At 37.1% G+C, this 144,179-nt stretch overlaps 1 long non-coding RNA gene across 1 annotated transcript; it reads right to left on the bottom strand.

The window, feature by feature from the left end:
* Nucleotides 1-28,824: 28,824 nt before the first annotated feature.
* Nucleotides 28,825-95,432, bottom strand: LOC128852045 (uncharacterized). The gene is made up of 3 exons (XR_008449664.1): nucleotides 95,347-95,432; nucleotides 63,784-63,954; nucleotides 28,825-29,132 (listed from the first exon to the last, which is right to left on the bottom strand). It is a non-coding gene; the product is annotated as an uncharacterized LOC128852045 (long non-coding RNA).
* Nucleotides 95,433-144,179: the final 48,747 nt, after the last annotated feature.

Here is a 144,179-nt window from a genome sequence, read left to right as displayed (position 1 = left end):
ATGGAGGAACATCCTCCTCCCAAGCAGCCCTGTTATGGTTATCACATGGATACGAGGAGGCAATTATGAGACAATCGTTAATGTTCTCAATCTCACAGGTATGGCTGTAGTTACTGTGCTCTCACAATCTTTTGGTAAAAATTCAGTAATGAGTCACATTTATTTAATTCACAGTTTAAAGACAGTAAAACAGTTGAACTGTAGGGATTAATTCCCCCAAATCACAGCATTTTCTTCCTTTTCCCGCCCAAACTACATCTTGGCAATGTCAGGAAAACTTTTATTCTTTACTAGAAATATCTTCCATTATTGTTCCTTTATCCACTTTCAGAGGTTTTTTTCCATATACCTTTAAAGTAGACCTTTGAGAATTCATATTGTGGTTTTGATATATTTGGCTTAGTGTTCCACGTTATATTGAATTTAATCATGGGGTCACTTGAACCAAGTAGCTCTGCTGTTTCTAATCTACTAACTGCACATTTTTGTTGAGATTGGAGAGGACAAGTCCTATTAGGAGTCTGACACCACAGGTCAATAACTCTTTATTTCTTCTATAATTCTATTTTTCATTGTACCATGCTTTTCAGTTTTCCCAGTTCATACTTGAAAATTGAAATCACCCATCACTACAGCCTGATTGTTTTCCCCATTTTCCTCATCTTGTGCTGAAGGCCGTTCTTCTCTTCCCTTTACTGCTTGCTTGTTCCAGGAGCAACCGGCATCCTTTTACCTTAACGAGTCTACTGCTAGTATGGATGTACAACTAAGAGTTGGTTTAGATGAAAATATAGCTTTACAGGTAGTAAAGTAATTCAGCTGATTCTTCACATATTTCTCATGTAATTCCTTACTTTTAATGGAGTTTTAAATCCTCTTGAAGTTCTTCAAGGACGCCAACCAGAAACAGTAGAAAACATAGCATCTGCACACCATGACTGAATTTTGCCCCACTACAAAAGACACCTACTTAAAATTTAGAAGCCAAATTCTTAACCCTGTCACTGGATCTTATAAAAAGCCATTTACGAGTGGGTTTATATAGTCCAAAAGTTTCACCAAAAAAAGAACAAAAGGCCTCCTCTGTGATTTTAAAGCTGCAATCCTAGGATGATTTTAAGCAAACGAAACACATGGCCACTAGAAAAACAAGTCTTGTCCTTGCATCCACGTGGGCACACTCCTATCCCCACAACTACCTCCTCACCACTCACGAAGCCCATAGGAAGCTAAACCACAAAAACTGGGGAGGTGGTCTCAAGCTGCAGGAGATAATTACAGACAATAGCCTCCTTATGCAATGTACTGCAGAGAGGCGTGAGGTGTGGTCTTGGTCCTTGTTTTATTTGTTGTACAGGCTTGTGAGCCCACACTCACCTGTTTAAATGCACATGCACTCACTACAGGTGTGTATATATAAACAATAAAGCTCTTGATCATGCAGACACACGATTGTGTGAATTGTTACAACTTAAATGTAGAAACAGTAAGCAAAATATTCTAATAAAACCCTGCATTTTACTTCATTCGACAATAGAAAGAGAAGTCAAGAGCAGAGGGTGAAGTTGTACTTGATGAGACCTTGTTTTGTCCTTAGTTTATTTTGCTGTGTCTGTGATATTGCAAGCTCACTTACAACCTCACATAAGGGTTTTGTGCTATTCTGATTAAATGCTATATAGCAGCCAGGCTTTGTGCTAACTTTCTGTGAAATACAAGTGTTGATAACACACAAAGAAAGAAAAAACTCTTATTTTTTCCCCTGTATCATCCTGCAGCTTATGTTCACAGTCACTATCCCCTTTTTTAGCAATAAATGATCATTTAATGACTGAATCTCTAGACATTTGTCTGTATGATTCCTGTACTGTCATTTTCTGGTGATGATCCCAGAAGTGAGGTGTTTTATTTTAGATGAGTGAGAAAAACTCAGATAAGTCTTCCAAAGAAAAGACCAAATAGGAAGGTGGCTATCATTAGCTGGAAAAAAAATCTTAAGAAAACTATTTAAAAAAAAAAAAATCCTATCTTTTATATCTTCTTCTTTTCAGAACACAACTCCAATAATTGCCAAAGTCTGAAAATTGACAATGTCAATTAAAAAGCATGACTACTCCTTTCTTTCCTACTCATAGGGAATAGATTAGCCCCATTTCACCCATATCACATAGAGATAATATTTACCCTGAGAGGGCCCTGGAATTCAGAATAAAAGAAAACATTCTCTAGCTTCTGTCATAATACAAATAATAATATATGTTACTCAAAAGGAGAGCACATCAATGAGCATTGTATGACAATTGAGTAAAAATATATGACTGGGTTATTTTGGTTTATTCCTTAAATGCGTTAAAGAAGACCGGTAGAAAGTTAGAGGTGTTTTCAACCACATAAATCCAAAAGAAAGAAATCCACAGTTCAAATTTACATTTGTTTCTGTTCTGTCCCCCCGCTGCCCCCATCAATATGCGTACATTAGATATTTTACTGTATTTGAGTTTTAGTATTACAGCTGATGGATTATAACTATATAAATATACAATATGTTGTGTATATTTTTATAAATGTGGAAAGTGAGTTCTCAATTTTAGAGAAATGCATTGAGCTAAAATCAGAAAAGGGAGAATAAAATTAGCTTGGCATGACTATGTGAGATTAGACACTAAAATTATCCCTCTGCAGTCATATTTAGTTCTCTAAACAGCTTTAACTAATTTGTTAGGCACACTATTTTTGAGTGAAACTAATGAAAAAAAAACATGCAGACTCTGTGTTCATTTTTGGTAAATATTTAACCTCTAACTGTAATAACACTTTCTTTTTCTGGTTTTCTTCTGTTAATAAGTTCATCTCTGTAACACTCTCTTTCCATGCTCAAGCTGCCATTTTGGGCAACAGCTTGTGCTAGAAGCGCTCATATTCCCTAACTTCATTCCTTTAAGCAACTGAAGTATATTACACAACTGGTATTGTCACAAAAAAAAAAAAAAAAGCAATCAAAAATCCCCCCATATATTTCAAATTTGGACATTACTACTTATAGCCTTCCAAAACATTCAACAAAAAACAGGTAGTATTTTTTCACATGAATTTTACCGCAGAAAGAAAAAAATACCCAGATCCATCATTCACCACAGGTGGGCAGGTTCATGTGGGGGGATATCAGCTTTGCTTTTTATTCTGTTCTAGGCATTAAACAAGTTAGAAAGACTATTAGTAATGATTTTAATGTATACCTTATCTCGTTACATGTTTCTGACAAGTCAGTTAGGTACTAGCTCTGGAAAAACAGAAAACATCCAACCTCACGTTGCCACTAACAAACACAGTACCTTCTTTTGTTGCTTTTTTCTTTTGCTTTATCAATCTAGATGTTTTACCACACACAAAACAGTAGAAACCACCTTATGCTATTCAGTCAGTGAAAGAAGAACTTACAGTTTCTGGCGGTCTTCACTTGTATATCCTTTTTTCTGTCTTTTCCCTTCCTATCCCGTCTTTTCCTTTCTGCGTCTCATGGAGAGAAGCCAGTAGTCAGCAGAAAGTACTTATAACAATTAAGTGGGCTTGGCTTTCAGGCAGCTCAGGTGTTTTAAACCATCCTCTACTTCCTAAAGCATCACCTGCAAGCTTTGCAACTAATGACACTACAACAACATGCTTTAGATTTTTACATTTAAATGGGCAGGCACGCAATCCACTCCACGAAACAGTGTGTTGGAAGTTTGTGCGGAGTATTTTCACTCAGAAAAAACATAATTTTCTGGTGGAATTAGTCTTCCAATTTGGTTGCTACATGGTAAATCTTAAGTATATGCTATCTGTTACTAGGCAGACTGATCTGCTGCTTTTGTTCACAACGGTTTTGTAAACAGTGGGGTTTGGGGTTTTTTTTTAAATGTCAAAGGGAAAATTAGAGTGTACCTTCTGAAATGGTTTAGTTGAGCAGTCTAGAGATATCTGGTGGATAAACCATTCAGGCAAACCAAGGCTTTTTTATCATGAACAATACTATCTTTCTGATGCTTCGGGGCCTCTTTTGTAAGTCAATACTTTTCCTCCGCCTCCACTCATTCTGTAATTCTTCACCTGTAATGTACATAGCACAGGCCTAAGTCAAGAGTAACGTAATCTTTGTTTTCATAAAATCAATGTCAGGAAAAATAAATTACTTCAAGCATCTAACTAGAAGTCATCATTTTCTCCTAACTGTAACTGTGTGTAAACTGAATGAAGATTGCTTATAGAGAACTCTTAGCAACAGTGCTGCAATTATCTTTGTCAAACTTCTGGCGAGTTTAGATATTTTATCTAGAAATCACGTGTGGAAAAAGCAAGTGCAACCTGTGAAACATTTGTGGTGCATTGATATAAATTTTTGTTTTAATTTCCAGTAGTCCAAAAGATAGCTCAAGGTATAAGGTAATTTAGTACTGTAAAAGCTCTATGCTATCCTGTACTGTCATTATTAAAACTGATCCCAGTTTAGGTAGCAAAGGATTTTTAAACAGGTGTAATTCCATTCTGAATGCAAAGATAAAGGCCATGTATTTCATGCTGTGGCTAAATATGGCGAGCACCTGAACACTAATGAGGTCTTAATTAAGAACTGCCATTTTAAGTCTACCATGCTTTTGCATGTGAACTCACCATATGCTCTAGATCAGATTTCCTACTGTGAAAAAATTAAGACATCTTAAGCTGATGTTTTGCAATAAACTGTTGCCTTTTAGTATCCTCTCCTCTAAAAATGCCTTTCCTCCTGTAACTGTAAGTGGAGGCATAGATTACCATATGTTTGCATCTTTTCTCAGCATATCTGCTCAAGAAACCTGCTTTGGAAAATTATGGTACAGTGTTAGAGAACCATCCACGATTAATACCACGAGCCAGGGACCTGTCAGCTTGCTGGAGCACAAGTATTTATGTTCTTCCTAGTAATCCCTAGTAATGACACAGATCAAAGCAGACAGCGTTGTAGACAAAAAAATGTTGGCCCTAAGCTAAACTGCAAGTAAACAACAGAAGTCACTCTCCTTTGTTGGCACTACTTCCTATCTAGATGCTGTTGTTTGATATACCCATGCAGTCAGTGACTGTGAGAAAGGTACGTTCTTTCTAATGTTATAGAGAAGAGATGCACAAGGGTGTAAAATATTCAGTTAAAATATTAGTGAAATATCACATCTATTTCTGATGTCCATTTTTATAATGTCATTGTAAAGTAATGGACATAAAACTCGTACCTTGTTTGATACACTACTAGACTGAAATTTTAAGAATGTTCTTATAGATGTTGTTGATGAGGGGCTATTAACCAAGCTAGAACTATATTTGAATAAAACATAATTGTACATTATATGTCAATATTATATTATATACAAACCAAATTGAGTCTCATTTAAAGGAGAAAGAATGACATTTTATTCAGTGATCTTTCCTCAAAATGAGTAAAGCTTCCATTTGTATCATTGGCCTTCCATATACATCTGAGTATTTTTATCATTACTTTTTTTAATTCTTTCTGTGAATAAAAGCTCAACTATGTAATGCAACATCAGCATTGTATTTACTTTTTGAAACTCCTATTAATTACATGACAATTAATGTTACAGGTTGCAATGGAAGAATAGCATTTGTACTTTGTTTCCAAGAGCTGCCCATGCAGCTGCTTTTAAAGGGTTCGATTTATTAACGTTAGAGATTTGGAGCAAGATTAATTACATATTCAAACAATACTCTCGCCTCTTTAGATAATTTTAAAATGATACTTCAATGCAACTTTCTTTTCCTGTCGAGACATTAGAAGTAGAAGAAATTGCAGATATTTTCCCCTGTGGCTTGCACATGTGGCTTTTTAGTCCTACATTTAATCACAGTACACAGGAGCAGTTTTTTTCATGTTGAGGCACAGAGACAGTTTTCAAGCTATGTATTTCTCAGAACACAGGTATTTGATGCAGAGCTGAAAATAAAAGGACAGTTTTAATTTGTAAACAAAACAAAACCCACAAAGATCAGTTTGACAGTCAATTCGATGACAGTCAATATTTTAGCTTGTTGTTACAAAACTAAGCCATTATGGGACAACAAAGCCTGAAGCTGTTGAAAACTTAATTCCTTTCAGATGTTTGCAAGGCAATAAAACCCATGTTCTGAATCACATCAACAGGAGTGCATCTTGTGTGGGTAATTGAGATCTGACTTTATTTAGATTTGTTGATTTACTGTGAAAATTCAATACTCCATATACACCAGGCTTTTCCATTTCTTATATGTTTTGATGTGGCCTACTGGCAACATTATATTGTCTCACAAAAAAATACAGTCTTCGTCATGCCACTCCTAGCCACGTGCGTTCTCCCTGGGAATAGCTCCACAAAGCCCCATCAGGAGAAAAAAAGATTTATAGTGGTAAAGAACACAAGTCCAGACCCCTGGGGAGAAGTTAAGATCTTCTAAGACCATCTGAAATTCAGCCTGCCCCTCATACTTGTCAACAGCTTCATGATTAGTATCTAGACAAGATTTTTGTCCGCTACATTTGGAAAGAACAGACTAGATCTGCATATTTCTGATACAGAGGGAAAAATCTTGATTTACGCCTTGGTACCAGTGGTATTTGACGTCTGCATCACAGCCTTTTGAGAAAGGTTGCATGAGCCAAAGGGTCTTATGGGCTCCAGTGTGGCGAAGGTGAAGCTGTTACAGCACCACAAGACAGACAAGATACAGGACTAACTTAACTGTTTATGCAACACTGTCATCCTTAACTGATCGCTCCTCTAGCTGAGGGCGGGCGTGTCAGTTTGCTATCAAGCCCATAGGCTGAAAAGCATGTAATCGCATTGCCCCAAAGCAACCTGGCTGAGAGATAGTGACTTAAAAAGTCATAATATCCCTCACGGACTCTCCATTGCGCTGGACAGAAATGAAGTGACACGTATCTGCACCTGGGGTGATATATGAGCCAAGAAACATCAATGTCATTATGCCATCAAGTACACTGGTGAATTATGCTTCTGCTCATTCTTCATCTTCATCCATCTCTTCCCACTTGTCTGCACAAAATGGGTTCTTATTCGTTCCCCACAGCTCACTCATCCCTGTGTACAGGAAGCTGTAATAACTTCTGAGCTTAAAGGAAGAACGGCATGACCTACTCTTCCTCACACTTTTAATCTGGGATACGAAAAAAGTCTTTATTTTGCACACAACCAGGCACAGCCATTCACTAACGAAGAACATTTCTCTCCTAACCCCCTCCTAAAAAGCTGCTCATGTGTTTTTCTATAATTGTCACATAAGAGAAAATATTGAAAAACATAATCTCAGAAGAGAAGTTTTCACAAGTGTTGACCTACAAAGGGAATAAATGTAAATGGATATTATTGTACACTCTAAATGAAAGTCTTTCTCATGATTTTTACACAGCATAGTGGAAGTTATGAAAATTAGTATTAAGTTCCTTCTAAATGAACTAACAGGAAAAATTATAGTATGAAACTTAAAGATTAGTAGAAAAAAACTGAGAGAAGAGAATGAAATATGAAATAGATATTGCTAGTGGAGACCTAACAAGATATAAAAGCTAATAATATTTTAAATATCTTTTGAAATTGAAGGACCACAGTAAGAGTATATGGTGTAGAAGAAAAGCAGAAAACTCTGGGAGAAATCCTTAGATGTCTATAAGCACCCGCACAGGCAAAGGCATTCTGCCGTGGTATAAAAACTCAAAAATATGGGGTAGCTCCACTGGGTTTTTTTAATCACTTCATCACTCTAAGAAAACAAAACTAAACCAGAAAACAAAACACCGATGTCTGACCTGCTGTGCTTCTCTGAGGACTGCGCTGCCGGTGTTTGCTGATCAGCAGCCCAAACTCCAGACCTGAGAGAGGAGCCTTGATGATGCTGGGAGGTAGCCTGTCCCTAGGAGCACCGAAAGTGGGAAGCCCACTGGTCTGCACCTGTGTCACTCTCTCCCAGAAAAGAATCCTCCTCTCAGCTTACAGAAATATCTCTCAGCAGCTGATGAATTTGTGCTAGCAGACCAAAATAATTATGCAGGGGATGTTTACAAGCACTTGCTGGTATGTATAAATAAAAGTTACTGTTTCCAAATTTACCCAGGGTATGCACCTTTCACATATCCTTGGGCCCATCCATCCATAACTGCAGTTTTTCAAAACACTGCAGTGCAGAGCAGAGATTAAATTTAACTGTGTTAGAAAAATGCACGGAGTTGGCATGAGAAAAGAGTGGTGATTTTATCCATAAGACAAGGTGTAGGAAGGGCAAGATCTGGCTCAGCAGCATTTTTTGTGACCTTGTGCAAAGTGTTTGCACCTCAATTCCTCACATTTGTTAAACAGTTCTGTCAAGTCTGTCTGTCCTTCCATCTTGCTGTTCACATTGGAGCTTCCTTGGAGCAATTTCTTGTGTGCTGTATGTAGAGACTCAATCTGCAGTTAATACGTAGTAGTTAATTGAACTAAGTATTTACCGTAGAGAGTTAAAATGAAATCGTGATTTTCTTCTGTGTAGGCAGAATCACAAGAGTACCTCTTGATTTGGGTCTACTCATTTAATTTCGTGAAGCAGAATCACTTTGACCCATTGGTGTCATGAACATTGATGCTTGGATGAGCTTCAACTTTATTTGGAGGCACCTAAATGTTTATTTCACTTTTTTCAAGAAAATAGTCTGCTTTGAGGTCTTACACAGCATATCTTGCCCATGGAAACAAAACTTCAGAAAATTAGTATCTTGGATGATGGAAAAACTCTCAGAGATAATTGAATATGACAAGGGAATGAGAAAAAGCAGAAAAACTATTGGTTATATCAAGCTGGAGATGCAAGCCGGGTAGCACAAGTGAGGGCAAAAAGAGAAGTATTAGAAATATTACACTTTGAAAGCCTCATGAGCTGAAACACAAGGAGCTTTCTTTCATTTGGGTTAAAATTCACTCAGCATGTAAAACAAACATGGGCAAAAACTGCCTTCCTCCCCTCCCACCTAAGTATTCTGTACTGCAGAATGATCCTGGAGTGGGTCTGCGGGGGGGAAGAGGGAAAGCAGTGGAAGAAGGGAGAATGTACCAGGTCTGACCTTTCGTTCCTTTTGCCTGAGAACCCTGGTAGTTTTTTCCTCTCTTGTTACCACCATGCATTTCTGCTGCTGCCATGAGAAGTAGCATTGTTGTTCTCTGCAGTTAGTCAGTTATTTATGGAACATGACTTTCTTCCTAATTTACCTGCAACCTGGTTATTCTTGCTCACATCATTTTATTTTTATAAGTCTCTTGCAATAAATGTAAACAGATAAACACTATAACTTTTTATACCAATTTAGAGATTGAACTCCAAGAAAAGTGAAAGGTAAGGAGTGACGGTTTGGTGTGACTGAACTCAGGAGCAGACCTGTGTTCTTTTTCCTGAAGTAAAAACAGCCTAGGTCAGAAGAGATCAACCAGTCCATGGACATGTGGCTCACAGAACACTTAGTGTAGCTCACAAAAGCACAGTAAAAATGACTTTACATCAGTATCTGCAAGTGTTAACACAGTCATACATTGTGTTCTCCAGGCTCTTTGTGTCCTCCAGAAGCACAGAAGATGCAAATGTAACTTCAGTTGTGTCTCTGTGAAATGTCTGAACTCTGAAAAGAGGCTTTACCCTTTGCACCCAGGTTTTCCTGTTAGATGGGGTGGTGTTTCCGTACAAACCTGGCCATAGAATTTTTGCAGTAATTGGTAAACTCTTGCCCAAATAAGTCCATTCATTTCTGTAGGGGCATTTATAAAACAAGTTACTATGCAAACAAGGTAATAAGGGAACATTAATGACAACTGCTTCCTGCAGATTAAATAGTGCTGAAGGCTCAGAAACCCAATAGCAGCATTGCTCACTTGAATACGGAAAAAAATTTATTTAAAGTGTGAACATTTGTTTGTTTATTAAAGCAGTATTTAATCCAACCAGGACAACAATAAAACATTTTAATTCTATTTTTCCATCACTCCAGAGCCATGGTTTGTGAAAAGAAAAAGGACTTATTGCTTTAGCAATCATCCCCATTTCCCTTTTCTTGTAATGGCTGGTTAGTACCCATGGATCGCTGTTGAATGAATTTTATAAGAGGTGTAAGTGAATAACCCTTCATTCATTTTTAGTTTCTAGGAAAGCATTTTTTCTACCTGTTGCTTTCCTAAACAGTCAACAAAATTGTCGTGGGGTCTTGGAGAATGATTTAGTGCCAGCTAGGCATGCTCCACATTAAAATACAATATGCCATTAATATCACCCTGTTTCAAATCCAGTTTTCAAAAGGAATCAAAACTTTGCATACCACAGAATCAATGGGAAAATTGAAAGTGTTCAGTCATTAAAAATTCATTTGGTATTCACTTTAACAGTGTTAATCATAACGTATTCATTTGGCATTCCTGTGGCTGTCACATGTGAGAGTTCAATTATAACGCACGCTAGCTAATGAGCATATAAAGTGTTACTGAACCAACTTTACTATGTAGCATTTTCTTATTTGCATTATTCATACGCTTCAGGTTTAAAAATCTATCACCAACAAGACATTAAAAAGCACCAATGTATTATAAAAGATACATTTTGGATGCCTTGCTTTTGAAATCTGTTCAACTGTCTGTCTAGGCAAGTGCTCTGTCACCGTAGTATTCGAGTACCTGGAGAGCTGCCCATGGTTTTCACACATGCCGAAAACCATACTGTTAAAATGTGGTCCTATTATTTTCAACATGGACAGAACAGCACAACATATGAGTCCAGATGGGTTGAGGCAATTAAGTTCCCACCATTTCCGTGGGAACAGTGAAATACTTTTGAGGAGCTGAGAGCTGGTCTTCAGAGGAGAGAGTGCCTCCTGGTGATCAACGTACTGGGAATCACAGAAGCTTAATGAAACTTTTACAAAGGTAGAGCACTCACAAAGGCTAAGGACCCTTTCAAGTAATGAAGCATACTTGTAACTTCCACTTCTAGAAAAAAGTTTAGTAAAATCTGGGACCCTAAGGGATAAATGAGACAAAAAGTATAATAAAGAGGTAAGAAATCCATCTGCAACAACGTCCTTGGGAACTCCCGTCTTCCTTGCATTGCACCACAGCCCATCCCCACAGGCAAGAAACAGACCAAAAACAAAAAGATAAAATTAATTGTGCTCTGGAAACCACAGAGTAAGCAGAGAATCAAGATCATTTAAAAAGATTGAACAAACTTGGCAGGGAAAGTCAAGGAATTGCTTGTTTACCCAAGGCTGATGTTCATGTGACGGGAGCCTGACCTGCAGGCGTTCCTGTTCAGCAATGTGTCCATGCAGTGCCAGAATCTCTAGGACTTGACTCAAACTTTAGGTGAGATAGAGACTTTGAATGGAATGCATATTATTTCAAGATATCATTCCAGTTTGGGAGAAGCCTACAGCTACACAGGAATCACTTATTTGGAGATCTACAAATTCAGACCAGAAAAAGAATAGAAGAGCACCTTTGAAAGGAAAACAAAAATTAAGTGCACCTCTGCTTTTCCACTACCATTTAAAATACCACTGCTTTGTAGGTGTTTGCTGCTTTCCACTCACTTTGTGTGCATTACTTTGTGTGAGATCTTCAACTCATAACTTAATACACCAAGTTTGGGGTTGCAAGGTACGTTCAATTACCCTTATTCTTTTTATGTGTGTCCAACATGCCTTCTACTTAGACTGTTCATGTATCGCTTTTAATTCCTACATTTTGAAAATAAGAAAACTGGATTCAGACTCATCTTTCCCAGATTGGATAAGAAGGGGAGCTGCCTTAGTTTACAGAATAATTCTTGTTTCAGATAACTTTCCAACTCTGCTGTTCACAGTGAGCTTTTAATGTGGATCCACTGAAAGTCCTCATTTCAGAATCCATGTAGAAATTCTGAAAAGTCAGCAAATTCTCAGCAACAATATTGAGTTTTTCAAAGCATATTGTGCATTTTTAATACATCCACACTTTCCACTACATTCTGCAGCACTAAATTGTTTGAAGTTAGCAGAACAATATTTTTCTTCAGGTGTTCAGAGAGCCCGAACCCACAATCCAGAATTAAGTCTACATAAGAAACTACTGTAAGTAGATAATTTTCTTGTTGTCTGAGCTAAAAACTGTCAAAACAATGCAAAAATAATAGAAGTTTTTCCATGACTACAAGTGCAATTTTGTAACTGACTCAAATGTAGTAATTTAAATGGATGCAAGAAACATGACATCATTTATATCAGAGTTGTCTTTTCTCCATCACAGATACCATATTCCCAGCTGTGTTTGCTTAAGCATTGAAACTTATTTGGGCCTAGTAACTAGCTAAATGACAGTATTTCTTGATTGTTAGGTTTTAGAAGAAGCATAATAAGAGGAAACCTTTATTACACAAAAATATCAAAGCCTTGCTTTCTTCGAGGTAACAGAAATATTTTCATGCAATTAAAGAGAATGAAAACAGAGAAGAGAATGCAAACATGGATTAAAAAATGAGACTATAATTATGATATAATTATTATAAACATGAGTAGTAAGAGAAAGATATACAGAAAGTTAGAGGGCAAAGGCATCTTGTTATCAAAATGAGAGTCCCACATCAAGGGAGACTCAAAACTGCAGCTACCATATCTCTTTTCAATCTCTAGTACATAAAGAACATCTATTGCAATTTAAAAATAAAGATTTTTATATCAAAATTGCCAATATAAGAGAGTGGTTTGGGAGTATTTTAAAGTAATTTGAAGCTAGGTTTTTTTGTTGCTCAAACTCCTCTGCAAAATCATCAGCATACAAAACCGGAGAGATCTCAGAATTCCTGCTGGTTGGTGAGGTGATAAGGCTAGAGAGACCTAAAACTGACAGTACTGATGCTTTTTCTTGAGGAACTCAAAGCTGTTTCCATACAGTAGCTGAAATATTGATCCCAAATTAGACATACCAGGCAAATATTACCAACAAAGTGCAAATACATGGTGAGCTTTGAATGAAAAAAATGCTTATTATGGCTACTAAATTGCTTCCATGGAAAACATTTCGCTTTTCACGTCAGTGATTCAATTGTCAGGTTCTATCTGATAATTGTCCCTAACTCAGCTTTGGGAAACTGCTTGGTTTCTTAAATTCTCTGCTCAGAATACATTGATTTGGGTTTGGGTTGTTCTTTTTCTAAAAATTAGAGAAGTGTTTTATAGTATTGAAGAAGAATATCTGTAATGTACATCTGTAACAGAAATGTATCTGTTAGCATATTAAAATGTTTTCCTCTAATCACAGAACTATAAGAGTGTCTATATAACCAAATATGACTCCCAAGTCAGCAGGCACACCTGTGATCTTCCTACTATTCTATTACTTACAGGTTGTTATTTGCTCTAAATGCAATTCTATTATATTATGATGTTATCAGTTACTGCTTTTCGTTCCCTCAGTGCTTTTAGTACAGGATAAATGACTCACTTGGTAAGTGTTAAATACAGGAAGGTAGAGTCAGGTCATGATATTATATTCTGCTGGTTCATGTTAGAAAAGCATATGCAGCATGTGATACAAGCTTTGGCGCAGCAGGGGTTTAGGCTTTACTGACAAGCCTGAAAACATTATCTCATAAATTCCTTGCACAGAATTCTCTAGTAATCAAGGAGTTTGAGTGTCTTATGTATTTTTTAAAATGAAATACGCATATTACCAATTGAATATAATCATAGTATCATAGTACAGTAAGGGTTAGAAGAGACCTTGAAGACCATCTAGTTCCAACACCCCTGCCGTGGGCAGGGACATCCCACTAGATCAGGGTGCCCGAGGCTCCATCCAACCTGGCCTTGACCGCTTCCAGGGATGAGCATCCACATACCTCCCTGGACAACCTGTGCCAGTGTCTCACCAATCTCATTGTGAAGCAATTCTTCCTAATGTCCAGTCTAAATCTGCCCCTCTCCAATTTACACCCATTCCCCCTCGTCTTATCCCCACAAGCCTTTATGAATAGCCCCTCTCCAGCTTTCCTGTAGCCCCTTCAGGTACCGGAAGGTCACTATAAGGTCTCCCCAGAGCCTTCTCTTCTCCAGGCTGAACAACCCCAACTCTCTCAGCCCATCCTCATATGGGAGGTGCTCCAGCCCTCTGATCATCTTTGTAGCCCTCCTCTGAACCCGTTCCAACAGCTCCATATCCTTCTTACATTGAGGATTCCAGAACTGGACTCAGTATTCCAGATGAGGTCTCACAAGAGAGGAACAGAGGGGCAGAACCCCCTCCCTCGCCCTGCTGGCCACGCTGCTTTTGATGCAGCCCAGGACACAATTGGCCTTTTGGGCTGTGAGCGCACATTGCCGGCTCATGTTGAGCTTCTCATCGACCAGCACTCCCAAGTCCTTCTCTGCAGGGCTACTCTCAAACACGTCATCTCCCATCATAATGAATGTTACGACAACAAATGTTACTATTGGGAGAAATCTATCACTTATATGTACTTCAAGCCTTGAGCCAAACCCTTTCATTAAAGTGATCATTTCAAGCTAAATATAAAAGAAGTTGGAATATTTTAGTGGAATTCTCCATTTCCTGCTTTTTGATAGCAATAAAAACTACATTGTTACTTGCTTGAATATAAAATATGTTTAAACAGAACATAAATGCACAGTGAAGTCCACCATACGGTAATTCGTTAGGGATGTACAGTGATAAAAGTAAGGCTTTAAAGCATTATGTCCACACTCACCATTTGCTTCTATTATTTTACAGAGTCAAAGTTTGCAAAGAGTCAAAGGCTCCAGCTCAGCTTTAATCTGACCCCCCAGTGGCCCGGAGGCAAGGTGAGATACCAACATTTTTATTATGGCCCAGCTAATCCACCTTGAGTATCCTGAAATCCCACAATGCATGCACCATCAGACCTTTATAAGAATAAATGCCTTTTCTGTGTCTGCCCATTGCTACAAGATCTTCCAACATCAGGACAGTGAGATGCTGAGTGTGCACAGCTCCATCCAGGATCTGTCCTTCTGCTTGCAGATAAGTATGGTTGTAGTCTGAGGCCCTCATAAAGTGGCAGCAGAAGCTCAGCTTTTCCTCTTTTCAACATTTCTGATCTCTCCCCAAACTGGTGATTGATCTTGAGTCCATACTCAATTAGTTTGGATTATAGGAGATAATCTCATCTGCCAAGTATCGATTTGTGCTATATAAGCATGTACATTCAAAGTAGTTGGCTGAATGCTCTTTACAGTCAATGGAAATAATTGAGCTTAATTCATCTTACACTAAATTAGGACATCTGAAACACTGCTGCCAAATCACCAAACAACTTAAAGGACAGTGATGTAAAAAATGTATTTAATTTTCTAATAAGCTTTGCTGTTTACCTGTTCTCTACATAAATATCTATGTTTTTTTCCTTGCAGCATTATTCTTTGTTCACTAATACATTACCCCTCTATGTCTCTATTCGTTGTCCCGTACAGGAATCTTTCAATAACAATGATATGCTTTGGATGATATTAATAAATAATGAACACTGCCAATGTCCACTCTTATTTCCATTAAATTATCTATGCTTTTTAATAGAACCTATTTATCATACATCCTTCGTGTAGTGGTGAGCAACTGGTTTCTTAATTTCTCATGCAATTCAGCTTCTATTGGTCTTTTATTCATCAAAACTTTCCTTGTCTATATGGAACATGCTACATCTATATAATACATTTCAGGAGTCTATTGTTTCTGCATAGAGAATTAGGATAAAGAATGCAAAAAGACACTTATAATAAAGATAAAGGACTGGAAAAGACAGTTAGAATCATGATAAAGGACTGGAAAAGACAGTTAGAATAAAGATAAAAGACTAGAAAAGATAGTTGCACTTGGAGAACTTACTGTATACATTTAGATGGCTCTTTGAGAGTCTGCCCCTTGCAGAGATTTGAGTTCTTCTATCAGCTCTCTAAATATATTTGATTTTCTATGAAATCGGGAAAATTTTATTGCCTTCCTTTTTTAGATGAGGACAATAATTACTCAATATTAAATAATTTGAAATGTGCTCCATGAGCTGCCAAAAAAAAAAAAAAAAAAAAAAACAAACCAAAAGCAAACCTTAAATCTCTAACTCTGGTTTCAAGTAAAGAGAGAAATTGTACTTCAAAAGTCAATCATATTGTAAATCACAAAAACGTTTGAAAAGTCTTTGAAGAAATTACGAATACAAGTCAAATTCTGCCACGCAGCCTTTGTCTTGAGAAAACCAGATCTCAGTCATGAAGATTAACTGATGTAGAATGATTTTCTAATGATGAAATTACTAGGAAGAACCTACAAACAGCAGCTTCTGAGCATTAACTCGCTACAAGAATGAGTGAACCTTAGCACAACTCTATCAGACTGCATCCCTGAAGACGGTTTATTCAGTTCATTCACTGATACCTCTCTACTATGAAATAAACTAATCAAGGCTGGATGTGGTCGGTACCATGCAATGGCAGAATTGTTCCATTCAACTAAAACAGTCTTTTAAACCTTTTCTGCATTTTTCTGTCATGCAGCAGTCTTCATGTTCCTCTATACTGAAACCCCCTGTTTATGCTTTCTTTCTTTGATTATTGGAGTAACACATGATGGCCCACATTATTCTACCATCATGGGTGTCAGCAGTTGAAATTCAAGCAAATATTAATATTTAATAGATAATCTACAAAATATCAATTTTAATTAGTACGTTTGACATATTAAAAATCAATACTTAAGTGGTGAAACATTCTGCTGTTTAGGCTGCACTCCACATGAATGATCATTTCTAAATTAAGAGATGCAAATTTAATCAATAGATTTAAAACTTTACATTGCTTGAGGCACTTGAATTGCTTCTAATCAGCCTAGTAAAGTGAAAGCATCATTTAATTGTTGTTTTCCCCCCTATTTGAAAGACAAATTGAGACCTTCAGGCTCAATTTTGCTCGGAATACGCTACATTATCTGCAGATTTTCCTCTTCTTTGTTATTCTTAAAAATTAAAATTGTATTTAAAATTACAAGAAAACAAACAATTCAAAATCCCAGAGATCATTTCCTCATTTAAGAAACTTTACCAAAATCAACATCTTAACTTGGGGTTTAGAAAATAATATTGTTAAAATGTAATTATTTGCATTGCCATATTTTTAGCAAAACAAAAGGGTTTTTTTTTCGATATGAAGTCAGCCTTTATTTAGTTTATTCTGCTTACTTGCCAGAATTAGTTATAAAATTGCTCATTTTCTAAAACAGGCTGTATAAAATTCTCATTCTTTGTTAACTGATACTATGAACCACAAATTATCAAAGTTAAAATCCCTTCTTTTTTCACACTATTTTTACTTTTTCAAATTATGTGTTAACAGTGTTGTCACAGACATCTGTCAAAATATCTGCAAAATACCTTGAAATACAGCTTATACTAAATTTTAGCTTTCAAATACATTTTGTTTTTTTCAGCATGTTCGTCAACAATTCGTTGAATTTAATTCCATAACAATAAAAAAAGGCAAGAAAAATTGAAGATTGTTTTTTACCTTTTACATGAAAAGTCACACTGACGTTGATGGGACTACTTGTGTACATGATGATTCCTTACATCTGGAATCAGTATGAATTTTTCCATTGAATTTTATAGGATTATATCTACACGGTAATTATTACAAATGCAGTTGAAAATATCTTAAAAGCATTTCATTTCAATACATCCAGAAAATTTTCAGGCTAAATCTTTTGATAGCATGCATAAGTCTCCTGTTGCTGTTAAAATAGACAGGTGCCGGTTATTATGGGGAAGAAGAGGACTACTTTAATTATGTTTTCTTAGATATATCTATGGATGGTACTCCATGGAATGCACCATACTTTCAAATGGCACAGGGTAACCTCCTTATATAATTTGGTATGCCACAACTTAACTATTTGTCATGCAGAGGTATTGCAATTGCATAAAGAAATTGGTTGACAACATAAAGAAATTATTATTTATCCAGTTTTCCCATAAGCTACTAGGTTACATAGATAATTATAACTTACAGTTACTAACAGCATGTCTTCAGAAAACAAGTGTGCTTCTGAATTATAGGCAACAGTATATTTTTACATTTGCATTATCTGAACTGGGCCAGTAATCTTTTCTTTCCACAAATTTCAAGGACAAAAATAATATGACATGCTTAAAAAAAAACCCTGGGCATAACAAGCAAATCACTGTTGTATTCTGTGATACAGATTAATCACCTCTGTAGGAGTTTTTGGGGCAAAATGTTTTTGGGGCAAAATATTTTTGGACATGGGAGGGAAGCAGATATGATATTTCATCTCTGAATTGTACGCAGACTGTGCACTACAGTTGCATGGTTTCAGCGTTGCAAGCACTGTGGCTTCCTAGAAAATCTGAGCTAAAAACAGCCACAGATTTCTCATGCTGAAGTCTTCAAGGAGCAAAAAGGTATTAGTTACTTTGTGGTGTTGTGAGGACATTCAGTAACATATTCAGTAATACCAACATCAGTATTACCAACATCAGTATTACCAATGGAATCTTGGCTTGTATCAGAAATGGGGTCACCAGCAGGTCCAGGGAGGTTATTCTCACTCTGTACTCGGCACTGGTGAGACCGCACCTCGAATACTGTGTTCAGTTCTGGACCCCTCACCACAAGAAGGATGTTGAGGCTCTGGAGCGTGTCCAGAGAAGAGCAACAAAGCTGGTGAGAGGGCTGGAGAACAAGTCTTATGAGGAGCGGCTGAGAGAGCTGGGGTTGTTTAGCCTGGAGAAGAGGAGGCTGAGGGGAGACCTTATTACTCTCTACAACTACCTGAAAGGAGGTTGTGGAGAGGAGGGAGCTGGCCTCTTCTCCCAAGTGACAGGGGACAGGACAAGAGGGAATGGCCTGAAGCTCCGCCAGGGGAGGTTCAGGTTGGATATCAGAAAAAAATTCTTCACAGAAAGAGTCATTGGGCACTGGCAGAGGCTGCCCAGGGAAGTGGTCGAGTCGCCTTCCCTGGACGTGTTTAAGGAACAGGTGGATGAAGCGCTTAGGGCCACGGTTTAGGGAGTGTTAGGAATGGTTGGACTCGATGATCCAGTGGGTCCTTTCCAACCTGGTGATTCTGTGATTCTGTGATCTGAGTGTAAGGTAAACTGTGAGAATAAAATTATAGGTCGGTGGGAAGGAAATGTTGTTTCTGTACATGCAAACCCACTCAGGGTTCTGACTGAAAAAACTGAGTTCTGTCCTGTTTTCCAATTCAATATGGCGTGATAAGGACAGTTAGGGTTTAGGGAGTCAAACTCTGGATTTTTGATAAAATGCTCTACCCAATTGAGTGCCTACAAGTCCCACTAGGCTGTGCAAATCTTGTCTGAACAACTCATAGATGTACTGGAATCTGACACTTCTATTCCCTCAAACCCAGACCTCTCGGTTGCCAGATGTCAAGTAGGAAAAAAAAAAAATCTATACCAACAGATTTCAGCTTTACCATGCAAGCAACTGCATCCCCAAGCCCTCATTTAATAAATGTTGCTAGCATTACTAAAGATTCAGCAAGCAGATTCTGAAGGAAAGCTGCAGCTACAACTAGAAAGTGTGCAGCGGCTATTTTCATACACAGTAAACTGTCAGACCTTTTCTTCTTATGCTACCAAACGGGGACTACTTCCTGTACCATCTTTTAACACCCTTCAACAAGGGGAACAAATCACCACCCAGGCGCTGTTGGGAAACCCACATCTTTTCCTTGTCTTCTACTTACAGACAGTATGTAGAGTTGTTTGCCAATACAGGTCTTGCCACCCACATTCAGAGATGGACACAGGGGGACAAAATCCAGAGGAAACTGAAAAGGAAAGCACATAAAGGTCATACAATTATAGACTAATTTGGTTTGGAAGAGACCTTAAAGATCATCCAGTTCCAACACCCCTGCCCTAGGCAAGGACACATCCCACTATGTCAGGCTGCCCAAGGCCCCATCCAACCTGGCCTTGAACACCTTCAGGGATGGGGCATCCACTACCTCGCTAGAAAACCTGTTCCAGTGCCTCACCACTCTCACAGTGAGGAAATTCTTTCTTATATCTAGTTTAAATCTGTCCCTCTCCAGTTTATACCCATTGCCCCTTGTCCTATCACCACAAGCCTGTGTGAACAGTCCCTCCCCAGCTTTCTTGTAGCCCCTTCAGGTACTGGAAGGTCGCTATAAGATCTCGAAGCCTTCACTTCTCCAGGCTGAACAACCCCAACTCTAAAGATCTGAACTTTCAATCTGATTGAATTACTTTCCGTCAAGATATTACTCTTCATTTAAGACCATCAACTCTTCTTGGAAACCCTAAGTCGTGCCCCAGCTTTCACAATGTAGAGTATGACTTGCAGCACGTTTAGCTTTTTCCATTCTGCTCAGAATGCTGCAGAGGTTACTTTTCACGTAACAGCTTTTAATTTGTTTTAAGGTCTGAAACTGTCATCTGACTTGCATATATTTTCTTTCATCAACCACATGACTAGACTGCTTCTCTATAAAGCATTCCTCAACTCTTTTTTGCCTGCGTTTCATGGGCATTCTGTAAGAACTAGGATATTTTGAAATTGTCAGGCAATTCAAAAGAATCTTCATTCCTTCCAGAAAGCTAATGTGCTATTGTGTATAAGAAAATAAAAGAAGTACAGATTTTTAATTTCCAACTCGCATGCTATAGTTAAAATTAAGCAGCATCCAATATCTTTATTCATTAACAGATCATTCAGTACTATCTCTAAAATCCTAATATCTGCATTCAGGAACTGGCAAACTGTATGATTTTCACTGATTTTGTATGGAATTAAATGTTAATTATTTATTTTATTAGATAATGTATGAGCAATCAGTTATCCTCTGACCTCATATCTCCAAGGTATTTCCCATCTGTCAGACATTTCTGTAATTACACATGTTCTTTCCCCATATTGGTCTAATGCACTTGATTTGTTCACATCCCTTACAACCCAAAAGCTGAAATAAAAACAAGGAGCCACACGCAAAAAATTCACCTAATTTTCTCTGTTTCTCCCTAAAACTTCAGGGACTCATTGTTGACTCTTTGTTTGACTTTCACATATATATTTATGAGACCACCATATGTCCTTCACTCAGTGTGAGTGAAAGTTTGAACTCTAAGGCAAAAATATCTTTACAATGTGGGTGGACCTCAGGGTCTCTCCTGTGACTCTCTGTGGCAGATATCACAAACATGAGCCCAAAGGGTTATTTTCCTATCCTTAATTTTTTGGGTAGGTAATTTTAATGAAATGCAGAGTAATTGGACCTCTTTAAAAGGCTAAACGGGGAGCTTCCTGGAAATGTTTTCCTTGTATATTTACACAGGATGATCTGAAGTATAAATACAGTCCCTGGATAGTTAGCTCACATTGTAATGAATTTAATACTGTGGTTCAGATTCACAGTTGACATAAATGTTTTGCAAATACAAGGCCATTAAAGTCAATGAAGCTAAGTCAATTTACAGCAGTTAAGGGTATGACAGTGTGTACAGAAGATTTTGTTCACTGGCATAATCATTCTGGCTTTTACAGCTTCATGGGCTGAGGGAGCTTTTAATATGATAGTGGGGCTTTCCATAAGAAGGATGTCTTCTCAGATACAGAGGAAATGTATGAGAGAAAGAAGAGGAACTCATTAAAAACTCCAAATATAACAACAGTAGTGTTGAAAACATCTGCATTACAGTAACTTATTGGTGGATACTTCCATTTTCTAGTTATGTGGGTGGATGACCTGGACTGCTTCAGCTGTTAGAGAGGTACAGCAGTAGCCTTGATATGTTTGTATTTCTATTTTGCCACAATCCATAGCCATTAAAACAATTGTGCATCTATTTCAAGCACACACTTATTAAACAGTTCTCTTCCACATGTTGTGAAGTAATAACACACCACCCTGAGAAGAAATCAGAATCATAGCTACCTGAGGGCAGGCTATGAAAAGAAGAAATTTGGGTCTCATGTACAAGCATGGCTTTGACTCACCCAAACCAAGAAAAACCTGTAGGAATTTTGTCTTTGTGTTTTGGCAGGGTTAGTTGGTTTGCCCTAGATCACTTGCCATTCATTTTTAAGGAGCTACCAACGTTGAAACAAGAGTCTGAAAGGAGAAGTGACAGTTTCCCTTTGCTGGATTGGTGAAAACAGTTATAAGTTTGCTGCTCATTTGTCCGACAAATCACTCCAAACTCATCTGTGCGATACACTCTCCCAATTTGGAAAGCTGTTCTCTGTAAGCAGAGCATTAACAACGAAGTAATATCACCCTTTTCCAATTATTCTAAGCAGTTTAAAGTTTTCTTTATTGTTATTTGTTTCCCACTACTGAACTCCATCCTCTAATCCCCATCTGTCCAGAAGGTATGCCCTAGAAGGAAGAGTCTGACATCCAACAGACACTACTTAAACATAAATGGTTTACAAATACAGCCTCTTTTTTCTGATTTATTTCCTCCTGATGCTCACTTCACGTAGGCTGCTTGGTGCAGCCTATACTTATTGCATAGAATCCAGGTAAGTTTTCAGAGAAGGAAATAAGGAAAGTTACCTGACAGACTTCTCACATGTCTTATTTTTAATATAAAAACATTGAAATAATGCAACAAATGAAAAATAAAAGTTGACTTCTTATTAATAACTTTTATCCCATTACCAAAACGAATCCTTATTTTATCCATTATGGCTTTTCTGACACTTTAAAAATTAGAAAAGGCTGTTTTGGGAAGCTAAGGTTAGGTTGTTTTGGTTTTTATTAAGATGGAAAAAGGTCTAGAAACTATTTATATGTGGTTGTAAACCCATTTGCTCGAGCCGTGCACAAGTATGTTGCTACCGTTTACACTAAGTGTGGTGGCACATACTTAGTGTAAATGGTAGCAGTAAGGACTCATTCCTTTGGAATAGCTCTTGTCTTCTTTTCTGAATTATGTGTGAGCCTAATAAGACATCATGAAGGAATTTACATTTTCCTGTTGGGAGAACAGAAATATTTCTAGTGTTGAACATGAAAGGAAGGAAAGAAAAAAACGACTTGCAACACTGATTATGAAAGACAATCCTCTAAGATTTTTTCATTTTCCCTAGAAGACTCAAATTAACAACATTTTTTATTAAAGTGTTAAAAATAGATTCTGGATGTATTGGGGTTTTGACTTAAAAAAAGTAATCATGCATAATAACCTTATCTGATGCGAGGGAGATATGTAAACCATATCAAAGGGAGTACAATTATGAGTGGAAAATACCAGAAAAGGAGTTCTGACACGGGTATATTGTGAAAAATAATGGATCTTCTTCAGAGCAAATATTCCACTTCATATACACGCTTCTTAAGTTTACCAGTGGGAAAGTTATGTAATGCTACAAGGCATATGCAGCAGTTTCACTATGCATTTTTCAACACTCCCTTTAAAGCACAGATTGGTACATACCTACCCAGTTTTTACTCATTGCTCCAGGATGCAACTACATTTCCCTTGATATACTTGGATAATAAAACAGTTGGTGGTAATTATCTTAATGATTTCAGCATGAAGATTAGTAACCCTTGTAATTTTTATCCTTGCTAGTATAAATTAGTTTACAAGGGCTCAAAGTACCTGTTAAGCTGCCAAAGCAGCGTACACATTTTCAGTACTCAAATTAACCTCTGACTTTAGAACAGGAGTACTTTTGTATAAAAAGTGAAGCCTCTCTGCTTTTTGAATAGGTGGCATCAGTAATTGAAATACTAATTGGGAACAGACTGAATTTAATACCCTTGTTTCAGAAAAGCAGAAAGAATAAGGGGCAGAGAGGAAAGCTACACTTCAAAATACAAACTGAGATACAAATCATCTGGGAAGAAAAAAAAATCAGTTTCCTCTGTTTTTAAGAAGCGTTCATACGCTGGAATTATCATAATTATTACAATATTATATGTATTTTATGTATACTGTATATAAACACAATATTATGTATGTAATATGCAACAATTTATTTTTCAGTCAATGAAGCCCCTCAATTTAACACGCTTCAAAGGCACTTATTTGACTTGAAATACATGTTACAGTCCCTCTTTATGCTGTAAGTCACTTAAATTAATTCTGCTGCAGTGCGAGGTTAAGTATCGCTCTAACCTGAACACACGAACACATTCTCAGTGACATGAAGGGTCACTTGTGTAGTCCTAATCTGTTTACAAAAAAATCCATTAAGGAATTATTCTTGCATGTACGAGCATTGAAATACAAAATCTACACATATGCACAGATGAAGATTATAAAACTGTCAAACACTATTTTAGAAATATTGGTAGATACATGTTTTCTCATTAGTTCAATTTCTTATTTAACTTGTATACTTTCCAATTACATAGGCAGTAATTAGTCCAGTTCTCCTATCTAGAAAATTTTTTGAAAAGCCAGTTTCAATCTCTAATTTTCCAGCACAAATTATAGGGTGTAGACGGCCTAACAAGACATCTCTAAGTGGAAAGAAAAGCTTGAGTTAACATTTAGATTTTCACATGTCAAACTGATAGCAGCTTATCTGTTTTACAAGTTTACTTAAGCCGTCCTTGCATCTAAGTGACACACTTGATTTGTCAGTAACCAAGGAATAGCATGAAAGACATTATTTTATTCTTGTCAAAATTAATTTTCTTTGTAATATTTCAGAGATGGGATTATCAAGTTCAAATATATTTTTGCTGTTTTCATTGGTTTTATTGTTTTCAGTCCTATATACATTCATTGATTATTGAAGGTCTCAGAGTAACCACCCAAATTTGTCTACAAAACACTTTTCGGCAACTTTACATGTGTTCTTTTTCATTTTCTACTTCACTTAGGTCTTCCTATTTTTCATTCGTCTATAATGTATCTTTTACTTATTATTGTTTCTTTTTATTCAAAATTCATGACATAAAACCAAAATGAGGAAACTCTTTTTCTTTCTTTATGCTCAGTTTCTGTGTGCAGTCTTTTACAACCATCTGTTTAGATTAGACTTCACCTCCTCTCCCATTCATCGCTGTCATAATAAAATATTGACAGAAATTATTTCTTCTGGGAAAAAAAAGTTAATAGGTAAGTGAAAGTTCTACTTGTTTTTTCATTAAAATTCTAACGTAGTCTCCCAGCCTGTGTTGTATTTATTTATATGATCATGTGAAATTGTAAAAAATTAAAAGGTAAAGCTCCAACCCAAATGTTGGATTTCACAAAGAGATTCAGACTATATCTAATATTCACAGATTACCGTAGAGCTTTTGCAAATAGCATCTCAGATGAAAATCTCTAGGTTCAGTAAACCTAGAGAGAGAAGAAGAGAAAGCTCTTTAGCAGCAATTAAAAGGGACAAATGTCAGCATTGCCCACACTGAGGTTTACATAAAGGAGAAAAAATTCATAAGGCATTCAGGCCTGAAAAACTTCAGTATTTCTAAAATAGTGTTATTTTTTCCCCTGTTAGGGCTGCAGGCAGATGAGGAGTCCGGTGACTAGCCCTGACCTCCGGTTCAATGAACAGCACAGATGTGGAAAACTCTGGGATGTGACAATAAATATCGCTGCACAGGACAGATGACAGAGCAGGAAGCAAAACACCTACACGTTCAGCACCACTGCGGATGAGGGATTTTGCACATGGTTCAGGGGGATGTGGGGCAAAGCTAATGGCACTAAGGCACCTGTGTCAGCAGTAGCAAATATCGCTGAGATTGTCTGGGTAACTAACAGAAACACCAAATTGGGTATGGATGTAGCAAGCTAGGACCAGTGGGGAAAAGGGATACCATGGTACGTGATTCCTGTGTCAGGTGTAGTGCATGGTCCCTGACTGCCACAGTCAAAGCCAGGCAAGATCCCAGCCCAGTGTCCCCCCACGCCTGCCCCAGAGCAGACTGGGCGCACCTTCCCAGGCTCTCCGGTTCCCTGCAGTGCCTGTCCCAGGCTGGACAGTATCAATGACTAACCACCACCAATGACCTCCCATTCCCCACCAGCAGAATACCCACAAAAACAAAGATAAAGCTGGACAGACCTTGTTTTATAGAAGCCTTCCCTTGCCTCACCTGTTTGAAGTTCTCAGAGATCTCATTTGTCTCTGTCTGTTATGCTGGGTGGCTTCGGCAGCTACATGCCATGATCCAGCTTTTGATGTTCTTAAGATTTTAGCTAGAAAGATCCTCAATACTTTTTGTAGTAGGTCTACCAACCCTTATTTGACATTCTTTCCTCAGGGATCACATATCTTCCTGTAGCATGACTATGGCAATTTGCAACTATTGACTATTACCACAGCTGTGACCTCAGGTCCCTCTCTGAGTGGTGTGTTTCCAGGATATCATCTCGCACCTTATAAGCATGCCCTACATCCTTTGTCCTCAACCTTGCAATCTTGATTTTGGCTATTTCAGAAAATAAGCATTTTTTTTCCAAAAGAAATACCTCAGAAGGCAAATTAGACCACTCTATATATACGAACTATCTTCGTAGTTATTTACTGTTCAATCAGTTGTAGTGTCATTTATACATTTTCTCAGTAATAAGTCCGTATATTTCCTTCCAGATTATTTGCTGATGTATCTAATAGCACTGGAACAAGTTGATAAAGATTCTCATTAGAAACACCCACATACAATGATGATATAATATTAGATACTTACCACCTAATACTTTAGCAGTATGACTGAGCACCTCAGTCTTTTAAGGTTGTTTCTATTAACCCTCTCTCCAACTTCTAAGACATACTGAATTTAAGAGAAAAAACCTCAGATATAAAAATCTATTTAATAACTAGAATATTCAAATGGCTAGCAGAAACCTAAGAGGTTTTGCAAATTATTTTTATACTTGGAATCTTATGTTAATCGGAGGAACTTAGTAAAAAAAATTGATTAAATTGATTAGCAAGAATCAGATGATGTTGACAGAATTAAATTGTAAGGAACATATCTTCAGCGATTTCAGAAAATCAGAGACAGAATTAAATTGGCTTCTCTTGTAGCCCTTGTTCCTGAGAAAGAGGAGAAGAGGTGGAAGAAAAATAAAGGAAGTATCAAGAAAGGCAGACAAATTTGCTGTAGCTATTTTATGAGATTTGATAAGAAAGCTGGATCAACTCTCATTTTTCCCTGTGTCCTTTGTCCTTCTTTTCTTAAGAAGGTACCACTTGATAATAAGCCTAAAGCACTGAGATGGCCTAATTTGTATTTAATGGCTATCGGTGGCATAAAATAACTGTATTAGATACATCAGTTTTACTGGACCTTCCACTGTAGAAATGTAACCAAATATGGGTGCTACTAATTGACTAATTAAAATCTTAATTACTAGAGTTTTGTGTAGTGCTGTTGAATACTATTTTTAATTGGATGCCAGTTACTTTACAAAAGTTTCAGTTACTCTGCACAAATAAGTTCATAATTCAAATATATGTTAAGGCCAAACACTAATTTAATCACTTCCTCAACTACTAATTAACAAGAAAACTGTTCTACTGCTGTTCTAGGCAAATAAAACATTGGTATAATGTTTATAGAAACAACAAGAACTTAAAATTGTCCCATGCAAAACAGGTAAAGCATGTTTAGGAAACCACTGCATAATTCCTGAGGTGTCTTCCAAAAACTAACTCACAAGCTCTGAAAAATTGGTGTTCAAGAGCATAGATAAAAGCATATAATGAAATGCTTAATCACTGCTTTGAGAACAAACCTGAAGGCAACTTTTATATTGTGGAAATCCTCTTGCTTTTCCATTAAGCTTTACCTCTTCTGAGCAGATGTGGGAAGAGAGGTAGAATGATTATTACTGATTTAATTAAGCTACTAATATTACTGGTCTGGTCCATTGAGAAATGACAACTTTGAGATTGTGAATTGGATGTAATCATCTCACCTCATTACTATTTTGGTCATGAAAATAATTTTGTATATTTTCTGTTCTCATTACTATACTTGTCATAAGAGAGAAATAAGAAATTTTTAATAATATCTGATGTACTTTGGTAATTATGGTACCACACTGCACAACTTTGACACTTCCAGCCCTGCACTTGATTTGTTGGCCATTCCACTCCTCCCTGTCAGGTTAATAAAAGCTGTAAATACGGAATCAGCCAGATAATTTGCTATAAAATGCAGCTGACCTATTTTATTTTTGACTGGAGGAGGAAGGGAGGGAGCACGAACATTAAGCTGAACTGTGCTGATACTATTCCACTTTAAGGTATCAGAATTTTGTTGTTCACTGAAGTAAATTATGCACGTGTGTGTGTATATATATGTATAATAAATGTGAAAGATCATCTCTGGATATCAAGTTGATAATCAAATCCAAGGATTAAGCTCTTTCTCTGAAGTAGGCAGATTCCACTAATAAAATCTAAAAAGAATTGCATGGGTTACAATAAATTTAATGTTTTGATGTGTTTGCACACAGAAACATTGTTTCAGTTGATTACAGGGAATCTTGGAGAGCAAAATTTTCATCAAAAGCAAAACAGAAATCAGAAGCTTCAAAAAAGGAAGTTAGATGCTGCTCCAACATCATGCTCCAGTTTCCTCTTCTTGGGCAAAACAACTAAAAAATGGGAACATCAAGTTTTAAAAAAGGCACCTCAAATGTCTGGAGGAACAGCCCAAACCAAAGAACTGTAGCAGTTTAAGTAGACTTAGAAGAAAAAACCCTGTGTCCATGGACAACAGAAACCTACCTTCCTCAGTCCTAGCCCGGCATATCTGCTGTGGCTCTGTACTGCGGCCGTGGTGTGGCTGGTATGTCTGTTCTCTGGCCAGTATCTATTAGTCTTCCTCTTCTTCCTCATGCTCACAGGTGGAAGCCAGTTGCTGCCAGTGCCAAGGTGACAACAGGACTGATCATGCCTTTGTGCTTACGGTTATGAAGCAGGAGCGCAGGAAAGAGTGCACCTCATCACTTTCTCCAAAACCACCTGGAGATCTGTGGTAGGTACCTCTTCCTCCTTTCCAAAGGCTTGTGTTCCATAGGGCACATTATTCACCCTCTTCTTTGTGAGCCTGCGGCAGGGAAAATGACATGAGACACATAGGTTTAGATGTCAGTAGTATTCCAATAATATGCTGCTATACACCACTCATTTTCAGATGTATCGTGATTAAGCCTTTTTGAAATCACGGTCTTTGGTTGCAAATGAAGGGGAAAAAAACTAACACAAAACTGAGAAAGGACCAAAATAATGCTAGATAGAAAAAAAATCTTCAAAAAGATACCTTTTCCTCCAACAACATCAAAAATCTTCTCCTTACTAAAATGATAGAAAGTTATACTTTCCATGATAAAGTATTCTAAAAACATCTTTCATCATCCATACCCTTTTAGAAATGTGTTTCTCCTGGATGAAGGCATAGAAACATTGATTCATACATTTGTACTTCTATGCTCTATTTTCATAATTCTTAGGTAAATCTGAAAGGCTAAATTACAGCACCTGATGGTGCCTGTGTGACTGCCCTCGTTCCCCATCTCTGGGTTTAGTAAGATCATGATGCTTATGCTGAAAACATTCCACTCGCATGCAGTGATGTTCTTACACCAGCTGAAAGCCTTGGCTCAAGTTTTCAAAGCAGTTATGGGATCAAGCTCCAGCTACATCAGAGAATGCATTTTGATCTATAAATCACAGAAACAGTGCTATTTTTCAGGGAACACAGAGAGTGAAGATCACAAAAGCCAGAACAAAGCATGCAAGAGCCAGGGAGAATGCATTTTTTTCTCTAAAGAGATGCAGCTCTGAAGGAATTCTCTGTCTTTCAGAGGGCACCAGATAGAGCAGGTCTGATTGCCTTTCACAAGCATCATATGGCCCCATTTTAAGTGACAGAATATATTTTTTTTGATCTCTAGCTCAATAATCCTCCCAAAAGACCTCACCAAGTTCACTCACAAGCTACAAATTAAAATCCCTCGTCCTCATGAAGTTTTAGACTCAAAAAAGCAAAAGCATCAAAGCCTTCACATATTTCGTGAGTTATGGTAATATATGAAGCCAGATGCTACACTGGAACAGGATGCCCACAAGAAGCAGTGGATGCCTCCTCCCTGGAAGTGTTCAAGGCCAGGTTGGATGGGGCCTTGGGCAGCCTGATCTAGTGGGATGTGTCCCTGCCCATGGCAGGGGACATGGAAGTAGATAATCTTTAAGGTCCCTTCCAACCCAAACTATTCTATGATCAACACCAATGAGAAGAAGTCTCCTTAGAGCCTCGTAACAAAAGAGGCAGTCTTTGAGATAAAAAATAGGTAGTTGTTGGTTAAAAATAACACTAGTGAGCAGAAGAATTGGGTAATACTTATTAACTGTAGAAAAACTCAGATGCTGAGATGCTATTTCTAACATCTATTTGGCACTTAAACAGAAGTATTATTACAGAATTTGACATCACATTGAAATTAATTTTCGTAAGTGGCCCATATGCACTTGCCTAAATGTTAGTGCACATCTTGCCATAGCACTTGGATTTCAAATTAAGCGACAGTTTCATGGTCATATGTGCTTCCATTTTTAATGATTAAATCTCTCTCATATACCAAAATTAATACAGATGTCCCATCAGTCTAGACCTTTCTAACACATTTTCTCTAATTATAAAATGTACAGCTTTGTGTAAATGCCTGTAATGAAAGAGCAAATTCTTTCAAAGAAAATAAGGGGTTATAGAAAAAGCATCAGATAAAAATGATGACTATGATTACTTGCAACCACTGAAACAATTTCGGGACTCCAAGTGGCTAGAAAATCTGATAGCTGAAAGAGTAAATATCACAAATTATTTTTAGAAGATATATTAATAATTTAAAGCTTTCAAACCAAATGAAACAAGTCCTTACAGAAAAAAAACTAGTTCCACTGAAATTTAAAGCAATACTGTCACTGACCTTAATAAAGTCAGTGGGTGTCTAACATGATTCTGCTGTGTGAGGCTTATTATTTTGTCTAGACAAAAGGCAAGATCATATCTGTAAGCCACATAACAGTTTTGTATCTGTTAGGGAACAATAGTACTAAGTAAAAAGATTAGAGATAAATTGCAGCAAAGATTTGGTTTCTTTTGAGGGCACATGAACTACGCAAGAAAGATACGCATCTATCACCTTGCAGAAGCAACTTCCTGTGATTCCACTAACAGACATAATTCTCATGAGTAATACTTTATCTGGCTTCAATGAAAAAAAAAAGTTTTATTTCAAGCAGCTTGGAAATTCAGAATTTTCAGGCTTCGTTGTACTGCTTTTTTAAGTATTCTAAGCAATCAGAAATTCATGAGCAAATTTCCCTTCCAGTCTGGTACACAAAAGCTCTGAGGCAGGTATTAAATACTTCCACTTTCAAGCATTGAAAACAAATTCACAATGTGTTCCATATTTACTAATTCACTAAAGCTTGATGGCCACTGGAAAGCAGATGTTAGGGCTTTCCTGGAAATGTAACCATCTGTGTTAGTTATGAATAAGTAGAGCTCTTCTAATACAAAAATCATTATGAAGGAATGAATAAAAAATACCTTCAAAGAACTTAATAAAAATTAACCTGTTCTAAGTAATGCATTTTTATGGAGGTGATCTGAATGTTAATTCTTTCCAGAATAACTAAGAAAGCCTCAGGCTATATTTCCAGACAGTATATACCAGAAGAAAAATAACAGTTACATAAATATGTGTAGATTATTAGTGGCTGCCAAATAGATTCATTTGATACTTTTATGATCCAACTGTTTCCCATTTAGCCAGCAGACACTGGTATTTTTGTTCTGCGGAGAAAAACATAACAGAACAAATAAAATATCTTATACAGTAAAGCTGTTCTGCCCTTAAGGTACAGAGTTTTTCCATATTGTTTCCATTTGAAAGTTTATTCAGATTATGACCCCCCTGCCGACAGATACCTCTACTCTCTCTCCCTTCCCAACTCTGAAGTCAAATAGTTGGGTCAGTGCTTGTACTTTTACTTTGATTATGTGAAGTCCCTGTGGAAAGATACAGTACATTCTAAAACATCTTTATTTTACGGTCTGCTTTGAGCATACGTATTTGAATGCTTAATTTACAGACATGCTCAGGGAAGTGTTGATGCAAAGAAACCAGCTATTCATACATCACTCAGATCCAAGCCGTACCTCTCAGTAACGTGTGCTCTATAGCATCAGTTAAATAATTTAGAGGAATGTCTTCCCCAAAACATCTGTAAGTAATTTAAATTAAATTTTAAAGGCCATGGCTGACTTTTGCATTACTTTGTACTTCTGCCTCTTCTGTAGTTTGATTTCTGTTATCGGGTTCTACTCACCATGCTGACTACCTGAACAATGGTGTGGATGTTCTCAGAATGCCAGCAAGCACAGCCTCAGACCCGGGAGGATGTGGAGAAGTCCTAGATACACTTTCAGCTGACCAGAAGCTTCATACGGCACCAAATTCAAGCCCCTGTGCCTTGCCTCTCAGTTGTCCTTGTTAGCATGGTCTTGCCATGCTACTGCCCGTGCTCACATGACTTCAATCCGCTTTCAGCAAAAGCAAATCATCTTATACGTGCCTGCCATGTACTTCACAAAGTTCATCCAATCACAGACGTGTCCATAGCAGAAACTAAGTGTGAAGATTTGAATGGATGCTGTATACAGATATGATTCATCAGCTTAAATGACTTTTTGCCTTGGGAGTCAACACAGTTGCAAAGAAGCAACAGCCTCCTCTGTGCAGGAGGAAGAATAAGGGTGATGGAGTTCAGCACGAGCAGCCTCAGTGCAGATGGAGCCACAAGGCTGCAGAAACAGACTTCTCATGTCTATTTACATTACCTGGGCATTAAATGTTATGCCGTACGGCTCTTGCTCCAGCATGTGAGAAACAATATCCTCTGTGAGCTATGAAGCAGAGAATCATAGAATCATAGAAGCACCAGGTTGGAAAGGACCCACTGGATCATCGAGTCCAACCATTCCTAACACTCCCTTAAACCATGTCCCCAGGCACTTCATTCCTTAAACACCTCCAGGGCAGCCTGTTCCAGTGCCCGATGACTCTTTCCGTGAAGAATTTTTTTCTGATGTCCAGCCTGAACCTCCCCTGGTGGAGCTTGAGGCCATTCCCCCTTGTCCTGTCCTCAGTCACTTGGGAGAAGAGCCCAGCTCCCTCCTCTCCACAACCTCCTTTCAGGTAGTTGTAGAGAGTAATAAGGTCTCCCCTCAGCCTCCTCTTCTCCAGGCTAAACATCCAGCTATCAAATAGTATATGTTTTTTTCTTTAAGAGGGGAATATTTTAGTTGTATCCCAGTCCACTTCACAGTACTGCTTTGGACAAGAACAAACAGTGGGGATGAAATATTCAATCCTAACATTGCTGCCAAACACTTTTTACTATTGAAAGACATCCTGATTTATGGTTTTGATTAAGTTAATATTCATATATTGTTCAAAGATGTGCTCAGCACTTTAGAATTGCTCAGCATGCCAGATTAAGAAATTATCAGCGAACCCAAAGATTTTAGTGAGGCTGATGTTTAGCGAGCCAACAGCAATCCCAGTAATGATACCTTAGGGGAGTGAAAAACTTACTCTCTGTGCATCAGGTTTGTAAGTCATTACAGGACATGTTACAGGCCGCTAAGCACAAACAAGGGCTATGTAGGAAATCACAGCAAATGCAGTAGAATTTATGAACAAATTTTGAAATGTCAAGACGTTCTTTCACAAGCTCTTTGATGGACTGGTAAAATGGTTGAAATTTGCTGTGGTTTTAAATGTTCTAATAACTGCAGTATGTCAGGTGGATTTTCACATTTGCCTTAAAGCAGACTTTGGTTTTATGACTTTCCTCAAAACGAGGAAGAATAAAATAAAAGTAAAGAGATACAGTTGACATACTAGTGATGGAAGCACAGAATATCTGAAGCTAATATTGATTTTAGTAGTCCAGTTCCCAGATACTCTATTTCACTGTCCTTTTAAACCCAGAATAAATCCAAATTACCTTGAATATATATTTAACTTAACCCATATTTTTACCTCTATGTATCTCAAATTTAGATTGAAGCTGAAAAGTAGAAATGCAAGATACCATAAAAAAACATGAAACCATCTTGCAAGCTCCCTTCCTTATGAACTCACACTGACTTCAGTGAAATTATTATTGCTATTGATTACTAGAAATTACTATTGCCATCTTCTGGTGCAATTGAAAATTGGAAGTTGTTCTCATTAAAACATGTGTTGAGATTGTTGATGCTATCTAATGCTGGAGATAATACTGTTCCTCTTGAACTGAACATGAAACGTAATAAGTGTGGGTTTTACTACAAAGAAATAGCTGTGTTTCTCCCCAAAGTTTTTTTGTCAACTTGGTATGTTTATAACTCAAGATGGTTCTTGGAAAACAGAAAGAGGGAAACAGTAATGGCAGATAAGGTTGATAAACTTCTGCATTTTAATAAAACAATTCTGGGACAATTTAATGGTTATTGTACTGTGTCTGGTTAAATATCTAAGAATATTCCAAGTTTCTGTACACAATTATTGAGAGAAATTACCATCAACCATGTCTGGGCTTTCAAGGATTTGAACTCCATAACAAGCCAAACAAACACTAGTTTGCACCTTAGATGGATAATAGCCAAATGTCTGGTGCCACGAGCAAACATTTCTGTTTGTAGATTGAAAATAGGAGGAAGATGTTTAGGCACATACAAAATACCCTTGGTTTACTTTTACCCTCAGTATGAAAACAAAAAAAAAGTAGGCCAGCCCACTTAAAGAGTTCACTTGTAGAAATGACTCATAAAGATAGTAAAAGCCACCAATTCAGGAATTAAATGCTTTCACATAAAAGGCTGCTAGAAGTGTAATGCATATTCCAAGGTAAAGGATATTGACACATTTTTAAGTATTTTATGAACATTGCAACACTTCATGTCTGCAATGAATAAGTTTCAGCCTTGAAATAGGTCAATGAATATCTAGTCAGTAAGGAACAAGTCACTAGGGAATTTTGCATTATTTGGTGGCCTTATATCACCATCTAGACTCTTTCACATAAGCACAACTTTCAAGCACCAATGACTTTGTGAAATTTTACCGCCTGCATTTTATACCCACAGTGTTTTCAAATCTGCACATCTGTAAACTAATTATACAGAAGGGAATGAAATGCACTTGCTTACCTGCTTAGGTTCAGTAGACTGATCTCAGACTTTTCAGAGCCTTAATTTGAGGACAAAAAAATAAACACAGAACTTGTCAAGAACCCACTGGGAGCTTTTCCTCTGACTGCAGAGGCACTAAGTGTCTTATACACGTTGCTTTGTTAATAGGTGGTGCTACTTAAAGTCAATTCTTAAATTACTGGAAATAATTTAGCAATAAAGATTTCTACTGGTTCTAAGATTAAATACGTAATACCCTTAAAGAAGTGTGGAGGAATAAAAGGGAAAACAGACAGAAAAATCACATAGGATGATAAACTGATCCCCTTTTTTCTTTCCAGATCAAATACCAGACTAGAAGATAATACAAAATCTAGAGACATTATTATGCTCACCTAACTACTGCACGTAGTGTACAAATGTTGTGGACTCTCTATTGACCCAGAACAAAGATGAAATCTTTCTGAGTTATAGGCAGGGATTGATCCAAACCATTTGCTCAGTAGGAGGTAATCATAAAATATGGAAAGAGGTATCCAACTCCAACTCATTTAAATGAGACCTGCCCAGGTCCTTCACTTCACCTCAGGACATCACCATGAGCTTTGAATGGGACATGGTTTTCCTTTGTCCCACTGACCAATCTAAAGAAGTAAATGAAGGGACCAGCTGAGCCAATCTAAAAGCCTTCCTGGTCCCTAAAGACCATCTTCCTAAAATTTCCTGCTTTTTTCTTCAGCTGAGGATATTGTATTACCAAAAGAAAGTGAGTCAAGCTAGCACATTAGGTTGTGTTCAAAAAACCTGTCTCAGATGGTCCTGATCTGGTCATTCTCCTTCCCTTCTTTGCCTCTTTCCTTGGTGTGCCCCTGAGAAATGCCCCTTTCCATTAGTCTGTTGGCTTTTACACCCTGAAATGCAGAGGGCCTGACTTGTATGGCTGAAACATGTGCCTTAGGGAACTTCAGTCTTCCTTTGAGCAGGAGACATAGCAGTAAATTTCTAGAGAACAAAGTTGAAGTGGGTCTATGCAGAATTATTGGTTGTATGGGTAGAGCCTTGAAACCTGAACTTGATTAATTACAAGACAGATAGCTCTTTTACCCTCCATAAATTATGCATTATCAAGCAGCCACTTAACTAATACACTTGAGTTTCAACAAAACCCCATTAGAACTGAAGAATGGAGCAATTTTTTTTCTGGTCTTCCTTTCTTGAAAACTTCCTCTCTAAGGCTGCTTCTGCATTTTTTCTGCTAGCTGGTTGCATACACTCTTGCATACTTGTTTTCAGGTCTAGTCAAACTAACAGTTAAATCTGATTCTGTCTTACTTATAATTGTAAATTTAAAGAAAAGATAGACAATGGGTTATATCTTTTTAAGGCTATTTCAACCTATTTTAGTTTTATATTCAGTGTCAGAAATCAACTTCATTGCCTGAAGTGCCAGAAAGAAAACGACAAGCTTTATGTAGCTGACGTACTAATATTTACGTTTTCTGTCTTAGTACAGGTCCCTTTGCTATGGCAGATGCTGTCTGGTCCTCTGTGACATGGATAGAATGAAATGTTACCCCTCAACTCTCACACATCCTTCCTTTCATAGTTTAAACCTCTAATCAGCCTATTCAACTTCCTCATTGACCCCCCTGGCCACACAATGTTCTGGGGAACATTCATCCACTGGGAAACAGGGGACTTCCTGAGTACTTAAGATTTTTTTTTTTAAAAGGCATTCATTTTTTATTATTATTGAAGCAAATCAATTACCCTATTTTAAAGTTCTGCTGGATCTGAGTCAACCATTGCTATTGCCTATCATCCGCCAAAGACACAGCAAACAAAAATTTAAAACTCTCACAGATGCCAAATATTTTGGCAGCCATCCACCAGTCTCTAAAAAAAAAAAATATACTTAATTTTTCATAGCAGTCAAGGTTTTCTGAAGTTAATCTATTAAATTCACAATTACTTTCCAATAACAGTAAGCCAATGACTTGAACCCTTAGAACCAGCACCACTGAAGTTGAAGACAGCATTTCTGGGAGGGGTCTTCGAATGTCCTCATCACAGCAAGGGTTCCAGCCTTTGGAGCAAGATTCCACTGAGCTGGATGCCGTAAAAAAAAATAAGAAAAAAAAGGGGGTTCCTTTCAAGGGCTCACCTTAAAAAAGTATTTGATTTTCTGTATTGTGGCCACTTCATTTTCCATGAAAGACAAAAATTGGCCACCTTCCAATACAATTTCCCCATGGTTTTTCAATAGAAATATATATTTCCCAGCGGACGTGTTTTGAGTGCCTTTTTGATTCTGACGCTGCAGGTCATTTTAGGAGACTATTGTTACTTTAGGAGAGTATTGTTACTTTCCTGCTTCTCAGGTTGCCCATGTACAGAAAGGAAAAATGCAATCTCTATTATAAGTACCTTGAGATCCTTTGCTGGAAAGTGTTCCTCATAAGCAGTTACAATTAAAACAAAACAAAACAAAACGCCCAAAAGACAAACAAACAAAAAAAACCAAATTTTTTAAAAATAATAAAACAAAATTTGAACACTTCTGAGAAGGATCTTTTGTTACTTTCCGTTTCCATGTACAAGATATGACAGTAGCAACAGGAACATTTAGTTTGAGAGGGGTTCCCCTACTTGATAAAGTTATTGCCTCTTTCTCTCTCCTCACCTTCCACTACCTTTTCTAATTAAGTTTTAAGAGGTTTGGTCTTCTTCTAATTTATTTATCATTTTTATTTCTTCCGCTGTAATGATCTTTCTTCTGCCATTAACATTTTTTGTGGATGTAGAAGAGCATAGACTAAAGTTATCAGTTTTCAGGTACGTCCCTAAGGTCTGTGAAAAAGATGCACATTTTCCTCATGTCTCTTAGACACCTCAGCTCCATCTTACGTCCATTCATAAAATCAGTGATTTAAAGAAATGAGAGGGACAGGGACTTACCAAAGCTTTAGCCATTTGGAGAGTCTAGGTGGGACTTACCCTTTTATCTTACTTCAATGATCTCTTGCATTAAACAGGTAAAACCGCAACAAAGGTGAGGAAGAAGAGCAAAGACCTTAACTTTGTGCTGTTTTCCTGCTAAGAAATGGTCTGTGCAGCTTTCCAAAAGTCTTTAGGATGCTTAGGACCGGGGACGAAAGAGAGACAGCAGACTGCAGAAATTTGCTAGCTCGCATACATTACCCCCTCAACATCTTCCTACATTTACCCTGGTGGCCACATGTATTTGCCTTGTGTCTCTTCTATTCAGAATGATTACTTCAGGAGACAACAAGCGGAGGACAAGGAAAAACATAGTCATAAAGGCATTTATACTTAAACAAATCAAAGGGGAAAAGCAGAGGCATCTGGGACCTGAAAGACAAGAAATAAGTACATGCTGCTGCATGTTCCTCCTTTCTGTGATGGTGTTGTGGTGGTTTCTCGTGCTACTGAATAATTTTAGATATCAGCCACCTCTTAAACTGCCCATTTAAAGTCTTTGTTTATTAGTGCTCAAAAATCCTAAAAAAATAACTTTTGTGAAGGCTTGAAAATATTTTTACTAAATGGGCTGGCTCTAAGGTTTGAAAATTAATTGGAGAAGGTTTCATCTTTCTAATCACTGCAAGCACTATTTTGTACATGAGAATAAGAAATGAAATCAAATCTGCTGAAGTAACTTATATAATGAAATAAATAAAAGTGAAGTACTAAGCAAATATAGCCTGTGTATTCTTTATAAAATGAAAATTCACCATAATAAATTTAGACTATGATTAGTTTATAAAACATCAGGTGGAATGTGGATTTTTTCCAACGGTTGTTTCTATCACTCTAAAAATAACTCTTTTTCACAAGATTTTCTGGTTCTTTTTCCTAAAAGTCCTATAATCTTTATCATAAATGATGTTACATTCAAAAAATTCTTAACAAGAGAAGGAGAATAATTTTCTGTATTGTTATGTTGCTAAAAACAAGATACAATTTTTATCAAAGAAAATATGACACATAGGAAGTCAGCTACATTTGCAATAATCCTAGTTTCTAATTCGTGCACAGAAGCCTTGTTAGTTTGCTTGGGGACAGATGGGAGGGAGCAGGCGGGGGGGGGCAATTTTTTTCATGTGAACAAATGTAATATTAATCCTAAGAAGCCTTATACTAAATTCTGTGAAAAGAAGATTGCTTTCTTTAGGGTTTTGGTGATACACTTGTATTTGGAATGTTATCCAACTTGTGGTATTGGAAAATTGTAATATTATTTAAAGTAGGCTTATAAACAGACATGAATCCTTTTTATACATATGCTTTGCAAAACAGAAAAAAAAATATGGGATTTTGTGCAGAGAAAAAAAGAAAAAGAAAATTTCCTAGCCATGTTGTCACCGTAGATGCTATCTCCCACGAAGAAATATAGTATACTATATATATAATATATAAATATAATTAAAAAATATAATATGATATATAAATATATATAATAGAATAGAATACTTTTATTAGGCAATATTTATTCAGTAAGGTAAAACCTGTAAATAAAACACATTGATAGATCCACTTCAGAAATAAATATTGACAGCTAATAAGTACCTGGCATCATGAGAAGTAGAACTGAGACAGCAATAATCAGATGAAACTGCAGCAAGAAAAAATGAACCACAAGAGAAGACAACAAACACAGTGAGTTAATAGTCACTATAATAATTAACAAGCACACGGCAAAAATGAGAAAGGAAGAGAGTTTGTTGCAATATGAAACAAGTACAGATGTTTCAAGGCTGACAACACCAAGTGTGTCTTCAGTGGGAATAAGATTTGTGTGTGCTTCCTGGCAAATTTCTCATCACTCGGAGTCCATATTTTTGTCTTGTGGGCCTATTTCCACAACCATAATCATTTTAAGAGCTGGAGGTATTTTTCATTGAAAAAAACAATTTCTCATGATATGACAGATTCTCCAAACAAAGACTGTCTGTGTTTGCGGTTGTGTTGCTATGCCTTTCCCACCACAGCCTCAGAAACTGGGACAACCTGTTTGCTGGCTAAAGAGGAAAAAAAAAAACCCACAAACCAGTATTTTTTCACATGCATTACTCCTGTAGAACAAACGCTTCTAAAGTGGATGAACCAGTTTCTTTCCTTTCTTATGCATAATATTCTCTGAGCTGCATGTAAATCTTCATTAACAGTGATTACTATCAGCAAAGGGTAAATCCACTACCAGATCCCAGGCTTTATAGTCTACCATCACCTTCTGCTTCTGTGGTATTTAAAACCTACCACCCCTAAAGCACAATTGGCAGTGTAGTTTAATTCGCCCTTTCCAAAAGGAAGCTATTGGTTTGCTCCAACTTGTTTCATACACTACAAAGAGTAAACCCTAGGCCATTCTCTCCTGGTTACCACAACGTGATAGCATGCATTTATGGTGGGTCATGTAGCTATCTAATTGCATCTTGTAAGCACGAATCTAAATGAAATGTTTCTGTTTGTAGATAGCACACTTTGAACAATGAAAATACCAGATGATCATTCACCAAGCTGGTATTACATTGAAACTTCTTAATAACAAGCAAACTCACGCTGACAAGTGCAGTGCAATAATGTTGTGTTGTCCACCATAATTAGGAGCTTGTGATAAATCTGATGTTCTCTTTGTATAACTATCCCTTTTAAACGTACTTGCTTTTGGTTTAAGATTAAGTTTTCTTTAGAAATCATTAGTCATCGTGTTCAGACAAGGAAAACAGCTACCATAAACAGAAAAACACGTTAACTTTTCCATGTAGTTATGAAATGCAGTGGATCACACTAAGAGAACATATCGAAGAAAATACGTAACAATTAAAAGCACACATTTCCTAGTGAAAAAAAAAAGACTTTTAAATCCTTTTAAGATAAAGGATTTTGTAAAGGGTTGACACCCTCTTCTTACTATAGACACTGAATAATTTGGTAAATTACTCAAACAATTTGTAGAGATATTTGTAGACTGTGAAAGATATTCCACTCCACCAGGAAGCATCAGACATTTTGATCTACATTCTGTCATGCCAATTCACCTGGGAAACATTCCTGGGAATCATCAGTATGAGTTTAGTGGGTGCCGTTAGGCATAACCCAGAAAGTGTATCATCATCAGGCCTTAGGATGGCTTTTAGGAAGTACTGTTAGCCATATACATGTTTGTGGTAAGAATAAAGTTGTTGAAAATATATTGAGGAGATACTCTCAAGCTATAAAATTTTAATTTAAAAAAAAAAAATAAAAGACAGATAGAAAGAAAAGAAAATGAGAACAATATAAAAATGTTCTATATACCAAATCTACAAAAGCTGAAGAATCTGGCTTGTGAGGGAGACACAAATCCCTAGTCTGTTGGGATCCAATCTTTGTAGACTCAATTTTCATGCTGGATTAACTCCTGATGATGACTTCAAAAGGACCAGGTTTTCACCCTCAGTGTTCAAAGCAAAACTAAAAAGAAAAAAGCCCACACAAGACTCCCCAACCTGGTTTTGATGTGGAATATGCTGCACAGGATGACTGGGACTCACTGAGCATCCCTGATCCTCTAATCTACATTGTTCAAGAAAAGGGCTTTGAAATGCATTTTGTGGTGTAGAATTGTTTTGTGGTGTAGATGATTATGTAAGCTGATATAACCTTTTATATAATTAAACGTGTAATCATCAGATTCTGTACAAGGAAAATATAGCCAAATGTGTGGGATAAAGTCTTATTTACAGCATCACATAGATATGCAAAGATATGTCTGAAGTGTACCCTATGTTATTCAAGTTTACGCAGCTTCAGGGATAACTTAGCTATGTATGTTTTTATGCTTAAAATTTTCATCCTACAGCTTTTGTGTACTTCATTATTTCTGTGTTTTAATTTTCTTGTCATGTTTAAAGTAAAATATGAAGCTCAGCTTGATGTACAAGTCCAAACATGGAACAGGTGCATCCTTATGTTTTGACCAAGAAACATTAGGCATTGTAACAAAAGCTGACTAAAATCTTTTCAAAATAGAGTGCTTGTTACAGGGGAGCAAATTAGAACAACAAACAATCACATTTTCTATTTTGCAGAAAAGCAGAGGTGGTAATGATTCTTCTAATGGTAATACGATAATTGTCATGTAATGTTATAATCTCTTTGCTTGAAGGTGCTTTTTATTTTCATTTTTATCACCTTTTCTGAAAGGCTACATAAGCTATAAATTAAATATTATACAAAGTTTCGGTGAACAGACTGTGAATGTTGCCTGAACTCAGCACTGAGCCAGGCAATAGAAAGTTAATTTCATGTCAGGAGCACATCACTGAAGATTCTAACCAGAAATTAAATGGATACCCAAGGATGAAAGGTGATGATAACCTTGAAGATTAAATGAAGAAATGTTTCAGAGTACAGTTCCACGTTTTCCAATGAAATGACAAAGTTATTTCCACTTTGGAAAGTGTTTTCAACAAGCTCCGCATTTGAGGTTAATGTCTATGTCTAAAGTGCAAGCATTATGGAATAAGAGAAAAGCTGGTTCAGGAAAATACAGACCAAATGAGGAAAAAGGAGTGGTTTTCAATGGGTCCATATATCAGTAAATAATAATGAACCATAAGCACCATTTTTTTCATTGGGGTATCACCTTTGTCTTTTCCAAAGAAAATTAACAGGAGCAAAATTTACTTAGACCATGCTCAACAACGGGTTGCTGCCAGTGGTGTATTTACCATTTTGTAACCACAGGGGACATTTCATACATATGTAATTTTGGAGAAATTTGTGCTGAACTAAACCTCACCCACATTTTTTCCTGTTGCTGGTTTACTCTCCTCATCACCCTAAGGTGAAGCTGAAACATCCAGGAGTATAAACAGGTACAGAAGAGCATTCCTACATACAGGACTATTTTACGTATGTGATTTTTTTATGGAGTCAAACATGCAAAGCTCCAAGCCCTGCTGCTGGCCCTCTCTCACCCAACAGCCCATACTATGGCTGTTCAGATGCATCTTCACCAAAATGATGGTGTGCATAGAAAATACATCTCTGCTCAGAACATGTGCAATAAAATAAATTGTTCTGGATTCATCTTGATAACATTTCTGAAGCTCTCCCAGACCTTTGCACTCAAATGGTTACGCATCTGCACTCAGCTTAAACACTGGAAGCTACAGGCAGAGCAATATGCCTCCCAACCTCCATGACTCTACTCAACAGCATGCAGATATGCTGCTAAGAGCTTCCTTTTAAATGGCTTATGCTTAGGTGTGAGAGAGAGGAAGAGTTTTGGAGCTGGGACATAGCTGTAGAAAAGGGAAAAGCAGAACACATGAAATGGGGGTTTGAGTATGAGCATAATGCTGAAGAACTGAACTAAAATATTGGTAAGATTATTGCTATGATAAATCAGTTTTCATGCATTTAACTCTCTTTTCAAGCCAGTATAAAACTTACCAGACATATGCCCTACAAATGAAGCAATTCTTCTGTATCAGGGTTATATACTTCATCCACAGACCCTGACAGAGCTAAGTAGACAGACTCATTGCCCCCTTGTGAGGCAGAGCCTCTCAGTAAATTAACTGCAACAACACTCAGATTCTTACTTATTGGGTTGAAGCCCATCTACAAATGCACAGAAGGAAATGCACGAACCCACAGCGCAACCCAGCACTCCCGTGTCTGTGTGGGTGGCTGTGGGCCACATACTCATGCTTTTCTCAAGCCCAGTGAGGAGGTGGCACCAAGAGAGACAGCCAACCTCATATGGAAGCTGCTTAAGATGGTCACCATCATAGCGTTCCTCTTGGCATGAGGGATTGCCTGGTGAGTGAAGGTAGAGAACGATAGTGGAGATAAATGGCCTCCTCCATCTGAGAGCAAAATCCAGCACTTCCCTGCCTCTCTCAGTGCAGGAAGAAGAGGGAATGCTCGAAACTGTGCTTAATGAAGGCAAAAGGCAATGTGTTTTCACTCAATGCATGCCTGCAGAAGCCCACTGCTACATGGATATGTGGGCATTTAAGTGACCAAGGGGTATAGGAGAGAATATGCACACGCAGACAGGTGCCTTGGTGGCCACTGGAGGGGTTGGCTCAACTATGACTTCTGTGCAGAGATGTCCCTGAACTGCTCTTTGCCACCACATAGCAGGTGAGAGGGAATAGACTAGAAATAAACAGAAAAGGACCGTACAAAGGAAAAAAGATCACTTTTTATACACTTTCTTCTTTTTTTTTTTTTTTTCCCTTAATTGTTTGTGTCTATCCATTGGGAAACATGAAAATCGGTCTACACTGGTCCATCTTCTGACCTGGTATGGGAGATTGTTATGTACTTCTTTACAAAAGTATGATGCTCTATCACAAATCACTCTCTCTGTTGTCAGCGAGGAACTACACTGCAACCCAGAATTACTATTCACACACACTAAAGTTTGAACGCTCTCATATAGTATGTTTGATTAGACTAATTTTAAGTAACCATTTATGTAAGAAAACTTATCCATCAAGTCAGCTAGCATTCAACCTTATCGATAAAAATGTACCAATAGGAAATTAAAAGTATGACCTAAAAAAGAATTAGCACTGCTCCTAAATTCATTGTAACATTGTTTAATGAATCTTACATGTGGATATAGGAGCACTCTGAGCAACTGCATCACAGTTTCAGCACATAAGAAATTGAGTCCTAAATTCTTGCTGCGTCTTCTCCCTGTGATGCCTCAGTGTACACTTTGCATGAGAAAGAGCTCATTATGCCCCACATGATCCCAAATGCCCAGCAGAGATAACAGTCTAAATCATTTGTTCTCTTTAAAATAATTTATTCATAGGTAGGAATATGAAAATGTGCCCTTTATGAAGTTTATCTGTATCTATAGCAAACAACTTAAATTAATTCTTCATCTTCAGGACTGGGAAAGTTTGACTAAGGCATTAGGGATTTTTTATTAACCTCCATTAATTCAGTAGTCTTACCACTTTGATAACAAATAAAAACGGATGGCTAGGAAGTTTCTTCCTATTAAAAGGTATGAGCGAGTACAATATAAACATGCCCTACACATCTCAAGATATATTACGTATTCTAATATAACTCCAGGGTTAATAAGGATGTGTGTGAAGTTTATTAGTCTGGTGACTAGTGATCACATATAGTACATCATTTCTGTGGTAGGAGAAACACACAATGGCTGTACTTAATTTTCCTCACAGTTCTGATGGGGTTTTTTTGGCATTTTTGCAGAATCCTGAGATACTTCACTGCAATTTAATTTTAATTATATTGGTAAATAGGAGGATTAAAGTCTTGGGGTTTTCTTATAATCTTCAACGAATTGCCTAGAAATCTACAAATATTACATATTACTATAGGAAAAAATATTTAAATCTGAGTGTTTTACAAATCTCTGCCACCCCCTTGTACTCATTTTCATTTCAGACAGAGTTAATATTCCTTTAATCTATTTTTAAGTGTGTCTCGACTGCTTAGAATCTGTCCTTACCTACTTTGATTTAAAACAAAAATTCCACTCCAAACTTTTAGCAGTTTTAAGTTCACATGCTTTCAGGACCAACCCATATTTAGCCCATGAGAAATAAGTTAAAATAGTCTAGAATCTGACCACATAAACTTTTAAAACTGAGAAATAGCACATAAAAGAACTATTTAACATAACACAATGAATTAAGGGGGACGATGAAAATACATCAGATGATGTAAAGAAAACGGGTACAGTATGCTACTAGAATTATGACATTGAAAAAAGCATGCACACAGTGTTCTACCATTTAAAAGCTAAGTCAAGATAAGCCTGCTTTGTGTGTCATAGAATGAATAGACTATATTAATATACAATCCATATTTTAAAATTACCTCTAAAATAAAAAGAATAATTCTTTAACTCCCTGCACAAACCAAACTCCTTTATCTGCACAGTAAAACCAGAGTACAGAGTCAGTTAAAAAATAAAGCTTCTTAGCTTAGATAAAAATTCAATGAAGAAAAATCATCTCTCGTGATGAAATACTGAAAATGAACTATTGTAGGTGCTTTTGCTCCTTGCTAGAATGTTAATTATGAAAGTATAATTTAATTTTGGGAGATCTGTTACATTTCAAAACCTAATGTGAGTTCATCAAACATGAAGACTTCCAAATATTAGGTACTAAATTAAAGCTCAACCCCTTCTTCTGTACCGGTTTTCTGCAGACATCCAATTTTCAATAACTTTTACCCTCATGCATATATATGTTTGCCTATACGTTTCAATAGGCCTTTGGGGGAAGGGTATTTCTATGGTGAAATAGTCAACATTATAGCAATTATTAAACAGGACTTAGCTGAATTTGAATGCAATAATCAGGTAACTTGCATTTTCTGACTACCTGCTATTATTCTCTATGAAAACTACCCTAGGGTCGCTAGTCCCGCCACTTATTCAAAGGAGACAGACAGACCAAGGAGCCTGGTGTTTCATTGCTGTGGATGTTTCCTTATGTCTGTAAATCCAAAGTTCTCAGCCAAAGCTATCAAGGACGCAAAGAGCTATAACAGATGTAAACAACCCGACTCCTTTGCATCAAGAAAAGACCGTGATACAAATAGCCGCAATGGCTCATTCATTCAAATCATGTGTGTTTACACCACACTTGGACCGGTCAAAAAGGTCGGCTGATGTACTCATTCCCTCCAAGGCAGAAGTAAGCAAGAACTCTGTTGCTTTTACAACAACAACCAACTTATTCTGTTTTTCATAGAGAATCTGAACTTATTACCTCGTATTTTCTAAACTGAGTATACAGAGAGTTCTCAAAAAAAAATAAAAATCCACATTTTAAGTTAATTGAGAGGGGGTTTCCCTCGTCCTTTTTTCCCCCCTTCGGCCGTCTTTTTCTGCCCCTTTCTTTTTGACATTGGAAAAGGAATGCAAAGAAAATACCTCAAACTGAATAAGTTAAAACTGCATTTTCTTCAAAAAATATAATAATTTCCCTCCAAATCTCTCTCTTATAAAGGAATAAGAAATGTCTCTCATTTAATAAACCATAAGCAAAACTAGTTCTAAGAATCATACATTGTTTAAATATTATTTCCATAAACAAGATCTTTCCCTAAACATGTAAAATAAAAGGTACTCTGTGAAATAAGATAGTTAATTCCTTTATTGATAAGAATATAGGACTAAATCTAGGAGATTATTTCTGATTTACTGAGAGGCATTAAGATACTGCTGTGATCAGAGAACTGAGAATAATGGACCAGAGGAAAATACTACAGCTAGCGGTGGGAATGGCACCTATCACAGCCAGTATTCATGGCTCACTGGAAAAGTGAAAACAGCCTAATTATATATTTATATTCACATCTATACATTATTCCACCAGAAAGCTCCAGAGGAAGTGTTAGACTTCAAGACTGATTGCAAGCAAATTTTCGGACTTTAAATGGTTTCATTACCTTTTGGCCACCAAAGGACTGCTGTTGTAAATTGAGACCATGTTAATAATTGCCTCTTATATTGTGATGACCAGAATGTCTAAAAAACCATTTGAAACCATTACATTTTGGATTCTCAATTCAATTTCATTGAAATATCAATTGATTTTAATTACGAACTTTTATCCTTTTGCAAAATACTGGTTTTAAAAAGCCCCTTAGATTTTATTTTTTTGCGTGGCAAAACTCAAATGTGTTGATTACTGAGTCAATTACCATCTCAAATGTGTTACAGTAAAACCTTCACTTTCTGATTTTTCTTGATGCTATGAAGAACAGCTTAAAACTAAAGAGTGTGGGGGGAAAAAGTGGATTTTATTTTTGGTTTTGATGTAAAAAGTGACAGACCTGATCTATTACATTTGACAGTTTATATCCTCATAGCCCGAGCTGAAAACCTGGTTAGGATTGAATAGATTTATCTGGATTCTCCAGACTCGTCTTTACCTTGGTAATATCAGTCTGTGACAATAAGGGAAGTTTCTCTTTCAAAACACAGAGCAACTGTGGCCAACGCCTTTCTCTTTACCACTGTTGGCAGAAATATTCTTAATTTGATATCATAGAGCTATCTCCAAAAGAGGATGGGTTGAAAACAAGCCAAGAACTGAAAGGGTGTCCCTCTTCAAGCTAGCTGTCACCCACCCAAGAGCCAGTGCTCCAGCCCAAAGGGATCTGTCTGAGTTAGCAGCACCAGCCCAAATATAACAACAATACTTCTGCACCAAACCTCAACACCCTTGTAGCACTACAGACCATCACTCTGGACCACTGCTCTGCGGCTGTAACAATCTAAAGACAGTGCTGCACATCACCATGGCATTACTATGGGTACTACTTAGCGTTCACAGTTAGATCCTTCCAGGAAGAAGTGAGTCAGAGGTGGGCAGGAGGCAACACCACGTCCCAAGAGCTTTGCCAACTATTGAAACTCTCAGCTCCTCCAGTGAAATCTTGCCATCAAGTACATCTGTGTGTACTTGAGCACATATTTCATTTCAAGTTTAAGAAGCACTTGGGTAATGGTATTTAATATTTTTAATTTTGCTGCCTTAAGATGACATAGCAAGGTGCAATGCTGTAAAATAAAAGAAAAAAATAAGAAAAGGAAAGAAAAACAGTTACGCGACCACTAATTCACCCCGGTCACCATCTGACCTAAGGGAATATGAAAGGGTTTTTGTACTCAGAGTATTTGGAGAATATTTAGTGACAAAAGTCAGAAGTAATAAAGTACATATAGAATCAACTGATCAATGGTCCTTAGAAAAGAGTAAATATAGATAGATATACAAATTTGGACATTAAAAAAAAAGAAGGTAAATCGAGTCCCAGAATTATGTTTTAGATTGTTTCAAAAAATACCGACAGTGGACTGTACTAATTTTTCCCCTTCATTTTTTTCATAGCTTTTATGGATAAATGCGCCTGTCTGAGTACGGCATTGCTTATAATATATACTAGAAATCGCATATGTCTAACCTGTGATATTTTACCTTGAATTGCAGTGGTAGCGTGCACTCAGCTATTGCGTATTTCTACATTAGTAGAACTAACACATTTTTTAAGGTTACCATAAGACCCCTAAAATAAAACTGAAAAGAGCTAAACACTCAAATCTCTCGGACAGCTTCGAAAACTGTACCCGATCACTTATCATCCCTCCTTCTTCCTTATTGTCAGTGCAAGTATAGAGCTGTTGGGGATAAAAGAGTAATATCAAAAAAGCACCATACTATTGTAATGAACATCACAGCACATGATTTGGAGAGAACAGTGAAATGCAAACTAGCAAAATATTAGTACTCAGTTTAGGACTTTATTTTATCATTTTAATGACTGCTATTCTTGTTTAAAGATCCATGTAATCTTAAATAACTCTAACTGCCAGAATGTCAACTTTAAGTCCCCTTTTAGGAGATTTCCAGGACTGCAGTGCTCTCTAGAGTTACTTGGATGAACTAGTTCAGTTTTGGCCTGAAGATTGACCATTGCCCAAGGAAATCTCAGGACAAACCTCAAGCCAGTCAGTCTTCCTGAATGCTCAGACACCCAATGTAAAGAGGAGTATCCAAGGAAGGGTTATCCGTAACTCAGATGTGGTGAAGTTAACATGCTTGTTTGCCTAAATATGCATGTTTCTAGTATCCTACCTACTGTGAAAACACTGGTAAACCTCCTACACAGCCTATTTACATCTTTCTGGCTCTTTGATCTCTGTCACCTTCTGTTTAGAAACAAAGATATTGATGTTTTCCTGTCTTTTCTGAAGCTATTTCAGTTTCCAGCCTATTTCCAGAGATATATGGTATCAAGCGATCCTTTTGCTATACACATGGAATACTCATGACTTCCTCAATTATGGTAGCAGACCTTTTATTTTACATTTTTTTACCAATTTTGTACATGTTAATACAAAACACCTAAACTTTAGTTTTGGCAGCAAAACCACAGTTTTGGCTTTATTTTAGTGTTTACATTATTTTTATGTAAAAGGATAGGAGAAATACACTCTTTAAGTGTTTGTCAGATCATTACCTAACATCTCAAATAATCTTTTATGCTGTTTTATTTAAACTATTAGAAAACATCACTCTCCCCTTTCCATTCATAAAATGGAAAACATAAAATTAAAGAACAAATACAGTCATTAAAATCAATATTAGGAAACTAATGGAATGTATAGGTCAGTAGAGTACAGTTTTAGGAAGACAATATATTATGAAACTTTATAGCTAACAAGGAGCTTGTTTAATGGTTGCAGCATAGCCTTTTTGCACATCACTGTCACGCAAGAGGAAGGAAAGTTCCATGGTTTTCAAACAGGCCTAAGGATATACCACATGGAAAGATAATCCAAATTGGGCCTAAACCTCTTACCTATCTTTCAAAGTTTCACCTTTAATGTGGAATTTTTCTAGAGATTTTGCATTTTCAATTTTTAAACCCACATTATGATCTTTTTCCATTACAAAATGTTACTTTTTTTCTCTTTAAAGAAATAAAAAATTTTGTTCTTGGAATAGTTATTTAAAACAACAACATAATATAAGTAATTTTTTGTTGAATCGGCTCTAGTCCCAAGTAAAAATTACTGAAAGAAGCAACCCTGTCTAAACAACCTATAGGGAAATTCACATTATTCTTTAGACGGGAGCTGTTTATTCTGACGTGCCACTCCCCAGCGTTTTCTATCCTTTTTTTCTGCACCTCCTAAGATGATTCTTGCAAACACCTTCGGTGTCTCTAAGTTCCCGAGTAAAACTGAGCTCCCTCGATAACAGACTCTGACAAGACATTTGAGATATCAGATCCTGAGCGTACGCTGCAAAACTCTTCAGATCGGTTCTCAGTACTCTATGTTCATCTTATTTGTTAAACTTTCCCTTTCCGCCCTTTAGGTGTGCTAGGCAAAGCCCAAAACTGTCACATTCATTCTTTAAAGTGTTGATTTCTGTCTCCAAAGCTTTCTTTTAATAACATTCACTATCCCTCACAGCAGACACTGAGGGCGAGCAGACAACAGACTGACTAGAAGTAACTGAGATCAAGTACAGCTACTGTTTTTTAAGACGGTTCAAAGAGCTTAATCACACGCTTAAATCCTATTAAAGTCGAGTGTTTACTTCAGTTTAAGCAGGACCTGAGCAAAGCAGTTTGTTCTGAGGAAAAATAAAGGCACGTTCTATGTGAGCAGGAGACACTGTGACAGATATCTCCTCCCCACCGCTCGCGATAGAACCAAGCCATGAGATTTGTATTCAAACCCAGAGCAAAAGAGATTCATGTTGTTCTTTCTTCCAGGTTAACCTCAATAATCCTATCTGTGGAAGTACGTTAGGCTACTACAGCTGATATTTGAAAAGCACAGCAGGATTCATTAGGCAAGTCAACAACTACAAGACCATAAAGATATCAACAAGCACCAGGACTTAGTTATTGAAGCAGAAACTTTCCTTTACAATGTTGAACCTTGCAGTCAAATTAAGAAAAACACTATGACTTCTTTATAGTATACCTTGCATTTGAGGTATAAATTTCAGACGTATGGAAGTGACACAAGACCAACACCACAATTCTCAGAAGACTGGAGAAATAGAAATCACCACTTCCACTTAAGTTGCATTATTATCTCAATTGTACTACTTGCATATAAAAATTACCATTGTGAAATACTCCATGACTCACTTTGGAACTAACTTAGAAAGACTTCCATGAACTTTTCCTTGTTGAATGCATGTTTTTTCAATAATTTGTTGGATACTTGTTCAAATCCTCCAGCAAGTGGAACGTAAGCAGGCCAAATGTTGCTTAATTTTGTCAGCTGTGTATAACACAGGAAAGAGATTTTTTGCCCTTAGTGCCATCAACCATAGAGATATTTCAAGTACACATAATTAATTAGCGGTTTTCAAAAGACAATTAGATATAACAAAACACCTCACTTGCTCCAAGATTTAATCAAACTGAACTTGAAAAGGGCACTAGAACAGTAAAACCAAACTCAAGCAAAATATAAAAATAATTGCAGATAATTTTTAACAGTTATTTTTATCCCAAATGTATATTGTGTTAATATATAGTTCCTCTTCACTTACACAACATGTATTGTCCATTTTAACAACAATTACAATTACTTACTAATTTCTATCAAGGTTTCAAGGTGCTTCACAGTGCTTGAGTAAAACAAAATATAGGTTTGAATGCTATGGAAGGTATAAGGAGATATGCAGTCACACAAAACAAATTATGTTTTCTCTCCCTCTGACAATGATTAAACTTCCTTCCCTTATTATATTCCTTATTATGGTAAATAACTGTGCTATTTTAGTCAAAATGTTCTAATCAAAATATATCTATGGACAGGGCCTTCATGTAAGCGTCTTCATAATATATCAGCTTCTCCTACTCTTAATTTTTTTTTTTTTAGTCCCCAGTCTCTCCTTTACATTCTCTCTTTAGTAACAATTATGCTGTTTCTGTCCATTGGGATTTTGCTCAATTTTTATACTTCCCTAAAACACTAAATGTTTCATAATAGTTAAGTTTTCCCTATGATATATCGATTGGTTATTCCCACTAGTCCCCTGTATAAAACCAGAATCAATACCCTTTTCTGACTATTCTTTAACACATTCATAAATAAAGGGTTATGCTTTCCTATGACGTGTATGTACTCACTTGATTTATAGCAGCTTAAACGCCTGGGAAAAATCATGTACTATAATCTAGGCATAATAGTAGAAGAGTTGGATGGTGAATGCAGTGCAGTTGCAGAGATTTGGTGGCCTCCAAAAGGCATTCGGGTTAATGCATGGGATTAAAAGAAAAAAAAAATCCTGACCTTTTGATCCAAATAAGCAGTTACGCACACTCGGGCCTCTTCTGCATTAGCATCAAATGTGTCTGAGATTGACACGTGGCAAAGGAAGATACTCCTGAGTGGATTCTCTGAATTCTACTCTTACCTGAAAAAAAAGCCTGTCTCGCTCAGTCTTTTCTCCATTCCACAAAGCCATACATTCTGCTTGTGAACACCCCGTGCCAAATACTGTAAACAGACCAAGAGCATCTCCATACGACTCCAAACTATTCCATGATACTATGACAAATCACCTCACTCTCCAGCTCAGTGCACTGCCGTGCAATAAGTACAATAATTCAAATAATGACTAAAAAAAAATTTAAAACAAATATTTCATACATATATAATGGTAACCCTTTCCAGCCACAGAATGTTTTGCGTCACTATAGACTTGGAAGAAATGGTGCACAAAAATAAAAAAAAAGAAAGAGGAACATGCGTCCATGTAATAATGGCCAGCTGCTTTTCAAGAAGCAGTTGTAAGAGAAGAAATAGCATAGAACAAAAGGAGAGCTGGGAAGTATTTATTGCAGAATATAAATCTTCCTTAAGTAATGCCATTGACGGGTTTCCTTTGCCATTAGGTTTTTGAGTTAAACTGTTTCTGTGTGGTACTGGAGAATAAGCGTTAAGTAAATTCCATCCATGAACAGGACTTTAAACTCATTTCCACAGAATAGTCCAACTACAAAAATTACATCTAGTGCTCACTTTGTCCCGATTCTGGGTTTCAGGCAACATCTTAAAACTCTATCAAAAAAATATTTAGACTTTACATGCATTTTTTGAATATGTCTGTCCCTTTCCCTTGTTTATTCCCCAAACCAATTATCATCTTACACATACTTGTTTCTGAAGCTGAGACGTCTCAAAAAAAGCAGTAATGAGTCATACAGAGTGCACTTTGCTGGTGATAGGATGGTATCATTATTATTGTCTCAGTGTTACTCTTGTGAGGCTACTGCTATTGAATGTCTAGCGGATGATCTCACTGGTCATCAATTTATTTGAAGTTGGAGCATTTTGGAATACTTTAAATATTGCTGTTCATGGTAAAATATTTTATTCAAGTATAGTTAATTGTAAAATCCCAATATACCTTCCTCAATAAGTCATTTTAGCAATAATTTAATTGTAATTAATAACTTTATCTCAAATATTGGCACAGGATTTTAAAGTTTCAAAAGTCCGTGTTTCTGTGTTTGCGTCGCATTTTTATTTTCATACATCTGTGAGTCTGAGAACATCAGAGAGCACTTCATTATTAGAATTAACGAAGGAGCTTAACTTAATAACATCTAAAGAAAATGACCCTGACATTTAAAGCAAAATGAACCATAGGTGGTCAAAAATAGGGTTTTTTTGTTTTATTTTTGCACTGGACAATGTTAAGCCCTCCCAAGTTAAAGTAAATATTTTTATTTCTGTAAATGACATTTATAAGTGGATTGTTTTTCAAACATGAATAAATATTACAAAAGGAGGTGCAGAACAAGAGGCTTCTGCTTAATTTATGGTAGACTATTACACAATAGGAATAAAACACAGCTCCTTTACAAAGACTTGCTGAATTTACTTGACTAGACTAGGTGGTGAACACTTTTTTAAAAGTTCTTAGCCAGTTGTTTCATACTAGCAAAACGCAACAGATGGCATTAATCCAGTGAGGAATGAACTGAACCACAGCTGGATATTAAAAAAAAAAAAATACTCTGTATATTTGACATAATAAACAAGGTCACAGTACAAATAAAAAGTGTTTAACTACTAATAAAACAACATAAACCTCAAATAGTGTGTTTCAACCAATTGGAATTCCTGGTAAGAACCACTGTCTTCCAGAAGATGGTCATACACTAAAATTCAAAAAGCACTGTACATCATGGGAATTTTGCTGATCTCTGTTGATAGAAGATATTATTTAAAGTTATTCTAAATTGATATTAATTTAATAAAAGTTAAGGGTGGAGGCAATCATTTCATTAATGATAAAGGACATTAACCATGCATTTAGTGCTGTACAAGATACAAAGGAACAGTACTGACTCATACAGCAGTGGAATAGATTTTGGGCACTAAACCAGGTCTCCAAGTTTGGACATGCATTTCAATCAGCAGGTTTGCTTAAAAATAACTCCTTATTGCATCCATCCCCTTATGCAACTTGCACACGAATACAGGTAATTTGCAAAACATAAAGTGTAGGGGTTTTTTCCCCCCCTTTTCTTTTTCCTAAATCTCGTCGAAGCCGGTGAACACAAATGCTGATGTTGAAACTTTGGCAATCTCCTGACATTAAGTAAAACAGTAAATAAGAACAAAGAAATGTAAATGGGCATGTTATTTTCACTTCATTTATTATAACATTTCAGAAGTGTTACAGAGGGTTTTTTTTTTCACCTGCTTTGAAGTTTCAGCTTTTGTTCTGAAGGTGGTTCCCACCCAGGGATTGTCCTCCCCTCTTCTACTTCCCTTCAGACCCATCCACCCCTGCTGTGTCAGCAGCACATGAGCAGTACACTTCTGAAGCTTCCTGTAATTAAGTTCACCTTGTTGTTTTATAGGTAAACATGTTCAGACTTGTTTTGTATACATTTGGGAAATAATAGCTTTTTAGAGTCAGTGGTGAGAAGCTACTCGTGCTACTAAAATAAACTGTGGTGAGAACTGTGTCTTGTAGTGCTTTTACACGCAGCAAATTCCCCTCTGTCTTTTGGTGTTTTTATAAGAAAATAATGAACATTAATTTATGTTGTCTTGCATCAGAACTAATATAAGTTTACAATAACGCTCGCATTTGTTTGTATGTGCACGTAAGACAGGATTCAGTTGACAAAAACCAAGTACGTAGTTTCATTTCAGACATCCTTTGGTACCCTGTTTGGATTTTGCTGCCTTCCCATGAGGTTTCTGGTCTCCCCTCAGGTCCTCTGTCATGTTTCCCAGTCCCATGAAAATATTTTGAACATCCTATCGTGACTTAAAGTTGCGTCAGACATGTTTTGGCAACTGGTCCCTACTCACATGAATTAAATAAACTATTTTCCGATAGTTTTGTGCATGTACTAGCCCAAGGTCCTTCAAGGGACAGAACTCCTGATATTTCACGCTATGCATGACACTAATTGTCTAATGATTCATATTTTTCAATCGTTGTTTGTTTCGGTTTTTTTCCTCACCCTTAATAAGACGATAATACATAATTCATTGCCAGGTAATAATAAGCTGTCTTTGCTGGAACACGGAGTTCAACGGGCAGATATTTTGGTGCAAGAAGTTCAGCCTCAATAAAGCAACAGTGAAATACTCATAGCAAAATGCCTCCTTCCTCCACCGCTACGGGAAACACCTATTTTTCAAAGAGCAGGAGGGATCCCACAGCTCAGAACAACACATTGTAAACACATACGTCAGGTTACTCCTGCTAACATCATCATGCAGTACTTGTTGGTTTGAGGTCAGGGCCATCGCTCTGTGCTGCAGCCTTGACCATCAACAGCAGTTTTGATGCCAGACATCTTCTGGCATCAAAACCAAGACTAGAACCTGCCTTTGGTCCCTCTACAAGGGTTTAGAAGTCATGATCTTTCTCTGCCTCAGGAAGGGGAAAAGAAATTAGACATAACTGAAATTAATCCTTTGTACCCATCTTCCTTTTCCACCATGGTATGGTTACGTTAGATTTAGCTAACTTGAGCGCCCTCAAATACTGCTATTTCACCTCCATTGCCCTGACTGCTTGTTTTAGCAACATAAATTAGAACTAGTGTGGTTTGCCGCATCCTCAGACACGCTATGAGGCAATATTTCTGCTTTGTTGAAAGGACTATCCCACTGCAAGCTGAAAAGAACCCAAACACATCTTTCTGGAAAACATTATTACCTCGACTGTTTCGACTGATCATTAGGACTAGCTGAAACTATTACTGCAAATGGCCTTCCAACTACAAAGTTTCACAGGGAAGGGCTGCATTTCTTAAGGGAAGAAAAAGAATTTCAGTTTAAAGTCCTTCAGTTCATTTCTTCTTTCTTGATTTTTTTGAAATATTAGAAGAAAACTTTCATATTTCTGAGGAGCTTTCAAAACATCTGTGAAAGGAACATCTTCATCTTCATTAAAGCTGGCTTTGAAACAGTAACTAATGGGAATGCTCAATATTAAGATCCTCCTTTGAGGGACAGATTTATACTCCAAGGCAAACCACATAGCGTTTAAAAGATTTTCAAAACCAGGGCACAGAAAGATGAGGAATCTCAGCATCTGTGCAAACCTGACTCTAATTTGCAATGCAGAGATCACTTAAAACCGTGGTCTTTATTAAGGAAACAAAAAATGGATTCTCACTCTTTGATGTTAAACTGGTGTTAAAGGAATTTTGAAACCACATAACAGCCACTGAAGAAGAGGAAAAAGAAAGATACGAAGCATACATGTAAGAAGAGAGGAGAGTAATAGGTTTAAAAGAAAAAAAAAAAACCCAACAGGTTTAAATATAAATGTACTATGCAATGTTATTTCTTCTTGTTCTGTAACTTTGTTGGTCTTGTTCCGATACGTGTTTCCGTAAAAAAGGAATGCATTGAACCTTTTCAATCCATTCACTTTTAATAGTAAAAGTCATTTTCTCAGGTGGGCACTGAACAGTTGCAATTACAGTTTATTTTGCTGGAAAAATTCTTTTAAGACACTAATGTTAAGAGACCGAGTAAGGAATAACAGCACAGCGTGTCTCTTTACCTTGATATCAGCAGCTTTGTGGAAGACCCAGAAACACCAAACGGTATTTTTCTGTTGAAATCTCAGTGCTTAAGCTAAGACTGATGAAAAATAATGAAAATATTCTGTGTTCATGCAGCTACTGCTATTCTCATTCACAAGATCCATTTAAGCTCTAACACAGTTGTCTTTGAGCTAGTAAAAATACAAAAATGATCTTCAATGAAAGACTAAAGCTTTCACAATTTAGTTTTCATTTCTACTCACTCCACGGCTAGTTTTTTTTTTTAAAAAAAAAAAAAGAAAACAAAAAAAAAAAGCAGAACACATTATACCTAGTAACTAGGTTATTCTTGTAAGAGACAGCTCTAGAGATCCCTCTCTTGTTTGACACAATGCCTGCTTAAATGTTATGTCATACATGACAGGTGAGTGCTACAGACAGGAACTAGTATGAAAAAGTGTTTCCAATGATGGCAAATACATCTCTTCAAAAGTTGTAGTGTGTTTGAGTATTCTTTTTGTTAGATAAGAAAGGGGGTTGGTGTTCTTTTTTCTTAATTTATCTACTTATTTCAACAAGCAAAATAAACGTCAAAATCCTGGCAGATATTTTATTCACTGCTGAAGCGGTTCTCCATGGGCTTCTACACTTATTTTTTAAAAATAATTTCTTTCCACGCATCTACTAAAAGGATAGTAGGAACTAGTATCACAATATGATAAATGAACTGCATGGAACACAGGATAAACTATTACTTTTGGGTTTTTTTGGGTAAAGCGACAAAGGGAGAGTTTATTTCCTGCTACACGGGCAGTTCATAGGAGGTCATCTTATCTCTACAATATTATTTGGCTTTGGTTTAGTTGAACTTTCCAAGCATCCTTATGATAAGGAAAATCATTTTACTGTCACTAAAGGCCAATGACCTGACCATTCATGGTTTGGGACTTGTCTGGGTTGCCTTAGCTTGAACTGATTTTAGCCTTTAAAAGAAGAAAAGAAAGGAAAAAAAAAGTGATAACAAGTGTCTGGTGGCCTGGTAAATATTGCCTAAATTTGTTTTGAATTTCCTTTTGTTTATCATGACAACAAGGAGTTATCCAGAGCAGACTGAGTTTTCTGAGCTGCAGAAAAGAGCACGCACAAAGAACAATACCAGAGGTGTGGGGGTACTGACAGAAATCACAGCTGTAATTCACAGGTCACTACTGAGGCACAGCCTCTCCTTATCCAGATAGAGGCAGCTTTAGAACCAAAAGTGAATGTTTGTGAACCAATTACAAGAGTGATCGTGCAAGTGCGTTAATAAAACTTATAAAAATAAATACCAAGCAGACACAAACTCATGGGGGAAGAAACCATCAGCATCTTTCTTCTCCCAGCAAAGAGAAGGAATAAACTTTCTGTGACAGGACTATGTACTATGATGATGGCTTCTCCTGAGCTCCTCTCCCTCTGCCCTTCAGGAAGGCTGAAGCTACCAGTCTTTGGACCTAGAGTGGGACTGAGCCCATCATCAGAGAAAAAAGGGTTGTTTCCAGGAAGAATTTTTTTTTCACATGTCCTGTGAAAAGCAGTGTAACTGAAATATTAACGCTTTTCTCTGTTAACCTGGATTATGAATATATGTTATTATAACTAATAATTCAGACTATTAAATAACGAACTGGAGTAACAATAATTTCGCAGTTCCACTCATGACTGTGCTCCTTTTTAACCCATACAAGGTTTTGAGCATAATAAGCATGACTATATACAAACACAAAAAGCAGGTAGCAAGATAAACAGAGATCAGAACCATGTATTTCAAAGATGTGCATCATCCTAATTGATAGGAAATATTAGAAAATTTAAATAAATGTGTGATCGCCTATAGTTATCCTAAAACACAAGTGTATTTACCCTGTCAACATTTTGCGGAAATATTTTTGCTAGTTTCAGTTGTGATATAGAGGTTGTTTAATCTGCAAACTAAAAATTACATAAAACATTAGAAATATCATAAAGTCATGGAGATACGTCTTAGAAGGGTTTAATGTGTTTTCATCACTAGATCTTTTTGACCAGAAAGTGATTTATATTTTGTGCAAGTTATTTAAGTGCATACATTGAAACTGATAATTTTCAAAGATATAAAATACAAAATTTAATATTAAAGTACACTTCCATAAATTAGCATGAATGTATGTATTCCATGTATGCTTCAGAGAAAGGGAAGCTTTGTGAGTACTTTTTCTTTCTCTTTTTTGTTAGACTTACTGAGTGATAGTTACGTAAAGAGAAGAAGCTTACAAAGAAGCTTTTTGGGCTTGCAAGTCCTTCTTTGGATATAAAATAAAAGTAGAAATCTCAAGGTTGAGAACAATTATGTTAATTATTTAGCCGATTTGAACTAAAATTATGGTTATTACCAGCAGAGCAGAGGATAATGTCAGCAAGAAAGGCAGTAATAAGTTTAGTAGTCTGGTGGGACAGAGAGATCAGGAAGAGTACCTACAGGGAAGCCAGGATTGCAACCATTTCTGATGTCAAGTACAGCTGTGAATGCTAGTTATGAATACACCTGGTTTTTTAGTAGTTATTCCTTAAGGTTCAGAGCTGAAAGATCAGACATGCAGTTCTGCTCCTAGGAAGTGGACATATTTTATGTTCATAAATTATTTATAGAAGCTCATGGTATTGGCTATCTGATGTTATCCACAGAGTCTCCATAGGGCAGTACAGGAAACTGCATTTCTAATGCTTGGAAACATATGCTACAGGTTTTACACATTTTCAGCTAACTCAGGCTGCTATCACTCGGTGTACATCCGCCTCTGAAGATGAGCTTAAATAAAGTTAGTAAATTACTCCAAGCCCAGGAGAAGGACTCTCAGGAATAAATGAGATGTGATCTGCCACAAAACTTGAAACAGTTTCATGGTTTTCTGTAAGGGCTCCAACACAGTGAGAAGTGTGGAGTTTCCTGATATATAGCTATGATGTCAAATCAAGTGATCTATTTGCCAATAGGAGGATCCTTGTCGCAGAGAGTGAGACAGATGTCACAAACACATTCAGGAGGAAGAAAAGATTAAAAAAAACCAGCACTTTTTAATAACACTTTGGCTCCATGCCAAAGACTCTTGGTACACTTCAAATAACTGCTGGTTCTGTTAAGGTAAATATATTGGTCTTAGATAAAGTAGATAATGTTATTTTTTGCTTTATGAGACACACCAATAAGAGTTTGGAAACTTTCCAGAGGCGGTTGAAGGTGGTACAGTCACTGAATTGATGTGTTTAAGATAACTGTTCTAAAATTAAAATCACAAATCTATTTCAGAATGTAATGTCTTTGTAAATTATTTTTAAATAAAATAGATTAAAAAATAAACAACCCACATCCCACTCTGCCTTACTCTGTTTTAAAGATGTTCAAAATGAAAAGCATTTTGAACAGAGGAGAGTTTCCCTTTGAAAATTGCTAAAAAAATCTATGTTGGCAGTAGTTTTCTTTTTTAAATCAGACTATTCTTGGTCTACATTTTTTCATTAGCATCTCAACAATGCTTTGTCAGAAATTCTCCTAACAACCCTGTCAATAACATATAAGCAATCATTATCACACTGTATTTAATTGTGGCATATTCTAGCGCCAAAGCTGTTTCCGTGAGAGTTTCAATGTAAATTATATTTTTTATTGAGTTACTTCAGTGACAAGTGTCTATCAGCCAGTTGCATATTACATGCTGTGTTGTCACTTTCAGAAAAGCAAAAACTGCATTCAGTATTATTATAGCTCTCCATCAGACAGGGTTTTGGAGGAATTCACTATATTAGTTTCCATTTCAATATACTCCCACCTTAAAAAAAAAACAAAAAAACCAAAAAAACGAACAAAAACAACAACACAACTCAGTGACTTCTACTATTTAAAGCATTAAAGCAACTCTTAGTCTTTCTAATAAAAAGTTTTCTCGAGTATACTTCCCTAAGTAGCGAAAAAACAAATATATTTTTTTGATCCTTACAATAGGGCTATTTATGTTAGTTTAGAAGTAAGAATTCTGCTGAAATGAGATGAAAGAAGATTGGATTACAAGACCCTTTCAAAAAGAGCCAAATATCTATATATGGGAAAAGTGTTAAAAAGCTGAACTTTACTACAAAGTAAGCAGTATCAGTACATTTACCATACAAATACACTCCTAAATCCATTCTTTGCTGAATGGTTACAGAGTGAAAAAGATCCATATCAAGTTAATGAACTCCACTCTGCTGACTTACAGAAAAGAATATAAAATAGAGGAATCTACATATATTATTTCAAACTGCTTATTAGATAGACTTATCTATAATATATATATATTAGGCACAAATTACATTAAAATAACATTTACAGAATTGTAAAGGAAAAGTTTTACAAGTTAGGAAACGGTAGGAGGGAGGGAGGGTGCAGAATTGTGATTGCCTGCATAACCTCAACTCACCCCTTCTACTTAGGCAGTATTTGGTGATCGTTAGTTAAATCATTTTATGACATAGCCGGGATTCAATGCAGAAGAACAATGCCAGGAAACCAGCAGAAATAGAGCAAGGATAGACTGCCGACACTTGCCGATAAGCTGGAACAAACATGATGCCATAGAACAGTCTTGAAGCAAGTAGACAGTACTGCTGCTTTGTTAAATACTAGACCTAGAAATCCACAAAAGGAATTTGTGGCTTGTAAGTCCCAAAGTACAACATAATTAGGTACAGTCTAACCTGCTTAATGTCATATATGATTCATTGCCACAGTCTAGGTTGAATAAAAACCAAAAGTCCCAGAACTGTGGCGATAAATCAGTGCCTAAAAGTTAAGAGGCTTAGAAACAAAAAGCAGAGGCATCAGAGAGTTGATAAATTCTTTTTGAGGAGCACGGCCACCAATTTGTTGGGAGGGAAACCTAATGGGACTGGGCAAAAGGGCTTTAAATTAGCATGCAAGAGTCAAGCATTCAGCAAGGAGACGGGAAGGAGCAGAAAGAAAAGCAGCTAATACACAAGAAAGTCAGCAAAAAATATGTATCAATATAAAGGAGAATTCAATGTATGAAACTGGGAATTAGCAGGTACTTCAGGATGCTACTAGAGACTGGCAGGGGAGATAAAAGCAAAACTCTGTGTAATAAAATAAAAGAAGTACACGAGGTCTTATGATACTACTGTTTCAGTGAATTGAGATATCCTGTTTGGAAAGGTAACACAAAATCCCAGATATCTTGCTGTGGAATAAAAATAAGCAAATGAAATATCAGTGAGGAAAGGATGGCCCATGAGACAGATGATGAGGAGTGAGTGACTGCTACATGTGCAAACCCAGGGAACATCCCCAACTCTAGGGTAGGCACAGAAGTAGGAAGAAAAACAATTTTTCTTAATATCTATGTGAAAATAAAAGCAGACAGAGAAGGAAAATCAGGGGGGTTTTATGAAGTTTACCAGCAAAATATTTAAGATGAAGTCCTGAAATAGACAACACATTCCAAAATTACTTGAAGAATCATTAAAAGCCATTGCCACCTTACTAGAGAAGTTATGTTAGAAATAGCAATACACAGAGCAGAACCAATTATTCTAACATTCATTCAGCACATATATTTCCTATAGATGGTGCAGGGAAAGTCAAGACACTAAAAAAGAGATTTATAAGAGAAATTGTGTTGAAGAAGGATTTAGTAAGAAGATTCAATATGAAAACTCAAGAAAAAATGCTTTTACATTCTCCATTTACAGATACTTCTCACCAGCAACTGGGACAATGTCAATCTCATCAATCTTTACAGCTTGAAATAAAAATCTAAGTTACTTCTTTTTTTATGTTTTAATTAATTCTAAGCATCAGAGTAACAAAAAAATGGAGAAAGCCCCTTTCTACCGGTACCACTCTTACCTGAAGTTTGCTGAGGAGGTAGCTTACATCTATCTTCTGTGAATGCCCTGTAGAGAAGGTTTAAGCTCATCAGAGACCCAACAGGAATCCTAAATCATGTTCTTCTGGGGGAGTTTCCCCTCTGAGGGACAGGTGAAACCATGTTTCTGACTAATTCAATAGAGTGTAAACCTGTTAAAGAAAAAAAAAAAAAAAAACCGCTTTAAAAGAAAGATTTCTGAAGATCCACTACAGTGATTACAAATAAAAAATTGCAACACAAAAAGCTCTAAGTGGAGGCATATTTTTTAGCTTATTTTTACTTTTTGATATGGAGGTATAAGGAATTCAAACAAGGCAGCATTTCCAAATAATTCAATCAGGTCCCACCCTGGGATTTGAACTACCAGTCCGATTCCCTACATAGGAAGTGCAGACACATAGCTCTCAGAGTTGGCTTCCTTTCTGGAGACTGGAAACTTGAAAATCATCCATTCTAGTGCTTACTTCTTAAATACCAAAATTCTGCTGTCTGCTAAGTCTATCCCAGCTGTGTCATCATCTGCAAGTGATTTCCATGAGACAGCCACACATTCAATGCAATGCAGAAGCTTCAGAAGAGAAGAATCAAAACCTAAAAATCTTTCTTGAAACACATAAAATACATAAATCCACTAAAATTCCCACTGAAGCTACTAGAATTAAGTGAGGCAACATCTACACAACAATCACCTAGTCCAACTGCCTGAGCAATTCAGGACTGGCCAGACGTTAAAGTACTGTCCAAATGCCTGTTAAACATTGACAGGAATGAGGTGTCGACCACCTCTCTAGGAAGCACGTTCCAGTGTTTGACTACTCCCTTGGTAATGAAATGCTTACTAACACCAAGTCTAAACCTCCCGTGGTGCTGCTTTGAACCATTCCCATGCATGATATCACTAGATACCAGGAGAAGAGATCAGCATTTCTTTCTCCACTTCTTCCCCTCAGGAAACTGTAGAGAACAGTAAGGTCACGCCTCAGCCTTCTTTTGTACAAACTAGACAAGCCCAAAGTTCAGAGCTGCTCCTCATAGGATATTCCTTCTGGCCCTTTCACCAGCTTTGTCGCTCTTCTCTGGATGCATTCAAGGACCTTCACACCCTTCTTAAACTGTAGGTCCCAGAACTGCTTACGGTATTCAAGGTGAGGCTGCACCAAGGCTGATTACAGCAGGATAATCACCTCTTGATTGGCTGTTTATGCTGTGTTTGGTGACTCTCAGTACGTGGTTTACCCACTTGGCTGCCAGGGAATCCTGCTGACTCATATTGAACTTTCTGTCAACCAGCACTCCAGATCCCTTACAGCAGGGCTTATCTCCAGCCATTACTCTCCCAGTGTGCAGGGTGTTACTCCACACCACGTGAAGAATCTGTCATTTAGACTTGTTAAATTTCTTCCTGTTAATCATAGATCAATGCTCCAATCTATTGAGATCCTTCTGCTGTCCCTCAAGTGGGTCCCAGCACCTCCCAGTTTGGTATCATCAGCTAACGATGCATTCGAATCTTGCGTCTAGGTCATTGATAAATATATTCAACAGAACTCTCCCTAGAATTTAATCCTGAGGAGCACCACTGGTGACCAATCACCAGCCAGATGTAGCCTCTTTCACTACAACACTTTGAGCTCTGTCCCTCACGTAGCCCACTGAAAACTCACTCACCCCACAGCTGGAAAACTTGTCCAGAAGGATGCTGTGAGGGACACTATCAAAAGCCTTACCAAAGTCCAGAAAAATTACATCCACCCACTTCCCTTCACTCGCTAGGCAGGAACTGTTGCAGAGCATCAGTAAGGAACTGTTGGGGTGATCAGGACAGAGGGACAACTACGACACACACGTTGCCGAGAAACAGCAAATGACTTGATGTTTTTTGATGTCTTTAACAAACTCCTCAGCCAACAAATTCTTTATAGTATATATGTAACTACAGAGATTTCATTAAGACCGTCTTACAAAAAATATATTCTGAGAAGAAGAATCTTTAACTAGAGGTTCTATCAAAAATATCCTCAATATCATATCAAAACAGTGCTGACATGGATCAGCAGATCAAACATCATCTACTAGTATAGCAAACTGAACACCTGCTTCCAAACAGGAAAGTCGCTTTGACCAATGTGATACAGTGATTTTAAGTTTACCATAAGTTTCCAGGAAGATTTTAATTTCAAGAAAAAAAAAATTGCAAGAAAAAAAGGACATGCATAACAGAAACCATTTTTCAAAGCAGATGTTGTCTTAAAGGCTAAATTTTTACATAGCTCCTATGAAATATCAGAGCTAATCAGCTTACAAAACAGGTCTTTGATATTTCCAGGCTCTAATAAGTATCTGTATCATTGCTACATTTTCACGTTTGAATAAAGAGATGCCCAGAAAGAAGGGTTTTTTTGCAGAAATAAGAAGTGAATTTCGGTTTTATTTCCCTCTCACTGCTTGAGTTTTGAAGATTTATTTAGTTTAGAAGCTATGGGCCACATACACGGGATCCAATATGTATTTTTAACGATGCTTTAATGTAGGGCTAGATAATCACTTATATCCGTATTTGGTGTAAGCAGATGCTTTCACGGAATTTACAGCTCAAATATATTCTGAAGTAGAAAGAAATTCTTCAGCTTGATTTGTACAGTCCTGCTACCTGCAAGATCTGTAGGTGAAGTTCTAGTTACATAATCCCAGAAATGCCTCTTGATCTCACAAAATCTGCCCTTCCTAAAGGCAAGATTCTCTTGAAGAATCAAATTTTTATCTACACAACTTCTTGACATAGATAGAATATCTTCCCTCTACAAGCATTTCCCAACAGAAATTCATCTTTATTCTTCTGAAAAAATGTATTTATTGCAGTCTATGAAACCATTCTAAAAACATCTCGCAGTCAGAGATTTCTTTAGCTCTGTTTACAGAGTGATCACATTTCTCTCTTCTCTGCAATCAGACATAATCTTAATTTTCAAGTTACTGGCATCAATTCATAGTTTTTTGTTACATCTAATTGTTGTTACAGAATTCCCTTTTACAAATGGCCCTGTGCAGTGACCAGGTCACAGCCCTATGTGAACTCAGGAGAGACCATGCCATCCTGCAGTTCTCCCTTGTCATGACCTCCTTAATTGCACATATTAGAAGACACCAGTGAGTCAATAGCCATCAATCTCTTTATTCCGTCCAACTTTTAAGGCCTTATTTCAGAGTGGACAAGGCACCAGTTCAAAGAGTTCATTCCTACTCCTAGATCAATGGCACTTAAGCATATTAAATACTTTCAAAACACACAGCAGTCTGACATCCCATCAAACTGACCATGAAAAATATTATTGCATTACTTCTTGTATGTAATGTCTGTGTAGAACAACTGACAAAAGATATATGCTTTTGATATATGAACCTCAGTAAACCCAGCCTATTAATAAAAGAAGATCAATAACGTTCTCTGTTTGGGGGTCACAATCTGATAAAGTTTCTGATTAAATAAGACATAAGAAAAATATATAAGCTGCGGGTTGTTCCACGGGATACATGGCTCTGTCTCAACTAGGATTTTGACCAAAACCCAAGCACTGGCAGACTGTATTTCATCTGTTCCTACTCTCCTATCAGTCCCCCTTATTGCTGTCTATTTCCTTGCACATTTATTAGACAGTTTTCTCAAGAACAGACTGTAGAAAAGCAGAATATTTACTAAACGTACTGCTTTTTAAAATCCCTCCTATGTTGAGAATCATATGCCAGAAGACTAAATATTGGTGATAATGACCTTTGATAGATCAGTGAAAGGTTTAGCTAAGTGTTCTGGAGCAGTAATGCCTCCACGAGATCAGTAACGTACCTGGCTAGCTCTAATTTTCTTTTTTTTTTTTTAGTTTTTCTAAGGAAGGGAGGTGCTGCATCTATAGAAACAATAATTATCTCTTCTTATCAAGTTGAAATCTTAGAGTCCTGAGATGCTACAAAAGCACTTCATGTCTTCTTGAATTTTTTTTTTATATAACAGCAGAGTTCACACTGTTCCTTGACTCACAAAACCAAGAAAAAAAACCCACCTCATAGATTTTGTTTTGTTTTGTATTGTTTGGTTTTGGTGGGGTTTTTTTTGCACAGGACTTGCCTGTATAATTTGGGAAGTATTTCTGGCTTGTGGAGCTTCAGTATTCACACATAGCTTTATAAAAATGTAAGTATGTCAGTTCCCAGATCCCCTCACTGCATTACCACATATATATATATATTATCTTAAGCTACTAATATCCTGTCACCATTTCTAATATACATAAATATACTGAAAGCACGTGTAAACATTAAACTCAATGAGACTTTCTCGTTATGTATTTTTTTGACAAGATTTCCTATCTAATCTGTTCAATTTCCTTGATGTGGACTGAAGATGCAACTAGTTACAGTGAGGAATATTTTGGTTTACACTGCCTTTTTTTATTAGGAAGATGCACAAGAAACAAGCGTTCTAATATTTTCAGTAACTTATTTAAAGTTGTTAATTTTTTCTACTCCTTTTTGACAATAGCATTATTAATCTAAAGGCTAAGTATCTTTATTAACTTTAAGCAAAGTCCAAAGCTCAAACTTATGCTTGATATATTCAAATGGGTAGTAACAAGAGTTATTTGATGCATACTGCGGACTCCAAAAGAGGTTGACGATTATAAAAACAAGAGTTAACATAAAGAGCTCAAGCCTTATTCTATTGTTTCTATAAACCCCAGATGCAACACAGATTGAAGGAATGAAATGAAATCCTAAAAATACTGTAAACATGGAATTTCCCCTTATAAGTTATGCTTAAAGTCACAGAAAGGACACGATTATTTCACTGGCTATTTTGAAGCAAAAGGTTCATTCATTTTGCCAGGAATTATATTCCATTTATTGTTAGTGAAGATTGGCATAAGGTTTTCAAAAAAGGCACACAGCATGTGACAGCATGTCCGATTCTAATGATTTCACTGCAGTTTGCAAGTAAAATAATCTCAAATTTAATAGTAAGGAAAGAATTGCTGGAAAAGTGATATTAACAACCAAGTTGAAGCCGAGATCTCTGCTGACTATAAAGTGATCCTTCCAAAATGCAGTGCTCATCTTCCAGTTTAAAGGCATTTTATTTGCAAGTAAAAGAGGAGACTTTAGCTGTTTTGACAAATTTCTTTCATGCATACATGAACTGTTTAGCAACAGGTATGTTTCCAAGGAGCATCATTTCAAGGATATTAAAAATAAAGGCTTTAAAAATCAGGAAAAACCTTAGAATCCTGAAATGTTCAATGTATTTTGGGTGATTTGTTAGAAGTGTGAGGAAGTACAGTAACTATCCAGTTAAAATAAGAACTAGAACCTGAAAGTGCTCTAATAGTGTCCATTAACATATGGTAGACATACAATCTCAGGTAGACACAGGGGCCATACGTAGAATCATAGATTAGAATCATAGAACAGTTTGGGTTGGAAGGGACCTTAAAGATCATCTATTTCCAACCCCCTGCCACAGGCAGGGACATCCCACTAGACCAGGCTGCCCAAGGCCCCATCCAACCTGGCCTTGACCACCTCCAGGGATGGGACAGCCACAGCTTCCCTGTGTTTTGCGGCAACCTGTGCCAGTGCCTCACCACTCAATAGCCAAAACACGGCCAATACAGAGAGCACATAAAGACATAACCACGTATAGAAAAAAAGAAAACACTTCTTGCCTCTGCAAAGGCATTACAGTGGAAGAACCTTTGTAAGTAAATCGTAAAATATGCCTCTGATCAAGCAGTACATTACAGAAAACCTCCCCAAATAGTTCTATTAGGGTTCTTTTTCCTTATTTCACCCAGCAGAGGACTAATACCAGGCGACGATAGCTTGCATTTTTTAACTTCTTATTATCAGGTTTGGTTTCACTTCATAACAAAATTCATCATAAACTGTATTGTTACAATGCATCAATACAATTATTACAAAAGTATTATGTCAGTAATATGACTCAGAGGGCTTAAGTAATTTCTTTGTAATAGAACCTCATCTACCCAGAGGTTAACTCCACGAACCATAACATACCAAATCTTGTCAACAACTGTAGGCAGCACAAGCAACAGATCAAGCTACACTCTGAAATGAGTCACAAACACCTCCACCATCAGTTATGTTTCAGACAAAGGACAGAGAAACCGTAACTACCAGATGAAAACTTGTGGAACAGCTATCAATCTGTATGTCACAAAGTTCAGATCACACAGAACAACTACTGATTTACCAAAATTGCCAAATTGCTTTAAATGATGTCACCAAAAATTTGTTTTAATGCAGGTTTACATGCATGAGAAATGACTGTTGTCAGGATGTTCCTTGAGTTGCATGGACTTGCAATCCATCTTTAAATATTCAGCGCAGGTGTATTAACAGAGGTTAACAATCAGGCCTAAAATACCTATAAACGGTAAGCCTTAAAAAATAGGATTTTTTTTTTTCATCATGTTTATTTTTTTTCAAAAGAAAGCCTGTGAAGGCATATGTGTATTCTATAAAAATAATTTAGGAGGCTGAAGCACCAGGAGAAAGAAATACTTTCGAAATCAGTAAAATCACATTGGGGATAAAAAAAAGAAGATGGGGACAATCGACCAGAAGAGGAATTTCTCAAACTTCTGCAACAGTGAAGTTCCTAGACAGGACTGAATGATATTTGGAAAATCTTCGATCTGTTTATGAAAACATTGGGGTGATATTGCTGTCTGTGACAGCAGAATGGAGAGTTTGGTGAGACCTTGCAGTTCCATGCAGGTAGTGTTAAACCTACATAAAAAACATTATACGGATTACTTTTAAAAAATTACCACAAGTAAAATATCATGGAAAGCAAATTGTTAATGACTTTATGCAATAAAATATTGTGCAGAGATGTAGTTTAACTACTGTATAATTCAAGATGACTGAAACTTTCTTTACAAAATATCTGTGCTCAGCTTTAGAATGAAAAACTTAAGCACACTTATGTCAGAGATGCAAAACTCTTTTTTTCTCACTGTCTGAGCACACGCCCTTGCTCTTTTTGGGAAATGCAGGTACCAGATTTTCCATAGTTCGGTTTTGTATTCACATTATCAGATAACAGTCCTTAAGATATTTTTTTTAACTGATTATGTCATTCATGAACAAGTATCTTCCTCTGCTAGGAAATACTAAATTTATACACCTGTTGTCCAGTAAGGTTGCTTCATGTAGCTGCCATGTTGATATCTCTCTTTACACTGGCTAAATTATATCAGTGTTCTGTGTAATAGTTTCAAGCAGCAGGTGCCTTGGAAACTATCTGAAAGAAACGTTAATTTATTTAGTTGGGTCTTTTCACAGTGCATTACTCACGGGTGTTGTAGAAGGTGTGATGCTTAAAAATATAAGTATCTGTATGTATATACCAAGTGCTGACTGCTCCTTAACACGTTTTCAGCCCAAAGTTTATGCCAACATTTAACTGGGATAATAATCATGCTCAAACACATTTTCATAAATATATTATATTTGTCAGCAGAACCTAAGGAAGTAATAAAGTACCTAAAAGTGGCCATATTCTCTTTCATTGGCTCCTAAATGTTGTCGACTATTGAATTTTCTCCTATACCATTGCATCTCTCCTGCTAAGTTCCCCCCCAAAAAAAAAAAATTAAAAAAAATAAGGAAAATCTAGTTTCTGGACTGCAAATTCCTTTCTTTTCTGAACTTCTATAATGTTTCCATGAGCCACATGAGTTCTCCATTGGATGCTAAATATCAGTCTATATACAGGGAACTCTTCATGTTAAAGAAAAGGTTGCTTAAAAACAACAAGGTATGGTTCAGATATAATCAGATACCTTTCAATGTAACAAAAGTTCAGCCTTTTAAATGGAAAAGTGGACTTTTTTGAATGGCTAAAATTGGTGACCAGCTTTAGTCACCAGTGCCCCATCTGAAAAGTACAATTCCTGTTCCTTCAGAGAATTCACAGCTTTATGTGAATTAAAGTCCAAGTCTTAATGAAAAATGGTCTCACAATATTTGCATTTTTCTTCAGAAAAGTTCCTACTTAATTGTCTCATATTTAAGTCCTCCAGCCCTCATTTAGTAATATTTTCAAGAAAATATGTATTTAAGATAACGTTCACTAAATCATTTCCTTGGTAACATAATTCTTAATGAATCCTTTCATATAACCACGTGGATCTTTAGAAATATATCCTGAACAATAAACCATGATTGAAATTAAGTAAAATACACTCTTAAGATTGATTTAATTTCTTTTACCGAACAACCATTAAAACGAAAACCCTCTCACAGGATGCTCAAGCCAAAATGAGGACTGTGATAATAAACATTAGGTAATAAAAATAAATTAAAAACTAAAGATTTATGATATATTTTCATAATGGAAGTAGGAAATTGAAAATAATAATGATGCTTATCCACACTTACAGTTCCAACAGAACATCTCAGAGTTCGATTTACAGTTAGTGGCATCTTGAAAATGAGCTATCATTTTACTATTAAAACTGCTACTACTCAATCCATCAAGTATTAAAATCTTGATGTTGATTAATGGTATTATGTCACACTGTTTCTCTCTAGGAGGCTTCACAGAAAACAATATTATTCAGTATTAAACTAGTATGTCCTAAGGTTTCATACCTCCTCCGTGGCCAGTTCAGCTGCTACCACTGCGTTCATAAGTAGCAACTATTTGGTGGTTCAAGAAATTTTAGTATCTTCTGCAGGATATGAGTTTAGGATGTACACTTCGATGGCTTTTGACGTTATATTGGCACAGACTTCAAACACTTGCACCAAGTGGGCTGAATGCAAACACCAACTGCAAGAAGCAGCTTTCCAGCTGTAATACTCTTTCTTAACAAACTACAATGACCAAACAGTACCATTTAGTTTTCCTGTGGAAGAACTGCTATTAAAAAATGGGCTGAGAAATTACTAAGATCCACTGGAGTTTGTATCCCTTGTGTAAGGGCCAGTAGCATATTGGCTGGTCTAAGCAATTTCCCTAGTGATATTTCAACTTTATTCCTACTGCTTAGTCTGGTTTAGGTTCTGAGCTAGTTTCGTATCCCATCCAAACATCTATCACAATGGCTGATATTAATTCTGAGTATTTTTATTCACATTGATATTCAGTCCCACTTGCTGTTAGTGTTATCCCTTTTTATCGACCAACTTAGGGAACGGAAGAGCTCAATTTATTTTTTCCTGGCTTTTTGCTTATTCTATGGCAGTGATTTCACCTGGATTTGGAGAACAGAGAGAACAGAATATGGATCTCATGAAAAATCTATCTGTTACATGAGTTCAGATTATAACTAATGCAGTTTCCTTAATTTTCAGAAAAGTAGTTAACAGTAAATACCACTTTTTACTTTTATTTCTCTTATATATGCATATGAGCGAGAACATTTGCGGGCTCTTCATCTCAAAGAGGATCTAGTGTAGTTAGCAGATTTTTGACCTCTGTGATGACGTGGACTAAAAGCTTTATTCTGTTAAAATCTTCAGGAATACTTAGTGCATAAGAGCAACCAAGCACAGACAATCTAATTTCAATAGTAAAAATAATTTTTAAAAAAAAGAAAGTTTTTATAAATACCTCCACATTTGCAAGTTATTTCATGCCTTTATACAATGCTTAACAACATTTAGGTGCCAAGTCTTTACTTAGAAATACAGTTATTTAAATTTGACAAAATGCGCAATTTTTGCCACAAGCAATATTATGTAAAAATAAGCTTGAAACAGAAAATTTATATGATGAAATTTCTTTTTTTCTAATACAATTTTTGAAATGCATTTGATGTTAGGTTAAAACGCCATTCCATCCTCCATTATTTGCTCATTTAATGTGGCTTTTCCAGACTACAAAAATAATTAAAATATAAAACTAAATTAGTAAATATTATCCACGCTCTTCCACAATATGACAAATTGATTTTGTGCGTTATATTGTGACTGGATCAATTAGTATAAAATAGGCAGTGAATCAGTCTATTAATAGTTCTAGCAATAAGCTCTGATGTTTTAAGAGTTTTTTATTTGACTTGTTCCTAATCCTCCAGGATTTTGGACATTGACTTCAGTGGACAGATTACAAGATCTTTAGGGCTTTGAAAATTGCTCTTGTAAAAACTTCTTCAAAAGAATGATCCCGTTTTTTTAAATGGTAATATGGAACAGCTGTGACTAAACAAGTACGAAAACATCTTCCAAGATTAATTCAGCTATACCTTTTTGTTTGAAGTGAGGAGGCCTATCATTAACCAGAAAGCTTTTGCTTCTCCAACGTAACAGGCACACTAGCAATGTGCTCTTGCATTTTCTTTCCTACTTTTATTACCTTTTCATATCTAATTGGTTTCACACATTTTTTGAGGAGTCTAAGCTGAAAGCCATTGGTTTTCTCCACAACACGTCCAATCCTGTACCATCACAAATACTTTAAAAACAATTCCAATAATTCTGTGTTCACCTTTTGAACGTATTCCACATCTCCCACTACTGCTGTGCTGGTTCACCCCTTGTAGAAAGGGTGTATATTTTTCCTTTAATATCCTGCTTACTAAAATAAACCTTCTTTTATACTGTTTCAGGATACAAGCCCAGCCTCCAGTACGTCATATATTCCTTCCCTCTTTTAATTTAATCACCATTTCTTAATCTTTTTGAAAGAAACAGAACTGAAAACGTTTCTTAGTTGCTGAAAGAAAACATAATTTGCAATATGCACACAAAAATTACACAAGGCACACGTTAGTTTTCAGCCTCATTCCTTTCAGAAAATAAGAAACTTCACAGTGAGAGTAGTGAAGAGAGAGAAGGGACGAGACAAAAATCAGAGAAGGAATCAAAGAGAAAAACAGACTTTATTTTTTGTTTCTAATAATCCATAAAGTGCAGTAAAAGAATTCAGTAAAAAAAAAAGCAAGAGATAGATTATAAAGTAATTTCAGAAATTAGGTAAAACTGGAAAGAAAATACAGGAAACTAAAAATCCTCTGACTAGAAGAAATACACAATCGGTGATTCACATAAGAAAACATGATGCTCTGGAAAATCGTGGTGGTGGTAGGAAAGGCGGTATTGTATAAGGCGAAATATTTGCCAGAGTAAGGAACCAAAACACTCTGATGAGATGATGGCCATGGCCTCAAACCCAAGTGGGAATACTCTAATGGTGTCTAATACTAAACTTTTGCTTTATTCAAAGCGTATATAAATGTATAATTAGGGTTAAATCCATAAACAGGGTAATACTTAATATAGGCAGTAACACATGCAGTATCAGATGCCATGCGTTTTTAGAATACACACGATGCATGTATAAGAGGTCAAACACACACACAAAAAAAACCCCAAGACTGTGCCGGTAACTGTTTTTATTTAAGAAATTAAGAAAATCCCCTTCAAAATAGTTCTTTTCTGAGTTGACACAGCTGCATATGATGCTGTCAGTGTTCAAAGCAATTCCACTGATCATTTTCTGAAAGGCTGTTGAGGATCTCAATCATTTTTGCTTTCATATCTACTGACAAAAAAAAAACTGGGTTCCTTTGAGCATCGACTTGATCTTTGGGGACAGGTAGAAATCACAGCGAGGTGGGTCTTGCGAATAGGTGTGTGCTCAAGCACAGTGGTATGGCTATTAATTGAAAAGTGCTTCACAGATAAAGTGCTGTGGGCTGGCACACACCAATATTTTCCAACCAAAGGTAAGAAATCATCCACTCATACTGAGTGAAACAAATGAGTTGAGCCTTATCTCGCTTTGACAGAGAAGAATACGTTCTAAAAACATCTCTTTGTTTCTCCCCTCCCACTCTCGGTTCCTGAGCTAAAGGGTTAGTCTTGGGGTTTTTTTGTGTCAGACCTCAAGTCAAAAATTTCTACTGTTCATGATATAGCATATACTCATTACTTACATATGTTATTAATATATATACACAGTCCTTAGGTGATCAATTGAGATCAGATGTGTAATGCTTACTTGGTGCCTTCTTTGGAGTCTAATTACACAGAAAATCTTCGAAGCAATTCAGTAAACTTCAAATGGGGACAGTACTACTATTTGGTACCTCATAGTAGATAGACACACCAAGTGCTGCACCGGTGAAGGGGTAGAACACAAACACCGCTAAAGACCCTGGCCAACACAGCTGTGAGAGACAAGGAGCAGGCAAGCTAGTCTAGGACCAGCAAAGACAGCTATGCTCCTGCAGTTCCTCATCCTCGCAACCAACACAAGTCTTCTCCACTCGAAATACAACAACCAAGGAAGTTTTTGTATCCTCTAAATGCCTAAATGTATGTGTCCATGCGCATATAGAATCTCACTATCCTAGACTGCGGGCACAGGACGATGCTATTGGACTGCAAGGCCCAGACTAACACGCCAATATCGATGTCAGCCACATAATGAGGGAGAAAGGCAACTCTGACATGAAGGATGCAGGACCCACACTCTTCTCACTCACTATTGGTAGAAACAAAAAAGGCAGCTGGATAGCTTCCAAAGGAACAGATAAAAACAAGAAGTGTGACAAAAAACAAAAGACACAAGAAAAAAAAGCTAAGGTTGTCACAGATATGACAAAGCCTACAATTGTACAGAGGAAGTTCCACAAAAATTATGAGCCTAAAAAAAAATCTGAATTACAGCAATAGGAGAGCACAGTAAAACAAAAGAGGGAAGGTCCTGGACAAAGAACCTCAAGAGAAAACACAAATATGGGATTCTACTGCAGGAACACATAATATTCCTTAACTGTTTTTCATGTATTTATTTTCTTTTGTTAATTTACGTGCCAGTGTTTGAGAAGCATTTGGACAGTGTCCTTAACAACATGCTTTAACTTTTGATCTGCCCTGAATTGGTCAGAAAGTTGGACTAGACAATCATTGTAGGTCCTTTCCCATGGAAATATTCTATTCTATCTTAAAGTCTTAGACTTGGATAACAAAGTCACAGTGCAGGTGACTAATTACAGTGTGCATCACTCCGTTTCCATTTTAGTGTCTGATGATAAGCTAAAACAGCTTTTTTTGCACTCATGAGGATGATTCTCTTACCACCTGCCTTTATGGAAAAGGCTAAATGAATCTAAAGTGAAATGGAGTGGGGGAGGCAAACAGTGGTGGTGCGCATCTCCCCCTACCACTGCCCTTGCACAATGTTGTTTTCCTGGAAGAAAAGGACCTGGAGGTGCTGGTTGACAGCCGAATGTAAGCCAGCAGTGTGCCCAGCTGTACAAGACAGCCAACAGCATCCTGGCTTGTATCAGAAATAGTGTGGCCAGCAGGAGAAGGGAAGTGATGGTGCTGCTGTACTCGGCACTGGTGAGGCCACACTTTGAATACAGTGTTCAGTTTTGGGTCTCTCACTACAAGAACGGCATTGAGGTCCTGGAGTGTGTCCAGCGAAGGGCAATGAAGCTGATGAAGGATCTGGAGCACAAGCCTTATAAGGAGGAGCTGAGGCTGTTTAATCTGGAGAAGAGGAGGCTGAGGAGGAGACCTTATCACCCTCCACAGCTACATGAAAGGAGGGTGTAGGGAGGTGGGTGTTGGTCTCTTCTCCCAAGTGACAAGTAATAGGACAAGAACAAATGGCCTTAAGTTGAGTCAGGGGAGATCTAGATTGGATATTAGGAAAAATTTCTTTACTGAGACAATGGTGAAGCCTTGGAACAGGCTGCCCAGGGAACTGGTTGAGTCACCATCCCTGGAGGTGTTAAAAAAAAAATAGATATGTAGATGTGACACTTCAGGACATGGTTTAGTAGGCACAGTGGTGGCACAGACTCTAGGTGCTGGGCTGATGTATCATATATACTTGCTGTATCCATGATTGTATGACGAGAAAATTCTCCTGGAAGAGCAAGTGGGAAATCACCTCTTTCATATGGCCCTTGGCAGTTAGGGACACCAGACTGAAGAGCCAAGGGTTGCTGTCCTCACTAGAGGACAAAAGTGGAAGACAAGCATGGGAGATGATGTAGAATTGCATTTCTCGCCTACAGAAGCCATAAATCTCAGAATTTTCACTTGCAGGTGAAAAACTCAACAAATATAAGCTCTCAATGAATAATTATCCCAGAAGTCCAATTCATTGTAGGGTTTATTATCTCAGCAACAGCATTCTCTCCAAGTGGTAACATGGTTTCTGAGGACCTCAAAGAAACCTCAGTTTCAGAGAGCATTGATTTGTATAGAGGTAGTCTAAAACTACATGGCAAACAGAGCAGGAACTTGTCAAAAGCTTCCAAAAAAATCCACAAGCAGCAGCAGGTGCTTTTACATGTCATCTTAAAAAAAAAAAAAAACCTGAAAAACAACCAATGTTTTTTTCTGAATGAATACAGACAGCATGGCTGATGAGAGAAAAATATAGCATTGATGTGAAGAATCATGACTTCAAGTTTGTGAAACTAACACTCCTTTGCCACCCACACACTCCTCTAAGTCAAAAAATATTCTCTCAACTGTACACTGGTGACACCAGAAACCAAAGCCACCCAAATCTTCTTTATGTTTCCCTGTCATGAGATGAAAGGGTACTATGTGGCATGTATACAAATATACTCAAGGCATCTATCAAAAGTTTTATTAAAGCAGAACATTAAAAATAATTTAAATGCCATTTTCTAATCAAGAAATTAGTATTTCTGCTTTTCTACCCATTTCTTAATGTGCAGTTTCATTTACTGTTTTCCTCTCTAGCATCTGTTTCATTCCTCTTGCTAGCTGCTTAATTTCATTGAAAATAAGGATTTTTCCCATCGCTAACAAAAAAAAGGGCAAGTAACCATTTACCAATCATTACATTTCCTTAAACCTCATCTTTCCTTTCCCTATGTCAACTATTTTGTCACCAAAATTACTTCTTCTATACTCTTGTCTTACAAGTAATAGTCCAAATCTGATGATCTTTTGGGAAACATTACCTCTGATAATGACACGTAAGAATTCATTGCTTTATCTCTCTCAGTTATATTCTCCCACTACAAGAAACACAATGCCTTTTGAACTTTGAAACTTTTTCAGCCCTCCAGGAACTGATGAGCAGAGTCATTTTACTTTTGCTTTCTCTGCACTGAATCGGAATAGATTTAGCACCAGTTTGACCCGAGACTGAATTGAATTATTAGATAAGATTGAATACTTGTAGAAAATAGGTAAAATTTTGTATAGTGAGATATACTATAACGGACTCCTTCAAAAGCTCTCTTGTACAGCTCTTCAGACTTTAAAGGAGGTTATTTATTTTGCCTCAGACTTTCATTCTGTTTGCTCTTTTTGAAAGCTTCCAGGTAAATTCATATAAATTCTAGGGAAACTTCACTTATTCTATAGAATTCTTCGTGGCATTGAAAATGACAGTCCAGCATAAATAAGAAAATAAAAGGCTTATATTCTTTCTTCTTTCTGAAATCCATTGATTTCCAAGAAATATTCTTTACCTCAATTAATGTCTGTAAGAGTACACCTTCACCATAAATAAGTACTTCTATAGGTTTCTGAAATAGAGCTTTAAAATATCACTAAGAAAAAGCGAAAATTATGTTGTATTCTGTATGAGATACCAATTTACCTGACTGATCTTTGAATTAGTATTTCACTGATCTCTTGCTTCTAGGAGGACGCATTCTTTGGATAAACACGTATAACATTTCAGGAAAAGAAATCCAAGCTAAAACAATTTTCACATCTTCTAATGACTTGGCAAAGTGGAGAATCTTCTATAGATCGCCTGATGGTTGATATAGTTCTCTGATTATTCAGCGGTAAGACTTGAGTTGTTATTCATTAGAGGGTTTTCATTTATTCATTTTTCATTTCTGCTGGTAGTTATGGCAGGCTATTGTACATTCTACAACTTTCTAAACAATAGAGGATTTGGAGAAGTGGGGAAGATGCCTCATGCAACTTCTTTTCCCACCCTAATTGCTAGTTCCAATTTTAGATGTCATCAATGACTTCTTGGAATCGAGCGATAGGGAACCACAACACATTTGATGCTGTGTTCAGTCCTTCCTCAGTTTGGCTTTCAGGGAACATTTGGGATTCTTCAAGCAGATTCTTCCTTCTATACTCTGAACAGCAGCCACACAAAATATCTCCGCAGATTTTAGAATAAGGGTAAGATTTCATTAAATCTATTAAACACTGCTGTCATAATTCTGGTTTTACTTTGAGAGTTTTTCTACCTAGCTTTTACTTTCGAATCTTGCTTTGTTATTACACTACAGTTTCTGGGTTCTGATGCCTTCTTCAAAAAGCCTTACGGCATCTTCCTTGACCCAAGTCTTTTGAAAGCTTTCCTGTCTAACAAATTGCTTTTTCTTTCCAAGATTTCCTTTCTGGATGGTACTTTCATGAACACTCAGCCTACCTTCAGCAAACAAGTTACATTTATGTCCTTCCAAGCGAGTATGCTCTTATCTGTTCTGGTATCTGTCGCTTACTGTGGGAAAGTTAACCTTCTCCAGACTTTGGCTGATCATTGTAGTCTAAAATAAGTAATGCAGCACAAAGAAAGACCATAATATTAACTGCCAAATTCCAAAGAACACACTGCCTTTTAGAAGGATAGTAATTTATCCAACTGTCAGGAGTTGTCCTAAACATATAAGAAGATAGACAAGGAAGACGGTTTACTTAGACAGCTTCATTACATTAATCTACTGAAAGTTATTAATCTTTCTTTAAAGAAGGGCTTCTGTCAGGCACTCCTCCTTGGCAACAGTTCACACAGTCTTCTCAAATAAGGAAGACCAAAAAACAGTAGTAAAATGCTTCTTGCATGAATCACAAACTTCACCATCCTAAACAGCCAGTTATTGGAAAAACTTGTGCAACGTTAGTTTCTGTTGAATTTTATCAATGAAACTGAAACATAAGGGACAGGATTATCTGTTCCTTGTTATAAGGATATATAATTTTAACTCAAGATTCTTGTTTTTAATTGCATTATTTTTCACTTGTGATTTCTTTTCCAATACTTGAAAGCCAAGTGGCTTTTCTGGAAAGCACAGATATCTTTTTCCCTCTGAAGTGGCTTATAGGTAACTAAAATAGGGGACAGTTCATTCGGCTTGCTTGAAAAAGAGATCAATTAGCTCTCCATGTCCTGAGTCATAATAAACAAGGCAATTAATGCATTTTTGAGCTGGAAAAATTAACCAAACAGACCATAAAAGTCATTCTGGTGGAGTTTAAGTCTTGCATCCTGCTTCCCATCTCCTCTTCTCAGGGCAACTCAGCTCTTAGCCTATCTGAGATTCACCTTTGCAACTGCATCTCTTCTCTTACATGTACTGATACCAGAAGTCACGCAAATACACCAAGACAAGCAGAAATATCTGAAAGAATCTAAAATAATTTTTGTAACAAAAACAAGTAAATTTGCTATAACAAAGCAAGCTTATTGTACTTACCAGATACTAAATAACCACCTTCCAATTTATGATTTTACGTATCCTATAGGAAATTGCTTAACTGAGGCTGGTATTCTATAAAGCTTTCTGCCACTTTTAATAGCAGCCAATTCTTCACATTCATTTGCGTGTTCCTATTCTAAACCTGAAGGTGTATTCAAGAGATCTCTTTTCAGCTCTTTGAAATTATTACTCTGAGCTAAAAATCAATGTTCTATCAACAACTTGGGTTTTAAAAGTAATTTTAAAATATAATTTCAGCTGTTAACTTCAGTCTGCTTTATATTCTTCCTCTATGTCCTCTTTTTTCCTTAAATCTGTCATCCATTCTATCTCAAAACCTGAAAATTAACTGAGACATTATTGTTTAAACGCTCTGATAATGGATAGTGTTTAGATCTAGCAGTGATTACATATTGCTTCCTCACAGTTAAATAGGACTGGAGTTTCCTGTCAGTGCTTGCTGTCTCTCTGAAAACTTGTATTTCCAGCTGTGAAATGACAAATAACCAATCTTCACCCCTTCTCTACTGTCTGAATTTCTCAGAACTTTCATAAGTGAAAATTAAAGATCTTGAGTTTGTTTGCAATCTCTCTTCTTACTAAGACTTTTTAAGTTTTCAGTAAATAATTGTGGAGAGCTGTAAAGTCAAATGTCAGTATAGAGGGGAGGGGAAGGGAGTGAATAAAGCATAGAATGGTATCAGCTTAAAAAGACTCTAATACTCAATAATCTTCTATCTTTGCAGCTAAAATTTAAATCTTTGATACCTACAGTAACACAAAATACCTCTCCTTAGGTATGAGAACATATCAATCTAATTTTTTCCTCATCCTTACCCTGTTTCTCATATTGGTCCAGAATTGCCGAAGATGTCTTCAGCAATTTCTGGAGGAATTTCACTGCATGTCTTGTAAGGACTCCGTATTTCCCTACGTATTGTCCTCGCGCCCATCTCTCCCATCAGCTACAGGTCCTTTCACATCCACGAGTGGAAAAATAAACTGCTTTTTCTGCATGTCCTGCATAAGCAGATCTCTGTTGATTTGGAGATGTTGCACGTGTATACCCCTACACAGCTAGCTGTAGAACAGAAATATCTATCATTTGAGTACAAAGATGCTTTTCAACACTGAGTTTGCAGTTATTAAACTCAATTTTAAAAATAAAAAAAAGTCCACGTGAGAGTATTTAGCTGTGAAAGCTACTTCAGTTTAACCTATGAAACTTAGAGTGAAATGCTGTATCTAAAGCCGTACAACGGCATATCCTAGGCTTGGAAATGCAACTAAATTTGTGATCCTTTAGAGTTAAAACTGCCCAATGATTTTTTTGTTGTATTTTCTAACTGTACAACAGCTAACCGGCAAACAAATCGCTCAATTAAGGCAAGTACTTTCATGAGATGATCCTCAAATAATGAAAATCTTTAGTCCTCTCCCTGCATTTATAAAAGAAATATGACAACGTATTATTTTTTAGCTGCATTTTAGGTTCTTTCATTATGCAAGAAAAATTGCCTTCAAAGTAAGCAAGCTCCTTGTAAATTTTTAGCATTCCTCATTGTAACTATTGCTTAAAAGATCTTTGAAGAACCAACAGAAAGTGCTGCCAGTGAAGGAAACCGGTGGATTGCACAAATAAACTTCAATTCTACTTCCAGGGTTCAGAAATGAGAATAAAACCTGTTTATTTCAAACAAATGCTTTTTCTCTCTGCTGAGATGTAACCTCCAGCTGAGTCACCACTGTGAGTTCCTGTGATATACAGAAAGGAGTTAATCAGTTTTCAGCAATGCTAGAAGCATCGTGTTGCAGCCCTGACACTATCAGCAATTGACGCTACAGTCTGAAGACATAATCCTTCTAACTTGGCCATACATTATTACATCAGAGTACCTTGCGTACACACCTACAGATGTAGACTCACTGCATTTCCAACTCTGTCATCAGCTGCTGGGACGTAAACATCCTCCAAACCCTGCAGCTCCAATGCAACATTAATTTTGCAACATTAATTATGGCTGATAAATAAACCCAGAGAAAGATATTTAAACGCAAGTATTATTAGCACACGTAAACTTTTACCTTCTATGATCTGAAGTCAGTACATATTTTCGTATTTATGAAGATCAAGATATGACTCTTGCTCACATTTTTACTGCTGTTTTGGAGAAAAATGTGTCATTTTTCTTTACCATTTTCCTTGTTCCACACATAACATTAAATTTAAAATTAAGTCTCAAAAATAACTGACTTAAAAATACAAACACAAAAAAACCCCTCTTTTATGGAGAAAAAGAAATTTGGAATTGTGACTTCAGCAGGACTTGGGGGGCCAAAAGGCTGTTATTTTGATAAGTACAGAACATCCATAAGGCTCTAAAGAAGATAAAATGGATTAGAACAATCCTGACTTTTTCTTCATTTGACTTCAAAAAGCTGCAAATAAAAATGAGGATAACATATTTGCTGTTAGGAATCTGGAATTCAAATAGACCAGAAGACACACTAGTACGTTGTCATTTACATTATTGCTTGTACAGGAGCTACAATCTTGTTTTTCAAATGAAAGAAGCCTCCAGGCAGATATTACAAAGAATTCTGAAACCAGGAGTACAATTAGGCCGAGAGCAAACAGCCTGAAGCATGACTCAGTCAAGGGACATCAGATCATAGATCAATATCTCTGATAAAAAGAAGAAAAGCAGAATTAAGCAGGCTGCATACAGGCAAAGAAGTAATGAGTAGCAACATTTTCCTAGCCGGAGTTTGAAGAGTAAAATAAATTGAGAAATATGACACAACAGTCATACACTGAAATTATTGCTATGTTCTTCTGGGGAATAAAATCCTTTAAACATCAAGCTAGGACTGTGCTGTTCAATGTCTCTCTATTAACCTGAAACCTTAGCGATTTAAAGTCATCTTCAGACCTTGTAACTACAGACCCATATACATAACTCTACCCACGTGAATAGCCTCAAAGATTTCAACAGGATAATACATACACCAAATGCACAGCCAACATGTCACTGAAAGGAATAAGTACACTGTAGCATGAATAAATAATGCTTAATGAAAGGTTGGGTTTAAGGCAACCTTGTTTTTTTTAAGAAAAAAGCTATTACTTCATCTGTAAGACAAAAGTGTTCCAATGTGAACAGGCACAATCTACTGGGGTAATTCCTTTTTGATCCCATCCCCTCGGCTACATCATCCTCTGAAGGAAGGGAAGGTGCTGAACCCCCCACTCTGGGGCACAGCTATTGAATATAAAGGACTGTCTGCCATATAGACAGTGTGTTCCACCCAGCGCAAGGACTCTCTTGGGCTAAGAGACCTTGGGAGCAGTAGGCATCGTGAAGCCAAGAGGACTTTTGAAGGGGACAAGTTTCTGTTTTACTCTTTAGAGACTTGTATTCCGCACTAAATAAGTGTTGCAGTTGCAAATCTCCTTTGTTTTTGAAATTGCCTTAAGCTGCTATTAGAGTTTTATTTCCTTTTTCCTGACAATTTGCTGGCATCCTGCTAGCATCAGTGAAGTCATAACTAAACTCCCTTCCCAGGACTCACTCTAAACCCGATGGGAAAAGTAAACATCTTCACACAATTTTTTTTGCTTGTGTATTCCTCTAGTTTCTATTGCAACACAAGCAGCTTTGCTCAGCAGCAAATCCTATTCAAGCAGTTATTGTGATTGCCTGCACTAACATGAGACACTCGTTTAAGAAGATTACAAAATAATGATGAAATTCCAACGTTACAGCATTGTAAATCTCATCAGCGAGGACAGAGAGGAGCTCTCGAAAACTAACCGATTCTTTTGGGTTTCTCTGTTTCCATTATCTGACTTATCTGAACACAAGGAAACTAAAAATTGATATTTTCAACTTAACTAAATACTTCAGATGTAGCTGTGTATAATGCTTATAGTGTGGCTTAGAATTTTAGTTTCATCCTGGAGTAAAATGAATAGACAGTGATTCAAATGCTATTTATTGCACCAGTAACTTGTTTCATAAACATGTACGTTAGCACTTTAAATTACCTTGCAATAGCTAGGCCAAATCAGCTTGCACAGTAGGCATTTTTGTATCGAATCAGGTATTTGGATCAGAAGTGCTTAAAACTCTGAAACATCAATCTGTTGAAAGACACAGTAAGATAGCCAGTACTTAACAATTATGTAACATTTGGCAAATATTCAGCAAAACATACAAGTTATGAACTTACATTAATTACCATTATCAGATCAGGAGGGCACCCAAAACATAGGATTTAAATGTTGAAGTACTCTTACTGCTCAGCTGAGATGCTCAGGTTCAGGCAAAACTTAAGGCTACTGAAATTATCTAAAACTTCGATTCCATCATGAAAACAAAGCTGTTGATCTTGCTGCAGAACATCCCACTACCTGCAAATACTTTCAGCAAACTATGTGTGTTTTCTTCCTCCTAATTCCACACCTTCAAGGGGTTTGTGCCTTTCTGTGCTCTACTGTGGTCATGAGCTCCACTATGAAAATGGTTAAGCTGGCTTCCCACAGGACAGCTTAGTAAATGATTGAAAAATAAGATGTAACTGTTCTCGGCTTGGATGTACCAGCTCCATTTACATTTCTAGCATCCTAACAGCACTGTGAGTTACCGAGAGAATTCAATGCTCTGCTTGCCTTGGACATCTTTTGTGAAGTGGTTTATACAACCGACTGAGCAATTTATGCCCATATTCACAAGTGGTTCATCCATCCAGGCTCTCACTCGAAGTATTATAAAACACATTGCTGTATCTACAAGGCTTTACGTACAGATATTATATCTACATTCATACATGGATACGTTTTAATTTAACATACTTTCTGAAAAGAACAAACTTGAGGAAGTGAAATCCTTCTCCTTTTGAACAGTTAAATAACCTCAGAAGCAACCCAAGACTGGGAAATAACGAGAAAGATTTCTGGACTCTTTTCCACAATTAAACCTAGGTGAGGCTCTTTTTGGGTTGACATTTCCGCTGAAGCTAGTGGAAATGGTAATTGATGGTGGAAAGCTATAATCCACTACCTCTCCCTCTGCACTGACTCTCAGACTAAAGCAAGTACTCCAAGGACAGGAGTCTGTTAGAACAACTGCATCTCTTACATGAGGCAGAAAAAAAAACCCTAAATATCCTTTCTCATTTATCAGGAATACTTTAGCCATGAATAGAGCTCCATCTGAGTTGCCTGTTTAGGTAAATTATCTTGAAAGCACTTGCGGGTAAGGCAGCCAGAAGGAGCACATCATGTCCACACTCCCAGTAGGTTACGAATCTCTGTTGCCCCAAGACTCCACTCTGGGCCTATAAAGTAAGCAAATATTATTAACAAACTCTTGGCTCAGTTTATTAAACATTTCAGGAAGGTGGTAGTAGAGTGTGAATTTCTATAGCCCTCACAGCAGCTCTCACGGACAGTGCTTGCCCATTTTGAACTTTATCTTATTTCCATCCAGAAAGCAGAGAGTGGGTTTTGATATAATGAGATATTTCCAGGGGTTAGCTAGTAAGGAAACCACCCTAAATACTTATTTTTATTGTAAGGCACAAACGCATTTAAAATTCTTGGTCTGGTGTTCCTATTCTAGTCAGTTTGGTTTTCAATTTATTTTAGAAAACACATCTCTATAGTTTAAAAATATGCCTTTAAAAATAGCCTTTGTAGCCAAATCTTTTAAAAGCTACTGAACTTCTTTGGAAATAACTTAATGATTTACAGTTAGAGTGTCCCGTAGTTACAAAGAGAATTTCACCCTAAATGTAAATGTTTTACATTTGAAAAACACAGTTAAGAAAAACATTATTCTGCCTTTCAGATTTCAAATTAATTTTGACAGACAACATATGTTCCCCAAAAGCCTACTTTGAGGACTCGGGGCTTGACAGAAGGGAAACACTAAAACGATGAGTAACAGAGTGATATATTCCATCTCCATTTTCAGTAATGCTATAATTTGTAGCATTTATAACAACAAAAAACTATTATTCACAGAACAACAACTATGTGTCACATCAAACTACTCTTAAAACTCATCTCTACTACGATATGCATAAAAAATTGACAGTGGTTAGGCAGATTATACTCTGCAGTTGCCACTTACTCAAAATAGGTGAATAAGTTGACCCCTAATCAGCATTTCTATATCCTTTTTGTATTTGCCCTAGTGAACAGGGTCTATGCATGTTTGTTTCAAACATGTAGGTAAGAATGATAGAGACTCTAGATGTTAGAAATTAGAGAAATAGGAAATTAAATATTTTTTTATAATAAAGTGCAAGTTCTCATTTATATAGAATTGGGAAAATGACAGCAAGTGGCTCCTCTATTTACACTAGGCAATAAGTTACTACAATACGTTATGAAATTCTCTCTCACCTTTTTTTTTTTTGAGGTCAATATGTCATATGTGAAATCCAATTTAAATATCAAGTTGAAAGAAAAACTGATCAGTTTTCTCCAAGTATCATAGGAATGCCAACATTAAATTGCAGCTAGAAGCATAATTAACAAAACAACCCTATGGAACTAAACCCCCGGAAAATAAACCAAAAAAACATTTCCGTAGATCACAGAAGAATTTTGGGCAAATAAAGAACTCTTTTGGTGAAGTGCTGAGATTCAATAACATCAAAGCAGCTAGTTTTCATCAGCTTCTTTAAAAACTCTTAGCTATCATTTCCATCACAAGTCATGTAAAACCACACTTGATTTCAACTCGTATGTTTACGTTTTCAGGGGTAGAGGCAGCAGCGAGATTTATCTATCACCTTGTCTCCACCTTGTACAGATCTATGTGATAAGTGTTCTCAAAATATCTTATCACACTGGATTTCTTAACACACAAACCGTCAGGAAACGTGGAGGTGAAAAAAGCTGCCCTAAAATGCCAAGAGCTTCAGGAACCCTTTTGAACAGAGGAGAATCAGGTTTGAAATTGAACTGAAATCTGAAGTGCCTCTTTCTGGGACTGGGATTTCTAACTCCAAGAAAACAGCCCAGTCCTCGTGTCATGGGTGTGCTCTAACAAAACTGGATTTCTCCAATTCTGAACATCTGGGGACAGGGAAAGAAGGAAAAGAAATGGAAATATGTTCTCCATCCGTCTAACAACAACCTAGTGATCAAATTTTTTATTCGCATCAGCGAGGTGTTAGAGCTGCATAGAATATTCTGAAGATAAAAAATCTCCTCTGAATATAGATATAAAAGCCTGAATGATTTTTTTTTTTAGTACTTCAGCAACTTCAGTAGTAACCCATGAAACACTGGACTGAAATTGTTCAAACAGCAGCTAATATTCAAATAATCCATCGAAAAATGTATTTGCAACAGACTGGCATCATAAAAAGAATTTTGGATAAAGGGGAACAGATGAAGAGAAATAGCAGAGAGAACTCAGAGGAGCTGTCAAACTCCCCCAGGACAGTTTTAGACAGAATTAGGACACCATTTGCAGGGAAAGTTGTTGTTATGGACACTGAAGTCTCAGCCGCAGCTCTACATGAAGGAAGCAGTCAGAAAGGAACTGAGCTGTTCAGCTCTGATTGGAATTAAATTTCTTTAATTTTTCCATAACTTGTTGACTCCATATTTCAAAGTAGATGTCCAGCATCAGACCAGACTTTAATCTTTGATATACATCGGGGTGAAAGAGAAAAACCCTTGGGGAGTACTCTCCCTTGCAACTCTAAACAAAATCAGGATACAAAGGCACACACAGGACACCGATCCACGCTTCAGAGACCTGAGAGTCAAAGAAGACTTTAAATTAAATACTGACAGATAGCATTGAGTAGGTGCCAGGACAGGTAGAAAGACACCATCTGGGAGGCATAAGTAATACTTAGCAAAGCACACGCGCTTTGCAAAGAGGTGGTAGCAGGCAGGAGCTGCACAGCCTCAGCTTTCTGTTTCAGAGCTTATCTCAGCATCCCTGCTGCTGAATCCTGACTATAAATCGCAGCACTGACTTGTACCTGATTTTCTCACGTCTATGGTGAGTGCTGTAGGGACTTTCTCTTCCTTTTCTCTCCTCCACCGTCTTCATGGCCCAAAGCTTGACATAATTAATCTTTGATTAGAGATTAAAATAGCCTTAGAAGAAGGATTCGAGGCAGATGGTTCTCGGAATACCACAAGACTGTGGTGCTGCTTCATTCTCAGTGGAAGAAAGAAACTTTTAAATTCTGCACCAAATAAGACTGAACTTTTTATACATTCCAGGGGGACATCAAACCACAGATGTGGTTGAGTGTTTTTGTGATGAAAAGCGGGATAATCTAACAGAAAATCCAAGGGTCACTTTGTTGTTAGGAACCTCCAGCATGGCTGAGCACAGTACACTGAGGAGTTGGACCCCGACTTCTTGCTCCAGCATTTCCTAATAATTAGCTTCAGACAGCTTCCCAGCCTAGGCTGTTAGTGCCTCTTATCATGCTCCTAGGGATCTTCCCAAATGAGTGTGACCTTACTCTGCAACATGGGTACCAGAATTTCAATAGACGATGCCGTGTCCATGAGACAGGGGACACGGTGACACTGTAACTCGAGCTCTTTGCCAGTATTCACTCATTAGTTTATGCTATGGTGATAAAACAAATATTTTGAACCACCTGCAGAGTATGTGTTATTGGCTAAAGAGTCAATTTATCAAGTTACTGTCTTTCAAGATTGTGGAGCCAATATGCTCTGGTTTTCTGACAGAGAGTGGGAGGAGGAGGAGTGCAGTAAATATTCCCCTTTGTGAGTACTAAGAGACATCATTATAAATACACAAGGAAATACAGAACACTAGAAACTAGCAACCAATTAAAGCCCTTATATCTCTCTGTTTCTTATCTCTATCTCAATTCTTATCTCATAAAACCTTTGAATGCAAAAGGGAAGACCATTCTAAAGACAGTAAGTGGAGTTCGAAGTAGATAACTGATTATAAAGTCTCCAAAGGCACTCGGGGGCCCTCACAAGTAAGGATATAATTTAGAAGCTGATAATCTACCTCTGAGTGCTTCAGGCACAAAACTCTGTACATTGCTCTAGGTGATCTAGAGACACTGGCAGCAAGATAGTCACCTCAAGTCAGACCTCCACAAAATTGCCTTCTTCCTGCCAGAGAAGCAAATCTTGCACCAGCAACTGCTGCACAGTATGGAGTTGTACACAGATGCTTGGACATTTAGTAGTAGCCAATGCATTACGCCAGCCAACTAAAAACAAACCTGGTAAAACTGAGTGATGGTGCAAATCCTACTTTCACCAAAAGAAAGAATTTCAGTAATTTAGACCAGCACTTACTATATTAATTTTTAGCAGATGCTCATTGACTATAGGCCAGGTAGACACCTACAGCAACCACAAGCAAAAAAACTTATACAAAATGCTTTACTACTTTAAATCTGGCTTTAAAGTGGCATTACAATAAAACAAGGCACAGTAATGTGTCAAACTGCAAGGGTAATTTTCCTTAAACCAGAGGTAGCAACACACTCTAGGTTACCAGCTTGCATGAACACCTTTTCTTCAGATGGTTTCATGCGCCATTCAACAAGTCACTAAAGGCTGATATGAATTTGTGTGCATCTCGGACAGTGGCTGTTCGGAAGCCACATAGGTGTACATGCAAATGACATAGAAGCAGGCTTCCTAATTAACACAGGTCAAACCAAGATACTCCTTACATTAAAGAAAAGAAAGGAAATGTAAAGCTAGGAACTACATTTTGTGAAAGAAATGCTGCAGACATAACACATTTTCTTTAACTGAGTAGTTCAAGTTCACGCACCAGCTTCACTTAAAGAAGCTGCCTCATTTTAATCTTTTTTTTTCCAACATGTAGCCTCAGGATAGGGTAAAAAAGCTTTATTTAAAACTACATTTTAATTAAAACAAGACAAAGGGGAAGATAGTTTCAAGCACAAATAAAAACGTTAAAGACAGAAACACCTGTCTGATCCAAATTCCAATTAGATTGGGCTAAGTTTGAATTTGAGAGCTGCATTTGGGTTAAAGCACAGAAGTTTAAAAGCCTCTTTCAAACTCATGCAAATGTAGTCACCTCAAGAAACAAGTTTTACCTGTTCTCCAAAGCCTTCTGGCTTCCTGGATGAAAGGTGTTAGGGAATTGAGATAAAAAATCTCAATGTTAAATTCAGGTATTTAAATGTGTAAAGGCTCAAAAGCTTTTCAAAGCTGGTCATGAAATTTTAGCCACATTTGACTATCTGCTATTTCATAGCAATAAAGAAAAAATACAGCTATAAGTTTCCTAGAATAAACAGTGCAAGTATTAAGAAAACTAATGAACCAGAAAGTTCTTGGAAAAAAAAAAAAAAGATGAGTGTTTCAGAGAATTTGAGTATGCAAAATATGCTAAACTGCCATTTACAACCTTTAAATGAACTTTTATGAAACTAAATTTTTTATGGAGATACCTAAAATCTCTGCTGTCCTTTTGACACTCGCTTTGTAATATTGCCTGTATCTTCGGAGCACAGCATCTAGAACTTGTTTTAGTCTGGCTTCAATGAGCATTAAAATAAACTGGTTCTTCTGTGTGGAGCCAAAATACAGCATTTCAGATGGAACTGGAACTCGTTGAAGCTGCTGAATTCAGGTGCGTTCACCCACCTTTAATTAAGATTGCTACAAGTGTAGGTATTCCCAAACTGCCCAAAACATGACCTACTGAGGAAATCAAGTAACCAGGGTCAGACATTCTAATTGGAAGTTATTTTGTCCATTAGGGAGATAGGAGAGTAATAAATAGCGCAAAGAGATGGCGGAGATAGAGAAAAGAAGTATCTAGGCAAACTCAGGTGGAACAGTGCTAGAGGGGATCCCCCCCTTAGGAGAAATGGGGGCAGAGAGAGCTGGAAATGTGACCAGGCACCTCCTTTCATCCTTTGTTCAGGGAGACATCATTTTTTTGCATTTCTGAGAATGAATGGGAGAGCACCAAAGGTTAACCCAATGTCACAACATCATAGAGAGTGCCTTGACTGCTGTCCACCTCTGCAGGTGGGGAGGCTAACGAGGAAGAGGCTGTTAAAAGCCTGAGCACTTTCAGTTATTCATATCCCCTTCTCTCAAGTATATAAATGCACCGAAAAAAATGCAGATATATTTTTAGTCATCTTCACACTGCATGCACGTACATATATAAAAATGAACAGACACACACATGATGTCTCTTTGGAAGCCATAAAAAAGCTTAAGCCATTCTTAGCACTGTTCCTGAGCCTTCTGGAATGACATCTACCCTACACACGTGCACTCCGAGAGGATGCCATTGCACTAAAGATCAATCTACTTGCAGCATGCTGCCAGTCAGGCAGGGAGGGGGGGAAAGCAGGAAACAAATCCGGGTTCTCACTCCATCCAGGGTGACTGTAACTAAAATACAGGACAGAAAGAACTGAAGGAAAACTAAAGCTTCACAGATACCGAAAATAAAAAAAAATAAACAGGTGTCCTCTTCCAAAACTTTTATTTCTAACCTAGGAAAGGAAAACTTTTGATGGACATCAGGTTGTGTGTCCCTGAAATGAAATATGGATTTATAGCTTTTATGAAAGTAAAGTATTTCAAAGAGGGCACGAAGGAGAAAAGACATTTTAAATATAATACCTCTCTCAGGAGGAATCTCTCTCAGTGTCAGTTCATGACACTGCAGACTTTGATGCTGCTTTCACAAATATTTTCTGTAAGGTGAACTGTAAGTTGCTTCAGTTTTACCATGTATTTTTCCACTTTCAGTTTATGTATGCATTGCATTGAAATGACAGCCTCTACTCCCTCCCATTCATTGACAGACAGCAAAATAAAGAAGATATATATTTGTTAAACGGCTCCCACCTCATATTAAGGTTATCCAGGCCATTAGGTCATGACAAAATATCTTGCTTAAATCTTAATTTTGACTCGCAAGAAAGATAAGTAAAAAAGATAAAACTTACGCTGCTCTTTTGAGTGCATTTCTTAATTTCTTAAAGAAAAAAAAACAGGTTTTTGCCATTCTGACAAAGTAACGAAAGATGCCCTGATATTTTTTCTTTATTCTTCCCAATTGAGTGTCCTGCAGTTTTCAAGATGTTGGTATAAAATCTTGTCTAAAATTCTTGGCTTAATTTTTTTTTTTGTGAAAGGCAAGCTATCTTTTCATTCCACATTGCTTTGCAGCCTGAAAATAGTCATCTAACATGAAAACACAGTCAGAGCTGTAACAAGCAAAGCTGCCAAGATAAAAGCAAGAAAATCCATCCTCTACTTTTATCTTGGTGCTAAGATATATAGTACATAATTTTAAAATATTTTGTTTTAAACTGAATGTTTAAAATCTAGATTGAGAAATGGATAAAACAGGTGGTGATAACTGTACTGCCTATAAAGCCTCATGGCCTACAGCCACAGTTTATTTTTTTTTCCTCCTTTAATGCATTATGTTAAAAGGAGAAATTATTTCTCAATTCAGGAAACTCAATGACAATTTTCACTTCAAGCACAATTCTTACGGTCTGCCATCTCTATCTCCTCCAATTGTTCCCTTTCAATTCAACTGCTGTCATTTCTTGAAGCATAATGTAATGGCAACTTACACAGTGATATCAGAGAACTCTATTTCTTTGCTCTTGCTGTGTTTAGTAAGGAACACTTGTCTTTTTCCAGGCATATGTTGGGTTTTCTCTGTGAAAGGACTGCCACTCTTCAAGTCTCCATTTGAGCTGTGAAATTTTCTCTAAATCCCCCTAAAAACCTGCTTGTGTGACTGTACCTTCCATTATTTTAATGCTTTCCAAGCCCTGAAAACACATGCCTGCAGTTTTAATGGAAAAAATATTGTTTTTTTCCTAATTATATCAGGCTAAGTTTTCCAGTCCCTGGATTTCAGGAATTTATAACCATGAAGTCTTTACCTACAAAGACAAAAAGGTGTCAGTGATTAAGGTTGAAATTTACTCATTTACACCTCAAACAGCAGCTTATATGCAGAAAGAAAAGATCCCCCAGTTCTCAACTCAACTTGCTTTTAGCATTCTTAGAGGACTGGCGTAGTGCAGAAACAAGATGAAATAGTTCCAGTAAAATAAATGAAAAAACATACTTAAACATTTCTGCAAACTAGTCTATTAGATACATTCTGATTTATCATAACCTGATGTAAGTGGAGATCAGTATTATTTTTCTCTAAGTTAATAAAGAAAGGTAAAAGAATGAAAGCACAGCTAAGGTCAAAAAGTAAAAGCAAACTACACTGTTTCCAGCACCATAAAAGAAAGTATTTGATTCAGAATAGCAGTATTTCACAGAAAGGGGTTTGTCGAATAATTTCTTTGCCAAAACTCCATTTGGCACAGGACTGCAGGCAACATTTTGAGCTTGTTTTCTCACACTTGCAATTTGTGTATTCAATTGGAGGGTCAAGAATTTGGTATCCATCAATTTTCCAACACTGCAGAGAAAGAATATAACAATGCTATCAAAAACGTCTAAAGAAAACCCTACATTTGTCCTCCCTAATGCAGCAGCACTCTTCACAGAAGATGTCAAAGAGCTGTTCAAACAAAGACCACTGAACAAGTGACAGTATTTCCAAGTGTTATTCTTTCTGTAGTGTTCGTTAAAGACCATTTCACAGTTTTGCATCCTGTACATAGGTAGAAAACTTGACTACACAGATACCACTGTATATCAAGCCAGGTGCTATTAATGAGACAGATAATATCTGTTGTGATGTTTAAATAATAATAAACAATTAGCAACCATATAATTAAGAATGCTGAGAACAAAACTGATATCCCAGACCATTTGTGGAAAAGATATCATAGTAATATGGCTTATGATGAATGTCAAATTCTAGTTTTAGACTTTTTTCTGTTACAGAAGATGGATTAAGCTTGACACAGCTACAAATAATAAATCTTCTTAAACATGATTAAATGTTAAAGAATAAGTAAAACTAGCTTGTTTGATGAAATGGCACACATTTGGACAATTATAACCAAATTGTCTTTGTAGTATGCAAAGCTTACCAGTTGCTTCATTTGAGGAAAGAAATTGAATGATACAGGGATCAACAGTGGAGACTGTTGGTAAATCTTAGGCTTCCTCAGGAAAAATTTATTCCAAGAACTCCTAAAATGAGAGAATAAAAAACCAAATTCAATGCTCTTGTCAGTTTAATGAGGGAGGGAAGGAGGGAAGAGAAAGGAAGCTTAAAAGTTAACAAGAACATCAGAATATTTTCAAAATTATACCCAAAATCCTGTATTCAAGCGAGAAAGGACTAAACAGCTAATATTAAGATAGTGAACATTAAAGATTAAGGGTACCTTTCTTACACTCTGTTCCCATTCTATCATGAGGAGTTGGTTTTAAACCGGAAATCATGGAGCATAAACTTGGATTTTATTCTGGACACTGGTTTTGGACTCAATTGTGTTTGAGACTGCAAGAAACTTCCACACAACTTAGCCCTGTGCACTATACGCTGTACTTCAATACAAAAATAAATTACTTCAATAAAAGTAAATTCTAACCCTGCTATCTTTAGGCTTCTCCATGAGCCACATTAAAACAGAAAAATCTTTTTGGATATGTTACCAAAGTGAATAACACTTATTTCCAAATCTAACCCTTATTCACTCCTCCTTGAATTTTGAATGCCTTTCAAATGACTCCTGACCTCAACTTACAGTCTGTATTCCTCTTGAATCACAAGTTTTAAGTATTGTGTTCCCTAAACTTGCCTTTCTGTTCCAAGCAATATTTTATCATTGGGTTTCTTTACAGACAAATTGGTAACATTTATAAAACAGAAAAATCCTTTAAAATATATTGGAATAGAAGAATATTTTTTAACTCAATGATACAACTATTTTTAAGATGTCAACTAACGGTAGGATGATTTCTTTATATGTTGCTTAAAAGGAACTTTATTTGTGACATATAAGCATTCAGATCAAAGCCTAGAATGAATTATTTACTCAGTCCTCAAGTAGTCCATTGCAGGGAATTCTGAACTACTATGCACAACATCTTAAACTTATGGTAAAACTAGATGCAAATCACTACCCTAAGCCAATATCCTACCCAGGGTAATTGATGATAGGCTTCGTTACATCAGAAACATGCCAAACTTTCCTCACAGTGATACAATTCTTTTAATTTTTTTTTTTATACAAGCAGGGTTTGAAAGGCGGAACCCTAAATCTGCTTTTAAATAATTATAAGAATATTAACACAATCATAAGATGACTGGTAATCAAAACATATCCCAGAAGGCTGACAAAACATTTTTTCATTCTAATGGAAAGCTACAATATTTTTCTTTAAATTAACTCATAACTTTAAACAAAAGCTAAAGAAGTTTTCACTTCAGGAAGATTAGTTAAGGGTACATCAAGCTTTTATATGCTATGAAAGATAAAAATAATTACAAGCAGGGAAGAACTGCTGTTAGTCATTGGTATAAAAAATATGCTGGCTTGACATCTTTGAAAACTGAAACTATCAGCTTATCCATAAGAAATTCACAACAGGGGCAGGAGCAATATAAAAATTCAGATCTCTTAACAATCATTATGACTCATTCTGATGAATAAGGATTATCTTGTGCTTACATTTATAAAAGTCTAATGTGCAGATTTTCACCAAAAAAATCCTAAAATATAAATATTGCACTTACAGCTGTTCATGTTATATATATCTATCAATTTATTTAGGAATGGGAACATGATATAGATACACCCGCTTCCACATATATAAGCAATGATACATAATGACTAATGCCAGCTTCATTAGTTCTTTGAAGAACTCACTTAACCTTTACATGTCAGTTTCTTCGCTTGCAATTGCATGGTTTTGCAGTTATTGGCGCACAAAAAAAGTGCATTACTCTTTTGATTGCATGAGTTCTCAAAAAATTTGCACATGATACAGTCATTTGACAAAGAGGTAGAAAACAAGGAGTAATAGGGTTATGATGGAGCTTCTCCCTAAGCAATTTTATATTTTATTAGTTATTTTTTCCTATATAAGCTTAACTTACTAGAAATTTTATTTTCATTTAAATCAAATTAAATTTGATAAAATTGCACTAATTTTTTCATTTAAATTCCCAATTGCATTCTTTTTCATAAGTATGGCAAGACTGTAATGAATGGCACTTAGAAACATCAACACACAGTTTCCCCTCTCTCTCCCCCTAGACTCAAGATAGTAACCAGTTACATTTTCATGAAAGGAGGGATGTGTGCAGAGCTACCCAGGAACACTCTAGAAATGAACAGTTGTTCATGTGCCTTCTGTCAACGTACAAGTCAGATCACTGCCAAGTTCTCCTCTTTCCCCGTCACGGATTAATGGCCTCTGGGCAGCTGCCTGGGGAAGAACAAAGGAGATGCCCATGTCACTTTGAAGCATTTGGTCGTAATTCCACATCACTGCACTGGTATCTACTGGTGACAACAGAGGAAACCAATAGCTCTTGGCTCTGTTTCTGAAGCAGACCCAGCATTGCAGCCAAAAATCCAATATTGTCAAGATCCGAGATGGGTATATTAAGTAGATGCATTATCTTAACTTCTGGAGTTTCTTTTGCCCAGTCTGCATAAAAACTAGACTGGGAACAGTAGATCACCTCTGAAAAGTCTCTTGTCGTATGAACTGTTAAGTACATTGAGCTATTAAAAATCCCTTTTTTAAAGGTCAGAGTGACCCTTTGATACTGAAGTTGCATTGCATACAAATGGAAACATTTCCCAGCTTTCTCCACCAGTCATCTTGCCCCACCCTTTTCTTTAATGAAATTTCCTCTTTTTTTTGTCTCTTCTTAGTTCAGTGGCAGTTGAAATCATAAAAGATAGATGTGGAAACCTGCAGAAGGACACACTAATCTTTCATGCTGATAGAGGAGACCTTTAAAAGGTTTGGCTGCAGCCTGTAGACTCTACTAAGAGAGAATTGTGCTATCATCATTACAGACAATGTATTTCAAGGATCAAAATATCTGTACTGAACAAGTCTTGTTTTGTTGTCCAAAGGGAAGAGGACCCCCTCTAATTCCCATATACAGATTCTCCATCTGAAGAATTTACAAAATACTGAAGAAACTATATTTTATTATAGGAACCAAAACTTTTTTTTAAATTAATGCAGCAGTGTCAAATGCAAAGTGAATGATCTTGAAAACGCAATACTCCCCTCCTGACACACAGAGTAGCTTCAAGAAGATCATGTGTCAGACCTCATTTAATGCATTTTACATTACTTTCACCACCATAGTGTCATACACTCAGGTCTATGAAGTACTTCTAATTTCTTTCCTGTTCTACTTCATTTTGCAGCCTTTCGTCAACCGTGTAGGCTTTTATGGCATGTAACTCAAACACTAACCTTAAGCTCGTCAGTGGGTCTTTGTTCCAACTGGCAAGGAAGTGGCAGGGTTTATTATTTTTGTGTTACTGCTATACGAACACATTTCTGCATCATGGGCTATTGAACTGAACTTCAATGTTGGTCCCATCATTCCCTTGAAGTTAATATGATAGCTTATGAAAGTAGAAAATTATTCAGTTTGATAGTCCTCAGAATGAAAGCAGTAAGAAAACCATGTGGCATCACAACTTGCAAGGCAGCTACAGTGTTTAAGTTTCATTTTGCATGGAAAAATGAACAAATGCCAGTTATAAAGTTCAAAGAATTGGCTCTGTAGGCAGGAACAGTTGAAATATTCATCATAATTGCTTTTCAAATATTACATATGCACAGGAGGAGAGAGGATTCTTTGTTTAAAAAAAAAACAAAAAAACCCACCCTGGCACAGTATAATACAGTTGGAAGAGTGATTTTTTTTTTTTTAGAGTTTAGCTCACAGACGCTGATCTACATCTTACTTATGACAACATTAAAGAAACAAAAATCCATTCACGCTCCCATCAGTTACATACTATCAACAAAAGTTTCCTATGGTAATTAAGGCTATATTCATCTGATATTTCAGTGTTACTATTAGAAGTTCCAATTTTCAATGGCTGATATAGGAGATACTCCTGTCTTTCAGCTATCAAGTATTATTCAAGGGAAGGAAAAAGTTCAACAACATAACAGCCTGGATAGGTTTTATAGTAACATTTTCTCATTGCCTCTTAATTTTGTACAAGAACGTAATAGTTTCTCAATATCCCTCAATAACAAGAACATCTTTGCTGTAATTACAGGTTTGTTGTGTACTTAAACAATGAAGCAACCTAGGCAGAATTTGACATTGCATAATGATTTCCAGACTTATCACTCCAAGGAGGCAAAAAACGCAATGTTTATGAAATCTAGGATGTGTCAGAGAAATATATGTTGTTAAATGAGACTGTTCAGTATCACTTCATCTTGGTATTGCTTAGGAATACCACATGTGAAGCAGAAAGCTGAGCTCCATCCCACTTCTGCAAATGCCCTCTGACTGAGGTGGGAAAGAAATGGAAGTAACAGCATCTACAAGAATGTGCTTCTGCCACTTTTCCCTCTGAATCACTGCTTCCTTCCTTCAGTTCAACTACTCAAGTTACAGAAGAAAAATTTTGTACAGTTGGTGTGATACTGAAAAGCTTTTTTTTCTCATTTGCATCTCTTTTGGCCACTTTTTTCAGCTCATGAAGTCAGTACATTATCATAGTTCCAAGGTCCTCAGAACTAAGAAACTAAGAACTAAGAAAAGATAATATGACTTCTCTGCTGGGAGAACAAGGAGGCAGGAAAAGGGAACAGATGCAGCAGCAAAACATAATATAGTGGCTTTAGGGCTACATCTTTCTGGCCCTGCTACAAAAAGACCTCATATAAATGAAGTGATTATCTCACACTATAGATGATCCATAAACAATAGAAATGCTCCAGCAAGAGTTCACTTCAGGAAGGGCTGCTTTTGAAGACATTGTTCATATAGAGTCTTCCACAAGGAGAAAAATGAAAAAGAAAGTACACACAACTGCTTCTTGTCTTTCCTCAGATGCACTGAAAAAACCCTGAACCAAGGAGTTGCACTGAGGTCCATGTGAGCCAACTGCAGGACACCCACAGCTGCAGCAACAACACAGAGTTGTGTTGCAAGTTGATAACAGCTGTGGGAAAATCCACCTAGCAGAGGCTGAAATTTCATTCTTGCACCACAAAAGGAGAAGAAAAACTCTAGTCAATTGTCACTTCAAAGTGAAAATAGAAGCAACCTTATTTCCTTACAAGATGCATATTTAGAACAGATGTTTAACCCAAAGTTCGTTTATCAGCACGGGTAACAGGTCAATTTCATTATGAATTTTAAAGCACTTAAGGTTTGTTTTAATGTAACAGGGATGAGAGATGCAGTATCACCAGCTGTAGAGCAGAAAAGCTTCAATTATTTCTTTTAAAAACAGAAATGGTTTAAATCACATTCAGTCTGCATTTTATTAGCACAAGGAAACTAGAGATTATTTGCAGTACTAATCGCCACGTAAAAACGAATGCTCTTTTATGGCTAGCTGGTATGTTATCCCATTTCTATATGACTACGTAGTTACCTCCTGAGATTCAAATGTATGTATTCCTTAAAAACAAGTTTTTCAAAGAGGGAATATAGTGCTTTTTAGTATAGGAAGGGGCAGTGTGTTCTGCCATGTCTTTCTAAGATTATCATCACTGCACTTTGGGGGGAGACTGATCTGCTGAAAGCATTCTGTGCTATTCAATCTGCATATCTTCTGATCCTGAAGACTATGACTTGCATCCAAGAGAAGCAAACATAGTATCCAAAACTTCTGTAATCCATTCTGCATGAAGTAAATCCTGAAGAAATAGTTATTTCAACACTTAGTTGCACTGCAAACTTTAATATCATCTCATTTAAATATGACTAAAGAAATGGTTCATCACAAGTTTCTTCTTTGGTTGGTGGCTTAGGAACTCTGGAGCATAAAGTACTCTCTGTGAATCCACAAGAAATATCTTTCCACCATCACCTCTTCACAACAAACAGCAGAAACCAAAGAGACACAAAAACAGCCACAGGGAATTATTACTTGGAACCACTTCCTTTTCAGACAGTATTTGTTGTGGGTTACTGATCATTTTCTAGTCCTATGTCACAGAAAATGAGGTGTTTAATAAATAAATCCTACATACTTGGAAGCAAGTACACTCCCCTTATTGTGAATAGGATTTTGTAACCACACTAATACTTTAAACAATGTTGCAAAATTTTAGAACACATTTTAATGTTTTGTATTTATAAGTTCTATCCATGGCAAAAGAAATGTAAACTACTCTGCATATGTTACAACTAGGAAGAAGTTATTTTGCTACCGGGAGAGGAATAAAGCAAAAAGATTTTCACCTCTTTGATTTTAAACTTTGTTTCCCTGGTATAACAAGTAGTGCCATCACAGAATTGCATAGAATGGCACTATTAACTCAACCACCTAAAACCAGAATCTATATTAATTACATTCATTATACTTAATTGAGCATAATCATCTAACCTAACAATTCCTTGTGCACTAATTAATAAAACAGCATGTCTTCTGGATCAGAAATGCATTAATTTATTTCTCTTGAAGGTAAGATGTTTAGGGGACAGATAAAATTTATAACTTCATTATTACTGTATTTGGACAGACTGTTAACTTTCGTAATCACAGTGACTGTTCACAGCAATGGATCTCTTAAAGTTTAACTGAAATTTCATGCAAATTTTACATAATTAAGGCATGGGTTGGGTTTGGGGTTTCCCCCCCCTTGGTAACATTTGAAGAGAAAGACATGAATCAGCAAGGTCATTTCCATAAAAATACTGCAAGAAGTCACAAAAAAGTAATCTATATTGCACGAGCAAGCTTCAATTACTCTGCATTTTCCTACAATGATGTTCAAGTATACAACTTCATCTCCTTAAGCAGTTAAAGAATAAAGCATCAACAAATCAGATAGACCATTACAAAAAAAAAAAAACCAACCCAAAACCTACTTTCTCTTCCACCACAGAGCTCGCAAGATCTCATTAACTGATCACCTGGGCTGGATCACTCAGTCACTGATTTGTCTTTGTTTCAGGGTGCAAAACAACTGGAGAAAAGACAAGCTTCATGCTTAAATTAATATGCACAATGAATAAAACAGTCCACAGCTCTGCATCTGGAAAATCCCTATTTAACTATTGCTCACTTTGAAAGAAACCTTAACAGTAACTAGAAGTGTCTTAGATATCTTTAGATAGCTAAAAGTCTTAGGCACCTGCAGTTTTTCTATACATGGCCAGAAGAAAGGGCCTCCATCTTCCCAGATCTGAGCTTCCTCTCATCTCTTGTTCTGTTAGGCAGGAGCAAGGCCTAATTTCTCCATCTTATTCTTGATTTGATAGATATCTCACCCACAATTTCCTTTCAGCAAGGAGAGGGCTGAACAAAAGCAAGGAGCACTTTCATCTTGACAGTGCAGTCACGACTATCCTCTGCTAGAGGAGACCAAAATAAACTGACCCTCAGCCCAGGAAGGTATCCTAAAAACTAAATTATGGACATCTCTAAGAATTATTCTCAATATAATATAATATAATAATTAAAGAAGCAAAAAACTTAGAGGAAGAAAGCAATAACCACTTTGTCATTTGGTAGCTATGTAGGTCCTCATTCAAAAGTATGTATTTCATTTCATATTAAATAAGTAATTTCCATAATATTAATAAGTAATCTTTGAAGAAGGAAACAGAGGAACAAGACCCATACTTAATAATCAGGACACTTCTCAATTAATCTTTGATGTTGTTTCACTCTTCATAAAAAAATTAAAGAACTAGAAAATACCACAAACTAACTCAGCAAAATAGTTTAGAAGGAAAAAAAAATGAAAACAAACAAAGGAAACTACCATAATGAACAAATTGGCACCTTGATTTCACATCCTGAATAAGGGTACTAACCAGTGAGTTATGTTTGGTGAACCAGACAGGGGAAAGGATGTAAAAGAAGTGGAGCATAGGCTTGCATCATTAGCACTCTCAATTCATTAAAGAAACACAACAAAACAAGAAGAAAAAAAAATCATACCAGGCACCAATAGTCAGTAAATAACTGTTTTGTCAACTGCAAGGTGAAAGCACATCCCTGAAAAGAACCCAGGAAAGGGTTCTTAAATTTAGAATCACGGGATTTTGAATACCTATTCTGACTCTCAGCATTTCCCTCTACGAAGTTCATCTGGACATTATCTGTACAAAACACAATGACCCAGTGTCAACCAGAGACGTCCCACTTTCCACTTACACCACATATGAAGTCTAGATGCCTAACAGTTCTAAATCTTGCACTGGAAACTGACTTCCTAAACTAGTAGCTACTAAAAATGTATCAGAAAATAATCTTTCCACCACTACTACTGTCCCCTGAAATTATTCAGCATGCTTTCCAAAATTTAAGTGGCTTCAGTGGTTTGTTCAAGACACTATTTCTGCACTTAACTATCAAACGCACTTCTCTTTGTTTTAATATGTTTGGCCCCAGGTCTCTCACTGCAAAGTTAAACAGACTAAACATTTAAGTGAATAAATAAGCCCATACGCTTTCATAAAAACTATATTACTATATTAGTTCAAAAAGGTAGGAACTGTCATGGCAAAAGCAGGAACAAAGTTCAATGGTTGCATTTCCCAGCTCTGAATTAGTTTAGCCTATTACAGAACCTTTGAGGATATGGGTTTTTTTAATGTTCTTCCTTAACAGAGGACAGAGCAAATGTATTTTATTCATATCCAGGTAATGAAAAATTCCATATTAGCATCATTTAAAAAAACCTCATATTCCAAGTTCCTTTAAGTTCTAGCAACACTTTTTAACTGAACAAACTTCTCTATTGTTTAAGACATGCAATACGCTAATATGCTACACCATACTTGGAAAAGATAAGGCTGTTCTCATGAATCTCCCTCCATCCCCCCCACCCTTTTCTCCCTCAAGCTGTTTTGTTAGCAGATATTTTCAGGCCTCTTTCTTCACAGCCTTTGTCTCTTTGAACTAGTAAACGGTGGGAATCATCTTACCAAACCTCACATAAGCTCTCCTTGAGAATCTATGAGCTGCCTGTGTACTAAATACCTGCTCTCACACAGAGCAGAAAGGGATAAAACACAAACCAACCTAAACTTAAATATGGGACATACAGTTTTATGTGTAAACAGACATTTACATCTTGTTACTTTATCTACATAAACTTGATTCCAGAGTTTCATCCTCTTTCCCTCCCATTCCTTCTCAAGACAGAGTTTGTGAATTTCCGATCAAAAATTTGAAGCTAAAAATTTGAAGCTACTGTTTGAGCTAAAAAATCTTGCTGAAGCAGCATATCAATTTTCAGGATATACCAGATCCAAATTACAGCCTACTTTGAATGCTGATTCCTATTTTGGATCCTAAAGTCATTTGCTAAGTTTGTAATTAGCACTATTATTTTAGTCCCTCATTAATAACTAGCAACACAAACTAAATTACCATAGTTTCAATCAATCTTTCAGATCCAGTAAAACAAACAGTGTAAAACACACGCATTTCCTGGCTACAGACAGCTATGTCATAGCACACAATTTTTAATTTCATAGGCATAAACAGATCAAGTTTGACTGCACGGTTATTAAGTGATTATACTTATTAATGAATTAAGCAACTTGGAAAAAAAAGTTATTTATAAGTAGTATACATGAATCACTGGTACATGAGCTCCTGCTCTTTCCCAGGAAAGCATGCTCCGAGTCACACCCAGCCCTGTGTCTGTCTTGTCTTGCCTCTGCAGTACAATCCTTTGGGAAAAGGCTCTGTTATCGTCTGACACTCTTAACTGCACAACCTTGCACGATCTGCAGCTTTACACAGTACGGATGTTACAAACGTTTTTTCTGCAAGTGGTTTAAATGTAATTTTGGTTTCATTTAAAGAATTAATTCCTGTTAATCAATCTCATCTGATGCACTGGGTTTCAGTAGTGTAACTGAAGGTTTTTTTTCATATGGACTTAAATAGGAAACCAGCGCTGAAGACCTGTCCCAAAGAACTTGAACATCTTTGTGCTTTCAACAACTCCATATAACAGGAATTATTTTTATCCAGTTTTGTACCTGTAATTAGTTTATTTTAAAGCAAAGCACTGTCTTCCTTCCAAACTGGTGAGAGTACAGAAAAAAATACTTTTAAGTTTTAATTTCCTTAAAACAGTTGCGAAAAACAAAGTTACAAGTTGCGCTTGAAGATGGCATGACTCTATTCTGTGGAGAACAACAGAACTGGAACATGTTGAAACTAGCTTAGCTGGCTACAAATGTAAATATAAGACATGGTTATTGTATGCACTCTGAAACCAGAGAAAAAGTTTCATTCAGTGTTGAGGACCTGAAAGTGGAAAAACGAGTTTCTCAGCATTGTTCCTCAGAAGCCCAGAGGAAAATTTTAAAATACAACCCAAATCAGTTTTGCTTCCTGCCCCTCCACCAAATAAAAACCAAAACACTCTCAAGGCTAACTCACCTTATTTAATAGCACTCTTTAAAAGACATTTGTTATTAGAGTTGGGCATGATTAATTTTTCTAGAGCGCACTGTCAGCATGTGAGCGAACACTAATGCGGAATTCATGCATGTGTATTACATGCTATAGAACTTGCCTGTAGCCTTTTTCCACTTCTGACAAGCGGGAAAGTAATTATCAAACTAGTTGATGCAGAAGCCGGAAGATATTATAGTAACTAGTCAACACAATTTAAATTTTGCTGGTTTTGCCAATATGTAGTTGGTTTATTTTTTAATGATTAAATTGCTTGTTGCTTTTAAAACTGACTGTCAGGCTGCAAGTGTTTCATCAGAATTCCCTTTATGTAACAAAAGGCCACCAAAATAAAAGAAAAATAATCATTCTGAGTTCCAGGTTTTCTTCTCTCTAAAAAAAGAGTCATTTTAGAGGAAAAAAAATATTATTAAATGGAGCTCAACTACAGCACAAAACTATGATGTATTAAAAAACATGTTCTGAACCTATAATTACTTCTGTATTCTTTCTTTTTTCACGTAGCCAGGGCCCACTAAGATCTGCAGTTAGGCTTCAGCAGTGACAGGAGTTTCTGTTCCAGGACAGCTTCCTGACCACCCCTGGTTTCCGCATAGGAGCACGCCAGGACAACTGCTGCAGAGCAGCAGGTTGCTGCTCTCACCCCAGACTCCACAGTCTGACATCTGTCCAAAAGAAGGGACAGCATGGGGGTCCCCTACTGGCTGGTTTTCCTCACTTAACACCTCTCCTCTCTGAAGAGCCCCCTCTCACCCCTGCTTCCCCCACCCCGTGAAATCTCTTAATTTCATAGGCTGATAACACCTTACCCCTGTCTATCATCTCTTTCCAGCTGAGCAGTTCTCCTTTTCCACATTTAGCTGTTCCTTAAACAGAAACTATCCCATAGCTTTACCATTTATTACTGTGCTTCTCTGAAAGTATTCCGTATATACTCACTGTACCCTTTCTGAAATTACAGGAACCAGAACTACAGACAGTATTCAACAAGATGAAGGCAAAACAGGAATTAATACATAATGTTCTGTTTCATTCCCTGTTCCTTTCCTAACAACCCCTAATGACCTGCTTTATTTCTGGATTGTTACCGAGCTAAGGTTTTCATGGAATTATTTATCATAAACTCTGAAACTCGCTCCTTAGTAATAGTGAGTCTTTAACCTCTGCAACAAAATTATTGTGCAGAGCAAGGACAGCAGCAGAGCAGTGGAAGAGTAATGTTTAAAGGCATATTTTGAGCTATACCCCAGGGCTGGTATCTCAGTTTACATCAAAAATTGAAAATTTGTTTTCATTCTCCATAAGCCCAAAAGCAGGACTTAAGCAACTGTCAGCAAAAAAAAAAGAAGAGGAATGAAGCAAGTCAAAGAAAAAATAAGAATACAAAGGCAAAAGCGACTAGCACAACACAGATTGGTTCAGAAACCACGGAAAACTAAAGGCTCTTGTCTCACTCACATCCCAGGTGAGTGCTGCTCTTCATGCCTGCAAATGGCATCTGAGGAGCTATAGCTGAACCAGAGCTGCTACCAAACAATACCTCTTAGGCAAGCAAAACCCACCCCACACCTCTGCAGTGCTTTGTGGGCTAATTCACTCACTCTGTCCGTGCACTGGGCTTGGATGCAAGCCAGCAAGTCTCCCAAAAACTGGATAGTCACAGCTAGTGTATTGCTTCACTTGAGCTTTAGAGGCTTCCTCTCAGCAGGATTTATGATCTCAGAACACCACCATGCTAAGTGCAGTGACATAGCTGCCTATTCATAGTTCCCCAGGGGGCAAGAACTGTGCTGAAGTCTGCTAGCAGAAGACCATAAAAACAGACCATGAGGACATGTACATCTTTTTTAAATGAGGACTGCTTGTTAGTGGACTGTGCAACTCAGGATGCGAGCTCCTACTTGTTCCTTTGCCTTTGGGCAAATCAACCAACATCTTTCCTGAATTAAATTAACTATAAGTACCAGGATGACAGAGACTCATTTCTTCTTCTTCAATGGTGGCTTAGCTACCAAGAAACTGCCATCAGTCCTTTGAGGCACATGAGAATAGCACTGCACAGATCACACCAAGCTGTTTGTTATAAGATGTTGTTAATATTTGAAAAAATCCTACACAAGATTGTGTGTCCTGCCAGGAGTAGGAAACTGCAAATCCAACTTTTACGTTTTGAGAAATGTTCGCATTCATGAGAGCATACATCTTGCAGCCAGTGTTGAATAGGCAAGTAACATCACCAAGGGAACACCACAGATTTGACACTCGTGCTGCTTTCTGCTGTGAAGGGCAGAAAATCTTCCTCCAATCCTTTCCAGGAGCACTGAGTGAGCAACAGGAGTGCTTTTGAAAATGTTACATATCTCCAAGTTTAAGAGATTATACTTCTTGCTTTTTTGGTCACTGAGGAAATTGTAACAATGCAAGACTCTGCTCAGATTGAAGAGGAAGAGTCCATTCTGGTGTGACAACATTCATTTCTTCAGCAGATTCTCCTGAGTCAGGTGGATGATATATGAAGATAGACTTCATAAATTCACTGAGTAACAAAGAAAACTGATAAAACTTTTGGGAGAATGCCACACTGGAAGATTATTAGATTTTTTTTTTTCCTGCAAATAAAGACAGGCTGTGTTTACCATCAGAACAACTACTTGCATCTAAATCTGATGGATCACAGTTGACAACAGTGAATAAATACCCTGTTCAAATGTTATCTGTGTTATCACTGGCTTCCTTTGTCACTTTCGAAAGTTTTGTAGCTATTGAAGCTGGCCGATAAATGGTTGCCCATCTATAAAGACCATCCCTTAACTTCTAGGTTTGTGACAGCAAATGCCAACATTTTCCAAATCATTGAAGCACTTTATCAAAATTTAAAGTGTGCTCATTAATTCAAACTTCCCAAATTGCCAGCTTATCTTAATACACTACATAAAATACCTATCAGCTGTTTAAAACAAAGCTTGGCACCAACAAATCCTGATAACAGTGGGAGAGTGGGCAGCATAGGCAGGGGGAAGGAGTTCAAGTAGACTTTGAGACTGTCTTACCAACCACTCCTCAGCCAAACATTTGACCAAACGCCCTATGCCAGAAAATTGCACGGTTGTATCCAGAATCTGACACCAAAAAGTCACGTAAGACATGAGCATTATTTGATGCATTCATTTTCTCTTAGATTTGAGGATGAGCAATATAGGAAGCTAGATATCACTATTTGGAAAGAAACTGCTATTATTGAACAGAAGAATCTGAAGAAACATAAAGGTCTTGATACTGTACTTCATGACCATTTAGCCAGACAGAAATCTATACCCAATTAATGGAACTCCAAGTATTTTTCTACTTGCTAAGGAAGCACAAATTATGAGGCAGTTTCATGTTTTCTACCACACTAGATAATTTAGCTCATATATTTTGCTATTGCTTTGTCACCAAACCAGCACCAAAATTTGTTATTTCCACTGTGTCAAGTGATCAAGCATAGATACTAATTCCGTTCCACATCACATTTGATAAGGTTGACAGCTTCAGAAAGGGGAAAATCTGTAACTGCTTATTTGGCCAGATTGTTATGAAATGATGTGGGCATTTGCTGCACAGCAGGGGAGAGCTTTTATTGGACAGGAGCTCAGCGGACAGGAAAGCTCTGTTTTGAAACTGCAGATCTTGAGTTTCAATCCTGTTTTCTAGTGCGGGTCATATTAAGACAGACCTTTCTGTGTGACTTGTTCCACACTGATGGAACTGCTACTGCAAGTCTATTTGCTCACATACATTATTAATATCAGCCTCATGTGTCATCCCCCTTCTAACCTTCAGTCCAGCTATTAGAATTTCATTAGGCTATAACTAGAGTCAGTTGAAACTCGGCACCGAAGACAGACAAATTGCAACAATTCTCTTACCTCATTACTAAAGACATATATTACAGCATAATACAGAAAGATTAAAAAACACAAAGTTTGTAACGAGGGAGGAAACAAAATGTTCTTCTCTGATAAGGATGAAGTGTAGCACAACAAGTATTACCTCCTCATCACATTATTTCAAAATACCTTCTAAAAGCCAGTCCATTCCTTCAGAAGGCTGTAGTTGCAGAGGAAGTTTTCCTAATACAAAAGCATTTCTTTGGGAGACATTACAGTAGCAAGGATTCTTACTAACAGGTGGGGTTCTGAGAAACACAGGCCATAAAGGACATACATGATGTCCAACCTCTGTGACCACATCTTGTTCTTTTCTTCTTCCAAGAAGGTTGAGATACAAGATCAGAAATACCCTACATGATTTCTTCCAAATGACTTTTATTTCTAAAGTTTCAAAACAGTATCTCAATCATTGCTCAAAAAAAAAAGTCTTTAAAAACTAGACTCAGCTTAAGATTAGCATTTTGGATTTTATTTTCCATGTTGAAAAGAAAGTTTTGTGTACAGGTAAGCTGGTTCCATACTCACAGCCACACAAGCAATCAAACTCCATAAAAGATTTTTTTTGATTCACAGCCTTTCCCTCTTGCTATACTCTCACCCTATAAGAGGTCCTTTTTTAACAGTAGTATATTACATCACTAAAAGTCTGTTTGATATTTGACCAGAGTGACTAGTCTTTCTGTTAATCTTAAGCCCTCTTTATATTTGGCTTTAATGACAAAGTAATTCTGTAGTTTCCTCAGTGGCTTTTTGGTTTCCCTTTTATCATTCACATTCATGTACTGTCTGCTGCACTACCTGTCCTTGACATTCCCTTATTAGGTTTACAAATAATCATTAATTTGTTTTGTGTTCTGCCTCTTGTTTCAGTGATATATAGGCATGTCATTACCTTTCTAAAGTGTACTCATTACTTATGTTCTTCAAAAAAAAAACCCACTATTTTTCACGCAGGATCCAAGGCAATTTGCATGGTAGACACAATGTTTATACCATTTAGTGCCTCTTCAAAGTTTTTATTATCCATTCTTTGGATGTCATAATTAATGGACTTGTGATTTGAAGTTTCTTTCACTGCTTGATTGATCCTTCTCTTTATCTGTTTGAAAGGCCTTGCATTAGAGCAAACTGAATACTAAACTCCCATTCAGGCTTGCTTGTTATTCCTTATTCTGTCTCAAGCCTTTGGATTGCACAATTTATATTTTCCTCCTACCCCAGAGGAAGCAAGGCATTCATAAAATATGGATTTTTGCAAAGGACTTGACATTGTGGGTTACTTTTTTTAGTGGGGTGAAGGGTGTTCAAGAGGGCCAATCTCTTACTCTAGTTTTCTATTGCACATGACACAGAGATAGGGAATTAGTTGAGGCCTTTAGGCACCAAGGCCTTCTTTTTTGTTTCAACTTTATTCCACAGGCTATTCTTATTACTCCAGTACAAGTTTTGAGGAAAAGTTTTTACATAAAGAGGCTGTACTGCTTTGTGATTTGAGCACAGCATTTATGAACGCAGTATAGTAACAATAGTAATTTGCAACATACTAGAAAACACTAATATAAGTTTGATACCTCAGGTGTCATTAGAATAATCGGTTAAATTTAAAGTCATCTTCAGAATTCCATCTATCCCTATTCTATCTCAAAAGGAAGGTCATGATGGCTTGCTTAGGATCTCAGCACTCCCTGGAGCTGACTTCATTGAGGGGGGCATTTACTGCCAAGTCACCTGAAATTTAAAGCCCTAAGAGACAAACAAACATTTTTTTATTATACCCCCCCCAGCAGTTCGGTAACCTAATTTATACAGTACTGTCATCCTTACTGCTTTAAAAATATGCACAGGCACTCTAGATAAGTATATTTTGAAAAAGTTACTTAATTAAGAAGTTAAAATTACACTAATGTTCAAAATTTCACTCATTTCTTATATTTAGATGCTAATATTTCCAAAGTTAGCAGGAGTTCAATAACCAAATAAAGACAGATATGAAATGAGTCTTAAGTCACCAAGAAGCTCTTGAAACAGTATGGAAAGAACCACCGAGTCATGAGCCTGAAGCCATCCTCCACAGTTTGAAGATGTAAGAAACTCCCAAATCAAAGACCAACTTGTACATAGTATCAGTTGGATTTGTAATATAAGGGAGAACTAAAATGGCACAAGTGCATATTGCAGGACAGGTGAAGCCCCTCTCCTTTAGAAATAAGAAAGCTACCATGTTTTCCATGGCTGACAATATTGAGATGTTATTATGGAATTATTCAATAGTTTAAAAGGACACATGGAACAAACAGTAGAATTTTTAATAGAAAGTAGTGTAGGGGATGGCTTGTCCAAAGATTGGTTCCTCAAAAGCCTGCAGATTTCAGCCTAATGAAACAATCCCATTGAAGTTTGTACAATATTAGAGGCCACACATCACAGATGGTTATCCACAGATAAAAGAATAAGATACCCTGAAAAAGAAGGGACACTAACCAGAACTAAATTTTTTCTTCCTTGTCAGAAAGAGAGTCAGGCATGTTATATATTACATGGTATAGCCCAGATGTTGCTGGCTTATCAGCTTGATACTGGAATTGACTACTTAATAATCCAGTTCAGCTTTTATTATAGGTATGGTCACAATAGATGCTGTCACCACCCTAGAAATAAAACAAGCAATACTTTTTTTACGTTTTCTATCAAAGAGAAACTGACTGACACCAAGATACAAGGCAAATAATGCTCTCAATGACTTTAAAATAGCAATGCCCAGATAACTTCAAGAAAAAAGTTAAGAGTTAAAAGAGCAAAAAATGACAAAAAGATCAATCCGATTTATACAAAAAGAATTATCTGTCCTATCCTCACAGCTTCATGCATTTACCTGATCTATGCGGCAGATCTTATTCCTCTTTATCTTAATTTATAAGGAGCTATGTCCTTTATTTTGCTCAAAACCTTGTGTCAACATCTGCATATGTGTAAACCAAGTGTAAAATGCAATCATGTCAAAAGTGGAAGTGTTTCCCACCCACACTATGAGGATTATGCTCTGTTTAAGGCTCTCGGGGAATCTGGTCAAAAGTGTCTTGTGGCAGCCTTTTCCAACATAATCCAATTAAAGTGAGCCCTGTGCTGTCCTTCCAAATGATGTTCTGAAACTCATTCCAAAATTAGGGACTTCAGAGTTGAATGAGATTTATTGCTTAATGCACATTTCAACTGCTGACTTAGTGGATCTGAATAAACTGTAACTTCCATTCCTACTCAGAAACACTGTTGAAAATGGTTAGGTATTGCAGTTTCTTGGAAACAATGTCTTACACTGACAGATTCGTTTCTCATTTGTGTACTGTATTTGCACAAATGGCAATAAGAACATACAGTAGCATGTACGATTTTCACATTTTACTAGAGAATTATATTCACAAGGTGTTTTTCAGCATTTTTCTGATAGCTAGTCATGGGTTCATAACTCCACTCAAAGTTTTATTTCAACTGTAACTTGGCAAACAGATTTGACCCTCAAAAGACCTTTATCATGCGAGCATTGGGAAAAAAATCCATTAAATGGGAATACATACGCATAGTTGATTGCAGAAATGACATTAAAACTGAAAAGAAACTACACTTATTGTATTGGTTTATACATGAATGGGAATTGGATAGCTTTAGAACTGGAAAACTTTACTTAAAAAGAAATAAGGTCCATACAGAAAGACTACTTCAACCTTCCTGAAAGAGGAAATTATTAGTGTGAGTTTTAAGAGATGAATGGAAGATGATTTTGAAAGTTAAATTACCGCATATTCATTCCTTTCCTTGAGTTAGCCCGGTCATAACTGTCTGCATCTATGTTAACATTGGGAATATCTGAAATAAATTGCACGTAAGTAAGATATAATCAAGAATTACGTAGATATATTCAATGAAAATTTGAAGTGAGGTCTAAAAGCTAAAATCAAACTCAGATTTACAAAAGAAAACAGTGCTGTGCATTAGCACAATTAAAACCTGTTGTTCAGTAGGACTAACAAAAAAGAGAATATAGAAATCAATGCAAGTTTCAGCCATTTTAAAAAAAAAAATTTGTTTGTCCAGTAAAACTTGACTATCACTATGCAGTCAGTGTCAGAAAACAAACGACTGAGCTTCCTCTCAGAATTTCAACAGAATCAGTCTATTAACTGCCTGTACATCAATATTCTTTTGCAACAACTACTTTAAATCTCAAGGCTAAAGACACTCTCAAACGAAGTACATCATCAAGTACCAAATAATTTAAAAGGTCATGAAGAAAGTTATGCTTGAGTAGTGTTGTAACAAATAAGCAAAGCAAACAAGCAATAGCTCACCCATTTCCCCTTTCCGCCTCACTTGGCATCATCCCTCCTTCCACACACTATGGTTTGAAGCCTCAGATAATAAAAGCTGTCATGTGTTTATTAAGGTCATGAACTCAACACCTGAATAATCTTAATATCCTTGGTACAACTCCCGAACTACACAAAGTGGACACTTGTCTTTAAGAGCAATTGTGCACATTTTACAAAGCACATGTAACTGACAGTTGCAATATTTGCACCCTCCCTAAATGCTGGGGGGGTAGAAAAGGCAGCATTCAAATCCAAAATACATATTCACGTATTTGCATGACATCTCACTGAGGACCACAAAAATCATACTGTAGATTACTTATGTATCAGAAATCTTTAAATATAAACTATAGCAGCTTTGAGAATCTAATTCAGACAAGCTTTCATGCATGACTAACATTAATCGACTTATAAATCTCTACCTAGAAGTTTAGCTTACAAAAAAGCAGTAATTTAATCACTGTTGTACACAGCAGTTATATTTTGTTCATCGCTACCCATAATACTGTATCATTATGAACATTTAATTCCACATAAAGCAGTCAAGCAGTGAATGCCAAATCCTTCCTCAGACATCATTTAACCCTACAAGCTTCCAGCACCACTGGAAAAATAATTTAATTTGAGAACAAGGATAAATCCAAAGACAGCACGAGTTAAGAAATATTTCATGTCTCAGTGACCAGACACAACAAGCTTATGTTAATAACAAAATTCTATCACTGATAATACTAATTACTCATAGAAAGACATACTCCATAAAAGGACAGTGATAATTTGAGGTATAAATTACTGTGTTAAATATATAAATCCAATATAAATACAGGCCAATTGATTCCACCATGACCCCACTTTAAGTCCTAGTGGAATCGCTAGAGGGAAATGAGGATGCAAGACAGTGAACGAAGACAGTGAAGACTCTTCTTCTGAAGTGATCAAACAGGCGTCCTTCAGCCTCAGCAGAAGGTGTAAATGATGTTTACTGCTCTGTCCCTTACAGGTCACTTAATCTTATCCGTCCTCAATCAAAAATAGTGCAATGCAGAGGTCAAAACCTTACACATCCCACACATGCTCTTAATCTGCAGCTTGCTGTTCTTTTATATTTCCACGAACCCTGAGGGTTCATCTTTCAAAACATGAAGTGAGAACTATCCAGTGCCCACCCTATGTAGTAAAAGAATTACTTAGGAAATCCCTATTTTCTTATTACACTAAAAGTTACAGACCATCATTCTCACATAGCAACAGAAACCTATTGAAATCAAACCCCCCATCGTCCAGCAACTATACAGGAAAGAGCAATTCATTTCTGAAGCAGCCCATCAATTGTCAGCGAGCAGTGACAGCAGAGAAAATGCTTTCCTGGGGAGTCCCAAGTCATTGGCCTGAACTTCTGCCACATTCTTGCATTAGGCATTTGCCTGCTGAGCCGTTATTTGCCAACACAGCAAGAGATAAACATGTTAGCCATAGAGAGAACAGAAGGGGGAAAACAAAAGAATAAACCAAACAAAAAACATGGAGAAATAGTATAAAGTCTTGTAAATATCAGAGACAAGAGGTAGAAACAATCCTTGTCCCAGTAAACATAAAACAAGAGGTTCTGTGACATGCTCCCTCTAGGGAGCCCTCTAAGGACTCAGAAGTACTTGCTTAAATCTGGTTCTTTAATGTATATCTCTATTTTCACATGCTTTCTGACCTGATAATTTTTGTCTGTTTACTGTTTTCCACACAACTTCAAGCATCAGGTGATAAAACCCCAAATTAGCTGTTCAGATCACCAGCTGAACCATTTCATCAAAAGTGATCTCAATTATTTTGCTTTATTTAACCACAAAAAGAACTAATCCATTAGAAATAAAGATTTCCCTTTCATCTTCCAAGTAAATAGAAGTATAAACATCAATCAATTCTGAAATGCCAGTTAAAAACAGCGAAACTTCCTGGATATTTATTATTTCAATGTGTGTATGTCTATAGGAATAATCACCCTTCCTGCAAGAACTCCCTACCCCTCCGTTTCATTAATAGTGAAGTCATTAAAGCAGTAGACAAAATGGACCACAGTGACAAAATGAACACTTCCAAAAGTTTGTTCATCAAGCAACATCAAAAGAGCAGAGTTGTCAGGGGTAAAGGTAAAACATGACACAGATGGGGGTAAAAAAAAGGGGAAAAATTTTAACTTGGGAAAAGTTCAAAAACCAATGTACTACAAAAGCCTACGCATTGATTTATCAAAATCTTTTTACTATTTCTCCCCCCCACCTTGTAGCCATTGCCTACATGCCATATCCTTTTCAGTGCTATCTCAGGTGTGACTAAATGGTATATGCAGTAATTCCAGAGCTCAGCCTGGTCTAGGTAGCAGAGGCTGTGAGCGCTTTGGCGATACCTGACATCCTACAGATTTCACACTACATTATACGTACAATTACGTAATGGTCTGTTTTATAATGCATTACAGACTTTGCAGTATAGCCCCACGAAGAACCTACAGACAAAGAATAATGCAGTTCTTTTGTGCGAGAAATCTAATTATACGTTCAACTCTTCAAACATTTGGACTGCAATTTACAAGAGAAGGTGAATTGGAAAGCAAAGATAACAAGAACTAACTAGTTGTGAATGCCTGTAGTACAGCTTGGCAATGATTCTTTTACTTAAATCATACACATTCAAAACAACTCTTTTCACAATTAAGATTTTCCTTGTTTAGTAAGAAGTAATAGCCCAGTTCACTGTGGCGATATCTACTGTTCTTTAAAGAAGGGTTTACAAAGTATTCTGACAGCTTCCAAATTAATTGAAACAGTGAAAGGTAGAGGTAGGAGACAGACAATACTGAGGATGGAGTTTTATTCAGTTTAATGCAAGCAAAGTGAGCCATCATTCAAAACTCCGTCTTCTTGAATTCAAAAGACAAATATTGAACAGTTCCCCCGCTTTGGGGAGATTAATACCATTCACAAAACCATATTCTTATCGGATAACAAAAATGTCTTCAAATTCCTTCTCCTCTGCAAAAAAAAAAGTAATCACTATCTGCCATTGATAGGGAAAGAACAGAATTTCAGTTTTACTCCTAGAATAAGTTCATCTCTATTTCAAGTAAACGCACACACCCATGGCAAACAACTGGAAAATGTAGATTTAATCTCTAAATGCACTGTCAAAAACAGAAGCCTTCCAAATGAACATGCCTTATATTGTGGTATTTGCAGAAATCCGCACTCTGCCATTATGGCCTCTGTGTCAACTTTAGCTTTCATAAGCTCTGTAAATGAATTCCAAATGATTATTGAAACAACTCCACTACAATTTAGAGCCTGGCAAGTCTTTTAAAGACTTTTCAAATATGCATAACTAATCTGTAATTTTGTATTCTGGATCTGTGATCTTGTCATGAGGACATGCTACTGCACTGCAGAGAAATCACGATTCAGATGATCACAACTCCTCCCACATTTCTCCCATTACGCGAAGAATAGAAAGTTATGTCACCTGCAAACCTTTCTTAAACTGGTTTGGTAAAATCTTATTTTTACAATCTCAGCCTTTCAAGGCATGTTATCTAAAAAAAAATTGTTTTTAAAATTCAAGCGAATTTCCACTCTGCTTCGTATAGAAATATACTTGACAATATCAGTTATGGATTAAAAAGAATCCACAAATTATGCAAATTTTAAAACCTTGTACTTTAAAGCCTCTTCCCATCTACCACTTTTCATAGAGTAGTTTCATCTCACTACATGCCTAATAAGAAAGCGTAGTGTAACATCTTGAACCAATTCCCACTCATCTTCTGATTGCCCCCCCCCCTTTTTTTTTTTTTAAGAAATTTTCAGAGCACAAGTTCCTTACATGACTTAATGACTAGTTTTATGAAGAGAGAATGAAGTCCTTTTAGCCAGGACCAAGCTCAAGGCCTTGTATGAAGAAAACTGTTCATGTGTTGCTCTCTTACCGAGGAAATCAGGACAGAGATTTTAGTCCCAAGGAACCTTTCATTAACATGCTCATCACTAATTAATTCCAATTACTTTAACTTTCTGAAGGACTGAAATACAAGGAAAGTAATTTGAATTTTACTCCTGAAAAAATATGTTTGCTGCTTCTATTTATATATCACGTTACAGGTATATGGTCCTTTTCCATGTTAAGTAAAGGTGGTATATCCACCTATCATGCCCAGTGTGAACACATCATGATTTAGTAACAATTGAGATCCTATTAATGTCCCTTTTTCCATCCACCACACCATTTTGACCACTACAGTTATAATGGCACAGTAATTGCTCTAAGATTATACAAATGACTGTACTTGACTTACAAAAAGATGGACAATGTCAACCAAGTCAAACAGTTCTCCATTTGATAGACATGAAGTATTTTTCCCCTATCAGGAATGAGTCTCAAGTCTAATAACTCAAAATTGCCTTCATGACACTTCGCACGTGCACTCAGAGGAAAACCTGCAAATTTGATGGAGTCTGCATTAATCAATTGGTGGATTTGGTACTTTAAATGAAGCACTTCCTAATACTTCCATTGCCACTTCCAAAGATGATGCCTTACTTTTTTTCCCCAATTGGGACCCCTAGAGCAATAGCTTCATTTGCTTTAACAAATAGCTTATATAATTCATTCTTTTAGATCTCTTAATAATGGTTCTTCAAATACCACCTGCTCTTTCTTCTTAGCATCGTTCTTCAATATTTCACTATGTTGGTTATGCTTTCTGATTCTTACTTCTTGGACAGCTGGACAATTTCCATTGAGGGAACAAGTTTCATTTTCAGCCTGACAATATCTAAAAGATTTTATTTGAGACTCCTGTCTACCCCTTGACATAAATTCTCTCATGGGGTAGAGACTGGCCCTTAATCATATTGCTGTAATGAGTTTTCTGTGAGGTATGCCTCCATAATACATAATTCAATTCTTCTCAAATTGGACATACCATGACCCTGGGACACAAGCTTGGTTCTATTTACAAATACCCTCTTTCTCCAGTCGGAGGGTCTCAAAGATGGAGTTAGGAGCAGGTATCTCCCATTCCAAGTGTGGTTCCTCATATTATATCTTTACTCACATCATATTACCACTGCCATTCTCAGATCTCACATAGAATTTCCTCTTCATCCCTACCAGTTGAAAACTATAATTTTTCAAACTGTTTCCGAGTTAACCTTCTTAACAACCTCTCATTAGAGCATCTGAAGACTGTGCAACTCTATTAAGCCTCTGGGCCCGTATGCTGAAGAGCCTAGAAACACCCAAGCCACCATCCCACCTCCTTGAATACAGGATGGCACCACAGGTACTCATTGGAAAATATAACCATTCCTCAACAGCAGCCTGTATTACAAAACATTCTAGGTAGATAGGTCTAACATCCTCTTGATCTGCTATGTAAAAATCAATCATGGGACTGCATATCCTTTCAAGAAATCTACCTTCTGCAATGGCTTTAAAGACGTCTCAACCAAACGTATCCTATCTTCCAATGTCCCAGTAACTTCGACTTTCATATTCCAATCCATGGGTCAATGTGTAGTCCCAAACACTTCCCAGAGTCACCAGGATCAACCATATTCAGGGGCATGCCCTTGATTATCCAAGAAGAGTTCTCTTTCTCTGCACTTTTCACCCTGCATCTTGAAGCCAGTCAGATCAAAGAAACAGTAATTGGTAACCAGTTATTGATGTCATTCTGGCACTCTTGTAAAGCTGACTTCGATATTAATACTGTCCAAAATCTTTTAACGATGTCTTGTATGGTGCCAGAAACCAGCCATAGATTGACAAGTTCCCTTATCTGGATGCACTGAAGATCACACATAGGATCCTTGGGCCATCCTGTCCTGATGCCACCCCCTTACTCGTCTCACGTTCTTAAGAGATTTCTTTCATTGTGATCATGGTTTCAAATGCAGAATTATCTGCCATACAAACGGTTCTGAAAGCTCCCAGGCCCTCAGATATTCCTGGTGATTCTCCTCTAGACTTGAACACTCACCCAGTGGGATATCACACTTCAGGATTCTATATCATTCATAATAGTATTGGCAAGTTGCCCCTCTATCTTGCTAAACTAGCCACTGGAACCATAGGAACTCATCCTTCTTCAAGGCTCTTGTCTTCATTCACTCCTTCGGTGATTCTGAAAGATAAGTTCCTACAAGTCACTTGTGACTTTCAACCTTGTCTTGCTTTGAACTCTGAGGACTTCACAAATAGGCATGAAAAGCAGTCCTCCATTGCCCCACCAATCAACTTCAATGGAGTTCCATCCCTTTGATCACCTTTTCAAACATATCCTGACAAATAAGCCATTTATCAGTTATTATGCAAACCAAAATAACCATTAGATAATGGGAGCCAAGGTCACCATGCACACATGATCCACTGCCAACAAGACCGTCACCTTTCTCAAGGTCTTCAAATTATTCTTGATCTCAGCCCCTATCTCAGAATTTATGAAATAATCTTCACCTGGCTCTAATCTGTTCAGCTGTTATAAACAGAACACATGCCGCAATCAATTTATTCATGTCCATAGTTCCCTCATACTGCTCATCCGATCTCCATAACAGCCCCACTTTATTCTCAGTCCAACACTGTCAACATACCGCTCTCATGGTACCTTCTTTAGGGCAATGTGCAATACCGCACTCAATATTCCCAACAGCTGGATGGGCCAAAGGTTTCTGCTGTTTGAGGTCAATTTTTCATTCAAACATCCTCTTGCATTCCTCACAGGTAACACCCTTCCACTGAGGCTGATTCTATAACCTCTTCACACTTTGGAAAGTGGCAAGCACTACACGAATGTTTTACATTTGTCTTTCCACATTTGGCACACTGGAACAAGATCTTTCTCCATCTGTGCACTCTTCTTAGATGTTCATTTAGTTCCAACATCTTTTCTATCCACTCCATGAAACAAGGACAAGGATTTTTGTCTGGCACCAGTGTGCCTTTGGTGGATGGGTCAGTGTTTGAGCCCAGGATAGGTATCATTGGCAATGGACTGATCTGAGCCTTAGTTCCAGAGGGTGAATCTGCCTTACCCTTGGGCCTCTACCAGATATTGGCTTATAGTAACGCCCATAAGTTTTGGGGACATAGGAACCTCATACACCTCTGGCAACATGGCCAGACTGTCCTCCCAAGGGGAAGGGGGTACCTAAAGAGGAATGATAAAACAAACTTAACAAGCCCCACCAACTAGGTACCTGTCCAGAGAAATAACAGCTGCAAACAAAAGAGTTAAATCTAAATTTCACCTCTCCCATGAAGGGAATCTAGACACCTGACCAGGGGTGAAGAAATGCTTCCATCCTCTCATGATCCAGACTGCAGAATTACCCTTCGAGAGCAAATGAGTGGAAATCCACTTTTCCTTTTTTAAAACCAAAAGTTCTCTTCTAACTGTCATATATAACACTGTTCCTTAATGAAGGGGCTCAAACCCTCAGCTTTACAGTGCATACCTTTAAACTATTTACAGGACTCGAAAGAAAGCCAAAACAGTTCTATTAACATTAAGCCATTAATTATAGAAGAGACAAGCAAAATTCAGTAAAATAATAGCCTCAACAAGGTTGGCTGGACCAGAAAGATAAAAGTAATAAGTAAAATAGTAGCTTCATAATAGAAATACTGTGTGAAGAGTTTACACTGAGTGTCTTCACCACATTAAGCCAAGAACATCACACAGATTACCTATTTGGCTTCTCCTTGAATTATAATCCATGCTTTCTACTTCTTAAGTGTCATTACCTAGACTCATAGAATGGTTTCCATAAAGATGGAAGGGACCTTAAAGACCTTCTAATTCCAACCCCCCCTGCCATGGGCAGGGATACCTCCCACTAGATCAGGCTGTCCGAGGCACCATCCAAACTGACCTTGAACGCGTCTAAGGATGGGAATCCACAGCTTCCCCAGGCAACCTGTTCCAGTGCCTTACCACCCTCAGCGTGAAGAATTCCCTCCTTATGTCTAGTCTAAATCTGCCTTTCTGCAGTCTACAGCCATTCCCCCTAGTCCTATTACTACACACCTTTAAAAAAGTCCCTCCCCAGCTGTCTTTTACGCATGTAACTTAGTAAACATCCTTCTCTTTTATTAATGTCGCACAAAATGTTCCTTATACCTATCTCATGAATAGTATAACTGCATCAGTGCATGCAAAGAACGTTATGAACTGCTTACTACATCATTCAAACCATTTTCATATCCCAATAAAATGTGTGAGGAAGCTCAATGTTCAAACAGTTTGGCCAAATGAGTTAAAAGGAGTTGAGCATCAAAGCACTCAAGTCAGAAATTGTGCACTCAGCAGGGTTAAATACATCAAGTTTAGCAACTGTGCAGAGTTTTTAAATGGCAATTATTTCCAAGTAAAAAATCACCTTCATCTACATCGATTTGAGAAAGAGGGAAATGTGTTTTGATTAGTTGTTTTAACTTCAGTTGTAATTCTAAGCAACGTGGTTTTTTAGTTCGAGGGCAGCTATTTACAGGCTAGAAAGGGACTTTGTTTCTGCAATACATGTTTTTAGTTTGTGTACATTCGTGAGCTGCTTTTTATGCCCATTTGAAGTAGTACTAAAAGTTACAACAATATTACAGTTATGCACGAAACAAGCCTTAATACAAGATGATTTCTCCAAAGAGCTCTGTAATAGAAGGCCATTCATTTTAAAAACAAAAATGGTAAATTATACATCTGTCCACTCCTTTCAAATGGTGTTAATAATAGAGCACAGATAGAGAGCAAGCAAAGCACATGCACAATTTAATGTACAAAGAAATGTATTTTTTTAAATTAAAGTCTTTAGTACCTCCTCATTTCAGGTACCTGCACACTCCACTTACTTACCTAATCCTGTAGTGAGTATTTTCAAGGATACATCTTTGTCTTTGAAAAACCTGAATAATTTCAAGAACTGAGAAGCAACTATTGTAGCATAACTTGCCATAAAGTTTAAAGTTTGTCAAGAAATCAGTTCTACAGTAATATTGTATTACAGAAGGAAGGCTCAGATTTTTATCTTTTGGAGACCTAATATGAAATCAGTAAGTACCTAGATGGGAAATAACTTACAGTAATTAATATACTATATTATGCATGCATTGATTTTTTACATGGACCATATTTTAGCAGTAATAATGTCTGGCACCAGACTACAAATCAATAGGAGACACTATTGTGCTGTTGGTTTTAAAAAAAGATAAGATAAACAATCCTTTTTAACTGGCAGCAGAGTTCCACATCTCAATTTTGCTATTGTAATGCTTGTTATTTTAAATAAGATTCTCATTCCAAACATATTTTAATAAATAAGTGTCCAATTTTTTTCACTAGTTCTGTTGTTCTCAGATGAAACACGCTGTCAAACCTCAAAAAAAGCAAAACACTATCATCAGATAGAAATGAGACTAAGTTTTCTGCATGTGAATATTCTTGAGGATTTGCATTTGCCTTCACGTAAGACCATAATGTTATCCTTTGTGTCGCTTCATTGTTTTCCCTTTGAATTGTTAAGCAAGTCTCAGACTAATATGTGAATAGATAAGTAAGAGACACTGGATAAGTTTTCTGAAAAGGCATTGCTGAATATTAAGAACAGAAAAGGGAGGACTGAGCATATATATACTCCACCAAAATCACAGGAAGAGCGAGCAACATTTTCATTAGCTCCAGAAGTGTTTCGTTTGGTAATGGCTGGGAAAATCCAGACTTACCAACATGGCTGTAACCCAAAGGATACTAATGTTCAAAGAAAAAAAGTTAATTCTGAAAGTTCAATATCTTCTTTAACTCTTGGAGGGCCCCCAGGCTGAAGGAAATGTGGTTGTTATCAAGGAACTATCATCTTTACTAGCTGTTCTTTGGTAACTGCAAAGGTGCCAATCCATAACTTTGCATGAAGGAGTTTCCAATTGCCCCACAATATAGGGGAATAAGCCAAGGAGCAACTGCAAAAAAAGCTGTACTGGAGCAAGTAGCAGGCAAATGACCCAGGATGGAGGTTGAAGCCAAACCAGAAAGGCCCTGTGTGTCCGTACTTTCCCAGTTACTTCATGAGCTCACTTTCAGACACTTCAGAAAGCTAAAAAAAAAATAGTTTGTGGGCTGTATCTTCACAGAATCCCATAAAAACACGTAAAGAAAAGTAAATATTACACTAGCAAGAGTTACACAGAAATCCAAGGACAACACTGGTACATATGAAGGATATTTGGCCTTATGTAAGAAATTATTTTACTTAAGACTTCAGGTCAGAACAGCCTCTAGAATAATAGAATCAATATTACATCATGCTAGAAATTATCCAGGCAGAAAAGAATACTCAGTTAAGATTCCCCTTACTAATAACAACTCATTTTAAAAAATGAGGCCTGAAAAAAAAGAAAGTTAACCTTAAATTAAGGGGAAAAAAAAAATCAGCCCAAGCCAAGTCTCTCTCTAGCACCTACAGTTCTTCTACTTCCAAGGCAATACCAGACCTGCTTCCACTGTCTTTTCATATTAGTAGTAAAGTGCCAGGAAAAGCTGGCATAGGTAACTTAAAATCCATCGTCATTACCGTTTGACTTAGCACACAGAATGAAGCTGATGGAATTAATATTTTCTCCACTTTTAATACCGTGGTTAGTGTTTCAGTATTATTAGAACAAAAACCAAATAATATTATTGTGTATGTTTATAGCAAATAAGATAATTACGCGTGTTCATAACATAAGGAAAATCTAAAAATTAAATTAGCACAATGACCTTTAAAGGAAAGTACACATGCAACCTCTATAAAGGTTGCTGCTAATATACAGCAGGGGAAAAAAAAAAGCATTATTTATTTATTCTAGAATATCTTTAGATTAACCAGCTGGTTCTCTTGGATACCAAAAGATGAATGCTTAAAGGCCATTAGAGACCTACAGATGCCATTTCTCTCAGCAGGTGTTGCAAACACCTGTACTTGTAAATACAGGGATGATGGGGGGGAGGAGGTGAAGAGAAGGATAAAAGCTCCCATAATCTTATAATTCTTTTCTAAAATACACTGCCAATTCTGGAAATATTCAGCCAGTATTTCCATAGAAGGTTGTGATTTAATTGTTTTACCCTATAACAATGGACTTAAGCCCAGAAACATACACTTAAGTTTGCTAAATCAGGATCCTAACATTAGTAAATACTCTCAATTTCATGTTCTACCTTAAAATGAGGATTGAAAGTACTCAGCAACTCCTAGCATTTGACTTCCTATTTTTAGCCAGGGAAGTGCATGATCTAGTACAGCACCATTTGCTTTTTCTAAATTGATTGCAATGTCTTTTCACTGGTAATAAATATACTACCCTAACACCATGTACATAAAAATCTGGAACCAACATAGCATCAGGCTCAAATGCAGAACAGCAAATCTGTGTTCGAGTTACTTTGTGTATAATGAGCCCACAAAAACTTAGTGACAAATACAAGCTTTTTCAGGGATGCTGGGTTTCACCAACACAAGTTTAGACAGGATAAATCAAGATACAGCAGAAAAAAAAAAAGTAGTACATGGTAGAAAAATAAAATCAAAACAGTACACACTTCAGAATACAGTTAAAGAGAATCCAGCATTATCCTTACTCTGATCTAGCTGGGTTTAGTATTCAAGTGGTTGAGACACTGATCATTTACATTTCAAAGGAAAAAAAACTGTAGCTTGCTGATCATTTTCCACAGAGTGTGGGTGAGATTGCCTAATTCCACATGACCCGTATCCATGGAAGCAGAGGAAGCACCCTCAGAGCCCACTCTTCCCAGCATCATTCACACAACTCCAGCCCCATCTTTCTCACCCAAAGCAATCCAATTTACCAATATAACACCTGACTCAAGCATAAAAGCAAGCTGTTTTAAGATGATGAAATCCTTAGTATATCACTTTCCAAGAGAATCAGCACATCTAATAGAACTAATGCTAGGCAATACATACAAACAACAGCAGGTTATTCACCTGCAGATGAAGAAATTAAGTGATCCAGCTAGCACGCATCTATTCATTTTTTTTTGGCAGATGCTATTAATGCAATGGAACCAACAGTCTGACTGATAATGTTTGTCCATGTTCTTTTGAATTTGAATAGATCTACAGCAGCAGATGTAAATATATCCCTTAGCACTGTGTCACACTAGATTTCTCAGAGGAAGATCTGAGCACCTGACTGCCAGATTTGGCCATCTTGAACTTTAAGAGGAAAAGAAAAGCTCCATATGCTTAAGAACAGAAAACCTGTATAATGGGCCCAAATACTTATTATCTGAAGAAAAAAGAGCAGCATTTGGTCATTCTCTTCTTCTTGAGCTTTAAATTCGGATCTAGTTCACAGCGCATTGGAGAAAAAAATTTGGCTTTTGTTTAGCTTCCTGATGGGTTCTCACTGCTTAAAAGCAGATGATACAAAATTAGGTCTCAAAGGTATTCAAGGAGACTAAGCACGTGAGACGTTCCTTTTGGAATGATGGTTCCTTCTGTCAGATAACACACCACATCATAGTTCTAAACAGGGATAAAGGAGTACACTCATTTGTTTGCCTTTTTACTCTAAAGGTATCAATTTATAATCCACAATTCTTAGTTGGAAAGCTTCTTTCCTTGTACTCTTAGTAATAGATATGGCTTCCTACTAGAAATAGGAAGTCGAATGCTGGGACTTGCTGAATGCTTTCAATCTTCATTTTAAGGTAAAACTTAAAATCGATAGCATTTACTAATATTAGGATCCCAATTTAGCAAATATACACAACATATGAACAAATAAGTCAATACATATAATATATAAATATAATATGTAAATATATAAATGTTACATACATAAATTTGGCTTCAATATATATATTCACATATAAAAATCTATAAATTATATACCAGTTCCTCCTTGGAACTTAATACTTCCAAAGCAACATTTGAGAATCTCCTTGCCACTGACAGCACAAGATCAGACTTCTGCATCTTCAGAAGCTTATTAAAGTAAATTGGGTGTAACAGTCATACACGTTTTCTCCATGGCAATTTTAAGTTCCAGTCCTAAAACAGAGAGCAAGTGGGGCATCTTCTCTTCTCCAATTCAAGAAATGCCTCACAGTAAAAAATAGCTTTAGTGAACTCCATGTCAACTTGACAGATAAAACAAGAGTATTTACGTTTATCCTGCTTCTTTCTTCCATCTCACTGTATCTAAAAAAAAAGGTATCTGAAGGCTCATTTGAGCACATTATTTAGTTATCAGAAGTTTAAAGAAAATAAACATTGTAAAGTGAACAACTAAATATTTTGGTTTGATTCTTGGTGGGAATAAGAGAAACAATGTTCATTCCCAATTCCCTTCACATCTCTCCTCTTTTCTTTCACAAGAATATCCTATTTAGTTCCGCAGTCTGAAAATGACCTTTTATTTCAACAGCTCTGTGGGCTCCTCTACTTGCAGAAACAAACATTTTCTTCCTGGCACAATAGCAACTATTTTAATATTCTCTTTGGACTCTCTCTTCATTGCAATCCTAATAAACGCATTCAGGTTTACAATGAAGAGAGATCCTACCAGACAAATGGCAGCAAGGTTACAAGCTCGAGCTAGTGACCTTCTGAAAGCTTGTTTTCCAGACCTGCCTGATGGGGTGAACATTCCAGTCATGTTATTCATTGAAACAGGAACTCCAAATATTCTTCTTTTCTAAACAATGTCATTTTACCTTGACAACATATCATCACTGGCTTTCTCCTGTTCATCTCCTGGGTCAGGAAAGAAAGGTGAACAATTTACCATTCATGAATCCCTGATTTTAATGCAGATCTTAACTGAAATTCAATTTCCATTGAAAACATATTTTGATTATTATATACGCATATATATGCAATGGCATTAAGGCACAAAGGCTAAACATATCTGTCAGATCTGATCGGAACTGGGATGGAGACGTAGTATTTTTCAACTACCAGTGACTTACACTCCATGAACTCCCAATTTTTCTAAACCCTTTAAGGTATTTAACCATTGTAAAGCAAACAGTTCAACAGGATTTTCGGTTTTATAATTCATTTGATTTCAGCTTGCAAGAGTTAAAAACAAATTAGGTCATAGAGATTAATTTATTCGTAGTACCAAACCTGTAATGATTTGTCTTTCATCTCAGGAGGAGGATTCACAATTTGGTTTGTATCCCACAGAGCTACACAAAAAGGTGTCTTTCCATGTGCTAATCTCCCTGGCACAGAGTTTTTACCTCTAAGATACTCCCTGGACTACCAGGAGGGGCCCATCCTTGTTTTTTCGCCCCAACATTGAGAATGCCAACGCCATCACTTTGTATATATGGGTTTCTTATTTCAGTACTACTGTTATCCAAACTTAAAACCTACCTTGTAGAGCTCCAAGCATTCCTCTTTTCTGCCTAAAAAGCAGACAGATTCAGTATTTACCTTACATCCTAAAAGGGCACCTTCGATTTACCAGGAAAGACTCAGAAATTCAGCTTGCTTCAGCACAGAGAATTACAGGGTACAACCCTGAGCAAATTAACAACACAAGACTAGGAAAGTAAGGTCACAGTGTCTTTGGCATCGTTTTAAACATGACAGTCACAGTTGGTCTAGATTCTTGTGTTAATACCTTCTTTGAAGGCATATTTTTAATTAACCGTGGTAGAAAAAGTGGATAGGCCAGTTATGGAGAGCAAGCCCAATGTTTCCCTACCCACTCCAAGTTATAAAGGGGAACAGAGATTAGTTTTATAACGTCTTCCTCATGAAATTCCTTCCAGACCACTGAAGGAAGCTGAACCTAACATTCGTAAAGAAAGCATCTACATCTACGTAGATGGACATCTACATCTATGTCTATGTATATGTAGATGTCCATCATGTTCTATAGATCGCCACTAAGTCCACCAGCTATCACGAAGGAGTGCTGCCAAGATAACCCTGCAATGCAGAGGACTCCAAAATAATAGAGGAAAAAAGGAACACTTAACTACTTTGCCTTCCTCCAGATTGTCCCAGAAATTTTACAGTATATATCCAGGTAATTTAGGTTTGTATTTGTATACTTCCTAGTAGGCAGACATTTTCTACTATCTTCTAGTAAGTAATTGTAAATGGTGCTCCACAATACCACATATTCATGTTACTAGTATATTTCTCCTCTTTCAGTGTTAAAATAATCTTTTGTTTTCATCTTGTAAAATAACCAGCCGTTTCCTGATAGAAGCAAGCTTACACCTCTACTAGTACCACTATAAAGGAGTTTCTTCAGAACATTAAAATTCAGTGCAGCTTTATTTGTTGACCCTGTTATGATCTTAAAACTACTTTTGTCATTCTATATAGCCCCTGTACATATTATCTTGAACTGATGCAGTGAGGGCACTGAAGTACCTTTCCTGCACTTACATTTTGTATAAAGGAGTCTAACTGAGAAACGGGAACTAAATTCACACAGGATATTCCACCAAGAGAGAGACTCTACAGATCAAGAGGTAACAAGTATCACTACAGTCAGTGCCTTGGACAGTAAACCAGAACAGAAAGTAAAAAACATCCTACAACGTAGCAGGGCACACAAGCCAAGATACTCCTTAGTCAAACACAGTTAGGCAAGCTGCCTTAAGATTTAAGCACTTCCCATCCAGGTATTTTGTTGTCCATATCAGTCACAAAGACAACTAGAAATATAAATCCACTAATAGTTCTAAAAGTTGAGCTGCCTCCCTATTCAAGCCAAGAGGATCTAGTTGTGCAAAACCACTCAGTTTAGAGCTTTATCTGCATGGGGCCCAAAACCAACCATTCAGAAAACAAACCTTTAAAATGAAATCAGAAGTATTTTGTATAGTTCCAAGCGGCTGTCAGATCAGGATGCTGTGCAGTATACTTGACAGAAAAACTAGCATGGGAACAAAAAAAAACCACACACACTACCCCTGAGATTTAGTACTGGAACAACTCAAATTCTGCCAAAAAAATCAGACAATAAGTATGCATTGTAAGATAGCTTTTAGGATTCTTATCCATGCATACCTGGACTCTCACAGTTATGATCATGCACTGTTTCAGGTGCTCGTCAAATTTAGCTTAAGAATTATACTTAGCCAACCCTTAATAAAAAAATAATCTGTATTTTAAGAGTTGGAAAACAATGAAAAGTACAGAAGGGGAAAAAAAACTCCATCAAGTCCAAATTCTTGGAACAATAGGATTGTAGAAGTATCATAGTCATACTGAACAACTACTCTAATCTCTGCGATCAGGACATTTTCACAGATACAAATAGTTTCTCCATTTAGAATTCAAGGGCTAGCCACTATATTTAATGACTTTTTTCCCCCCACTTAGCCCTCTCCCTGCTTCTGCAAAGGTTTTAAACTAGAATACAAGCACATCATACCCGTGTGAAACCAGTTTAATTACCACAGTTAGTCATCCTAATGCATATTTTGTTTTGCGGTACATCTATAGCAGGCAAACGCATTTATATTAATGGAAAGGTCTTAGTTGAGACATATTATAAAGTGAAAGGAAAATATAAACATTTCAGTGATTACAACAAAACATCTAAAGGTGAAGCATTAAATAAGGGGACCGGAGCCGGAAGTCAAATTAGCTTAAGGGCTTAACTACATCCCTGGAATGAAGTAGCATTCATTGTTGGAAATACAAAGCAGACTGACAAGTCTAATGAATGACTAGAATTCTTGTCTTTTACAACAGAGCTTTAAACCATTTCTACTCAGCAGGCTCGAAATGATTTCACTGGGGGGTACAGTGGCTATTGAGCCGAAATAGCAGCTGTTTTCCTCAGCTCGCATACCGCAGACTATTTTACTGCATGCTAGATCCCCCTTTTCCTAACCACCTACCACCCCAACCCCCCAAAAAGGTAAACTTATTATAATATCCAAATGAAAGACTCTGGAAATTTCACATCTGTGTGCTGTTTAACTTTAATAGATAATAGAATGGGTTGCAGGGTCTACCTCCCTCTCCCCAATCTTGCCCAGGCACGCATGAGTGAAGTACAACCTTCACGCATTCACAAATTCCCATAGTCATAACTACTAAAATGTAGGTCTATAAGAAAGGCATATGGAACCTAAGCATGAAATCTATCAAACATTTTCTGAACCCTGTAGAAAAGCGTTGAACTAAGACAGGTCATCTGAAGTTTATTAAAGCATAGCATGGAGTTCATGAGTCTTGAATGCAACATTATTCAGCCAATTTAACAAGATTAGCCAGCCTGTTTTTTCCACTTTCTGTCATTTCTTCTTCCATAACAAGCTAGTTTGTGGCTAAGGGAAGCCAAGCTCTTTTAAAACTTTATTCTTTCACAGCTAGTGAAGTAACAGCATTTACAACTGGGAGCTATCATGTCAGAAGCACAGGAGTTTCTCATGGGTCATTCAAAGTGCGCTACACAAACCAAGCAACAAGGAAATAGAAAGGAGACCAGGAAGAAAGGAAACTAATTAACAGTTCTAAGTTTTAGTTAAACTCTGTTCAACCTTCTGCTTCTCAGATCCAGCTAGACAGCTAATAAGCCTCATGGAATTCCAGCTCTTAATTAACACACAATTATTTCTCCAGAAGGATTAGAAGTTTCACCAAATGCTCAAGAAGTCAGTTTCTACAGCTCAAATTAGATTACTGCCTACATTTAGGAGCAAGGGTTACTGCGCCATATTCTATTTAGAATAGACTTTTTTTAAAAAATGCAATAGTCTCACATTTTTAAAGGAGATAAAGGGTGCCTGCATATTCATTGCACAAAAGCTTCCTTCTATATGAGCACATAACATCGCTGGTCACTAATTCAGTCACTTGTCATGAAGAGATAACAGCCATTAACGTAAACATCCCATTTATACCTTGAATGTTTGAAAGCAAAACAAACTGAGCAACTACCTTTCTAAAGGCTAATGCACAAGTTTTTAAGTCAAAGTCTTGGCAAGCGTAAGCTTGAGCAACCTTTGAGCCCGTTGAGGCTCAAAGAGCCTGTACATCCAACAAGAACTAGTAGTTCTCCAACTGACACAGAGCCCAGGCCACCCAAAGGCAGGGTAGGACAAGACATTCACAAGCAGCAGACTACTATGGATGTATATAGTCATTTCACTGGATCTCGCTGCCGCTTTGTCCGGGGTGTTGTTAGCCCCTGCCTCTCCAGGGTGCCCTTGCCTCTCAGCCAGCTATCCAGAAAAAAAAACATCAAGATAAAAAAAAAAACCAATCCTAAAAATCCCCACAAGACAACAACAACCCCTGCTCACACACAAATAAAACACAACAAAACCTAGCCAGGGCAGCAAGATTCATCAGATGAGAGGACCAGTGGTAAAAGAGGTGGTACGAGACAACAACACAAAGAACCTACCGTAAGGAGTCACAGCACACAAACTCTCCCTTTCCAACCAACACCAAGACAGCAAGTGAAAGCCACCCCAGCTGCTTTAAAAGCAGTGGTGCCCTAGTAGCTCGTTAAATCCTAGATACATCTCATGTGTGTTGATCACTAAATAATTACTTCATACTTTGAAGCTGTGCTCATCCCACTTCTGGAGTATCTTTGCATCTGGCTACAGATCCCAAAATAAACCACTCTAAAAGGGGAGCGATAACCACCCTTGAAAGCCACCTTCCTTGACACAGGATTTGTATTCGGCCATAAGCTTGTCATTGTCACCGTTAGATATTTGCTACACTGTTTATGTACAAGAGACATGGCTCAAACCGTGGTGGGCAATGACAACATTTTCACTTAGCTATAAGACGAGCACCATCAGTGTTTGTCCCAGTACTGCTTCCCGTGTGAAAGCAGGGTGCCAGGCTGCTCTACAGCACGTACCTGCCCATTACTGATGCTACTACAATGTTAGCCAGCCGTAAAAATAAATGAAAAATCTATGTGGAGGCATATGTAACTCAGCCGCTAACTCTGGAGTACCAGGTGTGAAGGAACACGGACAGAGGGGCTGTGGTTATCATATAGAATAGAAATAACTATTGTGAGCTGATGGTTGTTCCAGATTATTTTTTAAGAAATATAGATAATCAAACTAAGCTCACCGTCAGGTCTTTCTTTATTTTTTCACAATGACCAGTACCTTCATTTAATTATATATGCCTGTAGAATACTGTTTATAAAAACTTATTAAGCTTCCATAGTACCTTGCAGGTGCCTTCCATTAACATTTCTTAGACTTCCCATAAAGGTGTGATTTATAGCCTTATTCTGCAACCAGTCATCGGAGGGATTTTGAATTCACTGAGACAACCTTTGTGAGTAAATGTTACTTAGGCATATTAGTGGCTTCCAAGTCAGGCGATTAACTTACCAATGTTTGCAGGCTCTTTCTTCATTTTTTTCGTACCATAGTCAGGCACAGTATTAATATCCAGTACTGAGTCTAATAAGATTTCCATTACCTTCTGGGGTTAATAATGAACACAGCGGGGACAAAATCAGTATCGCTGTATTAACTATCATTAAGTAAGATATCTAAGCATCAGCATGATATCAACCGAAAAGCTTAATGTATATAAAAAATTTGTATTTGTCTACTTATCTCATTCAAATTCTAAATTTAACATTAAGCCCTGGATTTTAAAATTAGTAACATGCAAACACATTGTGCATGGTCAATTAAACAGAACTGAATTACTATTACATGTAATTGCAGGAATTGTGAAAACTAGAAGTAAACTTCATTTCAGCCCGTTTCAAACAAGTATTTTAACTATATTCACTAATGAAAAAAAATTGTCTGAATCAATCGATTTTAAATACGGAATTATCTGATGAATTTGGCCATACATATGACCATTTCAACTCAAAAACTGAATATATACTACATAGTATAACAGCAAAATTGAATTTTGCTGCGTTCCTTCATCAGCAACGTGCACCCGTGTAATTAGAATACTCACAGCTATCAAATCTGAGGCACATACTATGTCTGGTCTAGCACATGAAAGTCTGTGGTAGAGGGTTCAAGGCATATTTCCCACTTGCTAAGCTCGGGCACTTAATGTAGGTGTTTGTGTGGACAAGTAGTCTCCGCACAACCTGTCAAACCAGCAAAGAAAGACAAACCCAAACCACCTAAGTCTGAAGTCATGTCCATACACAATAAAATGATGGCAGAATCGCATTTGAGGGAAGGGAAGGAAAAAGAGAAATTGCCTGTTTGTTTAGGAGGAAGACAATAAAACAGAAGCTGGAGAGGATACACAGAGGATCCTACCTCCTCACGTACTCAAAGCAAGGAACTCACCCAGGCACTCTAATAATCATATCTGAATTACACTGAGTGAAAGGCAGAAGGGCAGAGCTAACATCTCCCACAGTCTTCTCCCGTTATGGTCTCAAGACACTGATAAAAGCGTGAGACCACAAGCCACACAAGGCAGACACAACCCAAACTTAGATGATGCTTGTGTATGGCTCTTCCCTGCACCTTTCCCTGTTAAAATCTTGATGTTGGAAGGAAGAACCACGTGCGCCACTGACTAACCTTAAAATGCACAAGTCTGCACAGTTCTGCTCTGAGAAAGTTCATTTGCGGTTGACCCCTACTCGGGAAGAGCCGCTACCTGCTCACACTGTTGCAATAAACTACGGCCACTCTAGTTTTAAAAGTAATCCTGCTGTTCTTAGTGTGAACCACACACCAACACCATAATTAATACTAGTTGGCACCTAGTAGCAGTTTGAGAAAGAAGACAGTCTGGGCTCAGAAAGTGTGCCCTCTTAAGGCAGGCCTCTTCAGAAAAAGATGATGTAACACAGCAGAAAAATACAATGAGACTTGGCTTGCAGCTTAGTAATCAGCTTTTTTTCATGATTGGATCCATAGATGAAATACATAGAGTAATAAGATAAACTTTTGAGGACTAAAACTAGACCATCCTTGAACATGAAACGTATTTTAAGATACACAATTAAAATGAAACAGTTTCATAAGTATCACAATTCATCTTCCCACATAAATGAGAAGAAAACCAGCTTTAAATATCTCAGAAGGATTTTTTTTTTCTTCCTTCAGAATCAAATGGGGCTGAATATTTTTTGAACAAACAAAGGGATTGACGGTGAACACCTGCAAGCATCTGCAGCCACACGCATTTCTCATTTACATCTTTATTTTTCTCCTTCCTCAAAGTGATTAAAATCTTCCTTTTGCTGGAAGGCCCGTGGGGAATCATCACGGGGGAGCTGCTCTGACAGACGATGAGGTCCTGAGGGGAAGCAGCTTCCTCCAGGTCCTCAGTCAGCATAATCTCCACTGCACTATTGGTGGTGCGGCGTTACTGGTAAATCTTTCTCGGTGTTGCCACAGCAAGCACCGGTGACATGTGGAAACGCTGTTTGCACCACTTAATTGACTGAATCTAGGTTTGTGCCTCTGCCCGAGGGCTGACTCACTCGACTGCCTTCCACCCTGACTGACCTAGCCTCATTTTGTCTTTAAGAGTCAAGCTGTACTTTAGGTAAGTGCAGCTAAATTTGGGAGATGATAACTTTATTTCTGCAAGTCTGCTTAATTAATCTGTTGCTGGACTGTCAGCAATAATAATTCTCCAAGAACTGCAGAGTAAGTCACACACTTAAAATTGTTTTGTAAAACCTCCTGTTGTCATCTGAGAACTTTGACAGTGACTCTTGTCATTACAGATTGTTACTCTTCATCATGATCACATGCAAAATAAGGGTTGTGTTTTAGCTTGTTCATTCACAGGAGTATAAATGTAGTGGAGGGATTACCAATTCATATTCTACTTCTTATTTGCTAGAACTTTCCTTACCTAATTTTCCCTCTGGGACCTTTGAAAATGTATTTCCTTATTCTTTTACACTATTTTCTGCAATTCCTCCCCGTCCCTATTACTGCTACTGAAACTCTTCACTGTCCTTCCCTTTCCGTTTTGTAAAAACCTTCAATCTCTTTTTTGCCCCAAACTCTTTAAAGACTTTCACTTCTGCTTTCTATCAGATAGGCTAAAGCTCTAGTTTTCTATTTTGCTTAATCCTCATTAAACTTCTGGCCCACATACAAATGACGCCTGCTACCTCTGAGGCAGCTTTTGCTTTCGACTAATCTAGAAATACTCATTTTCCTATATATTTTGTACCAAAGGAATTTGTCTTTAAAGACGAGCAACTTTCCTCTTCAAACGCCTAATCAGTGAATACCATGCAGAGATGTAATCTGCTTTCATACAGCCTTCCCTACACCAATCCAGGATGAGGCATTTTTTACTATCTATGAACCAGAAGACTATGTAAGACCATTTAACCATGACAGGACATAAATATTCGGATTACAAAATAAATACGTGAATTGAGAAGATTAAAAAAAAAAAAAAGGAAAAAAAAAAAGGGGGGGAAAAATTAATCCCGATATAAAGCCAGGTAGTTAAACTGTATTCTTGCTATATAGCCACTATTAGCCAACCCCTGCAGTTTCCAGATGTTTATTACAGGATATGCCTGGACAAATCTTCTTTCATAAAAGCCCTTTGACACAAAGACATTAAACTTTAAGTACCTTAACACAAAGGCAGACCTTTTAAAGAGGATTTACTTGAACTTTTTAAATACAAAAACAGCTGGAAAGGGAATAGAATGACAATGAAGTAAAACAATACTTACAGACAACCAGTTAGTAAATCTCCACCTTCTCCTCCTTCAGGCACAAAAGTGAACTCCATACACCATCAGCACCGTGTACACAGCAGTCCTATTAAGCTCACTGTTTTCTAGAAGATTAACAGCCTGATCAAAAGAACACTGAAATCGCTCGAAATCTCGCTATTTGCTTGAACAACTTTGGATCTGGTCCATACTGACTCTATAAGAAAAACTGCTCAGAACAACTCAGCTTAAAGCTGTAAGAAAACAACTCTGGTTATAACCTCCATAAAAATACAATAAAAAGGAGCACACGCTTTCTTTCTATTTACTTTCCATAATTTTTAAAATGGAAACTTCCAGCATTCTGCTCCACAATATAATCCAACTCATTTGGTCTGAGGAACCAAAAGGAAAATAAAAGAAGGCATAGAAGTTTGGTTCCCTATTCTGAGACATATCATTATTCACGGTGAAAATAACTACTATTTTATCCCTCAGTTTGATGCTGAAACAAAGATTTTTTGCCAAAAACTGGAGAGAACAATGAGACATACTTTTTCTTTATAGAAAATGCTCTCTGTATTGCTGCTTTTGGGGCCCTAGTTCTGTATTCCTTCCATGTCCCAACTACCTACGGGCTTTTCATCCCAATTTCACGTGTTCATTAAATGCAAGATCAGACTTCTGTAACCAAAAATTTTACTTCCACTTGCATGAATGCCTATGTGTGCACGTATATATACTGCAGAGCAAGGCCAAAAACTGAATATTGAATCAAGGAGCATGATTCCAAAACATTTCACCTACAATTTATGTTGGTTGGACACCAAACTTTCCTAATTTCGGACAAGACTTCTACTGTTCGCAGTGAGTTATGCAATGTATTTCTACTGTTCTTGTAAAATGAAAAAGTAAAAACAAACAAACAAACCAAAAAACATGATTGAAGAATGGTTTTCCACTGGCTGACAAGCATACAGATTTTTAGGACAAATGAAGTAATGCCTACAAGCCAGGATCTCTTCTTGCCCCAAATAAAAAATCCACGTAAAAAAGTCGAGTGATTTAAGTGGAACTAGAACAGCAGCCAAAGCTATATTTCTGTTATAGTCAAAAGAGTTAAAGCATTTTATACATTTTTTTTCTACCACTCTCACAGACCAAGAACCCCTGTCGCCTAATGCCACATTTGGCAATCAGATGGTACTGAGAAAACGGCTATTCTAATTTTACAGATATTTTCATAAATTTGTGCTAGGCTTTTTAGATCACCAGTAGCTGCTTAGCATCTTCTATACACGAGTAGACAGATCATATACATGCGATCTGATCACTTAGCAATAACGAACTGGATCAGGTTCAAGTTAATCAGACAATCACAATCTTTGTAAATTAGACAAATCAAGCAAAATGGAACATCTATCGATTTCTTCCAAGTCAAGACAGATGTTGTGTATGAGCCAGCATACAAGGAACAAGCAGTAAACCTTGCTACTACAAAATTAACTTATCCATATATTCCGAAGACATGTGAATAAGGCAAACATGTTTATGTCAGGCTGTATTGTGGCCACGGCCACAGCATTTTTGATGCAGCACTGGAAGCTCCAACACTGCATTTTTCGCACAGCCAAACCACATCGAGTTCCTACAAAAAGTTCACAAAATTCTGCTGTTAGGATGCCCAAAGCAGACATTTCTACTTCCTTCCCATTTCAGTAAGCAGGCTTACAGAAAAGCCTTCTCGGGTTAGACTCATACACAGTAATGAACTACAGTTCCTGTATAGGACCTTTTTACTCATGGCTTTAATACAGTTTTTCATAGAGGAGAAATAACATTATGCCCATTATACATATGAAAAGACTGTGGCATGGAAAAGGAAAGCAGTTCCTCCAAATCACCACTATTAGCAAAGCAAGAGCACAATCCTCTCTTCTAACTTTGATACTACATCAAATGGCATTTTTTGCCATTCCCTAAAAGCAAATAAGCTCTGGAAACTGTTTCATTAAAACCATCACCTCAGAATTTTTTGGAAACAAATTATTAACCATAAAGGTAATTTTGGCATTAAAAAACCTGAAGTTAGACACATTTTTTTTTTTTATATAGCCTCATTTTTTTGTGATTTCTCAGATTAGAATACCAATCAGGTATTATCTTCCCTTTTCCCACAGAGACCACAACGCAAGATATTTATTTACTACCTATTGAAAATTCTAAAAAGAGGCATTAAAACTCACAGTTTTATATGTACGGTTCTGTAGATAAAAGACTACTGATGATGCTATAATTTTCTGAATTTTGGTCAAGGATTTTCAGTTAATATTCTTCAATCCTGCCCTGTAAGCCTATAGTTACATTGCAAAATCAATGTATACAACTATTATTTGCCTTTTCTATCTTTGCTTGCAATAAGAACCGCATTTCTGAAGCTATTTATTGGTACTTTGGTAATGCTGTAGAGGCTATTTCTTCCTTCCTAATTGTGCTTTTATTCCTTTCTGTGCTGAGCAAAATATGGCAAAGGGTCAAAAGCAGATATCTTTTCTTTCCAGGAAATTGAACGTTATGAATCAGTTTCCCGGTCACCTCCAGATTCTTAGAAATGACGGAGCGGTGGAAACTGGAGGAAACAAGTGCACCCCGGATCCCTACTGCTTAATATTAGAGCACCACAGGAGAGCAGCAGACAACTTTCTAACACATTCGTCCAGAAGAGGCTTTCCTAATTAAAACCAATAGTAGGCCACAACCACTAATGGCAATAAGCTGTTCCAAAATATTCCCACTCTGCTATTAACATTCCCTTTTACAGAAAGCAGCAATCCCTTCTCGCCGAGTCTCCCCTAATTACAAGAAAATCTATGAGAATCACTGAAAGCCAGCAAACTCTGGAACGCTTTTCAAAGCTGAGAAAATCCAAGCCTTCCTACAAGATTTCTGTCATCTTCCCACTCTACCCTAAATCACATTTACATGACTCATTCTTCCATTTTACACTTCCCACAACTTCACCCTTCCTGTCTTGTCTTCCTTTTCCCCCCCTTTTCCTGCAAATCATTTTGCTTTCACGCTTAGCCGATATATTGTTATCACAGCGCCCGCGTTGTATTTTTCTCCGTGAAATTGATTACTTCTATAAGTCAGCTCTCTGCCTTCTGGAGACACTTCTCTCACGGCTGCACGGCAGTGCAGATTACTACGCAACAGTACGCTACATGGCTACTTTTATTTGTAGGAAGCATAGATCCTTCTTTTCGCATGGGCATCACATTGTTTTTTTTTTTTTTTGCATTCCAGCTGCTGCCTCTCACAGCTGCAGGATTTGCTGGATGATCCCTTTGAAGCAGCAGCTGCCGCAGCCCGCAGTTCTCTGGGAGCGCCGAGTACAGCAGCGGTGCAGAAAGGCTGCCGCTGGGGAAAGGATGCTCTCCCTCCCCGTGGCACCAGAGCCCTGCGCTGGTACTTGGCATCCGGGAGGAGCAGCTGCAGAGGCCATCCTGCTGCTTCGCTAAGCTCCGTCGCGGCGGGGTGACCTCCCTAGTCATGGGGGTAACATTTTGCTGTCTCAAGTGGAGGAGTTGATCAGCCTCTCCCGAGATCTTGGAAGTACATTGAATTAAAAGACTTTGCTTCTCACTAGAGGCAAGATCGATTCTGTATTGGCCGTTGCTCCTGCTGAACTTGACTGCAGCTGCATTCCCTTCTCCCCCTACAAGCACATTTTACAGTGCTGTCATTACTTTCCAAGTTCAGCGTTGAGGTTCCTGTAATTACACGTAAACATATGTATATGAATGGATATGCATGCGTTACTTCAAAAAGATTTACATAGTAAAGCCTGTGAAATGAGAAAATATCAGTATTAAAGGAAGCAGGTGTGATTCAGCAGCTTGTTGTGGGCATGTTAGGAGACGGTCACATGTGGCTGCAGACTTGTTTAGTGCATATCATGCAAACTCTCCACTTCCCATAGAATTGTAATTACCTCCAGAGCTCTTCTCATCATACCCAAGTGCTTCGCAAGTATTCATCCATTCATAGCAAAATACATTCAGCAATACAGAGGAACTGGGGCACAATAGCATTTGGCATGCAACGTATTCAACTATAAGACCCTCTTTTCCTTCCTCGCGCATTGCACACTGTAAGAGAAGCTGAAGTCCTGCAGGTACGAACCAGCTCTGATTCAACATCAGCAGCACTGCTCCTTGTGCACACTGAACAAACAACAAATCAAACAACAAATGCTTTCTTGGAAATTATCTTGTCTCAGAATAAAAATCCGGTACCATTTGAGTCCTTCGTTCCAATAAACAAACTTCAGGATTGATGGGCAGCGGAGAGGGATCGTTTAGTTACAGATCACCACGATGTACAGGCTCAGTAGAAGCAACAACACAAGTAGCTTTCAAAACAAACATTTAAGCCTGATTATGCGATTTGCACACTTTTTAAATAATTTTTCCAAAGTTTTGCTGAGTGAGCTGTATCAACCCTGTCCCCCACAGCTGCAAGATTCTGCTGAGCAGAGCAACCTTGCAACTGCGTGAGGCCAGGGCTACTGGGCTGGCACAGCCCCCCGAGATCCCCAGTTCCGCACGGACTTCTGTTGAGTGAGACAATCTTTTGTTTTGATTCCTTAATTGAAAAACTGTAATTGTAGCAACACCAGGCTCCAACTTGCATAATGGATAAGAGTGTGGACCACTGAGATCTATAGCAGAGACTTCACCTAATTAAGTGAGAGCTAGCAATTGTAGGCTTTTCCATATACATCTGTAAAGCCTTCTGATAAAAGGGGAAGGGGAACTGTAATAGCTTTTGTTGTTGTCAGGCTGCAGGAATTTAGGAAGCTGCTGAAAACTCTGGTAGTATATTTAGCTTTGTGGTTATTGTCTGTTTGCTTTTGCTTTTAAGACTAAATGCTTTTTTAATTTTTCTGTCTCGCCATTTGTTTCGCTGCACACGCACTTTTAGCAATTTCTCTATACTTTAGTACTTGTGATCTCCTTTTTCTACTATTCTATGTGTTGCTCTGCGTGTATACTTTACTTTTTCTCCTGCTTCCCTACAACCAGCAGGAGTAGGAAGTGTATGGATGATAAGTGGACACATGCTTTGAATCTATATCCAGCTCTACGGAAAAGCCTGAAAAACTCTGGAAATAGTTATTCTGAGAAAAATGGTGTTCATCCGCCACAGCAATTGCGCGGAACATATGAACTTGCACGGTCTCTGTTATGCAGTCCAGCCACTAAGCAAGAGTTGTGAGAGAAGATGTCTAGCACAGATTTTTCAAGGACCAACTTATAAATTTCTGAAAGTGTGTTAAGCTAAGGCTTTTCAAGGACTTACCACTTTGGTGTATCCTCCCAAGAATGGCAAAAAGCACTCTTGAGACCTCCATCTGCTAAAGTCACTCTTCCAAAATGTGGAGGTGGTAAAATTTCTGAATTGAACGTTGCAATATTTTTAGCACAGACAAAATAATGTGTTTTCCTTGATTATTGCCTCACAAATGACTGAACTGCTTTGCAACTGGAACTTCCTCTATACTCAAATTGAGGTGGGTAACACTATGGAAAAGCTGACGTGAGCCAGATGCAATTTAAGGAGAGAAAACAAGCACTCCTGTACAGGGTCTTGTCATCTGAAGATTCAAATAGAAAAATACAGTCTTAAACATTGGTAGTGAAAGTAGCTCCACCTAGAATAGTTATATAAAAAAACCCCAAGCCAACAGGCGTGGGCTCTCTTCCCAAGTGACTACATAATTGTAAAACCATTATTGCCGTCTTACCCCTTTCCCTTTCTTGTTGGTGCTATTGTTTTCTTTTGTGTAGTTGGTATGACGACTCAGATGACAGAAACACGCAGGAGACTATACATCTATGGAACACTGAGGCTCAAGAATTCAAAATCTTCTGGGCAAACAATCCATGGGGTTTTATTTTTATTTTTTATGTATTCTGTCAAGCACTAGCCACACAGTGTTATAAGGATAAGAATAAAAGTTTTGTATTTTTAACTACTGCTTTCAAGCTGACCCTCAAACAAGCTGTGCTTTAAGTTCAAGGCTTGAACTTGCTGTTGAAAAGAAAATCAACATAACAATTTTCTTTATCTTGAGTAACTGCACCTACTCATGGCTTTGAGCACATAATAAGAAGCGTAACACAGTCTCAAACAACTGGAGTTTTCCACTGCAGTTTTGTCCTCATTTGTTCTAGTAATCATTCAAGCCTGGCAGCATTTGTTAAATTCAGATACAGGTCATCTGTACTTCAATGAAGTTCAAAGAAATGGGTGCAGTTGATTGAGCCATATCATAAAGAAATTTATTTGGAAAGTAGTGGCTTGACGATGCCTGCCTTGATAAATGTGATAGTATTTTGCTTCTCTGCTGATGCCAGGTTTCTATCTATGGAATAAACTATCTTTCTGAAAAATCCTAGTTAGATTAGAAGTAATCTTCCTTATTAAAAAGTATTTTGTCAAGAATTATCTTTCCTGACATAAGTCAGACACAGCTGCCACTTTTCTTCTGCAAGGAAACAGATGAATTAGAAGGAATATGTAATTTTGACTGACCGCCTTGTGTAAAGTAATTTCTGTTGGTTCATCTGCAGTGCTATAATAAGCATTAAGTTCAAAATCATCTGATTTGCCACTAACTAATAGACTGTAAATAGGCGGACATGAGGCAAGCTCACAGGAATCGGGCCCAATGTCTGTTGGTTAATGTAAAGCTATGCATAGAGAAATGAGTGTTTTGAAGTGACCGGGGTATTGGGTGCCCCAGTCCGGACACTGTATTAAAAGGCCTGGTTGCTAGAGAATGTTGTGCACTTTATTGGTAAAAAAAATAAAGTTTTCTTATCTTTATCTCAATGCAGAGTTAAATCAGCTGAATACACAAGTCATTAGAACAGGCTGGGATAATTTGTTTGGGGTTTTTTTTGCAATAAACATTGTGATAAGACTCTAAAAGATGGAAAATGTGGATTAATAGCAGTGGACTGGACCAACCTACTCTTTCATACTGAGCACCCTCTTGTTGCTTGAATGGTCTCCCTCAAACCTGTATGAATGTTTGGGGGCAAAGAACACAGAAGCCGGCTTTAAGAGACCCCTAAAGGATGCATCCACTGTAATTCAGTCTAGGCTGTGATGCATCCACTGCAATTCTTATTCAGAAAGACTCCCAGCACCTTCTGGAGAAACTCCATCATATCTGATCACTAGCGCTGTACAGAGCATGTAATGAAGTAATACTTCATCTCCA

Source organism: Cuculus canorus, chromosome 4, assembly GCF_017976375.1.
Source record: "Cuculus canorus isolate bCucCan1 chromosome 4, bCucCan1.pri, whole genome shotgun sequence".
Classification (NCBI taxonomy): Eukaryota; Metazoa; Chordata; class Aves; order Cuculiformes; family Cuculidae; genus Cuculus; species Cuculus canorus.
This window is presented reverse-complemented; position numbering and strand designations above follow the sequence as displayed.